Below are 144179 nucleotides of genomic sequence, written 5' to 3' on the forward strand. Positions count from 1 at the left end.
AGCCACAGTGCCACTTCCAATTTTTTCTGTTTATGTGGTGTTGAGGAATTGAATCCAGGGACTCATGCATGCGAGGCAAGCACTCTACCACTGAGCCACCTTCCCAGCCCCCCAAGAGGATATTTCTTTTGGACAATGTCACCTCTTCCCTCTCTCTGTTTTTCCATCCTGTCCTCACTCACAAGTTATATAGTTCACTTTTCAACATAGTGAATACCACTGTTGCATTTGTTCACTAATGTTCTTTATTTTTATTATATTTCCCTATATTTTTGCTAATTCTCACTATGTTTACATCAGATTTAAAACATCACATGAAATGTCTATACGTATTATATATAATATATATTATATATAGAATATATAATTATATAATTATAAAATCACAAAGTGTAAGGTATGTTAGTACTATTGTGTATTAAGATGAATAATTATATTAAAATATAAAGGAAGGGATTGTCGTTAATTTTGGGGTAGTACAGGACTGGGGTTTGAACTCAGTGCATGTATTAGGTCAGTGTTCTACCACTTGAGCCAATACAATGCAAAATATTTTCATTAAAATGAATGTATTTGTCCTAAAAGAAAAATCAGTGCTTTGAAAGGGTTAACATCTTAGTACATGAAAAATTCATAAAGATAAAATATCCTCATGCATGTGTCTTTGTTCCTGAGAATTGAACGTAGAGCTCTATCACTGAGCTATATTCTTAATCCTCTATATACCTTTTTTTTTTTTTTTTTTTTTTTGGTCGGTCATGGGGCTTGAACTCTGGGCCTGGGCACTGTCCCTCAGCTCTTCAGCTCAAGGTTAGAGCTCTACCACTCCACTTGAGCTGCAGTGCCACTTCCAGTTTTCTGGTGGTTTATTTGAGGTAAGAGTTTCACGGACTTGCCAGCCTGGGCTGGCTTTGGACCACGATCCTCAGATCTCAGCCTCCTGAGTAGCTAGGATTACAGGCGTGAGTCCGGGCAACCATCTATATTCTTTAATACAGGGTCTCACTGAGTTGCCTAGGCTGGCTTCCAATTCCTGATCCTTCTACCTTCACCTCTATGATAGCTGGGATTATAGACAAGCACTCCGACCTTCTATGCCTTATCTTTCCATCAGGGTTCATCACCTGCTTCTTCTCATCCATTTAAATATTTGGTAGAAAAATTGATTATCTGCCAAGTATAGGCAATGCATAAGATGATGTCTACTTCTAAGTAGTTTACAACTGCCAAGAAAGATTGTAAATAGGCGCCACTGGAAGATGAAGCTGAGCCTTTCCAGATAGGATTTTTGGCCTGAGTCATTTCAGAAAGAGTTAAACAGAATGATCTGCTGGTGGAAAACAAGCTAGGGAGTGGTTCCATTGTAGGTGAAATGACCCAAGTAGGAGTTTGTATGTTTAAAATTTAGTGAACCATTACCATTTCTTTAATTTTTTGAGTAAGATACAAAATACCAATGGAATCTAATGCAGATGATCAATTCTTGAGTGTCAGCTATGATGAAGTTGTTTTACACTTTTTGCTTACAAAAGGATTACAAATTGCAGTTCATGAGACTTTCTGAATTTAGTTCAGGGAAAGGTCTTTTTCTTTTTCTTTTTTTTTTTTTAATCAATTTATGGTGGGATTCAGGTCCTCAGAACCCAGGAATATTGAGATCTATTAATTAGGTACAGTCAAAACCCTTTTTTCAAAATATAACTGTGATGTTCCAAAGTTGTTTTATTTTCAAACTATTTGATACTTAATTTTCTTTAAAAAGACAGTTCTTAAAAATAAATCACAGTTCTAGTTATGGTACCTAGGAAGAGGAGGTGGGGGAATACCCATTAGATAGAGAATCATGGAGTGAGAAGCTAAGTATTTCCCAAGTATTAAAAGATCACTTTGGGGTCTGGGAAGGTGGCTCAGTGGTAGAGCGTTTGCCTTGCATGCATGAGACCCTGGGTTCGATTCCTCAGCACCACATAAGCACAAAGAAAAAAACCAGAAGTGGTGCTGTGGCTCAAGTGGTAGAGCACTAGCCTTGAGCTGAAGAGCTGGGGGACAGCGCCCAGGCCCAGAGTTCAGGCCCCACGACCGGACCCAAAAAAAAAAAAACAACAAAGATCACTTTGTTCATTGATTTTGTTTTATATTTATATATTTTCATGAAAACAATGTGTACAGTAGTGTGCCCAAATCTGCAGTATGTGGCTTGATGGACTTTTCCAATGTGCCTTGATCCCTTCTCCTTCCAGGTCTTTATCAATTTCAGTTTGTTTCCTTTTTTCCCCTAGTCTACTTTTTCAGTAGAGTCTTACTAGAATAATCCTTAATATAATAATCCTTTGGTATTTTAAGCTAGCAGTTCCCTTTAGGAAAATCTGTTTAACTCTTTTGTATATGCTTTGACTTTGAAACATTGCAAGCTTCTTGTCCCTGTGCTCTTGAGCTCAAGGCGAGCACTCTGCCACTTGAGCTATAGCGCCACTTCCAGTTTTCTAGTGATTTTATCTGAGATAAGAGTCTCACCGACTTTCCTGCCTGGGCTGGCTTTGAACCTCGATCCTCAGCCTCCTGAGTAGCTAGGATTACAGGCCACTGTCACCGGCACTAGTGGTAGTTTAAAAATAAGATTTTGTTATTATTAAAGTGTTTTGTACAGGGGTTACCATTTCATAAGTAATGAGTACATTTCTGTTTTGGAACTTTGCCACCTCTTCCTATTAGCAGTACTTTTGAAAATAACTTAAAATATTTGCCTACACGTAGTAAGCGTTTGAACAAACTCTTAAAGCTGTTTACTAGCAGAAAGAAGCATATGAACCAACATAATAGTATAAGGATGGAGGGGACAAGTAGAGAAATTAAGGTTCTTAGAACTATTGGATGATTATTCTGTTATTGTCTGAAACCCTCATTATTATAGATTATGAGTCCAGATTTTCTATTCTGTAATGCTTATACAGATAGATACTAGGGTCAGCTCTTGTATTTGCAGTCAACTTGTTTTCTAATTAAAATGTTTTGTATTTGTCCTCCTCTCTGAGATTGGGACTCAGACCCTGGTAATCTGATACTTTTGCTCATTGGCTTGGTGCTCTACCACCTGAACCACAACTCCAACCCCATGTTTTTGAAATTTCAAATAGAAATGTTATTTAACTCTTGGAACATACTAGTGCTTGGTGGCTTGAAAGATTGAAAACTAATAAAGGAACAGGTAACCCCATGTGATTCAGCCATACAATTGAAGTATGTTTTCATTATACATTTCAGAGTGGGAAGTGTTGCTTTAAACTTTTGTTAATGTCAGCTTTTACATTACTCTGTTTATGCTTTCTAGAATGTCATTTAGAATTGTGAAGTAGATTGACATTCTTTTTTTTAAAATAATTTTTTATTATGAAGATACTGTACAGAGGGGTTACAATCACATGAGCAAAGTAATAAGTACATTTCTTATCAAGCATTATTGCTTCCTCCTTTGTTTTCCCCCGACCATCCCTTCCCTCCCACCTATACAACTTACACCCCCCCCCAAATTGTAAAGTTCGTTTTTCTTTTTTTTGGGGGGGGGGTCTGGTCATGGGGCCTGAACTCTGGGCCTGGGCACTGTCCCTCAGCTCTTCAGCTCAAGCCTAGCGCTCTACCACTTGAGCCACAGTGCCACTTCCGGCTTTTTTCTTTTTGCTTATGTGGTGCTGAGGAATCGAACCCAGGCCTCACGCATGCAAGGCAAGTGCTCTACCACTGAGCCACCTTCCTAGCCCTTAAAGTTTGTTTTTTGACATAGCATCTTGTACATGTCATTGTTGCAATGGGTCAGCCTGTATCCCTGTTTAAACAACTTATTTTTTCCCTTCTGCTTCCCAAATTATACCAACATCAAATACAGTGAAAATGGGTTATACCGTGGGGGAGGGACATAGAAAAAAACAAAAAAAATCACGTGGTACCTTATAAATACGTTACAAACAATAGCAAGAAAGAAAAAAAAAACACTTGATTCCTTAGCTTGGTGTTCATTTCCCTTAATATCATCTTATTTGACCTTTTCTGCTTGTCTCAGATATATAGTAGTTATAGCAAATAAGGAAAATCAATGGGACCTATGTTTCTTTGCACCTGGCTTGCTTCACTTACTTTTTTTCTTTTTTTTGGGTTCGGTCGTGGGGCCTCAACTATGGATGGGCCTGGCTGCTGTCCCTCAGCTCTTCAGCTTAAGGCTATCGCTCTACCACTTGAGCCACAGTGCCACTTCCAGCTTTTTTCTTATGTGGTACTGAGGAATCAAACCCAGGGCCTCATGCATACAAGGCAAGCGCTCTACCCCTGAGCCACCTTCCCAGCCCCTAATATAATTTTTTTCCAAGTCTTTCCATTTCCTAACAAATGGGGCAGTGTCATTCTTTCTGATAGAAGCATAGAATTCCATTTTATATATAACACATTTTTTTGATCCATTCATCTACTGAGGGGCATCTCGGTTGGTTCCATATATTAGCTATGGTAAATAATGCTGTAATAAACATAGTTGGGCTGGTAGCTTTTGTATGGTCTTGTTTGTGATCATTTGAGTAAATGCCCAAAAGTGGGATTGCTGGGTCATTGGGGAGCTCTTCATGGAGTCTTTTGAGGAATCTCCATAGTACTTTCCAAAGTGGTTGAACAAGTTTACACTCTCACCAACTATGCAGTAGGGTTCTCTTCTGACCACATCCCCTCCAGCATCTGTTGTTATTAGAGGTCTTGATTATAGCCATTCTAAATGGGGTGAGGTGGTATCTCAACGTTTTTTTGATTTGCATTTCTTCTATGGCTACAGAGGTTGAGCATTTCTTCATGTAGATTTTGACATTCTTTATGTGAAATACTTGGATTAAGATAAGTTTAAGAATTGAGAATTTGAGCCCGGTGCTGGTGGCTCACGCCTGTAATCCTAGCTACTCAGGAGGCTGAGATCTGAGGATCGCGGTTCAAAGCCAGCCCGGGCAGGAGAGACCATGAGACTCCTATCTCCAATAAACCACCAGAAAACCGGAAGTGGCGCTGTAGCTCAAGTGGTAGAGCGCTCGCCTTGAGCTGAAGAGCTGAGGGACAGCGCACAGGCCCAGAGTTCAAGCCCCACGACCGACAAAAAAAAAAAAAAAAAAAGAATTGAGAATTTGGGGATTTGAGGAAGTTAATGGTGGTACATATTCCATGTGTTTTGCTACTGCTAGCATGGCACATAACTTTCTGCAGAGAAATTATAGAAACATGACTGCATAAAAAAAATGACTGAATTAGCTTTGGTTTTGCAACAAAGTGAATTTGAAAAAGACACCTTTGTTTTATGGAACTTCTTAGGTTTCAGAGTGGGGAATAAGATTTGGAACCTGTAAAATGTCTGATTTTATATCTTCAGCTGTCTTGAATATGTTATCAACTTATTCAGATGTGTTGAAGTGTATATGACTGAATGATGGTAGTTTTTTTTTTAATGTTTCTTTTAGGTAGATAAAGTTCCTGATGGAGCTGTAAAACTACCTACAAACAAACTACCCATTTTCTTTTTTGGAACTCATGAGATGTAAGTCCTGTTAGCTTTTAGATGCAAATTAGAAGTTTCAGGATTGTGCATAAAATGAAAAAGTAGAGATTAATTTAAAGAGGAATAGGAAAGAAATACAAAACTTTAAAATTATTTTTGAACTTTAGAATAAATTTTCAAGCTACCTCTTTGTGTTGAGGAAGCACTATGTATCTTTTACTTTTAGATAGTAAAGGCACTGTAGGTTTAATTTTGATTGAAAGTTTAATTTTCTTAATCAGGGAAGGAAGCAAAAGAATGGTGGAAAGTTTGTATGGGAAGTTTTTACAGGACATTCAATATTTCTGTTCAGTAAAATTACATGGACTTTCTTCCCCCCTCCCCCCCCATTCTGGGATTTGAATTCAGTGTCCTGTACTTGGTAGGCAGGTGCTCTACCATTGAGTCATGCCTCTGGCCCAACTAAGTGATTTCTTTTTTTTTTTTTTTTGTCAGTCATGGGGCTTGAACTCTGGGCCTAAACTCTGTCCCTGTGCTCTTCAGCTCAAGGCTGGCACTCTACCGCTTAAGCCACAGTGCCACTTCCGGTTTTCTAGTGGTTTATTGGAGCTAAGAGTCTCATGGAGTTTCCTGCCTGGGCTGGCTTTGAACCTCGATCCTTAGATCTCAGCGTCCTGAGTAGCTAGGATTACAGGCGTGAGCCACCAGTGCCTGGCCCAACTAAGTGATTTCCATAAGGATTATCTTATATTATGCTTTAGGCCTTAGGCTATATTGTACGAAATATGAGCAGATGAAATCTGGACAGTTCCTTTGAGTGTACTAGAGGCTTATGGGTAGTAGAGCCACTCTGATTTGTTCTACTGTCCCTAGTGGATATGGGCACAAACTGATTTGGTGAGACAATTTTAATTTTTCAAAAATTAGCTGAAAATTGAGCTGTTACTTTTACATGCATAAGATTTTCTGGGAGCTATCTCATGGGTTTCCAATGATTATATTTGTATATACCTATCATTTAGTAGCCTTCTAAGTACTATATAATTTGACTGGTTTTGAACTTAAAATAATTTCTGTAGCTTAGGCTTGCTTATTTGGGATGAAGAGAAACAAAGCTTGGTATTCCTCTTCTAATTATAATTATTTTCCTAGAAATGGCTACAATGACAATGTCTGATTTAATGTTTCTTAGCAACCAGCTTTCAGTTATTAATGTGTATGTGTGGTACTGAGGTTTGAACTCAGCCTCCTGCTTACTAATCAGTTATCCTTCAGCCCTTTTAAATTCTGGTTGTTTTTGGAAAGGGAGTTGTATTTTTGCCTCAGGCTAGTCTTGGACTACAGTCCTACCTGCCCCTCCAGTAACTAGGATTATACTGCTGTACCATTATCCTAGCTCTCACATAATTTTTTCAACAGTTATGTTTCGCTGTGATAATATACACAAAATGTATACCACTAAGTTGATTTTAATATGAATTTCATTAGATTTTAGCAGTTTCTTGTATTCATGATCATTCCATTCTCTTCAGTTCTAAACAACCACTAATCTACATGGTTGAATCACCATTTCTGGCCATTTCATGTTAGTGGTATTATAAAATACCACAAATTATTATTTTTTTGAAACTTAAAAAAATTGTCTTTAGTTGTACAAAGGGATTTCAATTCAACAAATTGATAAATTTGTAAGTACAATGCATCTTTTTTGTGGGGAGCGGCCTGAACTCTGGGCCTGGGTGCTGTCCCTCAGCTCTTCAGCTCAAGGCTAGCACTCTACCACTTGAGCCACAGTGCCACTTTGGTTTTTTTCTTTTTATGTGGTGCTGAGGAATTGAACCCAGGGCCTCATGCATGCAAGGCAAGCGCTCTACCACTGAGCCACCTTCCCAGCCCCTAAAGAAACATTTCTTAGGGCTTATCCAAGACTTTCTGAGTCAGTCTGTAAGCTATGGAGTTCAACAATCTAACAAGCCTTGGGGATGATCCTGAGCCATACCAAATTTACAAATACTGTATTAAATGTAGCTGGCATTAGTTGAATTTTCTTTGGAGGGGAAGGGAGGCAGTTTGGGGCTTGAACTCAGGGCCTGGGCACTGTCCCTTAGCTTTTTTGTTTAAGACTAGCACCCTACAGTCACTAGAGCCACAGCGCTAATTCTTGCTTTTTTATGTGGTACTGAGGAATCAAACCCAAGGCATCATGGCATGCTAGGCACGCACTCTACCACTAAGCTACATTCCCAGTCTCCAATTTTTTATTTTTGTAACTTTAAAAAATTCTTTCTGAGTGGGCTGGAAAGGTGGCTCAGTGGTAGAGCACTTGCCTTGCATGCATGAGGCCGAGGCCCTGGGTTCGATTCCTCATCACCACATAATCAAAAAGAAAAAAGCTGGAAATGGTGCTGTGGCTCAAGTGGAAGAGTGCTAGCCTTGAGCTGAAGAGCTGAGGGACAGCACCCAGGTCCAGAGTTCAGGCCCCATGACCAGACCTCCCTCCCCCCCCCAAAAAAAAAAATTACTTCTGATTTCTCTGATTTTAAGGCATTTTGTAAAATATTCATATACGCGTATGTATATATATATACACATTCTTACAGTTTTATAGGGCACTTATGTAGACCATTGTTACTTCTTTTTTTTCTTTTAACAGTCTTGGAGATCCAATGAGGTCCTAGTTCATACAAGGCAAGTGCTCCTTCAGTGAGCTAAAACCTCCAGCATTAGGTTACTATTTTAAATTTAAAAGTGACTATTCTTTCCCCAACATTAAAAAATGGAGAACTTTTATTTTCAATGCTGAAGATTAAACCTAGGGTCTTGAACTTGCTGAGCAGTGTTACCACTTAGAAGCATATGTAGCCCAAAGTCTGTATTTAAATCACAGCATTACACTGGGTACCTAAACTGATTAGGTATTACTTGGTTAATTAGGTATTAAGATGGTTAAGGGGGAAAAAAAACGAGGCTATTAATAATCAAGAAATTAAGGCCTGGGAAGGTAGCTCAGTGCTAGAGTCCTTGCCTGCATGAGGCCCTGGGTTCCTCAGCACCACTTAAGCACCACCTAAGCAAAAAAAGCTGGAAGTGGCGCTGTGGTTCAAACGGTAGCTAGCCTTGAACTGAAGAGCTGAGGGACAACGCCCAGGCCCAGAGTTCAGGCCCATGACTGACCAAAATAAAGGAAATTAAGATATATTCAAATTTAAAAATACCTGCTTTAAGCTGGGTGCCGGTGGCTCACACCTGTAATCCTAGCTACTCAGGAGGCTGAGATCTGAGAATCGTGGTTCAAAGCCAGCCCAGGCAGGCAAGTCCATGAAAATCTTTTTTTTTTGGGGGGGGGAGGGTCAGGTCGTGGGGCCTGAACTCTGGGCTTGGGCGCTGTTCCTCAGCTCTTCAGCTCAAGGCTAGCGCTCTACCAATTGAGCCACAGCGCTACTTCTGGCTTTTTTTCTTTTTGCTTATGTGGTGCTCAGGAATCAAACACAGGGCCTCATGCATTGCAAGGCAAGTGCTCTACCACTAAGCCACCTTCCCAGCCCCAAGTCTGTGAAAATCTTATCTCCAATAAACCACCAAAAAACTGGAAGTGGCACTGTAGCGTAAGTGGTAGAGCTCTAGCCTTGAGTTGAAGAGCTGAGGGACAGCGCCCAAGCTCTGAGTTCAAGCCCCACGACCTCCCCCCCCCAAAAAAAAAAAACTACTTGTTTCATAAAAATTTAGTGGCATTTTTATTTCAAAGTATACTTTAATGTTTTTGATCTTCAGTGTTTTTTGTTTTGTTTTGTTTTTTTGCTAGTCCTAGAGCTTGAACTGAGGGCTGGGGTGTTCTATTCAAGGTTAGCACTCTACCACTTGAGCCATAGATTCATTTCTGGAGGTCAGAGTTCTATAGACTTGCCTGCTGGTCTGGCTTCAAATTGTGGTCCTCAGCTCTCATCCTCTCAGCTTACTTAGTAACCAGGATTATAGGCAGGAGCCACTGGTGCCCAGCTATTATCAGTGTTCTTTTAAGTATACCATTTACATTTGCAAAGTCAGTACCTCCCAAAAGCTTGGAGAGTAAAGTCATGGGTTGATGATGAATTTGCTTTGTAACACTTGACACAGGATTTAATACAAGTAGATTACAGCAGTCACATTTGCCTATTTTATGTGACTTTCAGCAAATTACTTACCTTTGTGTCCTTCTGAATTTGTAAAATAGGGATATCTTCTATCTTAGAACTTTAGGCCACAGCTAAGGTGCTTTCATAAATAATTACTTAAGGGAAGTGAAGGGTAAACAAAGGAGGAGCCTGCAATGCTTGGTAAGAAATGTATGCATTATCCTGCCCATGTAATTGTAGCCCCTCTGTACAGTATGTTCTCAAATAAAATAAAATACAATTAAAAAATAATAATAATAATTACTTAGACTAATGCTAAGTATGTGTTGAATAAAATGCCAGTAAGAATTGTATGGCTTTGAAAGACTTGTTTTGGGAGCAATACTTGCTGGGATTTATAAATTAATAGTAACATTGCATATTTTTTTTCTAAGGCTGTTATTGTAGTGTTACTAAGTTTAGATCAGCTCAGTTTGAATTTTGCTGACTAGTTTTGCTAATTGAGAGAATGTCTTCGAACTCTCCAAACTCTTGAAAATTTAGTCATACTTTGCTGCTTTTGTCTCTTATTAATGTTCAACTTTAGAAACTTAAAAAATACTATATAGTATATGTAGTGTATAGTATGCATATAATTTTTTTTAATTTTTTATTGTGAAGATACTATACAGAGGGTTACAGTTACATGAGCAAGGGAGCGAGTACACTTCCTATTGAGCATTGCTACCCCCTCCATTGTTTTCCCCCTACCATCCTTACCTCCCTACCTTCCCCGAGGTTCTTTTTTTTTTTTAATTGTGATTAAGTGATTACATAATTTCCCAAATTTCACAGTATTTTGGAATAATGATGCTCATTTAAAGTCACAAGTTCATTCTAACTTTCCTGGAGCAAATTGTCTATCACGGTCTATAACATATAACGGTGTACACATATGCATATAATTTTTAATTACTGTAAATTTACAGAGATTTCATAGTTGTATTTTCATACATGCATATAATGTACATTGTTGAAATTATGTTCCTTTTTTTGGGGGGGGGGTCAGTTGTGGGACTTGAACTCTGGGCCTGGGCTCTGTCCCTTAGCTCTTCAACTCAAGGCTAATGTTCTGCCACTGGAGCCACAGTGTTACTCCAATTTTTTGCTGATTTATTGGAGATTAGAGTCTCAATAGACTTTTTGGCCTGGGCTGGCTTTGAACTGTAATCCTCAGATCTCAGCCTCCTGAGGATCTGGGATTACAGGCGTAGCCACTGGCACCCAGCTTGTCCTTTCTCCTTCTGCCGGTCGTTTTTCCCCAACATTCTACCTTTTACTGTCATAGCATCTATTTATTTATTGAGCCAAGCCTGGGCCTTCACTCAGGGCTAGGGCACTGTCTCTGATTTCTCTCTCTCTCTCTCTCTCTCTCTCTCTCTCTCTCTTTTTTTTTTTTGCTCATGGCTTGTACTTTACCATCTGAGCTGTAGTTCCACTTCGGAATTTTTGGCAGTTAAAAGTCTCATGATCCTCAGCTCTTACCTTCCCAACATGTTAGGATTACAGGTATGAATCACTCGTGCCTGACTTGTTATAAAATTTTACTTACCTTCCCAACATGTTAGGATTACAGGTATGAATCACTCGTGCCTGACTTGTTATAAAATTTTAGTAAACATCCTTTTTCAGATTTGTTTCATATTTTGTGATTTTATAATAGGTAAATGAAGCAGCAAGTTAGAGTTGATAAGTTGAAAATGAAACGTTTTGTTTAGAAAATACTACTTAACAAAGATAAATGACTTGATCTTGATGTCCTTGTCTCTGATAGGCCTTCATATTTTGATTATGGCCCCTTTGGTTTGACTTAAAAGTTCTAAGTTTGGGCTGGGAAGATGGCTCAGTGGTAGAGTGCTTGCCTTGCATGCCTGAGGCCCTAGGTTCGATTCCCTAGTACCACATAAGCAAAAAGAAAAAAGCCGGAAGTGGCACTATGGCTCAAGTGCAGCGCCCAGGCTCAGAGTTCAGGCCCTATGACTGGACCCCAAAAAAAAAAAAAAAAGTTCTAAGTTTGTGGTGACTTTGTGTGGGCTTTCTTATGGGCATCCATACTGTTTAGTAAAAAGGTAAAATCTGAGACATAACTGCTTTTCTATATATTTGCAAAAGAACTTCAATCCACATAAGTTTACTGTTAGATTTGGAATTTACTGCTTAATTTTCTCATTGCTTTTAAAAAGCAAATAATAAAAGGAAAGTTCTACAATTTAACCACTAAAGAGAAAGAATAATATTTTTATATTTTAGAATTTCTAAACCTGTTGTGTTCTGATTTTTTTTCCTCTGAACTTTCACAATTTTCCTTCCTTCATTCCTTCCTTTCTCTCTCCCTTTCCTCTCTCCCTCCCCTCTCTTCTTTCCTTCTTCCCTTTCCTCCCTTCTTTCCTCCCTTTAATCTCTTTCTCGAGCTGGTACCAGCACTTTAACTCAGGGCCTAGGCATTTTCCTTTAGTGTTTTTGTTTTTGGTACAAGGCTGGTGCTCAGCTACTTGAGCCACAGTTTCACTTCTACCTTTTGGATAGTTAATTGCAGATAAGTGTTTCATGGCCTTTTCTGCTTGAGCTGGGTTCTAACCATGAACCTCAGATCTCAGCCTCCTGAATAGCTAGATTACAGGTGTGATCCATGGGTTCCTGGCTTCACAATTTTTTTGTATTTGCTATCAAAATGTAATTAGATTATGTCCTATTTCCATTTTGCATATAAAACACTTTTTGTAGGCCATTTGAAAATGGAACATTTCTAAGAGAAAACCATAGCCACAGCCACCATAAGGTGTTCCTTGGTAACTAGCGGTGCGGTCTCTGGGCTAATTTATGTACTATTCAGGAATCTTAGGGGATTGTATCCCTGTGGACAGTTCTTTTGTTCATCAGCTTTGTTTTTGACTTATCAGTCTTGAGCATATTCTTTACCCCACCTATACTTGGAATTGATTGTGAAGATCAAACACTGAACAGTATATTTACTGTTACAATATTTATTTTATTTTTTTGTGTGTGCTGATGCTGAATATTGAATTCAAGGTCTTATACTCTTGCTTGGCTTTTTCAGTTGCCTGGTGTGTGCTACTACTTGAGCTACACCTGCACTTCCAGGATTTTGCTCGTTAATCGGAGAGTCCCTTGGATTTTCTGCCTGGCTGGCTTCAAACCAACATCAGACTGAGCCTCCTGAGTAGCTAGATTACAGGCATGAGCCACTGGTCCCAGACTCTTAAAATATTGCAGCCTCCTGGCTACTTAGGAGAACTGAGATCTGAGTATCTTGGTTTGAAGCCCAAAGAAAAGTGCTTGGGAATCCCAATTAACCAGCAGAAAAGCAGATTGGAGTGTGTGACTCAAGTGATGGAACACCAGCTGTGAGCAGAAAAAAGACAGCAAGAGTATGAAGCCTTGCCTTGAGTTCAAGCCCTCACTATTGGCACAGAAAAAGTGCTCAAAAAATAGATTGATAGATCCATTTAGCAAAATGTATTAAATAATTACTGACATGAAAATCTGTTCATATTTAATTAGAAGTATATAATGATGTTTAAATTAGGTACTTTCTGTTTTTTCACAGTACTAGAGTTTGAGCTTGAGCTTTGAGGCGTTGAGCCTGGTTCGTTTGCTTGGCTGGTTCTCTACCACTTGAACCATGCTTTCAGACCATCTCTTTGCTGTTTATTCAGACTTGGTGATTTTTTTCTCCCCAGCCTGGCTTTGTCCAGTTTGGGGGGGAAGTTTTTTTTTGTTTTGTTTTTTGTTTTTTGTCGTTCATGGGGCTTGAACTATGGGCCTGAAAAGCCTGTTTAATTAAACTGAATGAGACCAGGTGCTGTTGATTCCTGCCTCTAATAGCCACATGAGGTTGAAATCTGAGAATTGAGGTTCTTAGCCAGTCTGGGCTCAAAAGTTCATGAGAATCCCATTTTCAGTAACCAGTGGAGCTATGCCTCAAGTGGTCTAAAGCTGTAGCCTTGGGCACAAAAGTTCAGGGACAGTGCCCAGGCTCTGAGTTCAAGGCCCAGGATCAGTACCAAAAAAAAAGTTTATGTAAATGAGATGGTGTTATGGATCTAGGAACTCATTACTGAATTAATAAAGTATATCAGATTGACATGTAGTTCTGTGGTTTAGTGCTTGACTTGTTTCTGTGAGACCCTGGATGCAATCCTTAGTACTGTAAGCGAAAAAAAACAGTAGTATTTGGAATAAAATATAGCCTACTTTATCCCTACCTCTAAACAGAAAACATTTATTGTTCTGCAAAGAAATGGAACCTAAAAATCTTTTAGAAGCTAGGTGGCTGGTGTTTCACACCTATACTCCTAGCTATTCAGCCTGAGATATGAGGATCAAAATTCTAAGCCAGCCTGGAAGAAAAGTCTGTGTGGCTCTCTTGTGTTCCAAGCTGGAAGTGGAACTATGGCTGTAGTAGAGTGACTGTAGCCTTAAGTAAAAAAGCTAAGCAATAGTGGGAGGCTCTGAGTTCAAGCCAAAATATCTGCATACATACTCCCCCCAAAAAGACTTTTCCAACATTTGTTCTGCCAGTACTTAGAGCCTTCTCATGTCTTGGTGAGATTGTGTTCATTGAAATGAATTCATCAGACTTTATATCCTTGTCTTCCCTTTAATTTGTATTTTATGAAATGCATCCTATAATAGTGTTATTTTAGTAATGTACTATGTATATATTTATTTGAGGTTGCATTGCATTTATTATCTTCTTCTGTTTTAGTGCTTTTTTAGGACCAAAGGATATATTTCCTTACTCAGAAAATAAGGAAAAGTATGGCAAACCAAATAAACAAAAAGGTTTCAATGAAGGCTTATGGGAGATAGATAACAATCCAAAAGTGAAATTTTCAAGTGTACAGGTGAGTCATTGGATATCCACTTAGTTTAGTATTATTTATTCAGTCTTGGAGGAAAAAATACCATCATAGCTATAGGAAAATAAGATGGCATTTAAGAGTCTTAGTAATTTTGGATTAAATTGTGTTCTTATTTATGGAATAAACTTTGACTTTTTATGTCTAGATGAACTACTGAAATTATTATACTGCTAAAGAGACCTCAGAAAACTGAGAAATGCTTGGTTATTTACTCCTAAGAATAAAGTTTAATATATTAGATTTAAAGCCATATGTACTGTCTTTTTTTTCTTTATTTTTTTTTGTCAGTTGTGGGACTTGAACTCTGGGTCTGTGCACCATCCCTGAGCTCTTCAGCTTAATGCTAGAGCTCTACCACTTGAGCCACAGCACCACTTCCAGTTTTCTGGTAGTTAATTGGTGATAGAGTGTCAGGGACTTCCCTTGCCCAGGCTGGCTTTGAATCTCGATCCTCAGATCTCAGCCTCTTGAGTAGCTAGGATTACAGGCGTGAGCCACCAGTGCCTGGTTTCTACTATATTAGCTCTCAGACATTTCCATACATGCATACAAATCGTTGAAAATAAGTTTTATTCTATTTTCATACATGTGTAAAGTACTTAATTTGCCCTCTCCTTGGCCCTCTTCCCTCCTGCTAGTACCTGATCACCCAGAAGAGCCTATATTACTTTCCTTTCATTCATTTTTTTAAGTGAGTATTACACAAAGGAACTTTGCCATGTTATTTCACATATATACATATATGCTATGTTCAGTTCAGGATATTTTTTTGGAGGGGTCAGTTGTGGGGCTTGAACTCTGGGCTTGGGTGCTGTCTCTGCGCTCTTCAGCTCAAGGTGACAGACCAGGGGGTTGTGTGTGTGTGTGTGTGTGTGGTGTGTGCGAGTGTGAGTGTGGGTGGTGTGTGGTGTGTTTGAGCGTGAGTGGTGTGTGTGTGATGTGATTGAGTGTGTGTGGTGTGTGTGTGTGTGATGTGATTGAGCGTGTGTGGTGTGTGTGGTGTGGTATGAGTGTGAGCATGTGGTGTGAGTGTGGTGTATGAATGGTGTGATTGTGAGCAAGCATGTGTGGTGTGTGTGATTGAGTGTGAGTGTGGTGTGTGTGGTGTGATTGAGTGTGAGCGTATAGTGTGTGGTATTTTTGGTGTATGGTGAGTGTGAGTGTGAGTGGTGTGGTATCACTGTGTGATGTGAGTTTGGTATGACTGAGTGTGGTGTGAGTGCTGTAGGTGTGGTGTGGTGTGATCGTGTGTGGTGTATGTGAGTGAGCGTGTATGGTGTGTGGTGTGTGGTGTATGAGCGTGTGTGATGTGTGGGTGGTGTGATTTGAGAGCGTGTGTAGTGTGATTGTGAGTGTGAACGTATGTGGTGTGAGTATAATGGGTGGTGTGATTGAATGATAGCGTGTGTGGTGTGTGGTGTGAGTGGTGTATGGTGTGTGAGTGAGCGTGTGTGTGGTGTAATTGAGTGTGAGGGTGTGGTATGTGTGGTGTGATTGAGCATGTGTGGTGTGCGTGGTGTGTGGAGTGTGACTGTGTGTGGTGTGTGTGATTGTGTGTGTGGTGTTAGTGTGAGTCATTCCGTTGTCCTAGGTGCTGGGTGTGAATGTTGCCTTATGCTCCAGGCCGCCCTTCATTGGCTCTCCAGGGAGCAGAGCACAGAGCTTGTGGGTCACCCGCTGCTCTGCGCGGGGCCGGGGTCGTAGGGTCGCTGGGTCAGCGGGGCCAGCAAGGCTGAGGGTTGGCAGGCCCAGCCTGGCCTTGGCTCCCACCCTGACTGCGCCCAACGCCCGCCACTCCATGGCCCCCGCGGTCCTGGAGGCAGAGGTTGGAGGCTCTCAGTTGGAGGCAGTCTGGACCAACTTCACCCTCATCTCAGAGCGACTGGTGAGGAGGGCACCTGGCACGGCAGGGAGGCCGGGTGGGGCCCTGTACCCGGAGGGGGAGCTGCCTGGCCAGGCTCTGGGCCCGCCCGCCCCCCTGGACAGGGCAGCAGGTGCTGCTCCGCAGGTGGCCGCTGGAGGGCGCTGTCTCCCCGGCCTGCAGAGCCGACAGAGGCCTTGTGCAGCCAGGATCCCATTAGTGGTGGAGGGGTGTCTGGTCCAGCGAGAGGGCGGCCCAGGTCAGGGGGTGACTGGCCAGCCGGGAGTGGGGAGGCCCACACGGTGGGGATGGAGGGGTGCGGTGGGAGCAGTGGGGGGCGTAGTGGGGGTGAGGTGTAGGGGGAGGTTCTGGGTGCAGCATGGGAGTTCTGCCCCTGATGACTTTCTTCTCTGCATAGCACCTGATGCCTGGCATTTCCTCAAATCATCTTCACAACACATAGGAGGTGGGCACCTCTGCAGCCCCATCTTTTTACACAAGAAGTTAAGTAATTCAGCGTCAGGTAATCACGTGAACAGGTCTGCCAGAGTTGGAGAACTTCGTCTCTTTGTTCCAAAGGAAATTGGACTATCTGTCTCCAGAATGTGGCTTTGCTCTGTTAAATGGCCCCAGGGCTGGGAAGGTGGCTCAGTGGTAGAGCTCTTGCCTTGCGTGCCTGAGGCCCTGGGTTCGATTCCTCAGCACCACATAAGCAAAAAGAAAAAAGCCGGAAGTGGCACTGTGGCTCAAGTGGTAGAGTGCTAGCCTTGAGCTGAAGGGCTGAGGGACAGCACCCAGGCCCAGAGTTCAGGCCCCATGACTGGACCCCCCCCCAAAAAAAAATCGCCCCAATAAAAGCTGTTGTCTTCACTTGAAAGGTAGGGGAATCAGGAGATACTTTAGGTGGAGCATAAAAGCCTGTGCAAACATAAAAGATCATCATTCTATTGTTGATATATATCCTAGTAAGGACATTTTAAATGCAATGCAAACATAACACAGATTCCCTGCTGATGTTTCTTACTTAGTAATTTGTGAGTTCGACTTCTGAGCAGATCTTCATTGAGACACTTGAGTCATAGAGAAAAATAACACTTGGCTTTGGAGTTCATCAACTTGGAAATTTTTTTTTACATTTTTTTTATTGTGAAAATACTGTACAGAGGGGTTACAATTACATGGGCAAGATAATGAGTACATTTCTTATCAAGCATTGTAGCCTCCTCCTTTGTTTCCCCTACCCATCCCTTCACATCCCCCCCCTTCCCCAATCCTCCCCGCCCCCTCCCCACCGAAGTTGTAAAGTTCGTTTTCGACATGACAACTTGTACTTCTCATTGTCGCAATGGGTCCACCTGTATCCCCGTTTAAATGACTTGTTTTTCCCTTTCCCCTCCACAAATTATACCGACATCAAATACAGTGAAAGCATAGGTTATACTGTGGGGGAAGGACATACAAAGCAACAAAGAAATAATCTTATAAATGCGTTAGAAACAATCGCATGAAAGAAAACATTTGAATACATATCTTAGGGTTTATTTCCCTAACATCACCTCATCTGACCTTTTCTGCTTGACTCAGACATATACTAGATATTGCAAATAAGGGGAACCATGGGACCTATGTTTCTTTGGGCTTGGCTTACTTCACTTAATATAATTTTCAACTTGGAAATTTTATTATTTTACTTTGTGAAGACAAGGCCTTACACACATGGAAATGAGAAACTAATTCGTAAGTGTACAATTAAACAGACACAGTTTGTATGCAAGTGTACACAGATGTATTAACTGAAGTATGGTATTTGCAGGGGAGAATTCGGATGGTAAAATTCCTCAGGAAAACAAACTCATAGTCCAACGAAATGAATACCAGGAAACTGGCACTTTAAAGGTATGAGTAGGTCAAGGGGAGGGAGGGTGGATGAATGAAGAGAGGAAGGCAACCATAATACTTAATATGTATTCTGTGAAACCAAGAATTGAGAACAGGGCTGGTTTTGGGAAGGTTGGGAGAGAATGATGAAGGAGTGGCATGATCAAGGTGCATTGTATTTATAAACTGACGTGTGCCACCACTGATAACAAAACCACAATATAAAAGGTGCAGCGAACACTGGGAGACATTGGCATAGGTGAGAATTACCTGCCTGACCACTGATAGAACCACACAGGTACTTCAATGGGGAAAACCATTTCACAGAAATCATCTCAGGGAGACAGTGAATGTTTTGTCTTTAGGGGGTATGCAATATTTGGATATCATAGAAAGGAAGGATTCGAGGCACGAGCAGGGGTGGTGGGGGAGGAATATGCCCGGTCCCTTCCTGTGCTGATGAGGTGCAGAGGGACAGTAGGGTTGCGGTGGAGGCGTGGGGAGAGGAGGCTAGAGGAGACCTTGAATGTCACATTGAGGACGGGTTTTGTGCTGCAGCAGCAGAGGACTGTCAGGAGCACAGAGGGAAGATTTCCCCGGTGGTGCTGTGGAGGCAGAGACAGGAACCAGAATACTAATTAGGCGTTCATTGCTAATACGCTCATAGGAGGGGTGGCCAAGAGTAGGATATGAGAGATGTGGAAAGTCAGTATGAAAGCACAGCTGAGTTACTCAAAGACAAATTTCCAAGTGGGTAATGAGAAAAAGAGAAACTCTCTGACACAAAAATAGAACAAGGTGAAGGAATTTGGTGGGGGCGGGTGGTTAAGAAGGTGCCTATTTTGAGATAACAAACTTGCTTCTGGATGTAATGAGTTTTGATGTGCTGTTAGAATGTGACGTGTAGACGTCCACATATAAAATTGCCAAGTGCAGATATCTGAATTCTGATGGTGTGAAGCCCTGGAGTGCCAACGTGAACCGTGAAACCAAGAGCTTCTGAAAAATTTAGGCCCCAAACGCTTTGAGATGTCAAACCTCAACCCGTCACTAAATTATTCACATTTGATTTTGTTCTCATAATGAACAGAGCAAAGAATCCGTTTTTTTCTCACAGATTTTTTTTTTGAAGTTGGCAAAAATAATGGATTTTAAAGAAGTCATCAATGATCAGTGAACTTACTTGGTAGATTCTTTTTTTCTTTTTGGTGAGGAATGACTCACATACTAGAAAGTATAAAATCCAGTGGCAAAATATACACATGAGTCCCCCTATACGTACCACTCCCATCAGGAAATGGAACGCTTCCAGCACTCCAAATAGTGCCTTCCTTATAAGTTAAGGTCTCTCCAAGGTGCTACCTTCCAGAATGACTACCACTTTGAACAATATCCACTTAAGTTTTTTTTGGGGGGGGGGTCCGGTAGGAGGGCCTGAACTCTGGGCCTGGGCGCTGTCCCTCAGCTCTTCAGCTCAAGGCTAGCGTTCTACCACTTGAGCCACAGCGCCACCTCTGGTCTTTTTTGCTTATGTGGTGCTGAGGAATCGAACCCAGGGCCTCAGGCATGCAAGGCAAGCACTCTACCACTGAGCCATCTTCCCAGCCCCCACTTAAGTTATTTTTATGCCTTCAGCTCTGTATGAATTGAATCATACAATGATATATCACATACTATATATATAGATCTTGTATCTGTGATAATATATATCTTTGGTTAAGATGCATTTTTCTAGTATAGTTCATGGAAACAAATCTGGAGACGTGGATGCAATTTACACTTATTGAGGAACCATGCCACCCTAGTACATGAGGCCATCGGCCACACATAGGGACTTTGTCTGCATTGGTGTACACACACACACACACACACACACACACACACACACACCACAGACATAGGCTGAAGGCCCCTAGGTGAGGTCATGGCAGACTCAGGCACTGGTTATGGCCCAGGTTTTACCCTCTTTTCTCGAGTGGGGGGAAGACTTACAACTCTCATGTGATCATCTTAGGGCAAATGAATATTTTTATTTTACCCCCACTCTTGGGGTAGCGACAGGAAAGTTGTTTAGCCTTTGCAAACTGATTTTTTAATCTAAGTGCTGAAAAGTTAGTTTGCTCTTATAATAGCATAAATAAACACTCTTGGAGCGAGAGCTCAGTTTTATTCTTCCCTCTTCAGCAAAGCATTAAAAACAAAATCACCTCCATTCTAAACACAGAAACCTAGAATTACAGGAAGGACATCTCATTTATTTAATAGTGGTAAGGAAAATACTTTATGGAACAAGGACCAAGGACCTTAGATAAGGGGACTAGAGCCACAGCTACCTGCAGCTGTGCAATGAGTTACAGGCAGGGAGGGAGAGGTGGAGGCCTTGCTATTATGTGCACAGAAACACCTTTCAGTAATCCAGAAGCTCAGGGCTGCCCAGCATGCTTTGTATTAGAGGCTGGGGACACCATATTTCTTTGTATCCTTAGAGTTTCTGTTGCCTTCTGAAACTGATACAATACAAATTGTGTGTGTGTGCATGTATGTATGAAAGAGGAAGCACTTTAGTTCAAATGAGCACTTAATATTCATAATTTCATCTAATTTTAATAAATTATATATGGGAAATACTGAATGGGCCACAAAATATTTTATTATTACTATTTTTTAAAATAAAATGTTTTTCTCCATTTCTTCTGTCCCACCTTCAATTTTTTGTTGCTTTTTTTTCTTATGAGCAAGAATTATATCTTCTCAGATTCTCAAAAATTAATCTGCTTTAAAAGAAGTTAGGGAGAAAAACATTGTTTGAAAAAGAAAACTTAGTCATCCTGTCACCTGAATGCATATTTGTATACTGCTTAGATATTGCTGCTCCAAGTGATTCTGAACAGCTTTTCAAAGGGTGCGTTGGTATGTGGCATTTCAGAGGGAGATATAGCTTAAGTCCACAAAAGGACACATATTAATTGGGGATTTTACTTTATTTTGGCACAGAGTTTTTTTTAAAAAATCACCTGGGTGGATTTTAAGATATAGACAACGTTTCAGATCTGGTTTTGGAAGCCTGATTGAGAAAGTTCTTTCTCCCCAGCATTTAGGACAGCATGTTTTCTCTAAAGAAAGCTGTCTATTTTTCTTTTCTTTGATGGACCTTCAGTTTAGAACAGACACAAAGCTGGGAACACAACCCAAGGCAGAAAAAATTCACTCCTATGTACTGTTGTTCAGGTTGACTGTAGGACACAACCTCAAAGGTTATGGATCGGTGGTGGGGCCTTGTCCCTGCGTGAGCATGTTTTCTGGACTTTGGCTGGAGCTGAATTCCTGACTTCTGAAAGGAGGGATGGGTCTGGGTTTCTAGCGGGAACAGCCAATGGGAAGGAAGAGTGTCTCAGGCAGGCCACACCGCTAAGGCATGCTGTTAACACACCCTCCTGCACACTGTTCGCCTGTGTTTGAAATCCTTCCAGGATACTGGGGTTACTTTTTTTTTTCCAACCAGGAAGAATACATGATTGGATTCTTCTTTTTATCCCTTCCTTCCTTCCTTCCTTGCTTCCCTCCCTCCCTCTCTCACCCATCTCCCCCTCCCCCTCCTGCCCTCCTCTGGAGCTCTTCTTTCCAGCAGGAGCTTGAGAATAAGATTATTATCCAATCAACTCAACAGCAGCCCATGTCAGTGTCCACATGTGCATCTGAGACGAGAAGAGATTCATTTGTGACCTGTAAACTGAAGTCTGCTTAGGTCTGTAAATATGAATAAAGCCCATTCTCCTTAATGATGAAGGTAATCTCCAGTAATGTAATTGTCTTTCTTAACTAGTGGGGATAACCCATTTCTCTCCCCCCCCTCCTCTCACACAAAAACTATGCTTCTCATAGAGTGATCTTTACAAACACAGGGGAAATATGTCTTTTGGTTAATTGCATTTGAAAGAGCTTCCCCCCCCCCTTTTTTTTTCTTTTTTGTATGAGAGACTCTTCTTTCTCCACCACAAATTATGTGTTTTTCTAATAAATATTGTGGTGAGCTGCTGGGGCTCTTATGGGCTAACTGTGGAAGTGGTTGGTGTGTGTGGGACGCACTCCTGGCTTGGGTTAGGTTTGGTGAAAGTTGCTGCTTTGGTTGCTGCTACAGAGGAAGGGCAGTTTCTTTCTGTTGCCATTGTTTGTGGAACTTTGGTGGACCTGGAGTGGATTGTGAGACCCCCCTGCCAGCCCATCCCCTGTGAGCACAGAGCCGTTGTCTCTTTCCATGTGTCATGTGCATTTTCCAAAACATTCAGCTGTGCCTCTAAGAAAGAAGTACAGCTTCTTAAGATGGCCTAGGAATGGAGTTGTTTTCTTTTCAATATGGTTTTGGAAAGAAATTTTAGATGGAAGGTAGAAATCAAGTTGTACAGAAGGTCTTAAGTGTAAGCCAGGAATGCAAAGATTAGACTCACTGGTTTAGTTAGGGCAAATAACTTCACTTTGAATTATTTTCTTCTTTTGAGGGAAAAAAAAGTAGATCTGTGTTGAAAGCAGTGTCTGAGGAGACCAATTTATAACATACAGCAATTGCAGAGACAAGTTAGGTGACACCAAGAGCAAGTGTGTCTAGGCAACCCCTTTAAAAATACCCCAACCGAGGTTATGAAACCACACAGCTTCTTTGAGGAATAACGCATCCAGGGCTAAAGCAGCCTAATTTTATTCAAGGATTTGAAGAGTAAAAAGGGATTTGGTTCTTTAAAAAAAGGAAAAAAGAACAGCCTAGTGAGGATTATTGATCAGTGAGGGATTAAACATTTGCTGGAATACAAAGCGTCAGGAATTATCAACATGGACATCACAGTGGCCGGCCATTCAGCACTTGGAAATGCAAACAGCCCAGTTTCCCACTGATCCAATGGCAGCAGCCCGGAGCTCTTGATTCCCTGTGTGTCCAACTCTGTACTCCCTGCCCCTGGACAGGGATGAGGAGATGGGGTAGGGGTGAAAGGAAACTTACCTTGCTCTTTTAACTTCTGTCTGTCTGTCCCTCTGGAGCAGGCCAAGCACAGACCAGAGAGGGAAAGCACTGGGGAGCCTAGGAGAGGTCCTGAGGTCCAGAGAGGATCAGGAGATCTACCGGGAAACCTCAACTACCACTTCCTCCTGTTGCCAGGGCTGTGGTCCTGTCTGCTTGCCAGCCCGCACCTGCCTCTGTGGTTCACAAGGAAAAGGCACTTGGCACTTGTACAGCCGGCCCCAGGGAGTAGTGCTGGGGCCATCCCGCCCTTTCTGGTTTTGTCTTTTTCTTCCCCCATCAGGTGCCACTGGCTTTGAACCATGTAATTGCATCAATAAGCCATCTCTGGGATGGGCGGGGTGTGTGTGTGTGTGTGTGTGTCTGTGTCTGTGTCTGTGTCTGTGTCTGTGTCTGTGTGTGTGTGTGTGTGTGTGTGTGTGTGTGTCTGTCTGTGTGTGTTCTGCCACCCTGCCTCCTGGAAGGCTTTGCAGGACTGAGGACATTGGTTTGGATCCTGAGGCTGATTTTTATCACCTCTGCATAAGGCTGAGCCTGTGAGGAGAGAAAGTGAGAGGGAGGGAAGAGGAAGTCTGACTTTGCACTTTCAAGAGCATGTGTGATTTTCCAGGATGTACATCATATACATTGAAGCATCTGTGTTGTGGGCTCCCCGGGATTTGCCTGTTCTCAGTGCCGATTCTTTGTGCACCCTGCATACATCCCACCTTTTGGACTGGGGGAGGCAGTGGAGGATGTTGTATAAGAGGACCAGTGTCCTGACCCACGTGCTGGCTGGGTTAAAACAGGCGCACAGATACTTCAAGCTCCAGCCCACGTCTCTACCTACCCCTGGGCAGGAAGAGCCTAGGGTCACCGTCTGCCTCTTGGAGACTCAGTTTCCCCATCCACTGTGAAGTTTTTGATAAAGGCCTTTATTTTGGGTGCCACATTCTCATGCTGAGTCTCCTATTGCCTTCTGTTGTCAACTTGAGGAGCCTTTGAAACTTTGGGGGAGACGTTCCCATCTTTTTCTTCCTTCTTCTTTTCCATACATTGGACTGTGTTGCTATTTTCAGGCCACAAGTGATGAGACTGAAATGTAAGTGTCTTGATGTGCCAGGTGGGGACATCAGGCCATCTGGCTCAAAAGCTGGAATTCTAGGCCATGTTAACTGTCTGAACCGCAGAGGTAGAGAGAGCACACACAGGGCCACACTCCCTGACCCGTGAATGTTACAGATGTGGCCGGACCAGGCCTTGAGACCATGTCAACCCTGGTCCAGAGGAGAAAGGACACACTTCACCCACAGCTCTTTTTAGGGAGCTGGGATTGAGTTCCATCTGTAGAATCGCAAAGTGTTTCTGCGTTCGGAGCCACTCTTTCTCAGACGTCAAGTAAAGACACACAAGGTTGCAATGAGGGTTATGCAAGCCTGTATGCTGGGGTTTGGCTCAGGATAAGCCCTAAAATGAGCACACTTTGCTCATTTTTGCTGTTCAAAATTTTGGTGATCCTCAATGGAATTCTATGCCTCCATCAGAAAGAATGACATTTCCCCATTTGTTAGGAAATGGAAAGGTTTGGAAAAAATTATATTAAGTGAAGTAAGCCAGGCCCAAAGAAACATAGGTCCCATGGTTTCCCTTATTTGCAATATCTAGTATAGGTATGAGTCAAGCGAAAAGGTCAGATAATGTGATGTTAGGAAAATGAACCCTTAAATATGTATTTTAATGTTTTCGTTTCTTTCATGCATGTGTTTCTCACGCATTTATAAGATTATTTCTTTGTTGCTTTGTATGTCCCTCCCCCACAGTGTAACCCCCGCTTTCACTATATTTGATGTCAGTATAACATGTGGAGGAGATGGGGACAAACAAGTCGTTTAAGGATTCAGGTGGACCTGTTGCAACAATGAGAAGTACAAAATGTCATGTCAAAACCAGCTTTACAATGTCGGTGTGGGGGGGGGTATGATTGGGTGCGGGGGAGGGGGGAGGCTGGGAAGGTAGGTGAAGGGTAAACAAAGGAGGAGGCTGCAATGCTTGGTAAGAAATGTATGCATTATCCTGCCCATGTAATTGTAACCCCTCTGTACAGTATGTTCTCAAATAAAATAAAATAAAATGTTGGTGATCCTAGGGTTTAAACTCAGGGCCTTGCACTTGTTATACGGATGCTTTACCACTTGAACCTTGCCTCCAGGCTTCCTTTGCTTTCTGCCAATGTTGTATGACTGAGTCTGAACCCACCTCCTCTAGGTTCACTGGTGATGTTGGACTCAGGGGCCCATGTCACCGCACTGTTTTTCTCCCCCAGAAATAGCGTTTTGAGGACCTTTCTGCCCGGTCTGTCCTAGAACCTTGATCCTTCTAATGTCAGCCTGCTAAGTAGCTGAGATGATAGGTGCCAGCCACCAGCATGTAGCTGAGGATGTGTTGTCCCACTGTGATCCTACTGAGCCCAAACCTTAGATGCACCCAGTGATTGTGTTGGCGAATTGACATCATCGGATGAGCAGCATATATGGCTTATTTATTGACAGTCGAGGTCCAAGCCCTGACTAGGCCCAAAGCCTTAGCCTCACTCTTGGTCCATGGAGATGGAAGACTATCCAGGCAGATGTGTCTCAAAACAGCAATGCTGCTGAGTTTGGTGTGTGTGGTTGTTTGGGGTGTGTGTGGTTGTTTGGGGTGTGTGTGGTTGTTTGGGGTGTGTGTGGTTGTTTGGGGGGGGTGGTTGTTTGGGGGTGTGTGGTTGTTTGGGGTGTGTGTGGTTGTTTGGGATGTGTGTGGTTGTTTGGGATGTTTATGATTGTTTGGGGTGTGTGTGTGTGGTTGTTTGGTGTGTGTGTGTAGTTGTTTGCGGGAGTGTGGTTTGGTTTCCTGCTCATCAGCCTTGGTGGGTGCCATCTTCTCCCCTCCCCATGGGATGCTCTCTGCTCACAGTGGTGTGACCTGTACCCCTCTCTATTCTCAGTGTGTAACCTGTACCTCCTCTCTGCTCTTGGTATGACTCTGTCCACTCTCTGCTCTTGGTAGTGTGACTTGTATCCCTTCTCTGTTTTTGGTGTGACCTGTACCCCCTCTCTGCTCTTGGTGTGACATGTACCCCAGGGCTAATTTAGGCCATTGGGATTTAGAATGCAGTTGGAGGTGGGAAGGAGAGGGGACTGGAGAGGGAGGCTGGGAGAAGAGGTCTGGTCCCACACCTGCTCGCTGCTCCTCAGGGCACCTCTGTGCACTCCACAGGGCCACTGTGAAGCCTGCTGGGGAGGAGCTCTATCCTGGCTGTCCAGGGCCCCGCGGAAGGAAAAGCAAGGGAGGAACGCGCTTGAAAATAACATCGTGACTGTTCATGGGGTAGAGTTCTGCTTTTGCCAGCTTCATTTTTAATGAAAGGATGGAAATGTCCAGAGGCAGGGCGGTGGCTAATGGAGTTGCATTGTCCTCTTCTTATTGGAGTTTCAACAGCAGGGCATCCAAGCTCACTCTCTGAGACTGCATTCACGCCAATGTGCAATATGAAATGGAGTCCCTTCCGCATTCACCTCTCTCTAGTCCCGGGCCTGGAACAGCAACTTAGTCTTCACCTGGTCTGATTTGAAGGGATGATTCTCCAGCGCCCACTCCTTTTCTTATGTTGACAGTGGTAGTGGTGGGGGGGGGGCACAAATTTACATGACAAAGGACATAGTTCACCTTTTTCACCTGGGAAGTACTTGTGTTTGTTTTCTGGGTAGATAAACTACATTTAAATGGCATGAAGGATTAAATAAAGTGTTATATTTATTTCCTTACCATTGTTAAGGACTAAGTACTTCTGGGCTTTCTTTTTCTTTTTTCTTTTTTACTATCTGGCAGCAAAAATGCCAGCTCAAGTAGAAGTGTGGTTCAAGTGGTAAAATGCCAGCTTTGGAAGAAAAAGCTAAGGAAGAGCATGAGGCCACCAGATTGAAGTCTAGGCTTCCAGTCCCAGAGGCAGGCTGTGTGTCACAGCCCATTGGGGTCACCCAGCCCAGCACTGCGTAACAGACAGTGAAAGGGTCAGGACATGACTGCCATCATTTTGTTTTTCTTTGCATGCTAGGCTTTGAAGTCAGGGCCATGCCCTTACTAGACAGAAGTTATACCATCTGAGCAATGCCTCCGGCCCTGTTTGCTTTATTTATTTTTCAAATACGGCTTCCAGGCTGACCCATCAGCACCTCTCATGCATACTTGGATCATTAATGTCAGCTGCCCACGGCACTCATTCTCCCTCCCCCCCCAACTCCTTGGAGTCCAGCTGGAGGCTCACTGCGGACACATCCTCATGGCTGCTGTAAATGGAAGGGACCCTGGTCATCAGCAAATGGCAGTGTGAGGCCAAGCAAGGTCAGAACTGGTCAGGAATCAGGACTGGTAATGACTCTGTGCTTAGGGGCAGGCATAGCTCCTGATGAGTGGGTAGAGGACTGGACTATGTAGCTTCAGTGTATCTGTTTTCGGGCGGTGACTATCATAGACACATTTGGGTTTTGTGAGGTTTTTGAACCGTGAGGATGGAAGTCAGCTTGAGACTCAGCTGTGGATGGGTTGGTTGGTCCGTCCCATGTGCCTGGGACACCTTAGCTTGCTTTGGCAACTAGGTAGCAAGTTGCCCTTACGACGTAAGTTTATGATTTTCTCAAGTAGAGACTATATTAAACTCCACGAAGGCACAAGGCTTGACTTGTTCTGGCCACAACTAGTTCCTCCTATTGTCTCCAGACAGAGCAGCAGCTCCACAAATAAGGGATGGGAGGGGGGCATCACCCAGGAAGCATTGTACTTGTAACCTGACTTCTGGAATTGTTACCCTGGGTGCAACCCCATCAAAATACTAATAAAAAAGTCATGTTTTCTTATTTGTTATGAACAAATAAGAAAAATAATTTTAAACAACCACACTCTATAACCCATAGATAATTACTTCTTTTTTTTTTTTTTTTAAGAAACAATCATTGGGCTGGGAAGGTGGCTCAGTGGTAGGGCGCTTGCCTTGCATGCTCGAGGCCCTGAGTTCGATTCCTCAGCACCACATAAGCAGAAAAAAAAAGCCGGAAATGGCGCTGTGGCTCAAGTGGTAGACCGTTAGCCTTGAGCTGAAGAGCTGAGGGACAGCGCCCTGACCCAGAGTTCAGCCCCCATGACCGGACCCAAAAAAAAAAAAAAAGAAACAATCATTGTTGGAGAGTTTTCTTTGAAATACAAAAACTCTTCTTGGAAGCTTATCTGTGTATTAGACAACAGAGCCCCTGAGTTTGAGTTTGCAAAGACTTGGAAATGGAGACTTTCAGGATGATTGCACTCCTTCCCGGCAGTGTGTTTCCATACCCATGCATTCCCACAAAAATTTCCTCCAGTCATTTTTGGCCCTCTAATCTTTGTTACCTAGTTTAGAAAACAAAACTTGGGGAAAGTCATGTGAATTGAAAGTTGTGCTTTTCTGTATATGGTTAAAGAGATCTTCCTTTGGGAACTGCCTACATTTCTTTGCTGTTTTCGGCAAGTTCTCCTGGCTCTTGCTGCTCTCTTTCTTCCTTAGAGGATTCTGTAAGGTCTATCCATCATCCAGTTACCAAAATGCACCTCACTGGGGAAGGAAAAATAGTTGGCGTAGCTGAGTGTTTGAAAGGAAATAGGAGAAAAGACATGCCTCCACACATTGAACCATCTCTGATGCGCTTTGGGAAATTCATAATGACAGATGGGTTGGGGAGAAGGAGACACACTCCACAGTGGGCTTCCTTTCAGATCCAGAGCTCCTTCCAAGGTGGTCTGAGCTATTCTTAGCAACTGGGGCTCCACACATTCACCCTGCCCCCCCAGAAGAGAAGACTGCTTGAGGCAGCTTTGTTGCTTAGAATTTTGCTCCAAACAAGAGCCAAACCAGGCAATGCAGGCATAGATGTGGAGAAATCTAGAAGTCTATTTCATAGAACTTGAAGGACCAAGGCACCTGACTTCTCAGGACCTGTGCTTCTTCAGTCCTCTGATAGGAGTGAGAAGTTCTTTCTGTCGCATTTGGAATTCTGAAAGAAGTGATGAGAATATTCGTAGGGAATGGTGGAGATAGGAAGGTTCCATAGTCCCTATCTTTTGGACACTTGCAGTGTGGAAATCATTGAAATTGTTTTCCCCTTCTCTTGTTTATTCAACTCTACCTATCATTGGTTGATGGCTCAGATTATCTCCCTTCCCCCCCCCAACCCCCAGTGTAGTAATGCATTTCAGGGTAATGCAGAATTTCAATTTGGTGTGTAGAGTGATATGGTTTGATCATGTGTTACAGAGTTGAAGTTCTGAGACCCCGCCTCCCCCATGGAGTTAGGAACTTTGCGCTATGTAGTCACTCTAAGAGCACCTGTGGATTCTTTCCTAGGCTCTCATACTTAGCCACGGACCATGAGCTTGAGCTCTGCCTCTGATGGGCACCAGTTCAGTGTCCATTTTCACCGTGAACACATTTGTGTGGACAGGACCTTCTGTTTGGGGAGGGGGGGCATACCGTGGTGGCTGTGGCAAGACAGAGAAAATACCTACGTCTGTAAAGGTGTACCCAAGCTGAATCCACAGACTTGTATTCCCAGAATGGCCTCAACTGGTGATCCTCCAGATCTGAGTTCCCTGAGTACCAAGGATTATAGGCACCAGTCATGGATTCCTGGCATGATGCCTAAATATTGCAGCGGATGCAAGGAGTTTGAGAAGTGGCGACTGCCTTACAGGGGGTTGTGAACTCCATAGGGACCACAAATGCCTTTGAGAGGGAAGAGAAGGAGGGAAAACCCTAGGATGTCTTTTAATTTAGTATACTTACTGGAGATACTAGGAACCACTGGAAGTACAGAAACTTAAGCTTTTGACCTTTTTTCTCTGGCCAGAGACTGTTCATTGAATTTGCAGCCCCTTATTCTGCTGCAGATGTCAAATCAGAAGCCATCTATCCACCACAGGCAGCTTTATTAAATGTTCAAATTGGTTATGGAAGTGCCCTGCCCACCTGCACTGGCCTCTTTCCCTTACCCAGCTAAAAAGACTCCTTGCAGACACACCCTCATGGCTGCTTTGCCTGCTGTGATCTCAGCTCCTTTCCAAATGCTTGCCTTGGCAGCTTCCCCTCCATCGTGCCTGTGCCTCTCGGACTGGGTTCCCATGGTGGTTGGATATTGAGCTGCTTGTTAGAGGAGGAAACAAGGGCTGTTGTGTACAATGGCAGGCCTGAACTGGCCCTGAGGCAGGGCAGACGCTCTCCCAGGTGGGACTTGTCAGGGCCCAGGGCAGGCATCCTGTCACTGGGCCTTGGGTCACTGTGGTGAGCAGCGGTCACACTGGAACTTCTCTTTCTCAGAGAACAACAGGTTATATCTGACCAGATTGTCTTCTCTAGGGAATCTGGTTCTCCACCAACTCCTGGGGGATGCCTGGGGCTTGAGTCCATGCCAGGCTTCACTCCTGTCCAGAACTTTTCATTCCAGAAGTTTCAACCACTCAGCCAACCCCCCGCCCTTTGCTGCATTCTCTTCTCTGATTCTGTGGCTTACACTCTTCATTTTCTATGAACTGTGAGTTTCCCTTCTGGCTATCCTTGGTTCCTTCCCTTTAGTTTGATTGTGAATAGGGTCCTACTTTGCTTCTAGAAACTTCTTTCCTTCTACCTCTCATTTGGGGGATACTTTACTATACTTCTTTTGGGGGATTCAAGAGTGTTTATGAATTGTTTCTTAAGTGGGCAAACTGCACATACTCTTTAGAGCAGTTTGTGTGTGGGAGGGTGTGCGTACGTGCAGTTTGTGTGTGTGGGGGGGTGTGTACGTGTACATATGTGCTTCAACACAACTTCAGAAGAGAGGTTCCGCTCCTGATTTCCTGATTCAGAGAATGAGGTACAGAAGATTCAACCCTGAGTAGTGAACAGGGGAGGGCCAGGCAGCCTGAGCTCCAGACCTTGTTCTCTGTACATCACCATCTTATGTGACAATGGGACAAGTCTCAGTGTCAGAGCAGCAAAAGTACTGAGTTGAAACATTCAACCAGGGGAATCTTTTACAGATTATGCCCTCATGAAATGATCGATTTGGCAGGGGTTTGGAGTAACACATGTATGAATTTATTGTAGGAATGTATTAGATCAGTTCTCTTCTCCTCCGTCCTGAGGCTTTGGGATGGTTGCTGACTGGTTCACTTGCAGGAGTTTTCCTGTTCATAGCGCATGAGCAAAATGAGGGTGAGAAAGTGCACAGAGGAAACTGATCATTGACAATTATTTGAGCTCTTCTGCTCCCTCTATCTGATAGTGCCAGCGACTTCTTAACTGGCATGGACTGTTTGCTCTAAGATAGTTTCCTCTTTTCACACAAACTCACAAACTGGTGAACTGTCATACTGTGTCTTTTCAGGAGTATCCAAATGTAAGGCTGGCTGACAGCTAGTTTGTTGACTCCTAGAAGATAATAGCTATTGTCTCCGAACAGATTTGTTTCAAAGATTCTTTACCTGAGTTCTGGAACCACTTGTGAGGTGAAAGATCTCTATCAAGCTGGGAGGAAAGGCCACCATGTTGGGTGCAGCCTGCAGGGAGTAGACTCAGCCATTCTATTTGTACACCCTACATCTCTTTGTGGCTGTGGAGGACCAAAACTTTGAATGCCCTTTCACTATTTGCTGCAAAGTGTCCCAGGCTTTTCATATCTTACTTGCTGAATGGGTTTGAATGGTCAATGCAATCTAAGCTATACACATGGGAACTCAGATAAGCTATACAGGGAATTGTATTTAATCAAAGACTTCAAACAATAGAAATTAAGAGGCAATGGTGTGTTTGTACATTTAGGTTTCACTCTAAAAAAAATAAAACCAAACTGAACAAAAATTGATCTCAGTGCTTAAGAGGAAAATCTGCTTTTAACAATTTCAACAAAGGTTGATTCCCCCCCATCTTAAAAAGCCCCGTCAAACTAACTTCTTAATGATTTATTAACCAATGAGGAAATAATGAGGACTACAATTCCTTTGAATTGTATAAACCTGCATAAAAGATAGATCAAAATGACAGTCCAAGATAAATGAATGTTGAACTGATCTATTGAACTCTTCTAAAATACTCAGGTCGAAAAGAAGCCTAGATCCAGGCTACCTACTTGAACAATAAAAAGACCAGCTCTTGTTGGTTCCAGTTGAGGATGTGGATGGTATGCTTTAGGTCCAGGAGGAAGGTCAATCAGCTAAATATGTCAGAACCCTTGGAGCAGAGGGAGAGCTGTGTGGACAGGCCTTGGGTTTGACCTCAGAGCCTCACCCTGGGTAAGCTGGCCACCACCACTTGGCTGGTGCTCATCACAGCCTTATCTTTTGTGTTTTGAATCTGCTTTTTGTCTTGTCATGGTCTGATGAATATTTGTTAAGTTCTTGTTACTGCTGGTACCAGCTGCATGCCATGGCCATTATGGTAAAGAAGACACATGCTTTCGGCCCTTCAATGGTAAGATCTGGATGAGAAAAACCACTTATTCATCATGTATCGCTACACATACCTGTAATCCAAGCTACTTGGCAGATGAAGGTAGGAGAATTAGGATCTGCGGTCAGCCTGGGCAAAAGAAGAGATCTTATCTAAAAAAAGAAACTAAAAGCAAACAGAATGGGGGGTGTGGCTCAAGTGATAGAGGTCTTACCCAGCAAACATGAGACCCTGAATTCAATCTCCTACACTGCAAGAGAAGGAGGAGGAGGAGGAGGAGGAAGAGGAGGAAGGAAAGCAGAAGAAGAAGGTGGAGGAGGAGGAGAAGCAGCAACAGAAGACGGAGGAAGAGGAGAAAGAGGGGAGGAGGAAGAAGAGATGGGAAAGGAGGGAGAAGAGGAGGAAAGGAAGAGGAGTATGAGACGAGGAAGAAGTAGAAAGGAGAGGAAACAGAAGAGGAGGAGGAAGAGAAAAGATGAGTGAGTTATTTCCAGATAAAGAGAAGGCAGTTTGGGAATGGGGATATTCGATTAGCTCACAAATGGATTTACTGTTACAATAAACACACTATAACTTAAAGGCATCGGAAGTCATAAATACATGAGATACCCGTTATCCACTGAAACTCACAGCTTAGCAGCAGCTGTCCACCTTGTGGTCATGTGGCTGACTTGGGGCTTCTAACTGCGGCCCACTGCCCGAGTTTTGAGAGCAAAGCCTCCTGCATAGTCCTGGCCTGGGAAAAGATCCAAATGCAAAGTTCTAAGTGGAACGAGCAGGGTCATCCATCTAGAGAAGGACTGGTGTTCTGTCCACTGCATCCTGTCTTCCCTTCAGAGTAAAGGACGGATATCCTTCTCCGCTGTGGTCACAGTTGGGAGGGATTGCTTTGTGGGGAGTGGAGGCGTGGTGTAACGATGCCTTGTGTATGAAGACGGCAAGCTATTTTCTCTTCTGGACTCTGTGATCTGTATCATGGTTTGATTGGCTGGAAGCCAATCTCAAGCTAAAATTCCTACCCTGCCCCACCTCCCCTTGGAATACAGAGGTCATTACGTAGTACTCATTGTGTATTTCTGTATTAACTCCTTTCCTGTCTCCATTGTATGCTGGTATCCATATCTTTCTACTTTCCCATTCTCTCATACACCTAGTTTATCAGAGCAGTTCTGGAATACAGGAAGTTATAAATAATTAAAATGTATTAAATTGCCTGGGCCTAGGGTGGAATTTGAGAGCTTTGTTTTGCTCTTCTTTGCTGCCGAGGGTCGAGCCGAGCCATCCTGTTGCTCTCCTGCCTTCCACTCACTTGGCCTTCCCATAGACCTCGGCGGTTTTTGCTGCTGGGTTTGCCATCCAGGCTTGGTTTAGGTTCTCCCTGAATCTTTGTCAGTAACCTTGGTCTAAGGAGCCTGGGTGTCTTTTCCCCTGAGCTCATACTTGAATCACTCCACAGGTTTGTCTTGCCTTTCTTGTCTTCATAAATTGTAATAGCTTCTTTTGTCTTAGACACAGAGGTACAAGGAAGGGTTAAGAGCTGTGGAATGCTGGGTGCTTGCTCCCCAAATCCCTGTAGTCTGGAGCAAGGAGATAAGATTAAATTTTGCAAATCTCTTTACAAGTCCAGTTGAAAATAAGAACCTCCTTACTTTTCTTAGAGGGATAGATCTGTCTGATAGTGACCCTGAGTTTGTAGCCAAAGGCAACTTTTAGAAACCTTGAGTGGTATTGGGCTCTGTCACTGACTGGTAACTCCAGGTTAATGGCTTTGTTGTATGGTTTCATTGTTCTCAGTGGAGTGTTAGCTCCTCCCCATAGTCCAGGGGATAAAAGGTGAATTGTTTGGTATAATATCTAATGATCAATATATATATATATATATATATATATATATATATATATAACTACTACCATTAGTCTGCCTTCTGCTTATTTGTCACATTAGTTAGTTGGTCTATCTTCTGTAAAGATTATTTATAACAATTATGGTCATTACTATATCCACCATAGAGGAACCATATGAATACACACTTAACATCTTTATTTTTCTGTAAACTTGCCTTTTATAAGTGCTCACTCCTTCTTTTCTTCCCTTCCCTCCCTTCTTTTTCTTCCCTTTTTTGTGCTTGAGCTGAGTCTTGAACTTATGGCCTCTTGCTTGTTTGGCTCTTTTGTTGATGGATGATGCTCAGTCCCTTGAGTCTCACTGACTTTATCTGTCAAGGACTTTGAACAGGACCCTTAGATCTCAGCCTCATGAGTTGTCAGGAGTATAGGGGTGAGATAACAGTGCCAGGCAACTCTTTGCTTTTACTTTTAAAAGCAATGTATTCTTTTATTTATTATCTTTAAGGAATTATACAAAGGAGTTGCTATCTAACACAGCAGTTTAGGAATACAATATATCTTCATCAATATCACCTCTTTCAACCGCTGTTTTGATTCCTCTTTACTTCCTTTCCCTTAACACTTCTCATGACCAATTACTGCATATTCACTTCTGTGGATTTACTGCACAAACATGTGTATGTATGTGCATGCATGTGTGTGTCTGTGTTTGGTGTGCACACTCGGTTCCCACCACAGTCTTTCTAGAACATTGCTTGGCATGTCGTAGCCATGCAAATCTATATTGAATAGTCTTCAAACACCACCACAGTTTCATTAATGAGGCTTTGGATGATACTTGAAGCAGAAAGGGCACTCCTTTGACTGAAGACAGAAGCTCTTCCCAGGGAAGTGGGTGCTTGAAAGACCCAGGGAAGACATGGGATGCATTACTCTTTAAAGGGGCTGCTTGCTCAGGATTCTGTCACGAATTACCACTAGTCTTTGTCACCAGATTGTGGAGTGCCCACTGAGAGCTAGGGAGAAACCAAATGGGAAACCTCGCAGGTGCCCACAGAATGATGTCCCTTTCGATTTCTGTGCAGGGACAACATTTTGGCAGGATCAATACATGTGAGTATCTTAGAATCCTCATATGTCAAGAGCATTTTTCATAAGCAGTCTCTGATCTGCTGACCCCTCTGGGATTAAGAAAGCTGACTGTAAGCACATAGCTAACAATACCCTACGTCCTGATGCATAGAGGAATTCTAAGATGAAGTTGACTCAACACAGGTTCACGCTGAATACACTATGTGTGGAAATTCTGCAAAGCAAGGCTGAGGCACCAAGACAAAGCCCATAGAGCTACTTACACCTGAGGGGGAACAGGAAGCTGACATCCAGGGACAGAGACAATCAAACAACTTTTTTTTTTTTTTCAGAGCTGAGGACCTTACTGTTAGGCAAGTGCACTTCCACTAAGCTAAATCCCCACCCCCCACTGCCTCTTGTCTCTATATTTCCTCAATATTTTCCTGACACTTTCACAGAATGTCTTTTTATTTAAAAAAAAAAAATCTTAACTGAGGATCATTTCCTTGAGTATGCACAAGTAAGGGTGAATGTTCTTATGTTCTGTATACTTCCCGAATTCTGAGTGAATGCATGCTTTCCTAAACAGAGAAAACAAAGCAGAGCGGTTAAGTTTTGCCCTAGGTCATTAGTGTACAAGTTCAGTAAAGGGAAACTATATTCACCTTTTTTTTTTTTCGCTGTGGGGCCTGAACTCTGGGCCTGGGCACTGTCCCTCAGCTCTTCAGCTCAAGACTAACGCTGTACCACTTGAGCCACTTCTGGCTTTTTCTGCTTATGTAGTACTGAGGAATCGAACCCACGGCCTCATGCATGCAAGGCAAGCACTCTACCACTGAGCTACCTTCCCAGCTTTACATTCACTTTTTATCAATTAAATCCTATGAGTCCTTTTCCTCCCCTTTTTTTTCTAACTACATCCTAATTCCTCAGATGTAGAGGCTCTACTCTCACAGCAATATTATAGCATCCTCTTCAAGAAAGAATATTAGCAGCAGCCATTATATACTCAGGAAACATGGTCTACCCTACCCTGACGCCTACTGGTAACTCCTCTATGAGATGAGTTCCTGGGCAGGTTTTGGACTTTAAGCTACAAGTTAGTTCTGCTATGGCAAAGGGGCCACAGGCAGGACCAGGAAGCAATGCTGCTGTGCAGACTGTGGGGAGCCTATATGTGCTGAAGGTCAGACACTGACCCAGGCAGGAACAAGATGAGGGGAAAGCACATCGCCAGGCATTTGCTTTGCCTGTCTGCTTGTGCTCAGGACATCAATGAAGAAATAGATTCCTTTGTGCAACATATGTTTTAGATTATAGCCTGGAAGCTGTGTATGTGGCACATCAAAGATCTTGGCTGGCATAGCTAATTTGAGGGTAGGCTCATGCAAATAGTAAGAAATTTGAACTAAAGAAGACATCTAAAAGAAATGGGCTTCAGTTATTTTCACAAAACTTATATTGGAAACCTAAATGGACAAGGATTCTAGGAAAGGTTCTGGTGTATCGCCGGTGGAGCCCAGCTATTTAGGAGGAGGTAATGAGAGGGTCACAGTCCATAGATCACTTGGATAAAACTATGAGAATTACCTGAAAAAGCCAAATTAAAGCTGGGTGCTGTGGCTCACACCTGTAATCCTAGCTATTCAGGAGGCTGAGATCTGAGAATCGTGGTTCAAAGCCAGCACAGGCAGGAAAGTGCATGAGACTCTTACCTCTTATTTTCCAGAAAACCAGAAGTGGTGCTGTGCCTCAAGTGGTAGAACTCTAGTCTCAAGCTGAAGAGCTGAGGGACAGCACCCAGGCCCAGAGTTCAGGCCTCACAACTGACAAAAAAACAACCTTCAAATTAAAAGCAAAAGAATTGGTGGTGTCACTCAAGTGTCAGGACATTTCTCAGCAAGCTCAAGTCCTTGATTCTTCTAAAAAGGGGTGAGGAGCCTTTGTCCTTGAGTAGCAAATGACTGTGGTATCATTGCATGGAAAAGCCAGGGAACCCTGGGGGGAGAAGTGGTTTCTCTGAATGCTGTCTGCCCAGGCAGAGCCCTCTGCTCCTAGTCTGTTGGTATTCAGAATGAACAAAACATTGCTGTTGGAAGAGTTCATGCAGTTCTTCCGGAATGTAAAACAATTGAGAATGCCTGGAGGGAGGCGTCCTGAGCCTGCTGTGTGCACCCAGAGCACCTGGAGCTGCCACACCCCTGCGTCAGAGGGGCACCTGGGCTGGGGTTACAGGCCGGATGGCTCCAGCATGGTCCCAGCTCTGTGGCATGGCAGCACAGACTTCTAAACCATTAAGGAGGAGAAACTGAACTCAGCACACCAACTCCCATTATAGTGCACACCTAAGGGAAAGAAACTCCTACTTATTCTGTGTTTTTCTTTTTCTTTGGTGGACTTTTGACCTAAGGGTTTAGCTTCACATTCTGGGCACTAAAATGAGCCATACACCTCTGGGTATCCAAGGATATTGTTTCCTTTGATCATCATGACAACCTTCTGCAGGGCAACCCCATGAACACGGCCATCTTCCAGAGGAGAGAGGATGGGACTGGTGCAGGGGCGCAGGCCTGGTCCTGGCAGGGCTACTTATGATAAGCTAACTTGTATAGTATTATGGAAATGTAAACCCCAGTTGAATTTCTGCAAACAAAATGCCCAGGTGCATCTGTGGGCTTTGACCACAACCCTGGCTGAGCATCCGTGCACTGGCCACTTGTCCCTGCACGCACAGCATTGCCCCTCTGCCCCCAAGCAATCCACCTTTCTCTCTTGCAAGTGCTTTGCTTCTCATTTCACCGGCTTATTGAAGGTGAGCCCCAGCTTCCTCTGGGCGCGTCACACTTGAATTTGTAGGTGCTCTTGTCAGCCTGACCTCCCACCTGCGGATTTTGATTTGATTAACCCCTTTGACTCCTAGCTTTCCTGGTTGTCTCAAGGTGGGATCTTATGCCCCAACCACAACCCTTTAAAATTCAATTTCAGCGCCTTTGCCAGTGTGGCCAACCCTGAGACCCAGCAAGTCTACACATCTGTCTTAGCATACCCAAAGCCAGCAGAGAACCTGCACAATCATTTGGCAGCTGGGTAGGTTCGTCTTTCAGCCCACATGGAGGTGAACTTGAAAATTCCTTCAAGCTTCCGTTTGCTACAGAGAATTTAAACCCGAGCACTAGATGGAACATGTGGCCCTTGGGAGGGTTGGATGCAGCCACATGTTATGGTAGTGAAATGATAAACAGGTGGGGATGATGCTAGGAAAATGACCACTCCGAGAGAGTGATAATTCCCAAATGAATGAATGAACTCACATGGCTGCCTTTGGTGGCTTGGCTCTGTAGACTCTCTCTTCTTCCCACAGTCCATTCACAGGCCATGTGGCATAGTTCATCAGCACTCTGTACTGAAGTTCAGTTTGATAAGGATCTAAGGAACTTGAGAGGGAGATGAGGGTGACCAGTCACTCAGGCATGGATGCCCAGTTTGGGCGTCCATTGTCTGGACTTGACATTGGCCCCGTTGCATGCTGTCTTTGTGATCCTGGACAACTCACCTGACCTCTCAGGGCGTCCATCTCTTCATCTGCAAAAACAGTGATGGTGACAGTGGCGCCTACCGCAGAGGGGTGCTGTGAAGACTGAGGGGTTGTGAGACACAAAACTTCGCATGGCACAGATTACCTGGCAAGGTGCACACAGCCCGTGAGTGGGAGCTGCTCTTCTCTCCCCGAGAGCATGGCAGACATCCTCTCCCCATCACGGGCGGACTTAATAGGTTTTCAGTTTCTAAAAGCCTCCCCGTGTTTTCTATCAACCAGGCATAGGTAATGAACTTGATGTCTTCATAAAGCATGGTATTTTGTGGTGATTATTTTAAGCTCTCTCATGCATTGTCTCATTTCATTAGGTAATGATCATTATGACAAAACAATAAAAAGAGTCCTTTAAAAATGCTTCTGGTGGTACAGATGTCAAACACCAATTACCATAAACGTGATGGCAAGAGTAGCATTGTTTTTCTCACATGATGCTGTGCAATCATTTTCATTGTATGATTTAACTTTTTTCACTGTAGAAAAATTCCTTTTCTCTACATCCCACCTGCCCTGCTCTTGGTGGCTGTGTCATGGAGGGACACGTGCTTATGAAGTGGACACTTAGCTCCCCACCCCTGGTGGAGGAAACCCCAAGTGGCCAGGGCCTCCACAGCACATGGCACATTCTCGATTTCTTCTTATTAGTTCCATGGCAGAACTTAAGTCCTCATGTTTTGTCCAGTCTAAATGTTGTTGGGATTCATGGGAAGGCATGTGATGTGACTGTCCATGGCCTGTCTGTCCCAGGGCCCATGGATATTTCTTTCCTATGTGGATCTGAGATATGTGATTTGTCATGGGCCATAGACTTCATCCTTTATGTCTTCTACAAATGCTGTGATCAGAGCTAAGTGGAACTTAGGATTGAATGCAGGACATCATGGTCACTCCTGGAGCCTTGGTGCACTCAGCCTTTGAAACATTGCTGGCTGTGTATGGCAATAGTGATGCTACCCTTTGGTTGTATAGTGCTGGACTGATCATTGTGTTCTATATGCAGCATCTCATTTAAGCAGCATGGTTTGGTTACCTTTTTTTTAAATTGCTGGTTTATATGTGGAAATCTAAGAATTGGAAGAGGAAAGGGGTAGCCATTACATGATACTTTTATATGCATTCTCTCTTTCAACCTTCATAGTAGCTTTTGAGGTAAGCATATTCCTTCCTTACTAGTAAAATACTCAAGGTTCATCAAGAGTGTGGTGGTACATGTGTGTAATCTCAGCAATCTAGGAGGCAGAAGCAGGAAATGGTGAGCTTGAGGCTAGCTTAGGTAAGCTTAGGGAAGACCTTATGTCAAACAAGTGGTAGAGTGCTTGCTTAGTATGGGTTAAATCTCCAGCCTAGCCAAGCTATCAATTGATTAATGAACCATTCAATCAAATCTGAATTTCAAAGGTGCTAATTAATGTTTGGTGCTGGTGGCTCACACTTATAATCCTAGTTACTCAGGAGGCTGAGATATAAGGATCACAGTTTGAAGCCAGCTCTGGTAGGAAAGTCTGTGAAACTCTTACCAGATTCCAGAAGTAGAGCTGTGGCTCAAGTGGTAGAGCACCAGCCTAAAAGAGTTCAGGGACGGTGCCCAGGCCCTGACTGCCAAGGCCCAGACCCAGCGAAAAGAAAGTGCTAATTTAGTGTATGATTGAATTGATATTTAAACACTGGTACATTGGGCAATATAACCAATATTCATTCTGTTATCTAGTGGTGGGCCAAACTGTATTATCGAATCAATGTAGTAGAAAGATTTTACTTCTCAGGATTAAAGTTGTTGTTTGAAAGCTCCAGAAACACCAAAATGAAGAAGTGCTGGAGGACAGGGGACATCTTATACCAGCCCTCCTGTGCATCAGGCCCACCACAGAGAACTCATCCTTTACCATCCCAGTGTGCGCGGTGGCGGAGTTCAACACAGACAATTCACACATGGTGGGGCTGGCGTGTCTGTTACTCTGCAGAACCCCTCGCTCCATCAGTACTTGATAGTGTAGCTAAACTCAGCACGGCTCCCCAGTTCTTCTGTGCAGACAGAATGCCACAGACCACCAAGAGCTAGTTCAGGAATGGCTGAGGAAGAGAACAATGGCTTTCCTCCCAGATGCTCTAATGTGCATTTCCAGGAAGTGTGCTCCCCAATCCTGAGAAATGACCCAGTTGACCAGACATGTGTTGGTGTCGGGGGGGGGGGGGGGGGGAGCTCTCCCACATGGACAGTATCCTGCTTCCCCAGGTGCATCCCATCATTGCATGCTGATGAACCTGGCCTGAAGGAAGAACCTGGGCATGTGGTCAGAGTCATTGCTTGCTACGTCAAGAGAAAATTCATTTTCCTTGAGGTTTTTTTCCCCCAAGTCACATTTTATGGCTGGAGTTACTCAGCAAATTACTAGGTATAGAAATGCAAAGGTCTTTTTGCATTCTATCGATCTGATTGCAGTGTCATTAATTGAAAGATGGGGTGAGCATGAGGGATAGTTGAGAACAGGATTTTACATTCCTGTTGGCCTATTGGAAGAAAGCTGCATGGAGCAGACAGAAGGAAGCCTTTTGGTCTGACATGACTGATTCTTTCTTTGTCAGTTCTTGTGAGAGCATTATTCAGCCCTAGTGAGATTTACAATGTGAAAGGGTGAACTGTGTCTGCCCTGAAAGGAAAAATCAAAACCCAAGTTGCTTATTTCTGGAGTTGGAAATAATCCATGTTGTATAACTTCCTCTTAGCGATTCCTTATAGATCACATTTACAACACCCCAATCTGACAACAGCTGATTTTAATCCATTTCACTTGTAATATTGCAGTATTTGCATTCATCCTCATCCCTATGACAGGAGCATGTGAAACTTTAGGAAAGGTGGTATGTGTTTGGGGATATTTGTTTTTAACATTATTTCCCTTATTTGATCATTTGACCTACTATTCCTTGGAATTTGCCCATAAATTCAATCGAGGATTTTTGTGTGTGTACAGAATTGTCCCCATACATATTTCATGGCTAGTTTGTGTGTGAAGGAAAAATTCTTCAGATTGGAAAAGAATATGCCAGTTTATGTTTCACCTGTTTGCAATGGCAAAGAGCATGTCTTTGCTTCCCAGTTGATTGCATGTTAATGAGTCTGGGTAGTTTTCTGTTGTGTTTCTCATGGTAAAGATTTGAAGCTTGGAGTGAATGGGAGGAACAGCTACATTTAAAGCACATCTAAATAGGCCACAGGTCTTCACCCACTCTTCCTGAGCCACGTGCCTTTGAAAACTTACAGAGTTTGGTCCACATTCTTAATGACTCACCTCCTGTCTCCTCTTGGCCCTCCCATCCATGTTGTTCAGCTTGTCTCTCTCCAGGTGTTTTTTATTTTTTTTTTTGTACCTAGCTGTTTGCAGATGTGGGTAGGTAGGATGCAGACATGGTCATGCCTGTGGCATGGTGTCTCTTTGGAGCACCTACTGAAGATGTACAGAGAGCTTTCTGAGCAGAGACAATGGGTGTTGGCTGAGGGTACCACCTCCCTGACCTTAAGTTTGGTGACAAGTGGAAACCATTTCCTCTGGCTTGTCAGCTGCTATCAGAGTTGAAAAGAGGCTGCACTCACGTTGGGAGGCAGATTCTGTGGCTGACTGCACAGGCTGCCTTCCCCATGAGATTGTGTCTAAAAAAAAAATACCTCCAGCGACAGGCAGGCATATGCTGGTGCCTTGGTGTGAAGGAGCTCGCACCTGTGTTTCTTGCTCTTCCCATCCCAGTTCTGGAGTGAGGGGTTAAATGATCCCAGAAGCCCTGCCAGGTTTTGATTTGCTATTGTCTCAGCTTCCTCATAGGTTGTCTTTCAATGGGACTAACAGGAAGTGGCCAGGCAAGATACAGCTTCCAAGGACACATTCCCAGCCACCCACTTCCTCCACCCAGACCCCGTCATTTCCACCAGCTCCCAAGGGTCTAATCAAATCCTGAATCCATCAATAATCAGATCCACTGATCACATCATGATCCGATGAATCCACTGATGATCAGATGTACACTGATCACATCATGATCTGATGAATCCATTCACGATCATCACCCTGATATGATTGGATCATTTCAAAATCCATCATTGACATGGGCAGAAGTGAGCCTCCCCAGTCTCCCCCAAGTTTCTCCATCCAGTCAAGTTGACCAAACAATCAGGGCTAGGACTTCTCAAGCCCTATTACTGGGAGAGGAGGGAGGGGACGTGGGAGTGGTGATGAGGAGGATAGAGAAGAGGGTTTACAAAAAATGGTGTTCAGTAGACAGAAGTGGAGGAAAAGTCCTGGAAACATTTTATTAAGAATTAGGAGACAAAACCTATAGATTCAGAGGCAAGTCAATGACAGACTGGTGGGAAGTTAGGGGGCAGAGGGTCTGCAGGTCTGGAGTCCCAGGCACTGAGCACAGGGGCAGGAAGGCAGGACATCATGTCTAGGGGCATGGGCCAAGATGGACACTGCAGTCCAGAGTGAAACTGCTCTAGGCCTCCCTGAGAAGGCAAGGAGAGGAGTCTATTCTACACAGCTCTCCACCACATGGAAAACATGCGTGTGAGCAGCTCAGGCAGCCAAAGCCATGTCCCACCCCACTTGAGATGGAGGACTGCTGGGGATCTATGGAGGACTCTTCCAAATGCAGCCCCGAAGGCCAGCACGGCAGCTGCGTCCCAGCCAGGGTGCCCTGCTAAGCCTTTTCCATAAGAGCTATTGGTCCATTTGGCTGTCCTCAATGTATTACTCGGTATGTATTGATAGCACAATTGTCAGCCCAGCAAACATTTCCCATTTTAATAGTTCACATGAGATGCTTCATTATTGATCTTACAGCACTAAATAAAAATCTCCTTTGTCAAGGGAACATGAAATGGCTTTTAATGGACACAGCCAAATACCTGCTACTAGTTATGGGAAGAAAAATAATCAACCTGATAGAGGAGATTTGGCTTGGGGATTTTCTGGCCTTTTGGTGACACTGGATATTCCTTCCCCAGCCGACCATCCAAAGGCTGACTCTCAGTGAGAGGAGAAAGAGGAGCCATTGGCCCGAACTTTGCAATGTGCAGGTGGAATGTTTTCTATGCCTCATCTTCCATAGGTCCCCCCACATCCGTTACAGCCCCAAATGCATGATTCTATCCCCAATAAAAGCAGCTAGGCACTGCAGACATTAACTTCTCACTCAGCCAAAATCTGTTAGTGGATGGTTCCAGGATAGATCCTTCCACTCCTTGGGTTTAGAGCTCTGAGTCCCTATCTCTGTTGTCCTCTTAATTTGATCAACTGGTGCATTAGGACTGCAACCAGACATCTCTGCCATCCCTTTATGTCATCTTCTTCATCTGGGAAGCATGAATAGGGTCCAAAGGCTCCTGGGTTGAAAGCTTGCTGCCATCTGGAGATGAGAGAAATGATTGGGTCATAGAGGTTCTGATTCCACCTATGGGCTCATCCACCAGACATCATAGCTGAATGAACTGTCAGGAGGCAGGGCCTTGATAAGTGATTGGATTGTGAGGGCTCTGACTCTACCAATGGGTTCATCCATCCAGGATGTCACAGCTGGGTGGGATCTGGCTCCTACTTGAAAGACAGGGATCAGGAGGCTCACAATTTAAAGCTAGCTCAGATACACACACACACACACAATTGCAATCAATAAGCAGGTTGTAGTGGCAGCTATGCATGTGGGAGTATCATACAAATAGGAAGTTCACACCAGCCCTGGCAACATGAGACCCTATTTCAAAAGTAAACACCCCATCCTTAACCTAAGCAGTAAGAACTGGGACATGGCTCAAGTAGAGCATCTGCTGAGCAGGCGAGGCCCTGTTCAAATCCTAGTACCACCACAATATAATAATAATAACTTAAGGTACCCTTGGAAAGTCTTGATCGATGTATGTTCTTCCTGGACATCTCCCCTGGGCTCCTCACTGAGGATAGGGGACAGCTTGATTTTTTGAGAAGGGATTAAGAGTTGTGCAATCTCCCTGGCCTTACTAACAAAAGACACTGAGCAGATAAATTTTACAGCAATCAATCTCACCATTAACAAGTGGTAGCCATTTATCTCCATGATAAATCTCATCATTATAAATTGTTTCTACTCCTTATGGAGCTGTTGAGTCATAACTCAGAGCTGAGGCTACATGTGGGACTTACATAGGGCAACAACGGTCCTGGCACCTTATTTCCAAATGGAAGAAACCTGCCAAGGACTCTGGAACTTTACAAATGCAAATAGACCCCCTGAGGCAGGAGAGATGCAGAAACAAGGAAATCGTATCATTTTTAATGAATATTAAAAGTGTCAAACTCAGAAATCAGAAGAAAAAGTAGTTAGTACCCTTCTACCAACTCCATTAAGATGTCAAAACACAGCCAGGGCACCTGTGACTCACACCTGTAATCCCAGCTACTCAGCAGGCTTTAATATGAGGATCACGGTTTGAAGCCAGCCCAGGCAGGAAAGTCCATGAGACACTTATCTCTAATTAACCACCAAAAAGCTGAAAGTAGAACTGTGCCTCAAGTGGTAGAGCATCATCCTTGACCAAATGAAAAAAAAATAACTAAGGGGCAGCACCCAGGCCTTGTGTTCAAGCACCAGGACTGGCACAAAGAAGGAGGAAGAAGAGGAAGAGGACAAAGAGCAGGAGAAGGGAGGTGAGGAGGAGGAGGAAAGCTCCAGTGACTGAGGGATCCTGTATAGTTCAGACCAGAGGCAGGCTCAGCTGACTCCCTGACAGAAGGATGTTTCAGACTTTCATAAGTAGCCCAGACTGTCCTAGAACTCTTGATCTTCCTGCCTCAGCCTTGCAAGTGCTAGGATTTCTGGTGAGTGCTATCAAGCACAGACCTGCCTCCCCCCCCCTCTTCCTCAGGATGGGTCACCATAAGCAGTGAGACAGGCTGAGCCCATTCTAGCACCATCAGCAAGCGGCTCCGTGAGCTCCCAGGGAGGAGAAAGGATAAAGTATGAAGGTCACTTTGGACCCTGGATCTCCCAAGGTCACACAGTGCTTAAACCAGAGTCAGGGCCCCCCAACCACAGCACCAGGAGCCCCACATTCCATAGGGCCACTAGTTCCTCTGAGCCAAATAAAGACATGTAGCGAAGGGCAGAAAAGGGATGTCTGTGTCAGGTAATGGATAATGACAGCTCTTCTGTATGTCTTCGGCCATCTTTGGAGAGAGATGTTTGCTTTAGGTTCAACAGAAAGAATCAGGGCGGGAGGAGAGGAGGCAAGCAGAGGCAAAGCAGGGCCTGGTCACCAGTACGTTCAGAACTGGCCAAAGGTGGCTTCAGAAGTGGACTGACAGTTCGTGGTCTTAGGAGAGGTCAAGTGGTGATCCATGGTCTCAAGAGGGGTCAGGTGATGAGCAGCTGCACCTGGCTCTTCGGATGTGAGGAGCCAGGGCCCTGCTGGTCATTGTGAAGGATGATGCCTACCAACTGCCATGGCCACGGTGCTCCAGAATCTATACCCACTGTCACTCCATGGCCACACTCTCCTAACTCCTGACCCACTGCCATGGGTCAGTCAGAGCACTTCTGATTCCCCAAAAGGTGACCATCTTCCTTGATAGCTGTTTGCGGCCATGGGCTCTGACCACCAAGCTCACCCCAGTCTCAGCCCCCCTGTGTGACCCTGGTTCCCATCACCAACCCCTGCACATGGAGTTTCTTCTGGGCAGAGCTCACCCCTTCTCCCCGGGCAGTGGCTCCGAGGACCCCATCCGGGCACAATGGATACACTAAGCAGACACCGAAATGCATGGGCTGGTTTTCCACAGACCTCATTTATCCTAATGGAGCACTAATAACCATGTTTTAAATGTGAATACTGTACTATGTGTCTCCATTAGCTTGCTGTGAGCAGCGAGCAAATGAAGGACAGGATTTCAGGGCATAGAAGGATGGGGAGTAGAGGAAGAAGGAAGCCCCCTGGTGGGGGAGGGAGAGTCTCAAGAGAGCAACTTGGAAAATTCCTGGGTTTCATTACTCTAACCTCGGGGCCTCAAGGACCTCCTGTCCTTACAGGAACTGCCAGTCTCAGCAAGTTCTCCAGCTGCTGTTTCTTGAAAGTGCATCTTAATACCAAAAATGTCCCTTAGCAGGGCTAAGAACACAGAGGTCTCCAGGGGCCCATTCACTCACCCGCTGGCTTGGGGCTGGGGGGGCGGGGAGGGTGCTGTTTCATCTCTGCTATTGCATTAAAGCAGGTAGAAAAGAAAACGGTGGCAAAGAGTGGACCTCTGTTCTGTCTAACTGTGTGTGTGTATATGATTGCTCCCCACCCCATCACCCCAAGCAAAGCTTCATTACTTAGTGGGGATAAAAAAAAAAAAGCTAGATCAACCTAAAAATAGTCAATAATTACTTTGCAAATGGTTTCAGAGAGCAATTATGCCATTAGTCCAAGTGCCTTTGACTTCAACGAGTTCTCTCAGGCTCTCCACACTGGGAAAGGAGGCTCCAGAGGAGCATAAATGAGTGGCAGGAGACCACAGCATGACTGCCATCCCTACGTACATACACAGGGGCACAACATCCTGCAGAATCCCCCATGGGAAGGAGACCAGCAGTGGCTCCAAGTGACAGCCCAGTAGGGGTCTCAGCCCCTGGGAATATCTGGCCACAGGACAAAGAAGGTGCCATAGGTGCCCTGCCCCCAACACAACTCTTCCATCATCCAGTAACTGGTCTTGGCTGTTCCCACAAACTGAAGCTCAAATACGCACATATATATGTGTATATATATACATAAATATGTATATGGCACATACATATATATGTAGATATATATGCATATATCCTGTAATTTTGCAATTCCAGCCACTAGGGTGGTGGAGTTAGGAATTTGGCTCTCCTGAGACATAGACAGACACTGACACTGCTCACTGCTCACTGCCCCCAGAGCTCGGCACATGTGGCAGGATGGGAGGGATCCAAGCAGATGTTCACCCCCTGCATCATGGGCAGGGAGTTTGTTACATGGAGTACCAACTGTTGAATGTTGGGTGCTACAATCATAGTATCTATTTATGTGGTAATCTCCAATCATGCATCTACCTAATCAGTGCAAATAAGGTGGCACAACCACACTACCTTGGCTACTAAGATGGGAGCCTATCACCACCAATCCATCCACCCACCCATTGATTGGTTTGGGCTAGCTGTCCTCTGGAAACCAGTGTTTTACACCCCAGATCCAAACCACAAGAGCTCCACTCCAAATAAAGGGACACGGTGAGGGGCATGTAAAGGACAATTCTTCCATGGTGGCGATGGGGTGGAAAACAGCTTGGGCACATCATCAGCTATTTTTGGGGTACAGACATTTGCCTTCAGTTAAATAAGGAGACTTTGGCTGGGAATGTGGCTTAGTGGTAGGGTGCTTGCCTAGCATGCATGAAGCCCTGGGCTTGATTCCTCAGTACCACATACACAGAAAAAAACAAAAGCAGTGCTGTGGCTCAAGTTATAGTACACTAGCAAAAGAAGCTCCAGGACAGTGCCCAGGCCCTGAGTTCAAGCCCCAAGACTGGCAAAAAATAAAAAATAAGGAGACTTGAGGACAAAGGTATGCCAAGTTAAAATGGCCACCAGTCCCTGTGTGGCCTAGGTGGTGATCATTCTGGTCCTTGTTTCTGGTGGATTCTGGAGAGGCATGATGGCTGTCTCAGCTGGTCAGGATGAGCATATCCTGTGTCCTGTGGGGTGATCTGTCCTGAGGAGCTCTGCTGGCCCTCAGTGGTGGCTTCATCCCTTGTCAAATTATCAATTTGTCTGGTCCTTCCTGAACCCTAAAGTGATTGCAAAGCAATGGCTGGAAAAATGGTTCAGAGCAGAGACACATACAACATGAGTTAGAGGTATGAGACTCTGCCCCCACTTTTAGTTCATTTGTGGGCCCAACAAAAGTGGCTTTGAAGCAACTGTCACTTGATGCACAATGAGAATTAGTCATTTTTCTTTTTTCTTTTTGGCTGGTCCTTGGGCTTGAACTCAGAGCCTGGGTGCTATCCCTTCACTTTTTTTGCTCAAGGTTAGTGTTCTACCACCTGAGCCACAGCTTCACTTCTGGCTTTTAGGTGGTTATTTGGAGATAAGAACTTCATGGATTTACTTGCCCAGGATGGCTTCGAACTTCGATCCTCAGATCTCAGCCTCCTGCATAGCTAGGATTACAGGGCACCAGGGCGAGCAGAATCACACACACACACACATACACATACACACACACACACACACACACATTTAAATGGGCTTGTCTGAAATGTTTTGCGGGCCATACTGAGGTTGTACTTAGGGCCTCATGCCACACCCAAGCTCTCTTCACTCCAATTATCTTTGAGATGGGGTCTCAACCAATCAGCTGGCCTGTCATAGTCAGTGGCCCAGGCCATGCAGGCCACTTCCCAAACTCCTGAAAACCTCCTTTAACCCTCCACGGACACCATCTGAGGGCTTCCTATACCGAAGAAACTGATCCTTTCTCTCTCAGCTGCACATTTGAGTGATCAAGCTGAGCAGGACTCAACTTCCCACAGCTCCATGGAAGGCAGCCTGGGAGACTACTTCCCACCAGTGGCCTCAGAGGGGCCCTGAAGCAGCAATGCCCTTCTGGCCACACCCCCACACAAACCCCTCTGAGAATGTCTCTTTCCCCTCCCTGTCAAAATCCTCCTGGGGCTTCACAGGAAAACCCTCCAGGGGCTTGACTTGTCAGTGTGAGCTATAATCCCAGGCAGGCCTGGAGTCTAAGCTAAATTGCTCGTGCCACTGTGATGATGAACTCATTCTGCAGGGAATTGGAAATCAATTTTTGTCATCATCCAACAGAGTTCCTTTATCAAGCAGTTCCTGATAATGCAACCGACAAGGAGCTGAAGGGAAACATGGAAATGGGGGGAGGGGCGGGAGGAAACAAGCCTCCGTGTGTGTACATGTGTGTGCATGAACTGTATGTGTGTTTGTGTCTGTGCACATGTGTATATGGATGTATATATGCTCATGTGCATGTGTGCATGCTTGTGTGTGCATACATGTGTTTGCGTGTGCTTGCATGTTGTATGTGTGTATCCCAAAACACACCCTGATCCAATGCTATCCCATGTGCTCCTCATTCTCCCATCTGTAACATAAGACCTGAGGCAATTGGCCTACAGGATGAAAGGTTTCTTTTTGTTCTGGCCCACTTGGCCCTGTTGCTTTGGGTTGTGGAGGGGTAGAACACCTGGTGGAGATCACCAGGTGGGGCAAAATGGCTTCACCCCCACTGGAGACAGACAGAGGAAAAGCAGGGCCAGGCCCCTAACAGCCCCTGCCCGGCCAAGTTTCAATGACCTCACTTCCTCCCTGTGGACCACGCCCCCATTAGCCTTCCTTCTCTAGGCCACACCCCTATGGCCTTACTTTCTTCTCTAGACCCCAATGCTCTTACTTCCTCCCTCTAGGCCACGACTCAAATGCATGGGGTCTCTAGGCCACTTTTCCAATACCATCACTTCCGCCTCTAGGCCGTGCCTCTTACAGGTTCCACTGCCTGCCCATGGTGTGGGGCTGCTGGCCAAGCTGTCAGCCCTGGGCCTTTTCGGGACTGGGACTCAGGCCTTGCCCAGACTCCCCAAGGGGCACCTGGGTCTTGTGGCCCACGCCCAGCCCACCGCAGAGCTGGTGTCTGGAAGCCAGCTGGGCTGCCTTGGCAAGCATCTACGCCCCATGCCCCACTGCTCCTGGGAAGCGGGGCAGGGCCGGACGCCAACTGTCTGGGCCCATATCATTTCAACTATCAGCTGAGAACCCTGAAGCCCAAGGCCAAGACATCAGCCAGGGTCAGCCAGGCTAGGAGCTGCAGGGACAGTGCCCAGGCGCTGAGTTCAAGCCTCAGGACTCGTCCCCATCCCTCTGTGCCCACAACTAATCTTCCCTAAGGTTCATTAGCTGCTGCACTTGTTACACAATCCTCGTAGAACTGTGCTCATAGTAGGTCTGCAAGGAATATCCATGACTCAATAAAGAAGAGACCAGGCTGCAAAAATAAAAAATAGCAATACACACAGGGCCAGGGCCAGCCTTGGCTGTTCCACCCACACACCCACACCCACACACCCACCCACCCACCCACCCACCCACCTACCCACACACACACACACACACACACACACACACACACACACACCCACACACACACACGCACACGCACACGCACACACACACGCACGGCTAAGCCTTCCAGCCTCCTGAAGCAAAATTTGTAACCCAATAATGTCAGCCCCAACAGGGGGGATGAATTTGATCCAGGAAAAATACCATCCCTGGCAACCCTGAAGAATATTAAGGTCTTAACAGCCCGCGGTTTAGAATTGTCTTGAAAGGCAAGCTGGAAATAATTACACACCTGTTACTCAAAACTCAGCAGTAAAAAGGAATTTACATGAGTGCATTAATTACCTTCCCAGCGATATAAATTAGGATTTGAGTGCAGGCTGAGATTTCCCAGGATGTCAAGCAGCTGGGGCCCATCCCCCAGGCACCAGAGGACCTCAGCTGAGGGGGGATCTAAAGGCCACTGTCACCAGCCCTGCTGGAAGGTTCCATGGCTCCACAGACCACCCTTGGAGAGGAGTGCTGGCCCCGAAAGTCCAGCCTGAGCTTGGCAGAGAACAAAGCAGTCTTCTTCCCTCTCCTCCAGTCTCCCTTGGACAGAGATTCCCCCAGGGTTTTTTACAGCTCTATGTTCACATTATCTACACTTCCCTTACGGATGCTGGGGACTGTTTCCTGTGGTTCGAGCTACCATGATGATACATGAGGTGGGCTGGTTTAGAAGACATGGAAGTTTCTTTCTCCAGCATTCAAGGTCAAGGGCAAACTTGCTGCACCAGGCCATGGCAGAAGATGCCAGATCAGAGAGCAGGACCTAGGTGAACCTCAACCTCAGGAGCCCTCCTGCCATACCTGACCAACTCTGTTCCATTAATCCACACCACAGACCCACTCTCCTCACTTGGGATTCAGTTCCCACCTTCAAACCTCAGCCATGACACCAACTGCCACTGGTCTGACTCGTGGCAAGCATGGACCAAGCAGTTTGGAATCCCAGACTGTCTTTGCAGGAGCTTTGGAGTCTGCAGAGGCATTTCCACTGGCCCTCCTTGGGTCTGCAGGAAGCATTCCCATTGGTCCTCCTTGGGTCTGCAGGAGAAATGCCCATTGGCCCTCCATGGGTGAACAAGAGGTATTCCCATTGGCCCACCTTGGGTCTGCAGAGGCATTCTTATTGGCTCCTCTTGGGCACACACCCACCTCCTGGACCACTCTTTTTATTGTTTGTTTGTTTATGTGGTGCTGAGGAATGGAACCCAGGGCTCATGCAGGCTAGGCAAGTACTCTACCACTGAGCCACCTTCCCAGTCCCCAATCACTCTTGAGAGGGGCTGGAGTGCTGTGATTGGCTGGGCTTAGGTCACATGCCCCTCACTGGTGATGCTGGTGACGGGAAGAATGGTTTTGTGCCACCACAAAGGTGAAGAAAGGGGACAGGACAACACCCAGAGGAAATGGGGCTGGGCCAGAGGCAATGGTGAAGCCAGGTGTTCGGGGCATCAGTGAAGAAGGCAGCACAGGCCTCTACCCTGTGGCTGGGTCCTTCCCCCTGCCATGGCCACAACCTGGGGCCTGCCTGGTCTGAGGCAGCCAGTCTCTCTCCCAGGGAGCCTGGTGAGTCAGAGAGTAGCCCTGAGCTTGGGCAGGGGGTTTGACCTTCAGCAGATCCTCAGGATGCCCCGGGACAGAGCCACTTGGAAGGCCATCCAGGTAAGCCCAAGGCCCTGTATGCATTGCCAGTGGAAGGGCAGACCGTGGTGTGAACTTCCTGGGAAGCTCTGCACAGAGCTGGGGGCCTGTGAGCTGGGTCCAAAGGGGCAGACTGGACGTCTTAGTAGGGGTTACTTACAGAGCAGGAGACAGCTATGAGCCCCTAGCCTGTACCACCCAGAGAGTCATCACGAGGACCCTGGAAGACAGACACACATATACTACTATCCCTAAATTCTCCTGTGACTCTGTCTTTAACAGAATCTAGGTCAGAGCACCACCTAGTGTCAAGCCCGCAGAGTAGCTGCAGGTGGAATATGGGATGGCCTGCTTGCACCCTGCTTGCTGTCACCCAGGATCCAGCCAAGGGAAGGAGGTCTTGTGTGCTGCAGTTCACCTGGTCCAACAGCTAAGTAATGACTTGCTACAAGATGGTGTTACTCCAACTCCAGCAAGGACAGGACCTATACACCTAGAGATCAGTGCTGTGACCTGGAGCTCAGCACTCCTCATGGATAAACAAACCCCTAAGGGTTCACCTAGCCTCACAGAACAACCTCTCTGGGAAGAGAAGGCTGGATGGTGAATCCAAATTCAGAGGTGCAAGATAAGCAGAGCTTAGTTAAGGTCATGCCAAGGACATGACTGCAGTGAGTCTAGATTCCTTCCTGAAACCCATCTGCAAAAGGGGAGAGGGGCTGAGCACATCAGGGCACACCTGTCATCCCATTTACAGAGAAGACATAGGTAGAAGGATCTCAGTCGGAGGCTGACACTGGGCAAAATTGCAAGGACTTTCTGAAAAAGTATCTATAGCAGCTGGGCACTGGTGGTTCAAGCTTTTCATTCTAGCCAATCAGGAAGCTGAGATCTGAGGATCACGTTTCAAAGCCAGTCCGGGCAGGAAAGTCCGTGAGCTCTTAACTCCAATGAAACAACAGGAAGCCAGAAGTGGTGCTGTAGCTCAAGTGGTAGAGTGCTCACCTTGAGCTGAATAGCTGAAGGACAATCCCCATGCCCAGAGTTCAAGCCCCACAACTGACCAAAAAAAAAAAAAAAAAACTTAATTAAAACTGTTGCTGGTGTGCCAGTGCTTCCTGCCACCATCCCCAGCCTTCACCCCACCAGTCCCTAGAGAGATACCAATTATCTCCCCGGAGGATGTGAAGTGTTCAACACGCTCTCTCCTAAATGACACGAATCTTTAACATATTATACCTAAAAAATAAATTCATATAGCACTTTTCTGAGAAAAAGAAATGCTCCAAGTTTGGATGGATGGATGGATGGATGGATGGATGGATGGATGGATGGATGGATGGATGGATGGATGGATTGTGGACAGATGGAGGATGAATTGATGCATGAACGGATGGTAAAGAGGAGGATAAGGGATGGAGGGTAGAAAGATGGATGATAGATGAATTGAGTGGGTGAATGGATGGATGGGTGGATTGTGGATGGATGAGCATGGATGATAGATGGATAGATTGGGTGGGTGGATGGATGATGTGTAGATATTGGATGGGTGAATGGATTATGGATGACTGATGAGTAAATGGGATTGGATTAATGATGGATGGATGGGTGGATGGACAGATGGTGGAGAGATGGATGAGGGATGGATGGGTAGATAGATGGATGATGGATGGATGAATTGACGGGTGGTAGATGGAAATATATTTGGTCTTTGCTCCTCTTAGCACAGAACTTCAAAAATCTTCTTTAAGAAGATATTAAAGTGAATCATGTTTTGATGGTGAGATTCTTACTAAGCCATCTTGACAGGATTCTTGCTATATCTGGGTGATGTAAGGATGAGCAAACCACCTGGAGAGACTTCAGAAAAGCCCTAAACTTTGGTGCCATTGGGTTATTATGGGGGAGCACTGCCACCTAGTGTCCAAAGAGGTGAAGAGCAGGAGCCTGAAGAGACCATGAAATGGTCAAAGCAGGGTGGTGGCCCCACCAAAAAATCTAATGATACACTTCTTGCCATGTTGTGTGTGTGTGTGTGTGTGTGTGTGTGTGTGTGTGTGTGTGTGTGTGTGTGTGTGTGTGTGTGTGTGTGTGTGTGTGTGTGTGTGTGTGTGTGTGTGTGTGTGTGTGTGTGTGTGTGTGTGTGTGTGTGTGTGTGTGTGTGTGTGAGTTCTGAGCCATGAATTCAGGGCATGGGTGCTGTTCCTGAGCTTTTGTGTTCAAGACTAGTGCTCTACCACTCAGTCCACAGCTCCACTTTCAGCTTCTTTGGGTGGCTAATTGCAGAAGAGTCTCACAGACATTCCTGCCCAGGCTGGCTTTGAAAAGTGATCCTCAGATCTCAGCATCCTGAGTAGCAAGGATGACAGAAATGAACCTTGCTTTTGCCACCTTTTAATATTTGCAATTGGTTACATTTTTTATTTACTTTGTTAATTTAGAGGTGATATACAGTGGGATTACATTTACATTCACCAGGTAATAAATACATTTCCTTACATAGAGTATCATCTGTTTCCCTCATCCTCTCCCATTCCCTCTCTTCTATCTGCACCCACGAGTTGCATAGTTGGCTTTCATCCATGTTTAGTACACTCCACTGCCACACTTTTTCACCCTTTTCCCTCAGATTCTATGCCCTCCCCTCCCTTTCCACAGATGTTCATGTGAATACACTATCTATAAGGTAAAGAACACAGAGTCATCATATAAATAAAAAAACTAAGAAAAAAGATAGTTATTTCCATATCTTTGGAGTTCATTTCAGTATGTGTATTATATAAATAAAAAGAGGTGCTTGGGTATTTGAGACTAATAGATTATAGGAGAATTATTTCATAGTCTATGAGATCTGGTTCTATTAAATATTGACCCATGTATCTTACAATAAATATATATTTTAAAAATGACCCATGGCAGCTTTAGAATGTCCTTGTTTGTGATCATTTAGGTAAATGCCCAAAAGTGGGATTGCTGGGTCATTGGGAAGCTCTATGTGGAATCTTTTGAGGAACCTCCATACTGCTTTCCAAAGTGGTTGAACAAGTTTACACCAGACCAACAATGCAGTAAGGTTCCCTTCTGTCCACATCCCTCCAGCATCTGTTGTTATTAAAGTTCCTGATTATAGCCATTTTAACTGGGGTGAGGTAGACGAGCAGAAAAGATCAGAAAAGTTGATGTTATGCAAAATGACTCCAAGATAAGGATTCAAATGTTTTTTTTTTCCTTTCTTGGGATTGTTACATAAGATGAGTTCTTTATTGCTTTGTACGTCCCTCCCCCACAGTATAACCCCTGCTTTCACTCTATTTGATGTTGGTATAATTTGTGAAGAGGAAAGGAAAAAACAAATCATTTAACTCTGGATACAGGAGGACCCACTGCTACAATGATATGTACAAGTCGTTATGTTGAAAAATGAACTTTACAACTTTGGCTGGTGTGGGGGTGGGGGAGTAGGGGTGTGGGGGTAAGTAGGGATGGGAAGGGGAAAAAGGAGGAGGCAACAATTCTTGATAAGAAATGTACTCGTTACCCTGCCCATGTAATTGTAACCCCTCTGTACAGCATTTTCACAATAATTTTAAAAATGACCCATGGTTTGCCTCATTTGTAAGAACTACAATATGTCTATGATATTCTGTAACAAGCTCTCAATACCCCAAATTGCTAAGTGCATAGGACCACATATAATGAAACATAACAACATGAACTCCAGGAATCAGAAAGAAGAGGCTCTTTTCATATCTTGTATGTAGTTATTATTTTTTTCCTCTTATAGTTTTCTGTACCTTGTGTCTTTTATATAAATTTATTCATTCTTTGGAAAAGAAAGGGAATCACAGAAAAAGCAGGACAAAGGATGAAGTAATGCAACATTAATACTCACTTGGCACTAAGTTGGAAATGAACCTTACAACTGTGGGGAAGGGGACTAGGGATGGGTAACATGGAGAAATAGGGATGGGTTAACACTATTTAAAAACAAATGTATCCATTACCTTACTTATGTAAGTGTATACCCCAGATCATCATCTTTTCAATAAAGATAAAAAATTTAAAAAATGTTTTCCTAAAAAGTCAATTCAGCCAAAGGACACTGGATGGAATCTGCACAAGTTAAAGTAACAAGATTATTGCATGCCAAATTCAGTGCCAGAGTTCTTTTTTTTGGGGGGGGGGGTCCGGTCGTGGGGCCTGAACTCTGGGCCTGGGCGCTGTCCCTCAGCTCTTCAGCTCAAGGCTAGCACTCTACCACTTGAGCCACAGCACCCCTTCCGGCTTTTTTCTTTTTGCGTATGTGGTGCTGAGGAATCGAACCCAGGGCCTCTGGCATGCAAGGCAAGCGCTCTACCACTGAGCCACCTTCCCAGCCCTCAGTGCCAGAGTTCTAACAGGCACTAAGTATCCTGGTGCCAGTGGCTCACACCTTTAATCCTAGCTACTCAGGAAGCTAAAATCTGAGGATCACCATTCAAAGTCAGCCTGAGCAGGAAAGTCCATGAGACTCTTATCTCCCAAAAAACACCAGAAAATGGGAAGTGGCACTGTGGCTCAAGTGGCAGAGCCCTACCCTTGAGCTGAAGAGTTTGGGTCAATGAGGCCCAGAGTTCAAGCCCCACCACTGACAAAAAGAAAAAAAAAAAAGAAAACTGGTACTAAATAAATACTAGAGCCCCTAATTCCTTTGAGGTCCTTTGATACCCTCTTGTTACATGCGATCTTTGGGGAATGATACTGTTTTCCAAAACAGTGGCTCATGGGTCATCGGAATCAAAATCATATGAAAAGCTTGTAAAATGAACATTGTCTCAGTCCCAGACAAGAGATGCATTTGTCTGTATCTAGAGAAATAACCTCTCTGTAACAGTCTGGATCTTAGACTCCCTCTGCGTTCCATTACTTCTGGTTGGAGCTGTACTGCAAAAGATGCTACTCGCTGAGCAAGCCATTAAGAACAGTGTCTTCAAATTCACACATTATGGCTGTCCTCATGAGCTACACTCATATGACTGAGATTTCAGAGGCCAGAGAATGACTAAGATACAAAAGCAAAAACTTTTGGCAGGAAAAACTCATAAATACACAAAGTCCTCTACAGACAGACAACAGGAAAAGCTGGAAGTGGGAATACTGGGTAAGGCCTTGGTCCTTACACACCTTACACAAGAGACCAACACAAAACTGAGGCTAGGAAGCACTGCTCTGACAGTTCAAATCAGCAGTTTACAAGAAGTGGCACTGTGGCTCAAGTAGTAGATTGCTAGCCTTGCACAGGACAAGCTGAGGGACAGCGCCCATGCCCAGAGTTCAAGCCACATGATCGCCAAAGAAAAAAAATCCTCTGTTTACTCACACAAAATGAGATGCTACTTTTTTTTTTTTTTTGTGGCTCAAGCGGTAGAGTGCTTGCTTTGAGCTGAAGAGTTGAAGGACAGTGCCCAGGCCCAGAGTTCAAGCGCCACAACCAACAACAACAACAACAAAAAAGAAGAAGACCACTGAGGTTAAAAGTCGATATAGAAGCCCAGCAATGGTGGCTCACACCTTATATAATCCTAGCTACTCAGGAGGCTGAGATCTGAGGATCACAGTTCAAAGCCAGCCCGAGCAGGTAAATCCGTGAGACTCTTATCTCCAATAAACCACTAGAAAACAGGAAGTGGTGCTGTGGCTCAAGTGGTAGAGCTTTTGCCTTGTGCTGAAGAGCACAGGGACAGCTCTCAAGCCCAGAGTTCAAGCCCCATGACCAAACAAAAAAAATCTATAGAAAGAATTATCAAATGTGATTATAGACCAGGCACTGATGGCTCACACCTATAATCCTAGCTACTTAAGAGGCTGAGATCTTAGGATCATGTTCAAAGTTAGCCCAGGCATAAAAGTCACCAGGAGACTTTTATCTCCAATTAACCACTCAAAAGCCAAAAGTGGCACCATGTTAAAGTGGTAGAGGACTAGCTTTGAGGCAAAGAGCTCAACGACAGCACCTAGGCCCTGAGTTCAAACCCCACTACCAAATAATTATAATAATAATAATAATAACCATAACCTAAATTGCTAACAAAAAGCAATATTGCTTTACAAACACTCATCTGAGCCAGGCACCGGTGGTTCACTTCTGTAGTCCTAACTACGTAGGAGCCTGAGGTCTGATAATAATAGTTCAAAGCAAGCCCCACAAGGAAGGTCTCTGAGATGCTTATCTCCAATTAACCACCTAAAAACTAGAAGTGAAACTCTGCCTCAAAGTGGTAGAGTACTGGCCTTGAACAAAAAAGCTCAGGAACAGTTCCCAGGTCCTGAGTTCAAGACATGACCAATGACCAATGGAAAAAGAAAAGAAAAGAAAGCACGAGAGACAGAAGGGTAGGGAGGAAGGGAGGGAGTCAGGAAGGGAGGGAGGGAAGGAGAGAGGGAGGGAGGGAGGGAAGGAAGGGAAGAAGGAAGAAGGAAGGGAGGGAGGGAGAAAAATCTCATCTAAGCATTTTAAACATATAAATTTAATCTTCTTTCTTTGCCAGTTCTAGGACTTGAACTCAGGGCATGTGCACTGTCGCTGAGCTTCTTTTGCTCAAGGATAATACTCTATCACATGAACCACAGTACGACTTCTGGCTTTTTCGTTTATATGGTACCTGCTGAGGGATCAAACCTAGGGCTTCATGCATGGTAGGCAAACACTCAACCATTAAGCCACAGTCCCAGCCTCATAAATTCAATCTTTTTAACACTGCTAGATAGATACCTGTTAGAGAGATACCATTATGACCCTGATTTACAAATCAGGAAAATAAGGTCATTTGCCCTACTTAACAGGACTAATATTAGACAAATTGAATTCATACTTCACAGTTTGGCTCCATGATATGTCATTTTAACCTATAATGCCTTTCTGGAAGAAAAGAAATAATTAAAGGAAATAAAAGTAGACATTCTGAAGAAAATAATTCAATGTGTGTTCAATGCTGAAAAATATCAGACAATGGAGTTGGGAGAGACCCTCCAGCCAGGTGCCAGTGACACACACTAAATCCTAGCTATTCAGGAGGTTAAGATCCAGATCATCAAGGTTTGAAGCCAGCGTGGGGAGGAAAGTCCTAGAGACAACATCTCCAAAATAGCCAGAAAAAAGCCAGTCTGGAGGCATGGCTCAAGCAGCAGAATGCCAGCTAAGCATGCATAAGGACTTGAATTCAAACCTCAGCACAGATAACAGTTCCTCTAATGAGAACTGTTTAAACTCCAAGTCTCATTCAAGCCAGGCATCCTCCCACTTAAGCTATACCATAGATGGGATCACAGATATGCACCACCATGCCAGGCTTATTGACTAAAAAGGAGTGGCACTGTGGCTCAAGTGATAGAGTGCTAGCCTTGAGATGAAGAGCTGAGGGACAGCGCCCAAGTCCAGAGTTTAGGCCCCACTACTGGACTCAAAAAAAAAAAAAAAAAAAAAAAAAAAGAATCAACTCAACAAGAGAAAGAACATGTCAACATAAAGATTGGGGGGAGGGGTATGGTCATGGGCCTTGAACTCAGGACCTAGGCATTGTCCCTGAGCTTTTTGTGCTCAAGGCTAGAACTCTACCACTTTGAGCCACAGCTCCACTTGCAGTTTTCTGGTGCCTTATTGGAGTTATCTCATGGCTTTTCCTGTCCAGGCTGGCTTCCAATCATGATCATCAGATCTCAGCCTCCCAAATTGCTAGGATCACAGGTGTGAGCCACAGGCCCCCTGCTGACATAAGAATTGTATCAAATGTTCATAGAAGTCAAAAGTGGAAACAAAGCAGAGGCCTGGTGGCTCACACCTGTAATCCTAGCTACTCAGGAGGCTGAGATTTAAGGATCGCTGTTCAAAGCCAGCCCCAGTAGGAAAGTCCATGAAACTCTTATCTCCAATAAGCCACCAGAAAACCGAAAGTGGTGCTGTAGCTCAAGTGGTAGAGCAAGCTTAAGAGTTGACGGACAGTGCTCAGGCCCAGAGTTCAAGCCCCATAATTGACAAAAAAAAAAAAAAAAAAGTGGAAACAACTCAAACACCTACTAACTACTGAATAGATAACCAAAATGTAGTATATCCATACCATAGAATGTTCAGCAATAAAAAGAAGTAACATTTTAGCCGGGCGCTGGTGGCTCACGCCTGTAATCCTAGCTACTCAGGAGGCTGAGATCTGAGGATCGCGGTTCAAAGCCAGCCCGGGCAGGAAAGACTGTGAGACTCCTATCTCCAATAAACCACCAGAAAACCGGAAGTGGCGCTGTAGCTCAAGTGGTAGAGCGCTCGCCTTGAGCTGAAGAGCTGAGGGACAGCGCCCAGGCCCAGAGTTCAAGCCCCATGACCGACAAAAAAAAAAAAAGAAAAAAAAGAAGTAACATTTTGATACAGGCTACAACATGATAAAGCTCAAGAATATGTCCAGTGAAAGAAGACAAATACTACATATTCCATGATATGAATTAGAATCTGTTAAAAGACAAATGTATATGTTACTGGTAGTTTAAATAATTTTTTTTCAAATTCTAGAATTATGAAGAATACTGTAGCCACTAATAATATGAAAGATTTCTAGTCATTTTCCCTTTCCTAACTAAAAAAGAATGAAACTAATGTGAACTATTGTACCATTAATATATTAATACTTTTGTAGGAAAAAGTCTGGACAAATATTTCCCAAAATATTATTGGCAGTAAACTCTAAGAAGTAGGATTACATTCAAACATGTATACCATCTAGATCTATCCTTGCCAAATTAAGTATGAGAAAAGACTATCCCCTCCCAACCCTCATGATGCTTCTGCAGTTTGTATCTGCCATTACTGTGGTTTAAACTCAGGGCCTTTCAGCATCCCTCAGCAATCTCCTCCTCACACTGGTAATATATTACTTGAGCCATACCTCTGCTTCCAGCTTTTTGCTGGTTAACTGGGCGGGGTAGGGGGAGGTTGGGAAGGTATGGGAAGGGGAAACAAAGGAGGAGGCTACAATGCTTGATAAGAAATGTACTCATTGCCGGGCGCTGGTGGCTCACGCCTGTAATCCTACCTAGTCAGGAGGCTGAGATCTGAGGATCGAGGTTCAAAGCCAGCCCTTGCAGGAGAGACTGTGAGACTCTTATCTCCAATAAACCACCAAAAAACCGGAAGTGGCACTGTAGCTCAAGTGGTAGAGCGCTCGCCTTGAGGTGAAGAGCTGAGGGACAGCGCCCAGGCCCAGAGTTCAAGCCCCATGACCGACAAAAAAATAAAAAGAAATGTACTCATTATCTTGCCCATGTAATTGTAATTCCTCTATACAGTGTTTACAGAATAAATTTAAAACAAATAAAGAATATAAATAAATAAACGTCTCATGGATTTGACTTCCCAAGCTGACTCTGAACCACATTTATCAGATCTCAGCCTCTTGAGTAGCTAAGATAATAGACATTAGCCACTTGCACCTGGCTTGTAGAATATCTTTTTTAAAAGATTTTATTTATTTATTTGTTTGTTTGTTTGTTTGTTTGTTTGTTTGTTTGTTTGTTTTCGGTCATGGGCCTGAACTCTGGGCCTGGGCCCTGTCCCTGAGCTCTTCAGTTCAAAGCTAGCACTTTACCATTTGAGCCCCAGCGCCACTTCTGGCTTTTTTCTGCTTATGTGGTGCTGAGGAATCGAACCCAGGGCCTCATGAATGCAAGGCAAGCAATATACTGCTTAGCCACCTTCCCAGGCCCTAGAATATCTTTTAAATAAATTATTTTGAAAACAGAATTAAATATACAGAATATAATCCCCAATTATTTTAGATTTAGCAGAATTTTTCTGTTATGTGACTATAAAAGTTCTACATAGCCAGGTGCCAGTGGCTCACGCCTGTAATCCTAGCTACTCAGGAGGCTGAGATCTGAGAATCCACGGTTCAAATCCAGTGCAGACAAGAAAGTCCATGACACTCTTATCTCCAATTAACCACCAAAAAAACAGAAGTGGTGCTGTGGTTCAAGTGGTGGAGCACTAGTCTTGAGCTGAAGAGCTGAGGGACAGCGCCCAGGCCCAGAGTTCAAAGTCCCACGACTGACAAAAAAAAGTTCTACATATATAGGTTCAATTTCTGTACTTACCTTTTTTAAAACTATATTTAATAGAAAGTTAAATTCTCCTCAAGGGCCCAGTTTTGTAATACCTTAGAATACTGTACTCCACCTACCATAGGTGAATGAACTAAAATTAATCACCTTACTCAAAGGTATAAAGGAATCTATGATACAAAAAAGATGAAGCAAGCTGGGCGCTGATGGCTCACACCTGTAATCCTTGCTATTCAGGAGGCTGTGATCTGAGGATCTCGGTTCAAAGCCAGCCAAGCAGGAAAGTCCATGAGACTCTTACCTCCAATAAACCTCCAGAAAACTAGAAGTGGTGCTGTGGCTCAAGTGGTAGAGCATTAGCCTTGAGCTGAAGAGGTGAGGGACAGCACCCAGGCCCAGAGTTCAAGCCCCATGGCCAACAGAAAAAAAAATCTCATTCTACCTTCAAATGATGCAATTAAATGCATCTTCTCAAAATGTAAACTGAGAGATAAAGTACAAGAGCAATTAACAGTAGAGCTAAAACTAAAAGAATGCTTAAGCAGAAGCAATTAGGGCTACTGAGATGAACAAGAGAAATTAGAATCACAGACATTATGGCAAAATGAAATAATGGCCAAACCCAAGTGGAAATAAGCAGAGACACAAGTAAAAGATTTAGAGTAATGGAAAAGAACAACCAAAGCTCTAGTCTCAGGACAAACTTCACATACACAGAGTTAATAAAGTTCACAAAGAAGCATAATAATCCCTATAGAATCTCTGGACCCAGAGCTATGTTTATAAGCCATCATCCTGTTTGCTCCATTTCAAGATATTTTTACTTCCTTTATGCTTCCATCAAAATTCTTCCAATTAGCTCTGACAGTCACAATTACTTGTTCCTTGCAACGAATAGCATTTTTCAACTAAAAAAAAGAGACTGGAGGCTTACCTTTGAGTATCACCAGTGGCACTATTTGAAGAGTTTACACTCATGGTAAGTCTTGCAACTCCTTAAAAATACCCCACTGTTTCTTAATGATATAGTTCTTTATTGGCGATTGAAATTGTTCAAGATGTCTGTGTTACAGGTTAGGTGGACTAAAGTCTGTTAATATAATAAACAATACAACAGCAAGTTTATATTTGAATCCTGAAAGAACTGATTATTTTCCTTTGGATCTATAGGCTGGTTGCTAATTTTTTTTAAATTATTGTATAACAAACAAGGGATTTTTTATTTTTTTTTATTTTTTTTTTTTTTTGGTCCGGTCGTGGGGACTGAACTCTGGGCCTGGACACTGTCCCTCAGCTTTTTCAGCTCAAGGCTAGCGCTCTACCACCTGAGCCACAGCACCACTTCCAGCTTTTTACTTTTTGCTTATGTGGGGCTGAGGAATCGAACCCAGGGCCTCATGTATGCAAGGCAAGCGCTCTACCACTGAGCCACCTTCCCAGCCCCACAAGGGATTTTTTCAAAGAAGGGTTTATTTTTATAAAGCAGCAGGCACTGGTGGCTCACACCTGTAATCCTAGCTAATCAGGAGGCTGAGATCTGAAGATAAAAATTCAAAGCCATCCTGGGCAACAAAGTCCATGTGACTTTTTTTTTGGTCGTGGGGCCTGAATTCTGGGCCTGGGCGCTGTCCCTCAGCTCTTCAGCTCAAAGCGAGCACCCTACTACTTGAGCCATGGCGCCACTTCTGGCTTTTTCTGCTTATGTTGTGTTGAGGAATCAAACCCAGGGCCTCATGCATGTGAGGCAAGCACTCTACCATTGAGCCAACTTCCCAGTCCCATGAGAATCTTTTATCTCCAAATAACTACCAGAAAAACTGGAAGTAGCACTGTGGCTCAAAGAGGGAGAGCACTAGCCTTGACCAAAAGAGTTCAGGGACAGCACCCAGTACCCAAGGTTAAGCCCCACAATGGACCAAAAAAAGCATTGGAAGCAAAAATGACGAAAACATTAAAAAAAAAACCCACAAACATGATCCTTCTTGAAAGAACAGGTATTTACTTTTAATATTTTATAAGAAAAGTTATCCAAAAAATAATAATTGTGGAAAAATAATAACAAATTATGTTTGAACTTGGAAATGGAATATGTAGTACCCAACTGCAGGACAGATAATTCTATTTCTTTTAAAAAAAAAAAAAAACAAGCAGCTACTCCTAATGAAGTTTTTTGTTTTGTTTTGTTGGTTCTGGTCCTGAAGCTAAAACTCAAGGCCTGAGTTTTCGGGCTCAAGGTTAGCACTCTACCACTTGACGCACAGCTGCACTTCCAGCCGTTTTAGTGGTTAATTGTAGATGAGTAACAAGTCTCCTGGCTGGATTTGAACCAAGAGAGTCAGATCTCAACCTCAGGAATTGCTAAGATTACAGGCATTAGTCACCTACTCCCTCTGCCCAACCAGATAGTTGTAAAACTATATTGCAACTGAAAAGTCCAAACCACTCCCAAATAAAAGGTCCAATGGTGATTTGTGGTTTCTTTTATTCAGCGTTCCTCAATAGAAATTAAAAAAAAAAAACATGAAAAAGAAATAAAACAAAAAGGGGCTGGGAAGGTGGCTCAGTGGTAGAGCACTTGCCTTGCATGCATGAGACCCTGGGTTCTGTTCCTCAGAACCACATAAGCAAAATGAAAAAAGCTGGAAGTGGCGCTGTGGATCAAGTAGTAGAGCACTAGCCTTGAGCTAAAGAGCTGAGGGCCAGCTCTTCCGGTCGTGGGGCCTGAACTCTGGGCCTGGGCACTGTCCCTCAGCTCTTCAGCTCAAGGCTCGTGCTCTACCACTTGAGCCACAGCGCCACTTCCATCTTTTTTCATTTTGCTTATGTGGTGCTGAGAAATCGAACCCAGGGCCTCAGGGATGCAAAGCAAGTGCTCTACCACTGAGCCACCTTCCTAGCCCTAAAAATTTTTTTGAAAAGCTAACAATCCAATAAAATATACAATTTAAAATGCCCCCTTTTTTTTTTAATTCAGCAAGTCCTGGGAAAGAAAACTACAGTTATCTCTCTCGACAGGTAAACTCTCACTGATAAACAAAAATAAAAAACAAAAGCAAGAAAATTCAGCTGACACTGGTGGCTCACTGATAAGAGGACAATTAAAATTTAAAACCATCCTGGTCAGAAGTCTTTGAGACTGCATCTCAAAAAAATAATAATAAATGAAAGATTGAAATTGGGGCTATGTCCATTTTACTATATGGGCCATGTCCATTTTAATATGCTAACTGCTAATTCTGCTTCTGTAAACCTGCTTGCGCTAACACTGACTCTTCCCCTCCCAGAAATAAGTTAAAAAGTTACAAAGTCCAGATGCAGGCCGGCCCAGGGACAGGGTCTGCAAACATAGATATGTTCTTCTAACGCCCTGTTTAGAAACTCTCAGCAAGGGGGCTCAAAATAAAGACCATCTGGCGAGCCCAGCAAACTAGGGAGCCTGTAACTATGTGGACTCCCCTCCAGAGAAGCCTCCCCCCCCCCTTAGGGAACCAACTAGTTTTCAACAAGTGTTACAAAACTTCCTGTGCAGAGCTGAGCCAATCCTGGGGAGCCTGGGGTCTTATGCTAATCCTGTGGTTTTTGTCTTTAAAAGTGCCTGTAACCTCTGCTCGGGGCTTCCAGTCTGCCTTCGACAGGGAGACCGTTTGCGCAAACGCCTAATAAAATCCTCTTGCTTGTTGCATCTGCTGGTTTGGAGTCTTGGTTCTTGGGGTGCCCTCCCGTTGAAGAAAGCATCCCAGTGAGTCTGGGGTCTTTCAATTAAAAAAACAGCAAAAAAGGTAGGGCCAAGGCTCAAGTGGTAGAGGTCCATATATGAACAAGAAAGCTAAGTAAGAGCAACAGGCCCTGAGTTCAAGCCCAATACCAACATAGAAAAGAACAATAATGATTAACTCTCTTGATCATAGAGATATCTCTATAAAAATCTTTTTTACTAATGTGTACAAAAGGCCTTCTTCATAAATTACCTTTTAATAATATAATCTACGGTAATTTTCAAAGGCCTTCTTGCAAAAAGATAAAAGGAAGAAGGAGCCAGGTGCTGGTGGCTCACGCCTGTAATCCTAGCTACTCAGGAGGCTGAATAGTTCAAAGCCAGCCTGGTCAGGAAAGGCCATGAGACTCTTATCTCCAATAAACATACAGAAAACAAGACGTAGCGCTGTAGCTCAAGTGGTATAGTACTCGCCTTGAGGGGCAGTGCCCAAGCCCAGAGTGCAAGCCCCACAACTGACAAAAGAAAAAAAAAAGGAAGAAGGAAAGAGAACTTGTCACTTGCTTTAGCCTGCCTACTTCCTAGAAACCTCTTCTATAGGAGATACTTCAACTTATATAGAGCCAATTTACCTTACTTCAGTATTAAGGAATCTCTGGGTAAATATACTAAACAGAGAGAAAATAATTCACAGCATCCAAATATATGCAAATACTAATAAACCACGAGAACGTCTATTCACAGAAATCTAATATTCTAAGAAGACAATGGGTTTTTGTTATTAATTTTTTTTCATTTTTATCTTCTAATGATTCTACAAAAGGGTTATAGTTTTACATGTACATTTGTTTGTACACTGAGTCTTGATCAGTCACCCCTCCCATCACTCTGTACTACCAACCCACCCATCCAGCAGCCATATCAAGTTCCTGTCCTTCAGTTTTTATTACTTAACCTAGAACTCTGAAAAACATTATTCCTGATTAAGAAAGGGAACAGGTAAAACTTGAAGTGATTTGTTGAAGGGGAAAGAAATAATGAAATAATTATTGACATTTTGAACGTACAAAGACATCCTGAAGGGGCTGGGAAGGTGACTTGGCCATAGAGTGCTTGCCTCACATGCATGAGGCCCTGGGTTCGATTTCTCAGCAACACATAAACAGAAAAGGCTAGAAGTGGCATTGTGGCTCAAGTGGTAGAAAGCCCTAGCCTTGAGCTGAAGAGCTCAGGGACAGCGCACTGGCCTGGAGCTCAAGTATCATGGCCAACAAAAAGAAAAAAGAAAAAAATACATCCTGAAGACTAAAAAGAGGAACAAAATACCAGTGTGCTCTGTCTCTGCTCCCACTAAGCAAGCCTCAGAAAGGACCACTGGGGATTTAAAAAAATTATTCAAATAAAGAGACTAAGGAGAAGACACAACACAGTACCAAGAACTAAGTCTCCAGGCTGGGAAGGTGGCTCATTGGTACAGCGCTTGCCTTGCATGCATGAGGCCCTGGGGTTCAATTCCTAAGCACCACATAAGCAGAAAACGCTGGAATTGGCTCTGTGGCTCAAGTGCTAGAGTACTAGCCTTGAGCTGAAGAGCTGAGGGACAGTGACCAGGCCTAGGGTTCATGCCCCACAACCTGAAAAAAAAAAAAAGTAAAGTCTACCACAAACACAAAATGTTCAAGAGTAATAGACTAATAAAATAGTTTGGCCTAAAAACGTGAAATATCAGCCAAAAGGTCAAAAGGCTGACAAATGAATGACAAATGATGAGGAATGAACGAATGAGTGAATGGCGTGGCTATGCCCCTAGGGGCTGACTGTGGGGAGGCGGAGTCCTACCTGCTCTTCTCTTCCTAGGATGCTCCTCCGAGATCTAGCTGCAGTGGGCCAGGACTGGCTGGGAAGGCTTGTCCCGGCTAACGATGGGGCCCCGCAGCGGCCCAAACCAGCCCGGGGACCCCCGTTCCCCCCACGGCTCCGCTCCACACCTCCCGTCCCAGTCGAACCCTTTACCTCTGGGGGCGTTGTGGTCCAGAGGTCCTTAGACCCCAGAGGCAGCTCCCAGCCTCCGAGTAGGAGGCCCCAAATGAAAACTGTTGGAACCTGAGGGCCTCTAGGAGCCTGGAGAGGAAGGGGGAATACCCCGCCCCCCGCAGCCCCCACTTCTGGGGGCTGAGCAAAGAAGGAACTTCCCTCACACACAGCTCCTAGGACTTTCTCGGGCCTTCCAGGCTATGCCCAAGTCTCACGTCCCGCCCCCCCACCAGCCGTGGGGCCTGCCCTCTGCTCCCGCCGCCTGCCACCAGCCTCTAGCTTCCCGCTTCCCGCTGCCCAGTGCGGGCAGCTCCAGGATACGTACTCGGAGAATGCCGGGCTCTGATTGGGAGAGTTCACCCGCTTCAGCTTTGCCTTCGCCTAGACAGGCGCATGCACTGTTGCTGTGGAGGGGAAAGGAGAGGGAGGAGGCACCGATGCACCTGCACAAGGTGCGCACGGGTGATCCGGCACTAGGCTCTCCTCCTCCCCAAGCCTGCCTTCATGCTCACACTGCCTTGGCTCCGCAGGGGGTTCTCGGGTCACAGAGACTCCTGATCCTAATGGGAGCGCAGCTTCCCGCTCCTCAGCCCTTTTGCCAGCCTACTGAGTAAACATCACCGAAGCCAGAACCCAGCTCCTGCACCTTTACCCCAGCAGGCGAGCCTGGGGGCGCCCCAAACCCCACCCCAGTGCTGGGGGGGGCGCAGGACCTCCAGGGACTTCTCTGGGGGGCTGCTGCATAGGTGGCTGCATTTCTCTCGCTCTAGTCCCCTCCTCCCATCCTCTTTGTATCCCAGTTTGGGGTGGGGAGATCAAAGGGGTTGGGAGCATGCAGGTGGATTCAGTGCATCTGTTGGTGCTCCTGTTATAAATAGTGTGTAACAGATCTCGATCTCTCTCGTATACACACACCTAGATAATGTGTACAGTACTCTGATTTCTCTTGTTAGCTGCTTCACAATCTGCTGCTGCTTTGGGGAGATTGGAAAACCAAATCCTCTTTTGTTCCTTGGCTTTTGAAAGCCTATTCCCCAATGAACAATGCAAATTGGCAGGATTTTGATTAATGATTGTATGCTCCTTTCCAAAAAGGTGTTTAACACAAAAAAAGCCTTTTATGTTAAACTATTCCGTGTCGATTGTCTTCAACCTGAAAGCAAGGTGTAGGGGTGGACTTTCCCCAGCTCTCCCTCTGGAGAGGCAATGGTCATAAATGCAAATATAAGTTGAGATTAAAACCTCCTTGATTCTTGTGTCTCTGAAATCTTAATTGGTTTGAGTTTAGTCATTTAGATTTAAAAGGAAGATTGTCTGTTTCCTAATACTTTGGCTAGAAAAAGGATAATTGCTTCAAAAGAAAGAGGCTTAAGGAAAGAAAAAAGAATTAACCTGCTCCAACATTTACAAAAATAATGGAAAAATACATAAAGCTAGTAACAGTAGAGCTTTTTACAAGCTCTAAATAATATTTTGTAATTTCTTATGTAAGTTTTAATAGCATTATAAAAATGTGTAGCAAGAACAAATGGTAAATGTACATTTTTAAATGAAAAATTAGTTCAGGGCTGGGAATGTGACTTAGTGGCAGAGTACTTGCCTAGCATACATGAAGCCCTGGGTTTGCTACCTCAGTCCCACAAAAACGGAAAAAGCCAAAAATGGTGCTCTGGCTCAAGTGGTAGAGTGCCATCCTTGAACAAAAGAAGCTCAGGGACAGTGCCCAGGCCCTGAGTTCAAGCCCCAGGACTTGCAAAAAAAAGACAAGGAATGAAGGAAGGAAGAAGGGTGGGTATAATGTGAAAGCTTGAAATCTGTTTATTCAATCATTTAGTATCTACAGAATACAGAGTATATACCCAACATGGAGAGACCTAATAGAAATACTAAAGAGAAATGTTTATATCAAGCCTGAACTCCTACAAAGAATTTATAGAGAACTTTCAATTTTATCAGGGAAGACACTTATAGACTCAAAGAAACTGGAAGAAAGACATGGAAGATACAGATATAAACACAAAAAACAGCAGGAGGCTGTAAAAGAAGTAGAAACTGTGTGCATGAGGGGACAAAGAGGAGTGAGACCAGATGGAAAAATAATGCAAAACCCATTCACATGACCTTTTAGATTTACTAAAAATTGTAATAATAATTAAAAAATCAGATCAAGCTGAGTGCTAGTGGGTCACACCTGTAATCCTAGCTACTCAAGGGTGAGATCTCAGGATCATGGTTCAAAGACAGCCTCAGTAGGAAACTAACCACCAGAAAACCAGAAGTGGAGCTGTGGCTCAAAGTGGTAGAGTGCTAATCTTGAGCACAAAAGCCCAAGGACAATGAACATGCCCTGAACTCAAGTGCCACAACCGACCCCCACCCCAAAAATTTTTTTGTTAAAAACCAGATCATTCCAAAATACCTATATTATTCTTTTAGTTATAAGGTAGTTCTCTGTTATCTCCTTTAGTTAGCATACTACTTAAGAAACCTGTGTGAGGGGCTGGGAAGGTGGCGCAGTGGTAGAGCGCTTGCCTTGCATGCCTGAGGCCCTAGGTTTGATTCCTCAGCACCACATAAGCAAAAAGAAAAAATGCCGAAAGTGGCGCTGTGGCTCAAGTGGTAGAGTGCTAGCCTTGAGCTGAAGAGCTGAGGGACAGTGCCCAAGCCCAGAGTTCAGGCCCCATGACCGGACCCCCCACTAAAAAAAATCCAAATAATATTATTAAACATATACATTCCATGTTCTATGCTAAGTGGCTTCACCTCTGTTCTTTTTCAACAATACAAATATATTTATCACTCGTTCCAATAATACATGATAATTTTAAAATTGAGTGCAATTACAGAACAGTAAGTCTCTCAAAGCACCCAAAATAGGTAAAGAACTCTTAAACTAAAAAAAAAAAAAAAAAGAACTCTTAAACTTCAACAATAAAAAGAAAGCAAACCAATTCTAAAAGTTGGCTAAAGGCTTTAAAACACATCAAAGAGGATAAGGCAAACAAGCATATGATAAAATGTTCCACATCATATTTCATAAAAGAATTGCAGGGGCTAGGAAAGTGGCTCAGTGGTAAAGCGCTTGCCTTGCATGCCTGAGGCCCTGGGTTCGATTCTTCAGCACCACATAAGCAAAAAGCCAGAAGTGGCGCTGTGGCTCAAGTGGTAGAGCAGTAGCCTTGAGCTAAAGAGCTGAGGGGCAGCGCACAGGCTCAGAGTACAAACCCCACGACCGGGCTCCCCCCAAAAAAATTGTGGATAAAAGAATCGCAGATTAAAAAGAGCCAGGTGCAGATGGCTCATACCTATAGTCTTAGGTACCCAGAAAGAAAACATTAAAGGATCATGGTTCAAAGCCAGCCTAGGCCTAAAAGCCTGTGAGACTCATTTCCAATTAACCAAAACTCCGGGCTAGCCCTATGCCTCAGTTCAAACCCCAAGATTGGCACGAGCGTATACACACACACATACAGCACAGCACAGCACACTTATCAGAATGGCCAAAATCCAGAACATGGACAACAGTAATTGCTAGTGAGAATCTGGAAGAACAGAAATATTAACTTCTGGGCTCTACTTAACATTCCACTTTGGAAACCAGTCTACCAGACTAAATACTCTTTTTTTTCTTGGGGGGGGGACAACTAGTTTTGGAGTTTGAACTCAGGGCCTGAGCTGTCCCTGAGCTTTTATGCTTAATGCTTGCACTCTAACATCTAAGACACAGATCCACTTCCAGCTTTTGTGGTGATTTATTAGCAATAAGAGTCTCACAATGGGGCTGAGAAGGTGGCTCAGTGGTAAAGTGCTTGCCTTGCATGCATGAGGCCCTGGGTTCGATTCCTCAGCACCACATAGCAGGAAAAGCTGGAAGTGGCACTGTGGCTCAAGTGGTAGAGCACTAGCCTTGAGCTGAAGAGCTGAGGGACAGTGCCCAAGCCCAGAGTTCAGGCCCCACAACTGGCAAAAAAAAAAAGAAAAGAAAAGAAAAAATAAGAGTCTCACAATGGACAAGTCGTTATGTTGAAAACGAACTTTTGGTCGTGGGGGAGGGTTGGGTGAGAGGGTCGGGGGAGGATAGGAAGGGATGAGAAGGGGAAACAAAGGAGGCTACAATGCTTGATAAGAAATGTACTCATTATCTTGCCCATGTAATTGTAACCCCTCTCTACAGTATTTTCACACACACAAAAAAAAGAGTCTCACAGACTTTCCTGCTTGGGCTGACTGCAAACCACAATCCTCAGATCTCAGCCTCCTGAGTAGCCAAGATTACCAGTGTGAGCACCAGTGCCCAGTCAAATGTATTGTTATATAATCCAGCAATCATGTTAGATGGACTGCTAAGTTCCAGTTAGAGCAACAAGGAGATCAAGTAGAATAAGTAGAGCTTACCTGGTTCTTATCAAGAATTGACCAACAAATATTCTGAAATGACAAAACTCATTAGATGTGATGAGAATTTTAGCATAGATATGCCCAGTATTTTAGAACCATTTAGTCAGTAGTAGAATACACAACACAAAACAAAAAAGGCAAAACTTAAAACCTAAAATTTCGACAACATTTAGACATCTTTGCTAACAAAGCATATCAGATGGTTGGGCCTCCATTACTAGGGCCTGTGAAAAGAGCAACTTGTTAGCAAGGCACCTTAGAATAGATGCAGTAGTAAACTTAGTGGAAGGTTAAGGGTCAGATGGGGTCAAACCCTTAACCCACCACGTGGCCAAGATGGCGAATTCAAGATGGCGAATTTCTGAAAGAATGCAAAGAAACCCTGAACAAATAGATCAAGCCTACATTGGCTAGCCTTTGAGAGGGAACCTAGAGGGGGGTCCCTGGGACCCAGCCTGAGTCGCACTCTTCAAGGCACAAGCCAAAAAGTTGTAGAAAAAAGGGTAGAAAGTTGGACATGAATGGCAGAGAGAGAGCAAAGACAGCCTGAAATTAAACTTCTGACCATTGACCATTGCAGTAGCAAAAACTGTGTAAAATTAGGCTCTCTGGCTTTCCAGGGAGCACAGGAGGCATTTCAAAGGGGTTTCACGGCTCAGGCGTGATTCGTAGCACCCCATTAAATGAGTAGAGTCAGTCTGGTGAGTGAAGGAGAGAGCTGACCAGGCAGAAGTGGCATCCCGACTTCCCCCAGAGCCCTTTAGAGAGAAATGGCCAAGCCCCCAAAGCCAAGCGTCCTCGGCTTCAGAAGTGACCGGCCTTTCAGCTAAAGGCTGTAGGAGCTCTCTGGCGTGGCGCCACGTCTGGACAGAGACTGAGTAACAGAGAGCCGTAGAGTAGTTTCACTCACCAGAGTAGAGAAGTGGTGTGGACGTGGATGTGAAGGCAGCAATGGTATCGATGCGTTGATTCCGCCGCAGACAGACTGGTTCGCAAAAGGCCGTCAGAACTGCGGGTATTCCTCAGAGCAAAAAGGAAAGAACAAAAAAAGAAAAAAGAGGAAAAAAAAACACAGAAATCCCAGCTTTCATGACTTTAAGCCTTTATCCGAGTCACGGCACCATTTATGTTAGGTTTTTAAAAAGAGGTAACCGAGTAAGAACTGCACCAGCACTCACGTGGTATTCAGGTAAGGGGTAGGTTTATTCAGTAGCCCTGCTGGGACCAGGCAAGGTTGGCACTACACGTGGCTGGCAAAAGAAAGAGCTAGAAAAGAGCAGAGAGAGCAAGAAAAGAACAGAGAGAGCTAGAAACGAACAGAGAGAGAGCTAGAATAGAACAGAGAGAGCTAGAATAAAACAGAGAGAGAACTAGAATAGAACAGAGTGAGCTAGAACAGAGAGAGAGCAGAGAGAGCTAGAAAAGAAGAGCAAGAGAGAGGTAAGAACAGAGAGAGAGCTAGAATAGAATAGAACAGAGAGAGAGGAGAGAGCTAGAAATGAACCAAGAGAGAAAAAGGAGTTTGGGCCTGGGCTAGCCCTTATCTAGGGTATGGGTGGGGAAAGGTGTGGCCACATCAAATTCAGATGTGACCTCAGCGGATGCAGATGTGACGTCTTCCAGGTGTCCCAGTTGCCTAGGTAACGCAGGTACTGGGTGGAGACTTTGCTGCGAGGAGGGTGGAGTCTGCTCGCCATCCAGGAGCGGACCTTACAAGAACTTGCATAGATTTGCTGAGTTTTTTCTTTTTTTAGTAACACTTATGGCTTAAGAGAGAAAGCAGATAATAACCCAATTCTATCTCTTCCATCTTTTGAGCTGTAGAGTGAGAAAGACTCCCACATGAGGCACTGTGAAGGTGGCTCAATGGTAGAGTGCTTGCCTTGCATGCATGAGGCCCTGGGTTCGATTCTTCAGCACCACATAAGCAGAAAAAGCTGGAAGTGGGACTGAGGCTCAAGTGGTAGAGCCCTGGTCTACAGCTGAAGCGCTGGGGGACAGCGCCCAGGCCCAGAGTTCAGGCCACACAACCAACAACAACAACAAAAATAAGATTCCTACATGAACAGAGTAAATATAGTATTGATAAGAAACACAGAATAAACCAGGGGCTGGTTGCTCACACCTGTAATCCTAGCTATTCAGCAGGCTGAGATCTGAGGATCACTGTTAAAAGCTAGCCTTGGCAGGAAAGTCCATGAGACTCTTTTTTTTTTAACTTTCTTTTTATTTTTGGGTCCGGTCGTGGGCCTGAACCCTGGGCCTGGGCACTGCCCTCAGCTCTTTAGCTCAAGGCTAGCTCTCTACCACTTGAGCCACAGCGCCACTTCCGGCTTTTTACTTTTTGCTTATGTGGTGCTGAGGAATGAACCCAGAGCCTCATGCATGCAAGGCAAGCGCTCTACCACTGAGCCATCTTCCCAGCCCTCCATGAGACTCTTCTCTCCACTAGAAAACTGGAAGTGGTGTTGTGGCTCAAGCGGTAGAGTGCTCACCTTGAGCTGAAATGTGCAGGGACAGAGCTCAAGCCCAGAGATCAAACTCCATGACTGACCAAAAAACCCCACCAAACTAACAAAAACAAAAAACTCAGAATAGTAAAGTATTTCTCCTTCCTTCTAAACAAATACATCTTCTTAGCCATTCTCATTACTCATCTCTAGAACTTGTCATTCACTAATACATCATCTTCACACGGATGAAGTACTACTAGTTAGTGAAATTTGATTTTTATAAAAGTTTGTTATTATTATTATTATTATTATTATTATTATTATTATTATTATTATTATTATCTGTCAGTCATGGGGCTTGAACTCTGGGTTTGGGCCCTGTCCCTGCACTCTTGGGCTCAAGAAGAGCACTCTACCACTTGAGCCACAGCACCACTAATGGTTTTCTAGTGCTTTATTGGAGGTAAGAGTCTCACGGACTTTCCTGTCTGGGCTGGCTTTGAACCATAATCCTCAGATCTCAGCCTTCTGAGTAGCTAGGATTATATGCGTGAGCCACGGGCCACCAGCTAAGTTTGTTGTTATTATAAAGGTAATGTGCAGAGGGGCTGGCAAGGTGGTTCAGTGGTAGAGCTTGCTTTGCATGCATGAGGCCCTGGGTTTGATTCCTCAGCACCACATAAACAGAAAAAACTGGAAGTGGCTCAAATCATAAAGTGCTAGCCTTGAGCTGAAGAACTTAGGAACAGGAGGCAGGCCCAGAATTCAAACCCTACAACAATTTCCCCCACCCCTTGCTCAAAGCTGGTGCTCTACCATTTGAGGAATGCCTCTAATCCAGCATTTTGCTGGTTAACGGGAGATGGAGTCTTTAGGTTTTTTTCTGAATGGATTGGGTTAAAATGTTGAGCAACCTTTGTCCAATGAAGCTTGATTCAAAAAAATTTTTTTGAGTTTTAGTAAGGATTTTAGATTAACACGGGGAAAAAACAGAAAAAGAAACATTTCCTGCTCTCTATGCAGGACATGGGAATTAAAGCCTAGTTTGATTCTTGAAATGCAAATAGAAAATTTCTGAAAACTATTAAATATTTCTACATATACTGGTTAAAATCAAGGATAAATGTCTAAGTGTTTATTTCAAATTGAATTCAATATCTAATGATACATTTTCAAAGCATATTATATCATATAGTTTTTGGGTTTTTTTTGCCGGTTATGGGGCTTGAATTCTGGGCCTGGGCGCTGTCCCCCAGCTCTTCAGCTCAAGGCTAGTGCTCTACCACTTGAGCCACAGTCCCCCTTCAAGCTTTTTCTGTTTATGTGGTGCTAAGGAATCAAACCCAGGGCTTATGCATGCAAGGCAAGCACTCTACCACTGGGCCACTTTCCCAGCCCCATATAGTATTTTTTAGTTAACCTTAATTTTAGTTTATCTCATGAAAGTTAAAAGTTCTACCATATGATTAGAGAAAACAAAATATACACTGCCGCGGACCGGGTTCTGTCGGGACGACAGAGGATACCTAGGGGAGGAACCTGGAATAGGATGGGGAGATGGCAAACAGACAACTCACACACATTAGGAGTGGATGCTGAGTGCTGAGTGCTGAGTGCTGAGTGCGATTTAATGCAGAGGATAACAAACTTTTATAACAGAATTCTTCATAAGAAAAGGGGCAAAAGGTTATACAATCTTGCTGCAAGGCTTCGTTCTTGGATGGTCACCAGCTGGTCGCCTGAAAGGGCAAAAGTTTACACAATCTTGCTGCAGGGCTTCATTCTTAGGTGGTCACCTGAAAGGCACTTGTTTCCGGCTTATCTCTAAGAAATATAATGGGTTTCGACGTTTGTCACCATCTCACCATTACCTTATTTCTATAGAGGCCTTAATTATAAGGTTACGGAGGCCTAGATCTAGCAAGTCTCTTAGTAAATGAGAGTGCCAGGAAGTTCTTTCTCCTAAGTAGTTATCTCAGCAATTGCCATACATTCTTTCTGTTCTAGCCGCGCCTACAACTTTTTGTAAATTTCTTACAATTCCTTCTGCTGGAGTGACTTTGTGAAACCTCCAATACTTTTATATTTACTTATAACTTGTCTACTAGCCTCCATAAGAGGGGTTTCAGGGTAGCACTTAACTCTGGTGAGTTAGTCATATTTTTAAGACACTCATCAGATATTGGAGTCATCAACACTCTTAAGAAAGAGCTTTGAATAAGGGAACGTTGACAATGAGTAAGTACAATGAACAGCAGAAACAGTAAAAGATTGATAGGCACTCTTATGAGGAGAAGAAAGACAGAAACACATCTTTTCCCAGGGGTTTTTCCAGCCTTTTCCCAGGAGTAGGCCTCTTAGAAGCCCTATTCTCCAAGGTAGACTTCGGTGAAATCCCAAAACTTGGAGATAGGTTTCTGTAAAGCCCCATTCTCTGAGGTAGACTTCGGTGAAGTCCCAAAACTCAGAGATAGGTCTCGAGGCCCCTATCATGGTCTGATAGATGGTTTCCCATGCTTAAGCAGACTCTACTGGGGTCGGCGTGGCATTTGCCCCCTTTTTTTTTTTTTAATTTTAATTTTCACCAGTCCTGACTCCGTGTATCAATTTTATACCAGCTGTACTTGTAAGCTCCAATTTTAAGACATACTCATACCATTTGCGACATACTTAAACTTTCTGAGGTTTGTCTTAAAGACAATCCTTACTTTTCAAATTTCCCCAATTCTCTTTCCAAGGCTTTCTTTACTTCCTTCTTTCTTTACAATTCCTTTCCCAAGGCTTTCATTACCACCCTCTTTCTTTACAATCTCTTGACCATCTTTGTGGCTGTAGTTTAAAACTGCCCAATTTTCCTTTGGCTTGCGGAACCTTTATCTTAGAACAGCCTTAAGGCACCACCGTGATGCAGAAGCTTGCTAGATTTTAAGGCTAAGAGTATTACCTCTATTGATAACACACTCAGGTTATTACCATATCAGAGTCAAACTAGGCTGTGACCATAGAGTGGATTTCCAGTTACTATGCACTGAAGTGCCTAAGACAAGCAAGCCAGTGATATCCTTGTCCCCAATATCCACTGTGGGAAGAGAGGGTTTCTGGATATCACCCAAAAGAATGTCCCACAAGATCTTAGATTTAGCAGCTTTCAACCAGGAAGCCGACTCAGGTGATGGAATCAAGCAGGAGTTCCTCCAGGTGACTGTCAGGCCGTCGTTGAACTTTACCCATTAAGGTGTACAGCAGTAGCAGCAGCAGCAACAGGGTCTCTCGTGCTGGGCTGCAAATTCCTACACAGACTGGTTAAGGATGCAAGTAATACATAGGCTTGGCAGGCCGTGACTCCGTTGGTTTCTAAGAACATTTAGACAATAGCCCAGGACAATTTACCAAAATAACTTTTTTTTACTAACCAGATTTTTTTTTTTTTATAAATAGACACAGAAGGCTTAGTCTTGTAACTATCTTTGACAGATGCAGTCTCCACACTTGCACACCTACAGCTGTTAACACTATTCTTTATGCCTTTTTCTAAAAAAAATTATTTTATCTATTTTGCCTCATTTTTTCAAAACTGACTCTGGACTCTTGATCTTAAAAGGGGGTTGATGGGCGAAGGTCCATCTTCTGTAACTTCTTCAAGCTGACTTTAGGGGCGTTGATCTTAGCTAGCCAGGAGCCTATAACCTTAGCCTATTTTACAAAGAGGCTATCAGGGTAAGATGTCATTAAGAACAATATTTAACTTTTGACAACTGCACAGACCTTTTCTCCGGCTACAGTAGTGTAGCTTGTTTAGCACTCTGGTTTGTAAAAAGCATCTTTTTAGATGGCTTAGGAATGTGATCTCTAATGATCCCAAATAATGCCTAAGACAGATATCAATAGAAACACTCTCTCAGGTTTACAAACTTTTTCCTGGGCAGATGAATTTCATGTAACTAGTGTCAGCTCAATAGTTACTGCCAATTAGAGCTTTTGGCACATAAAGGGATTAAGATTTAACCTATCTCCCACATTTTATAACATTAGCTTTTTACTATCACAGAGGACTGGCAAGTTCCTGTCCCTTACAAGGTAGTCATGAACATTAGGCATGCTTATAAACTCTTCCCATGACCTCCCGGCTCTGACCAGTTTTGAAGGGCCATGCACAAATGACTCTAGGATCTGACATTTTTGCCATCCAAGCAGTGGCTTACTGCCTCTGGATGCTCCTCCATTGTTTTTGTCCCAGGAGTGTCTTCTCCACATTGGGATAAATGCCTCATTGGCATTTCCCTTTAGCTGGTTGCTGGATTTGAACTCGGGGCCTGAGCACTATCCCTCAGCTCTACAGCTCAAGGCTAGCTCTCTGCCACTGTGAGTCTCCAGCTTGGGGCTTGAGTACTGTCCCCTGACTCTTTGGTCCAGGGCTAGTACTCTGCTGCTGGCTGAATAGAGGTGACAGTCTCACAGGAACCTTTTTGTGCCCGGGCTGGCTTTGAACCAGATTGCAGATCAAGGAGTCTTACAGAAGGCCATTTTACTCCAATTAAAAGCAACAAGGTGGTCAACATAGAAGTAGCTTTTAAGCATGCTCTTACCTGAAACTTATTAAGAGTCAAAGTTACATCTGACAACTTGTAAGAATCCTCTGTGCTTTGCTTTGGGCTTGCTGGAAACTTAAAAAACCTAGAAGAGCAAACTAGAATAGCAATTATTTTGATAATCCTAATTTTTTCTTTTTTCTTTTTTCTTTTTTTTTTTTTTTTTGCACATTGAGGCCAATGTCAAGAATGATTTTACATTTAAACTTTATATCCAAAAATCCATTCCCTATTTTTTTAAACCTCTTATTAATCACCTTAAACATTTTATACTTTAGTTTTCATTGCATTTTGAAAAGATCCCTTGAAATCTTGAGGCCAAGTGTCACTCATTGTCTCTTGGCTGCTTGTTTTAAAACAGACACACATTAAGATTTTTAAACTCAAATGACAATTTTCCTTAATGCAAGAATTACAGTCACCTTTACTATACCACAAAGCTAGATTTAACATCTTTATAACTTTTAAAAACATCCTAATTGTAGAACATAATTGAAAGTAAGCCACATTATACAAATAACTTTTTACCCTCTTTTTAAGGCCTTCCTAATTTTAATGTTAACACATCCAAGGGAAAGTTTTAGCAATACTAATCAGATCATCACATCATTCATTTTAACCATCATGTTTTCAGTGCCTATCTGCAGGGAAAAGAGACAGAACAACGATGGGCCACTTGGCCCCTCCTATGGAATAGGCAGGCACACACCCAATCTGACTCTTTAGGGTTAGATGAACTGCGTTTGTGCCAGTTTGCCTCATCATGTTTGGACTCCTCCCAGGGCCTGTCCCACTGCATGACCAGCTGAACTGCACTTCTGCTTGTTCACCCTTCACCCCTAAAGATAGGTCTTCTGTTGGTTTCTAAGTTTTTCCCAGTCTCTTCTCTTGGTTCTCAAATGAAATACAGTTTTAGATAGACAGAACAGGTAACATCTTTGACAGTGTTAAACTAACCTTTACATTTAAATTTCTAATATTTATCCCCAAATTTTAGCCAAGGGAATTAGACCCCAAACAGCCAATGCATTTTTGTTAAGCCAGATAACTTGATTACAGTATAAACAGACTTATGCATTTTAAAATATTAGTTTTTAAAATACCAGATTTTCTAATTTGCAAGTTAAAGAACCTTTTAAAAAGCCATTTAAAACAATGTGAAGATTTTTAAAAAATTTTTGGTAATGTCCAAACCTCATAACCTTTTGAATTTTTAAATTTAAACTCACCCAATTGTAACAGCATGCTGACAATTTTTTATCTTTGAACACGTTCACAGACACACACAAAACACACAGATCTTAAAGCGCGCAAAAATCAAAATCAGTTGTACGTACACCTTTTAAAGTTTTTAAACAAAAATTTAAGACAGTATTTCTTTTAAACTAGGTACCTTTGTTGGGCTTCATTTTCCCAGAGCTTGCTTGTTAGCAAGGCAATTCACTAATTAATCTTTTGAATCTCTGTGCTGTTCTCATTCGGCAAGCTGAATCCAGAGTCTGCTGAGTGAGCCTGCCACACTCACCCAAAACTTTCCTACCTCAGAAAACATAAAACGAACACACACACTAAACAAGACAAACAAGTGGCCACAAAGACAAAATCAGGTCTCAGTGAATGGGGTGACATCTCACCACTTACCAGGGGACTCGAACCCCCTCTACTTATTCTAGAGAATTTTTCTTTTTAGATTCTTCTGAGATTTTCAATTATACTCAAATTATACCCCCTCTCTTTTACCTCTTTGAAATGACTGAGCAGGAGGTTGAGAGGAGTAAGCTTGCTTTGTCCTTGCCCCATCTCTGCGACAAGGAGTGTCCAAATTAATAAAACCGAGATAAGAAAGAAAAAGAAGTTAAAATTACACACACACACACACACACACACACACACACACACACTGCTGCATACGGGGGTTGGTAATGTACGCGCACTTGGTCACGCTTTCTCTGGGGAGGTGGGCGATCTGCTCCGGGCACTCCTGGAATTCTAAAAGGGTGGAAGGGGCAATTAAGTGGGAAATGTGCACTCTACCTCTGGTCTAGGGGATCAGTAAGCCCCTCATCCACCAGCCCCCGGGCTGCATGCCTAAGATTCAAATTAGAGTTAACAGAAGACATATACGCACACTCAAGACAGACAGCAAGCACGTCAGACTGCTGGTCAGACAGTCTGTCCAGAAGGGCTTCCAACCAGAGAGAATCGGCCAATCGGGGGGACTCGAACCCCCTCTACCCGATCTCGAGGACAGCCCCACCCAGGGGTCCAGAGGACGTCTCCCACTGGCCCCACTGGCAGTCTTATAGCACGTCCGCCAAGACTCTCCGCCAGCCCCAAGACCACACCTGCAGGCTTTCACCATTCCTGAAATATGAAAATTGTATCAAATGATCTAACTGTTTCTTATTCTCTTGGGGAGGGGCTGGTTGCCCCTCTGTCCGTTTTTTGTTTCCTCTTGAAGAGGAGTTCCCTCTTTATGGAACTTAGATTTACATTCACTTTTCAGTGGTTCCCTTTTTCCGTTTTTTGTTTCCTCTCGAAGGAGGAGTTCCGTCTTTATGGAACTTAGATTTACATTCACTTTTCCAATGGTTCCCTTTTTCCGTTTTTTGTTTCCTCTCGAAGGAGGAGTTCCGTCTTTATGGAACTTAGAGTTACATTCACTTTTTCAATGGTTTCCTTTTTCCTGCGGGAACCAAGGATTAGTTTGTTCTCCCACTGCTGCTGTGGAGTATATGTTTTAAAATAGAGACAAACTGTCCTTATTCTTAGAAGATGAACTCCCCATGATTTACTCGTTATCTTTCTCAGTCACAAGTGAGGGGCCTGCAGCACCCCAACGAGCTTCTGACTACTATTCCAGGTGAAAAGAAATGAGAGAGAGAGAGAGAGAGATGCTTACCTCCCAAGGTTCCTTGACTGAAGAAACTGCTTCGTGCCCCGCTTCGAGCCCCGCGTTGGGCGCCACCTGCCGCGGACCGGGTTCTGTCGGGACGACGGAGGATACCTAGGGGAGGAACCTGGAATAGGATGGGGAGATGGCAAACAGACAACTCACACACATTAGGAGTGGATGCTGAGTGCTGAGTGCTGAGTGCTGAGTGCGATTTAATGCAGAGGATAACAAACTTTTATAACAGAAGTCTTCATAAGAAAAGGGGCAAAAGTTTACACAATCTTGCTGCAGGGCTTCATTCTTAGGTGGTCACCAGCTGGTCACCTGAAAGGCACTTGTTTCCGGCTTATCTCTAAGAAATATAATGGGTTTCGACGTTTGTCACCATCTCACCATTACCTTATTTCTATAGAGGCCTTAATTATAAGGTTACGGAGGCCTAGATCTAGCAAGTCTCTTAGTAAATGAGAGTGCCAGGAAGTTCTTTCTCCTAAGTAGTTATCTCAGCAATTGCCATACATTCTTTCTGTTCTAGCCGCGCCTACAACTTTTTGTAAATTTCTTACAATTCCTTCTGCTGGAGTGACTTTGTGAAACCTCCAATACTTTTATATTTACTTATAACTTGTCTACTAGCCTCCATAAGAGGGGTTTCAGGGTAGCACTTAACTCTGGTGAGTTAGTCATATTTTTAAGACACTCATCAGATATTGGAGTCATCAACACTCTTAAGAAAGAGCTTTGAATAAGGGAACGTTGACAATGAGTAAGTACAATGAACAGCAGAAACAGTAAAAGATTGATAGGCACTCTTATGAGGAGAAGAAAGACAGAAACACATCTTTTCCCAGGGGTTTTTCCAGCCTTTTCCCAGGAGTAGGCCTCTTAGAAGCCCTATTCTCCGAGGTAGACTTCGGTGAAATCCCAAAACTTGGAGATAGGTTTCTGTAAAGCCCCATTCTCTGAGGTAGACTTCGGTGAAGTCCCAAAACTCAGAGATAGGTCTCGAGGCCCCTATCATGGTCTGATAGATGGTTTCCCATGCTTAAGCAGACTCTACTGGGGTCGGCGTGGCAATACACTAACCACCTTGCTGTGTAGTATTTAACAGATATATTTTTCTTTTTAATTAACTACAAGTGTTTTGAAGCTGGACCTCTATGGATTACAGCTGTAATCCTAGCTAGGTAGGAGACTGAGATCAAGAGGATTGAAATTCAAAGCCAGCTTCATTAGAAAAGTCCATGAGACTTCATGTCTAAAATAACCAGCTAAAAACATGTGCTGGACATATGGTTCAAGTAATAGAGCTCAGCCAAGCCAACCAAGCAAGTACAAGGTCCTCAATTCAAACACACAATACAGCTGGGAAGGTGGCTCAGTGTAAAGTGCTTGCCTTGCATGCTTGAGGCCCTGGGTTTGATTCCTCAGCACCCATAAGCAAAAAAAAAAAGCCAGAAGTGGCGCTGTGGCTCAAGTGGTAGAGCACTAGCCTTGAGCTGAAGAGCTGAGGGACAGCGCCCAGGCTCAGAGTTCAGGCCCACGATAGGACCAAAAAAACAAAAAACAAAAAACAACCCCCCCACACACACAATACAAAGAAATATATATAAAGATGGAAAAAAAGTGAGTGAGAACATACAAGAAAGAACATTAGCTGGGCACCAGTGGCTCACACCTGTAATGCTAGCTACTCAGGAGGCTGAGATCTGAGCATCACGGTTCAAAGCCATCCTGGGCAGGAAACTCCATGAGACTCTTATCTACAATAAACCACTAGAAAACTGGAAGTGGTGCTGTGGCTCAAGTGGTAGAGTGCTCACCTTGAGTTGAAGAGAGCAGAGACAGCATCCAAGTCCAGAGTTCAAGCCCCACAACTGACCAAAAAAAAAAAAAAATAGGTGCCATTGGGACAGTAGCATGTAGTCTAGGCAGCACTCATTGGAGATATCACAGGTCACCCATCAATCTCTGTCCTTGCATAGCTTCTTTTCTAATTGGCTGAGCATTCAGACTCATTAAGACTTCTCTTATCCCATGAATCTGAAGACAATATTCTTCAGCCCATTGGCAGACCAGCTTAGAAAGCATATCTAGTCACTGTCTCACAAGCTTGCTTTTCATTTATTTTAAATAAGTTTTTATTGTGAAAATACTGTACAGAGGGGTTACAATCACATGAGCAAGGTAATGAGTACATTTTTTTTTGTCGGTCCAGGGGCTTGAATTCGGGGCTTGGGCGCTGTCCTTGTACTCTTCAGCTCAAGGCAAGCTCTCTACGGCTTGAGCCACAGCGCCACTTCTGATTTTCTAGTGGTTTATTGGAGATAAGAGTCTCACGAACTTTCCTTCTCCAGCTGGCTTTGAACGTCAACCCTCAGATCTCAGCCTGCTGAGTAGCTAGATTAAAGGACTGAGTCATCGGTGCCAGGCATGAGTACATTTCTTATCAAGCATTGTTGGCTCCTCCTTTGTCTTTTCCCCTGCCATCCTTTCTGTCCCATCTCCACAACAACATCCCTCCCTGTCCCCATATTTTTTATTTTTTATTTTTGTTTTTAACATACTGGTCAAAGCTCTCATTGTTTTTTTTGGGGGGGCGGGGGAGTAACTGGTCCTGGGGCCTAAATTTAGGGCCTGGGCATCCCTTTACTATTTTTGTTCAAGGCTAGTGCTGTACCACTTTAGCCACAGCTCCACTTCCTACATGTCACTGGTTAATTGGAGATAAAGAGTCTCACAGGATTTCCTGCTCTGGGTACCTTCCAATGGAGATTTCCAACACTCAGTCTGCTGAGAAGCTAGCATTATAGGCACCCAGGTTCTGATTGCTTTTTGATATTCACGGTGGAAAACTTACACTGACTTTATCACGCCTCTGACTGAATTGGATCTTTGATTACTATTCTTACAAAAGTTTATTGCTATAATTATTATTATAAAGGTAAGGTACAGAGGAAGTACAGTTACATTAAGTTAGGAAAAGAGTACTTTTTTTTGTCCATTGTGGGGCTTGAACTCTGGGGTTCCGTGTTGTCAGCTCTTCAGCTCAAGGCTTGCACTCTACCACTTAAGCCACAGTGCCACTTCCAATTTTTTCTGCTTATGCGGTGCTGAGAAATTGAACCCAGGGCCTCATACATGCGAGGCAAGCACTCTACGATTGAACCACCTTCCCAGCCCCCAAGAGTATATTTCTTTTGGACAATGTCACCTCTTCCCTTTCTCTGTTTTTCCATCCTGTCCTCACCCACAGGTTATATAGTTCACTTTTTAACATAGTGAATACCACTGTTGCATTTGTTCACTAATGTTCTTTATTTTCGTTATATTTCCCTATATTTTTGCTAATTCTCACTATGTTTACATCAGATTTAAAACATCACATGAAATGTCTATAAGTATTATAATATATATAATAATTATATATTATATATAAAGAATATATATATAATTATAAAACCACAAAGTGTAAGATATGTTAGTACTATTGTGTATTAAGATGAATAATTATATTAAAATATAAAGGAAGGGATTGTCATTGTTAATTTTTGGGGAGAACAGGACTGGGGTTTGAATTCAGTGCATGTACTAGGTCAGTGTTCTACCACTGGAGCCAATACAATGCAAAAGATTTTCATTAAAATGAATGTATTTGTCCTAAAAAAAATCAGTGCTTTTAAAGGGTTAACTTCTTAGTACATGAAAAGTTCATAAAGTAAAGATAAAATATCCTCATGCATGTGTCTTTGTTCCTAAGAATTAAACCCAGAGCTCTATCACTGAGCTATATTCTTAACCCTCTCTATTCTATTTTATTTTTTTTGGTCGGTCGTGGGGCTTGAACTCTGGGCCTGGGCACTGTCCCTCAGCTCTTCAGCACAAGGCTAGAGCTCTACCACTTGCAGTGCCACTTCCAATTTTCTGGTGGTTTATTTGAGGTAAGAGTTTCACGGACTTGCCAGCCTGGGCTGGCTTTGGACCATGATCCTCAGATCTCAGCCTCCTGAGTAGCTAGGATTACAGGCATGAGTCCGGGCAACCCTCTATATTGTTTAATACAGGGTCACATTGATTTGCCTAGGCTGGCTTCCAATTCCTGATCCTTCTACCTTCACCTCTATGATAGCTGGGATTATAGGCAAGCACTCTGACCCTCTATGCCTTATCTTTCCATCAAGGTTTATCACTTGCTTCTTCTCATCCATTTAAATATTTGTTAGAAAAATTGATTATCTGCCAAGTATAGGCAAAGCATAAGATGATGTCTACTTCTAAGTAGTTTACAACTACCAAGAAAGATTGTAAGTATGCACCACTGGAAGATGAAGCAGAGCCTTTCCAGATGTGATTTTTGGCCTGAGTCATTTCAGAAAGAGTTAGAATGATCAGGTGGTGGAAAACAAGCTAGGGAATGCAGAGGTATACAGGGAAATTATTAGGAAATTTGCAGCATCCTTTACTGATTGCAAGCTCATTGTGCCTGCAGCCATGTAGCCTCTTTACCCTATCTAGAAGCTGTGTAGCATCACCAAAAGGAATGGCTGGGAGGAGGAAGGACTGGAAGGTTGCCTGGGCCTCTAGATTCCACGTAAGACCTTGGACAGGTTGCTTAATTTTTAATGGATCTGTTTTCTCATCTGTATAATGGGATGAATAACATCCAGATTACAGGGGGAAAAGTAGGCTATGTTCCAGCGTAACCACACTAAGGTTTTCCACTCTCTCCAGCTGGTTTGGAAGTCTGCTTTCTCCTATGGGGAAGGAGCACGGCTCTTAGTTAAGAAAAACTCTGGAAGTGGCTGTGATGCACCCAAACTTCCCCCAAATCCATTCCCTTCCTTCTCTCCCTCCCCCTGTGCCCCATTCAGATTCAGAACTGCTGCCCCCAGGGATCCTGGCTTCCCCCAAATCCATTCCCTTCCTTCTCCCCCTCCCCCCTCCCCCATTCAGATTCAGAACTGCTGCCCCCAGGGATCCTGGCTTTTGTTCTGTGGAGGCTTAAACTCTGACCTGTTTTTGCCCTGGTTCATTGTTGAAAAGTTATCACCTGCTGTCTGCAGAATATTACAAATTGAAACTGCCAAAATTTATTGGCAGGAAATGCTAAATATCATGCTTTGTTCAATATTTACACATCAATGCTTTTACTCTTTTTTTTTTATTTTCCAGATGATCCCCTCCTCCATCATAATAACCACTCCCTTTTCACTTGTTGGTATTGTCATTTAGTAACAAAAAGTTCTATTTATGTTCTTATATATTCTTTTAATATTGATTACAATTTATCAACTTATCTGTCTATATGTGAATTTTTTGTTTATTTTTGAGACACAGTCTCATTATCTATTACAGGCTGGCCTTCAAAACTATCCTCCTGCCTCAGCCTTCCCATTGCTGTGTAGGAGCTCCCATCCAAGTGATTGTAAGTTCTTACAATCTGTTTTAATATCCTCTGCAACTCGTTTTTCAAGCTTGAATATTCATAAGAACCATCTGGGAACTTGTTAACATGAAGATTATGATTTAGTAAGCCTGGACTTTTAACAAATGCTCAGGTGAAAAGCTAATGTTGTGGGCTATGACCACAGGACCATCCACTGTTGAGAACAAAGGACATGCTGAGAAGCATGATATATATATATATATAAATATAATATTTTTATATATTATATACTTATATATAATATATATTTATATATAAATATACACATATATTATATATTTTTATATATTATACATATATTATATTCATACTATATATACTATATAATATATATTATATTTTACATAATATAATATGGAATATAGTATGCATATAATATATAGCATTATATACTATATAGTATCATATATACTATATAATATATACTATATAGTATACATAATATATTATATATAGTATATATCATAAATATTATATAATATATAATATATAAAATATGTGTATGTTTATATATTGGTATATAATATGTGTATAATATATAATATATATAATATATATATATATAAAAACCAGATAGACCTGTATTTGCCATTTTTGTATTAGACCTGCTTGAAGAATGCAGCTGCTATTCTACCCGCCCTGGAGCCCTAGACACTCCCGGATCTGGAGCTGAATTTAACACATTCCAGACCCCTACCCGGGCTTGGGATCAGAGATAGGTGCTGTAACCCTGTTTTGGGGGCCTCTCTCTGCACTCGGACATTAGTGCACAGAGGGGTCCGTGCTCGAGCTAGTCAATAAATGACTCATTGCTGCTTGCATTGATCTTTGGTCCCTGGTGGTCTTTTCGGGCTCTCCAGTCTCTGGGTTTTACATTTGGTGCATTGGCCCGGAAGCCCCTTTACAGGCCACCCAGATACCTTGATCATTGAGTCGCTAGAAACGTCTGGTAAGTTTTGAGGCATTGCCGATTTATACTGGTTATAACCAATTTGAGAGTTGCTTGCAAGCTTTGTATTTGTGCCAGCAGGGTCAGTGGAAGACATCCCCTCAACCTCTGAACCCTTTGGTGGGCTGCTCCCCGAGGCCTGGCGCTAGTGTCTGGTCCTTCTCTTTCTGAGAGCCCTTCTGAACAGACTGTCTGAACTCTGGTGGGCTGCTCCCCGAGGCCCAGCGCATAGTGCCCGGTCCTCTCTGTCTGAGAGCCCTTCTGTTTGCATCTGAAAGCCTGCAGGTGTGGTCTTGGGGCTGGCGAATAGCTTTGGCGGACATGCTTTAAGGCTGCTGGCAGAGTCAGTGGGAGACATCCCCCTGAACCCTCTGGTGGACTGCTCCCCGAGGCCTGGCACCTAGTGCCCGGTCCTCTCTGAGAGCCCTTCTGAACAGACTGTTGACCAGCAGTCTGCCATGCTCGCTGTTCATATTAAGTCTTGTTGGTGCTTAGAACTGCTCATTGATGGTGGCAGCCTCGCTGAGTAGTTTTTAAGACCATCCATTGTGTGTCTCTGTGTTGGTATGTTGATTTATGACTGGTTTTTAATTGTCTTAGGAGGTACTTTATGCTTTTGGGACTGGTCTTTGTTGCTACTCTGGGTCTCACCCTGGTGTCTACTGAGCTTTCTGGCCTGCTTATGCAGCCTCTTTTTTGACCTTCTTTATTGCTTGAGTCTATCTGACAAACTTGTTCACTTTGTGCAGCCCATGATTGATCAGGCTCTAGGACTGTCACTTGGGCGGAACTAGGGGGACCTCGCTAGAGCATCAATAGGGATGGATGTCTTTGCATCTAGTGATTTGTGACGCATGCACGAGGGCCCCTCCATCAGAGCGCCTGGAGTGACCACACCTCCGACTCCATTCTTCATCCCATTTCTTTTTCAGACTCGCTGTCGGATACCGGCCCGCAGCTCAGTGCCCTTCCTCTTTATAATTAAGTCTAAATTTTATTCCTTCATTCTGGAAACTGCAAGCGGCGACTTCACCCACCCTCTGGGGGGTGATGACTCCCACCAATCTCCTAAGCGCCCAATCTTTCAACCTTTTGGGATAATTGACCCCCCTCCTAACAGGCCCAGTCGACCCCCCGGAGACGCAGCAATCCAGTGTTTGGTCATCTCCAATCCACGGCGACACCGGTGGTGTCGGTATCTAACCTATTTCTTTTTCCCTTTTTTTTTTTTTTTTTTGGGCGGTCCGGTTGTGGGGCCTGAACTCTGGGCCTGGGCGCTGTCCCTCAGCTCTTCAGTTCAAGGCTAGCACTCTTTTTCCCTCCTAGTCGTTGGTGTATTTGTCTGGCTACTTTTGTTTATAGAGATGGGGCAAGGACAAAGCAAACTTTACTCCTCTCGACCTCCTGCTGGTTCATTTCAAAGGGGTAAAAGAGAGGGGGTATATTCATTTAATGGGGTGCTGCGAGTCACACCTGAGCGGTATAACCTCTTTGAAATGTGTCCTGTGCTCCCTGGAGATCTCAGAAGAATCTAAAAGAAAAATCCTCTGGAATGAGTAGAGGAGGTTTGAATCCCCTGATAAGTGGAGTTGAGATGTCACCCCATTCACTGAGACCTGATTTTGTCTTTGTGGCCACTTGTCTGTGTTGTTTACTTCAGTGTGTTTTCTGTTCTGTTTCCTGGGGTAGGGAAGGTCTGAGTAAAAGTGGCAGGCTCACTCAGCAGACTCTGGATTCAGCTTGCTGAGTGGGAGCATCACAGAGTTCTGGTAGGGATGAGCTGGGGGTCCATTAGTCCAAAACTCAGCCTTTGGTTGTTGTCTTGTCTAGTTCTTTTTTAGAATTGGTACCAGTTTTAAATGTGGATCTTTGGTTTTTGTGTTTATTTGTGTTTGTGTTTTTTATTTGAACATCTCTAGGGGAATAAAAGTTCCAGCCTCTGGCTGGGCTTGGTCACAGGCCTGCTATGCCCACCCTCCCTGTGAGGCATGGAAGGTTGCTGATCTAGTTTGATTCCCTTCAAGCCTCAAGCTACATTTTCTCCTTGTGGAGGCTGCCGTCAGGGAGGGTGTTGAAGGCTGTTTGCCTGGTTTGGACTTTTTCAGCTAGTCCTGACAATGTAACAATTTGTAAAGTGCTCTTGTCTAAAATTGGGTAAAAATCAGGCCAGTTTAGTTTCAGGTGATCCCTCCCACCCCCAACCTTCCTCTGACAGAAGGGATTCAAAAGACTAATTAGTGAATTGTCTTGCTAAACAAGCAAGCTCTGGGAAAATGAAGCCCAACAAAGGTACTTAGTTTAAAAGAAATACTGTCTTAAATTTTTGTTTAAAAACTTTAAATAGTGTATGTACAACTGATTTTGATTTTTGCGTGCTTTAAGATCTGTGTGAGTGTTTTGTGTGTGTTTGTGAACATGTTTAAAGATAAGAATTGTCAGCATGCTGTAACAATTTGTTGAGTTTAAATTTAAAATATAAAAGGTTATGAGGTCTGGACATTACCAAATTTTTAAAGAATCTTCACATTGTTTTAAATGGCTTTTTACAGATTCTTTAACTTGCAAATTAGAAAATCTGGTATTTTTAAAACTAATATTTTAAAATGAATAAGGCCGTTTATACTGTAATCAAGTTATCTGGCTTAACAAAAATGCATTGGCAGTTTGGGATTTAGTTCCCTTGGCTAAAATTTGGGGATAAATATTAGAAATTTAAATGTAAAGGTTAGTTTAACACTGTCAAAGATGTTACCTATTCTGTCTGTCTAAAACTGTGTATTTCATTCGTGAACCAAGAGATAAGAAAAGGGAAAACTTAGAAGACCTATCTTTAGAGGTAAGGAGTGGACAGGCAGAAGTGCAGTTCAACTGGTCATGCATGGTGGGACAGGCCCTGGGAGGAGTCTACACATGGTGAAAGAGGGCAAGCTGGCACAAATGCAGTTCATCTAACCCTAAAGAGTCAGATTGGGTATGTGCCCATTCCATAGGAGGAGCCAAGTGGCCCATCTTTGTTCTGTCCCTTTTCCCTGTAGATAGACACTGAAATATGATGGTTAAAATTAGTGATGTGATGATCTGTAGTATTGTTAAAACTGTCCCTTGGACTTAAAAAGAGAGTTAAAAAGTTTATTTGTATAATGTGACTTGCTTTCAATTATGTTCTACAATTAGGATGTTTTTAAAAGTTATAAAGGTTTTAAGTCTAGCTTCGTGGTATGTGATGGTGACTGTCATGCTTGCATTAAGGAAAAATTGTCATTTGAGTTTAAAAGTTTTAATGTGTAAAAACAAGCAGCCAAGAGACAATGAATGACAACTTGGCCTCAAGATTTTAAGAGATTTTTTAAAAAATGCAAATGAATACTAAAGTATGAAATATTAAAGGTGGTTAATAAGAGACTTTAAAAAATTAGGAATGGATTTTGGGATATAAAGTTTAAATGTAAAATTGTTCTTAACATTGGCCTTAATGTGCACAAAGGAAAAATTAGGATTACCAAAATAATTGCTATTCTAGTTTGCTCTTATAGGTTTTTTTTTTTTTTTTTTTTTAACAGTTTCCAGCAAGCCCAGAGCAAAGCACAGAGGATTCTTACAAGTTTGTTAGATGTAACTTTGGCTTTTAATAAGTTTCAGGTAAGAGCATGCTTAAAAGCTACTTCTATGTTGACCACCTTGTTGCTTTTAATTGGAGTAAAATGGCCTTTTGTAAGACTCATTGATCTGAAACTGGTTCGAAGCCAGCCAGGGCAGAAAAAGGTTCCTGTGATACTGTCACCTCTACTCAGCTAGCATAGTGCTAAAAGAGCAAGCAAAGTTACTTTGGGACTCAAAGTGGCAGAGTGCTGGCCTTGAGCTGGAGAGCTAAGGCCCTGAGTTCAAGTCCAGTGACCCGCTGAGGGAAATGCCAATGAGGAATTTATCACAGTGTAAAGAAGACACACCTGGGACAAGAGCAATGGAGGAGCATCCAGGGGCAGTAAGCCACTGCTTGGATGGCAGAAATGTCAGATCCTAGAGTCATTTGTGTGTGGCCCTTCAAAACTGGTCAGAGCCGGGAGGTCATGGAAAGATAGTTTTTAAGCATGCCTAATGACTACCTTGTAAGGGACAAGAACTTGCCAGTCCCCTGTGATAGTAAAGTTAATGTTATAAAATGTGGGGAACAGTTTAAATCTCAACCCCTTTATGTGCCAAAAGCTCTAATTGGCCGTAACTTTTTTTTTTTTTTTTGTCGGTCGTGGGGCTTGAACTATGAGGCCTGGGCGCTGTCTCTCAGCTCTTCAAGCTCAAGGAGAGCGCTCTACCACTTGAGCTACAGCGCCACTTCCGGTTTTCTGGTGGTTTATTGGAGATAGGAGTCTCACGGTTTCTCCTGCCCGGGCTGGCTTTGAACCGCGATCCTCAGATCTCAGCCTCCTGAGTAGCTAGGATTACAGGCGTGAGCCACCAGCGCCTGGCTGCATAACTGCTTTTCTATGTATTTGCAAAAGAAATTCAATCCACATAAGTTTACTGTTAGATTTGGAATTTACCGCTTAATTTTTTCATTGTTTTTAAAAAGCAAATAATAAAAGGAAAGTTCTACAATGTAACCACTAATGAGAAAGAATAAGGGGCTGGGAAGGTGGCTCAGTGGTAGAGCACTTGCCTTGTATGCTCAAGGCCCTGGGTTCGATTCCTCAGCACCACATAAGAAAAAAGCTGGAAGTGGCGCTGTGGCGCAAGTGGTAGAGTGCTAGCCTTGAGCTGAAGAGCTGAGGGACAGTGCCCAGGCCCAGAGTTCAAGCCCCACAACCGGACCCAAAAAAAAAAAAAAAAAAAAAAAGAGAAAGAATAGAATAATATTTTTATATTTTAGAATTTCTAAACCTGTTGTGTTCTGATGGTTTTTTTCCTCTGAACTTTCACAATTTTCCTTCCTTCATTCTGTCCTTTCTCTCTCCCTTTCCTCTCTCCCTCCCCTCCCTTCTTTCCATCTTCCCTTTCCTCCCTTTGTGGAGCTGGTACCAGCGCTTGAACTCAGGGCCTAGGCATTTTCCTTTAGTGTTTTTGTTTTTGGTGCAAGGCTGGTGCTCTGCTACTTGAGCCACAGTTTCACTTCTACCTTTTTGAAAGTTAATTGCAGATAAGTGTTTCATGGCCTTTCTGCTTGAGCCTCCTGAATAGCTAGATTACAGGTGTGATTCATGGGTTCCTGGCTTCAAAATTTTTTTGTATTTGCTATCAAAATGTAATTAACATTATGTCCTATTTCCATTTTGCATATAAAACACTTTTTGTAGGCCATTTGAAAATGGAACATTTCTAAGAGAAAACCATAGCCACAGCCACCATAAGGTGTTCCTTGGTAACTAGCGGTGCGGTCTCTAGGCTAATTTATGTACTATTCAGGAATCTTAGGGGATTGTACCCCCATGGACAGTTCTTTTTTATCAGCTTTGTTTTTGACTTATCAGTCTTGAACATATCCTTTACCCCACCTATACTTGGAATTGATTGTGAAGATCAAACATTGAACAGTATATTTACTGTTACAATATTTATTTTATTTTATTTTATTTATTTATTTTTTTGTTGTTGGCCATGGGGCTTGAACTCTGGGCCTGGGCACTGTCCCTCAGCTCTTCAGCTCAAGGCAAGCGCTCTACCACTTGAGCTACAGCGCCACTTCCAGTTTTCTGGTGGTTTTTATTGGAGATCGGAGTCTCAAGGTCTCTCCTGCCCGGGCTGGCTTTGAACCGCGATCCTCAGATCTCAGCCTCCTGAGTAGCTAGGATTACAGGCGTGAGCCACCAGCGCCTGACAATATTTATTTTATTTTTGTGTGCTGATGCTGAATACTGAATTCAAGGTCTTATACTCTTGCTTGGCTTTTTCACTGGCCGAGTGTGTGCTACTTCTTTTTTTGTTGTTGTTGTTGGTCGTGGGGCTTGAACTCTCGGCCTGGGCGCTGTCCCTCAGCTCTTCAGCTCAAGGCGAGTGCTCTACCACTGGAGCTACAGCGCCACTTCCGGTTTTCTGGTGGTTTATTGGAGATAGGAGTCACGGTCTCTCCTGCTTGGGCTGGCTTTGAACCGCGATCCTCGATCTCAGCCTCCCTGAGTAGCTAGGATTACAGGCGTGAGCCACCAGCGCCCGGCTAGTGTGTGCTACTTCTTGAGCCACACCTGCACTTCCAGGATTTTGCTCGTTAATCGGAGAGTCCCTTGGATTTTCTGCCTGGCTGGCTTCAAACCAACATCAGACTGAGCCTCCTGAGTAGCTAGATTACAGGCATGAGCCACTGGTCCCAGACTCTTAAAATATTGCAGCCTCCTGGCTACTTAGGAGAACTGAGATCTGAGTATCTTGGTTTGAAGCCCAAAGAAAAGTGCTTGGGAATCCCAATTAACCAGCAGAAAAGCAGATTGGAGTGTGTAACTCAAGTGATAGAACACCAGCTATGAGCAGAAAAAAGACAGCAGGTGTATGAAGCCTTGCCTTGAGTTCAAGCCCTCATTATTGGCACAGAAAACGTGCTCAAACAATAGATTGATAGATCCATTTAGCAAAATGTATTAAATAATTACTGACATGAAAATCTGTTCATATTTAATTAGAAGTATATAATGATGTTTAAATTAGGTACTTTCTGTTTTTTCACAGTACTAGAGTTTGAGCTTGAGCTTTGAGGCATTGAGCTTGGTTCGTTTGCTTGGCTGGTTCTCTACCACTTGAACCATGCTTACAGACCATCTCTTTGCTGGTTATTCAGACTTGGTAATTTTTTTTTCTCCCCAGCCTGGCTTTGTCCAGTTTGGGGGAGAAATTTTTTTTGTTGTTGTTCATGGGGCTTGAACTCTGGGCCTGAAAAGCCTGTTCAATTAAACTGAATGAGACCAGGTGCTAGTGATTCCTGCCTCTAATGGCCTCATGAGGCTGAGATCTGAGAATTGAGGTTCTTAGCCAGTCTGGGCAGAAAAGCTCATGAGAATCCCATTTCCAGTAACCAGTGGAGCTATGCCTCAAGTGGCCTAAAGCTGTAGCCTTGGGCACAAAAGTTCAGGGACAGCACCCAGGCTCTGAGTTCAAGGCCTAGGATCAGTACTAAAAAAAAGTTTATGTACATGAGATGGTGTTATGAATCTAGGAACTCATTACTGAATTAATAAAGTATATCAGATTGACATGTAGTTCTGTGGTTTAGTGCTTGACTTGTTTCAGTGAGACCCTGGATGCAATCCTTAGTACTGTAAATGGAAAAAAAAAAACAGTAGTATTTGGAATAAAATATAGTCTACCTTATCCCTACCCCTAAACAGAAAACATTTATTGTTCTGCAAAGAAACGGAACCTAAAAATCTTTTAGAAGCCAGGTGGCTGGTGTTTCACACCTATACTCCTAGCTATTCAGCCTGAGATATAAGGATCAAAATTCTAAGCCAGCCTGGGAAGAAAAGTCTGTGTGGCTCTCTTGTGTTCCAAGCTGGAAGTAGAACTATGGCTGTAGCAGAGTGACTATAGGCTTGAGTGAAAAAGCTAAGCAATAGTGGGAAGCTCTGAGTTCAACCCCTAATATCTGCACATGTACTCCTCCCAAAAAACTTTTCCAACATTTGTTCTGCCAGTACTTAGAGCCGTCTCATGTCTCGGTGAGATTGTGTTCATTGAAATGAATTCATGCTTTATATCCTTGTCTTCCCTTTAATTTGTATTTTATGAAATGCATCATATAATAGTGTTATTTTAGTAATGTAATATGTATATATTTATTTGAGGTTGAATTGCACTTATTATCTTCATCTGTTTTAGTGCTTTTTTAGGACCAAAGGATATATTTCCTTACTCAGAAAATAAGGAAAAGTATGGCAAACCAAATAAACAAAAAGGTTTCAATGAAGGCTTATGGGAGATAGATAACAATCCAAAAGTGAAATTTTCAAGTGCACAGGTGAGTCATTGGATACCCACTTAGTTTAGTATTATTTATTCAGTCTTGGAGGAAAAAATACCATCATAGCTATAGGAAAATTAGATGGCATTTAAGAGTCTTAGTAATTTTGGATTAAATTGTGTTCTTATTTATGGGATAAACCTTGACTTATGTCTAGATAAACTACTGAAATTATTACACTGCTAAAGAGACCTCAGAAAACTGAGAAATGCTTGGTTATTCACTCCTAAGAATAAAATTTAATATATTCGATTTAAAGCCAAATGTACTGTCTTTTTTTTTTTTTTTTTTTTTTTTTTTTTTTGTCGGTCGTGGGGCTTGAACTCTGGGCCTGGGCGTTGTCCCTCAGCTCTTCAGCTCAAGGCCAGCGCTCTACCACTTGAGCTATAGTGCCACTTCCGGTTTTCTGGTGGTTTATTGGAGATAGGAGTCTCACGGTCTTTCCTGCCCGGGTTGGCTTTGAACCGCGATCCTCAGATCTCAGCCTCCTGAGTAGCTAGGATTACAGGCGATCCTCAGATCTCAGCCTCCTGAGTAGCTAGGATTACAGGCGTGAGCCAGCAGCGCCCGGCTCTTTCTTTCTTTTGTCAGTTGTGGGACTTGAACTCTGGGCCTGTGAACCATCCCTGAGCTCTTCAGCTTAACACTAGAGCTCTACCACTTGAGCCACAGCACCACTTCCAGTTTTCTGGTAGTTAATTGGTGATAGAGTGTCAGGGACTTTCCTTGCCCAGGCTGGCTTTGAACCTCGATCCTCAGATCTCAGCCTCTTGAGTAGCTGGGATGACAGGCGTGAGCCACCAGTGCCTGGCTTCTACTATATTAGCTCTCAGACATTTCCATACATGCATACAAATAATTGAAAATAAGTTTTATTCTATTTTCATATGTGTGTAAAGTACTTAATTTGCCCTCTCCTTGGCCTTCTTCCCTCCTGCTAGTACCTGATCACCCAGAAGAGCCTATATTACTTTCCTATCATTCATTTTTTAAGTGTGTATTACACAAAGGAATTTTGTCATGTTATTTCACATATATACATATATGCTATGTTCAGTTCAGGATATTTTTTGGAGGGGTCGGTCATGGGGCTTGAACTCTGGGCTTGGGTGCTGTCCCTGAGCTCTTCAGCTCAAGGTGAGTGCGCTCTACTGCTCGAGCCACAGCACCATTTCCAGTTTTCTAGTGGTTTTTATTGGGGATAAGAGTCTCATGGACTTTCCTGCCCGGGCTGTCTTTGAACCGTGATCCTCAGATCTCAGCCTCCTGAGTAGCTAGGATTACAGATGTGAGCCACTGGCGCCCAGCTTCAGTTCAGGATTTTTATAGTGTGTATCAAATTTTCTTTTTCTCTTTAATTTTTCTTTTGGGGGGTCTGGTCATGGGGCCTGAACTCTGGGCCTGACTACTGTCTCTCAGCTCTTCAGCTCAAGGCTAGTGATCTATCACTTGAGCCACAGCACCGGATTTTTTCTTTTTGCTTATGTGGTGCTGAGGAATCAAACCCAGGGCCTCAGGCTTGCAAGACAAGCGCTCTACCACTGAGCCACCTTCCCAGCCCCTGACACTTTTTTTTGCCCAATTTGTGTTTTTTCTCATGCAATAGGAATTACTGTGTTTCTCTTTTTTTTTTTTTTCCTGTCCTGGTATTGATGCTATTTTAAACATGTTTTTCTCTATTTTGCCACTTACACTCAAACTATGTAAATACTGTCACATGTCACATGGAAGTCCCAGAATTCTTACTATGTATAATCATCATGCCGGTTTTTCTAATAGGGCCAAAGAATTATGAGAGGTGGTCTTTTTTTTTTTTTTTTGGTCCGGTTGTGGGGCCTGAACTCTGGGCCTGGGCGCTGTCCCTCAGCTCTTCAGCTCAAGGCTAGCGCTCTACCACTTGAGCTACAGCGCCACTTCTGGCTTTTTGCTTATGTGGTGCTGAGGAATCGAACCCAGGGCCTCATGCATGCAAGGCAAGCACTCTACCACTGGGCCACCTTCCCAGCCCTGAGAGGTGGTCTTTATGAAGTTTAGCTTCTCACTCATCAATAAAAGTCTACTTATTAAGACTTGAGAGATTAAAAATAAGGAAGAACATGAATAAACCTAAAAATGGACGTAGCAACAAATTGGACATTCTTTTTTTTTTTTTTTTTTGGTTGTAGGGTTTGAACTCTGACCCTTAGTTCTTCATATCAAGGCTAGTGCTCTACCACTTGAACCACAGGGCCACTTCTGGTTTTCTGAGTGGTTTATTGGAGATAAGAATCTCACAGCCTTTCTTGTCCAAGATGGCTTTGAACTGCAAGCCTCAGATCTCAGCCTTCTGAGTAGCTAGGATTACTGGTACCCAGCTGAACCTTCTTTAATCCTTAAATTTACCCTTTTTTTTTCTCCCATTTTGACAAATCTGCTTTTTCTCACCTTTGAGAACTTTTTACATGCTATGTTATCTTTTCATTGTTAAAATGTATTATATAATTATTTTGTACTTTTTATCTGTAATTGCCACAAACTATTATATTCACTCTGTGAATAAAGAAAGTCCATGTTTTATGTACCCAGCACTGTTACATGTGTGGGAAAAGTTATTAGATGTTTAATGGACACATTTCCCATCATGAGTGTCTTGACATGGATGTGAAAGCATCTGTCTAAATAGATAAAATTGTACCTTGAAACAACATTTTATTCTATGAGATCATCTGTCTATGACGGTTGCACTCGAGAGCTTCAAAGTCACCTATAGATCCAACTGGTATCAGGTCTATAGGTGACTGAGCATGTCAGCCTTTGCGTTCTGTGCTTTTGTTCCATTAACATCTTACAATTCCAGGTGACGGACCGGGGGTTGTGTGAGTGTGTGGTGTGTGTGAGTGTGAGTGTGAGTGGTGTGTGGTGTGATTATGTGTGGTGTGTATGGTGTGAGTGTGGTATTAGTGTGAGCGTGTCTGTGGTGTGATTGAGTGTGGTGTGATTGTGAGTGTGAGAGTGTGTGGTGTGAGTGTGGTGTATGGTGTGTGAGTGAGCGTGTGTGGTGTGTGTGTGGTGTGTGTGGTGTGGTATGAGTGTGATCATATGTGGTGTGAGTGGTGCATGTGTGTTGGAGACCCGAAACCTGCCTGAGAATGCTCTGGCCTCTTTCAAACACCTAATTGACAAGTAGCCGTTCTCAGAAATTCCCAGGTGCACATTTAGATAACTTCCCATAACAAACTACATCTGGCTATCCATAAAACTTATCTTATCTCTGGCCCTAAGCAAACGGCGCCTGGCTAACCATAAAAGAAATCACAGGAGATACCTTTAAGAAGAGCACAACGGCCAAAGGATAAGCACGACCCATCCCTGACCCCGGGACTCCTCACCCTTGCTTCTGCAAAGTTTTTTTTTTCTTTTCTTCTTTCCCTTCCCCTGTCCCTTCGGGTATTTAAACCCTGCCTCACTTTAATAAAGTAGACCTTGACGTGACTCAGAATGGCTCTGTCTTTCTTTATGCGCTTGGTCTCGATCCTCTCTCGCCCCCCTTGGTTCTTTTAGGAGGTGGCCCCTCAGATCCCCCACAAAATTACCTGGCCTGCTGGACGGGTCACATGTGCTGTGTGGGTGGTGTGATTGAGTGTGAGCATGTGTGGTGTGTGTGTGAGTGAGTGTTGTGGGTGTGGTGTGTTTGGTGTATGGTGAGTGTGAGCGTGAGTGGTGTGTGTGTGGTATGACTGAGTGTGTCTGTGGTGTGAGTGTGTGTAATGTATGAGTGTGGTGTAGGTGTGGTGTGGGTGGTGTGATTGAGTGAGCGTGTATGGTGTGTGGTATGAGTATGAGCATGTGTTGTTAGTGGTGTGTGTGATGTGGGGGTGGTGTGATTGAGCGTGTGTGGTGTGTGTAGTGTGATTATGAGTGTGAACATGTATGGTGTGAGTGTAGTTGGTGGTGATTGAGTGTGAGTGTGTGTGGTGTGTATGGTGGGAGTGTGGTGTTAGTGTGAGTGTGTGTGTGGTGTGATTGAATGTGAGTGTGAGAATATGTGGTGTGAGTGGTATATGGTGTGTGAGTGTGAGCGGATCAAAAAAAAATAGACATGTGATTTAGCAATTGGAGTAGCTAGGATTACAGGTGTGAGCCCCCAGTGCCTGGCCCCAGGGGCTTTTACCTGTCATTTTAGCTCTTCAGGGGTGGGGTAGGAGAGCTCAGGGTCACCATTAGGAATCAGCCTGGACAGGAAAGTTCATGAGACACTTACCTTCCATGAACTACCAAAAGGCCTGAAGTGAAGCTGTGGTTCAATGGTAAAGTACTGGCTTTCAGGAGAAAGGGAAAGCACAGTGCTCTGAGTTCAAGCTCCTGCAGTGGCACAAAGCAAAACAAAACAGAGAGCAAAGTAAAATAATAAATAGTGGAAAATGTGTGCTTATGTAGACCTCTGACATAAGGGCTGGACAGGCCTATGACAAATCTTGGCAAAGTCACCTATGCCAATACACTGGCAGGGCTGACCATGGCCAGTGCATGGTCCCTGAACTAAAGGCAGAGGTCCAGAAGCAGAGGTCCAGCTTCTGAGTAGCTAGGATTAAGCGCATCAAGCTAGGAAATAGACTAGGATTTGAGCCAGAATTAAATGCAGCAAAGGGGTTAAATGTAGCAAATCTGTCTGCCCAGCCTCTCAGCCTCTAGGATGATAACCTTTTGTCCTTCAGGGTTATGAAAGGTCAAACTTTCAGAAATTTGCTTCCTATGCCTTATGTGATAAGAAGTTACTTGTACTTTAAATGCTATTAGACTTCTTAAGCATCCAGAAGTGTAAAAGAGACATCAATAACCAACCCTGGGTTCAAATGAAGTTTTCAGGGTCCATCCTACAGCTGTGTTAGCAGGAAGAACTCTTCAGTGTAACAGTTTATTTCAAGAATAGAGTAGTTGGGCTGGGAAGGTGGCTCAGTGGTAGAGTGTTTGCCTTGCATTCATGAGGCCCTGGGTTCGATTCCTCAGCATCACATAAGCAAAAAAAAAAAAAAAAAAAAAAAGGCTGAAGGAGGTGCTGTGGCTCAAGTGGTAGAGTGCTAGCCTTGAGCGGAAGAGTTGAGGGACAGCGTTCCCAGGCCCAGAGTTCAGGCCCCCAACCAGACTGAAAGATTAAAAATTAGAGTTACATTTTACAATTGCTAACTGCTGGTTTTGCTTCTGTAAACTTGCTTGAGCTAGCACTGACCCTTTCACCGCCCTGGAGATAAATAAAAAGCTTTGGAGTCTAGATGTTGGCCCTGGGACAAGCTCTGTAGTCGTAAAAAAAAAAAAAAAAAAAAACTAACAGGTGGCCAAATGGGACCCAAGATAAGGAACAAAGAGTATGTTCCTCCGCATTCCTGTGTAAAAAATTCTCGGTTTAGGGGGCTCAAGATAAGGACCATCTGGTGAGCCCAACAAATTAGGCCAAATGTTAATCGATCACAAGCCTGTAACTATGTAAACTCCCCTCCAGGGTGACCGCTCCCCCTAGACTTGCCCTGAGCCAACTGTTATTACAAAGAGTGTTATAAACTTCCCCGTGTAGTAAACTGAGCCAATCCCGGGGAACCTGGGGTCTTATGCTAATCCTGGGGCTTTTGTCTTTAAAAGTGCCTGTAAACGCTGCTTGGGGCTTCCTGTCTGCCCTGGACAGAGAGCCCGTTTGTGCAAACGCCAAATAAACTCCTCTTGCTTATTGCAGCTGCTGGTTTGGAGTCTTGGTTCTTGGGGTGCCCTCCTGTTGAAGGAAGCACCCCAGGGTGTCTGAGGTCTTTCACAGACCCCCCCAAAATAAAGAATAGAGAAGTTTCACAAAGGCAGAATGGGTGCATAGATCTAGGTCTGCAAGATGAGGGGGCAGAATTTCAGGTTCAAAACAGAAGCAGGCTGTAAAAGCAACTTAATTGGTTACAAGGACAGCCAGCATTGGCAGGAAACTGAAAAATTTGTTAGAGTTACACAGGAAGTCAGGCTTTTTCTCAGCCTGTTGAAGTAATGACTTTAATTAAAATGCCTCCCTCAGGTTCTGGGAAAGCCTCAGGCTATCATTAGGTTAACAATAGTGAGGTAGTTCACTGGAGCAGAAGCCTACAAGGGCCCTGCTCTCTGGCCTTTGGGAATTGGTGTTTTACTCTGAGTCAGATTTGAAGGCCTGTCCTCTAACTGTGCTAGTACATTTTCCTTCCTTGATCCTGTAAACCATTGGAATTGTTGGGAGGGAGCCAAGTAAACATTCTCAATGTAATTTCCCACTCCAAGTAGAAGAGCAGGGCTCTTTCTCTGCTGTCTCCATGTATTTAAATTAGAATCCTGGCCATGCCCTCTTGGCTCTGGTACCTTAGGCTTAGAGGCAGTCTGGCTGATCTGTGGTTGTGGGAAGGTGATGCTGGCAGCCAGGCACACTGCCCAAGGCCTCAGCACTGGGAAGTGATCCCTTCTTTCCTCCTGAGGTCCTTGAACCATTTTATGTGTACTTTCTCCAAGTTTTCAAGATGAATGACAATTTTAACTCTACCTCTAGAATTAATGTATATATATATAGATGTATATAGATATACATCTATATATATTTCAGAAATAATTTATCAGTATACACTCTAGTACATGGAAAGATAGCCTTAGTTATAACATGATAACAAACATTGTCTGGTACATTTTATTTAATTTTATTTTTTTAATTTAATTTTATTTTATTTGTGAACATACTGTACAGAGGGGTTACAATTACATGGGCAGGATAATGCATACATTTCTTACCAAGCATTGCAGCCTCCTCCTTTGTTTACCCTTCACATCCCTTTGTCTGGTACATTTTAGGTAACAGTTGAATAATGTGCTACATTTTTATAGGATATTCTCTCTACTAATAATTCATATATATAATATATATATATTACTTGATTTATTTTTTGACAGTTGTGGGGCCCGAGCTCTGGGCCTGGATCTTGTCCCTCAGCTCTTCAGCTCAAGGCTAGTGCTCTACCACGTGAGCCACAGCGCCACTTCTGGTTTTCTAGTGGTTAATTGGAGATGAAAGTCTCACAGACTCACAGACTTCTGTGCCAGGGTAGCTTTGAACCGTGATCATCAGATCTCAGCGTCTAGTATGACAGCTGTTAGCTACCTGTACCTGGCATGAATCTATTTCTTTTTGGACAATGTTATCACTACCCTTTCACTCTCCCAGTTTTTCCATTCATCCCTTCCCACAAGAGGCTTGTCTTTTGAGCAAAGATTTTCCATATTAATACCTTGCATGAGTTTATTGTACAGTATGAATTCTCTGTGGTTGTATAAAATGTGTAATTTGAATAAAGGATTTAGCACATTATTTACTTTGCTAAGGTTTTTATCCACTATGAATTCTATTTTTTTTTTTTTTTTGTCAGTTGTGGGGCTTGAACTCTGGGCTTGGGCGCTGTCCCTCAGCTCTTCAGCTCAAGGCGAGCGCTCTACCACTTGAGCTACAGCGCCACTTCCGGTTTTCTGGTGGTTTATTGGAGATAGGAGTCTCACGGTCTCTCCTGCTGGCTTTGAACCGCGATCCTCAGATCTCAGCCTCCTGAGTAGCTAGGATTACAGGCGTGAGCCACCAGCGCCCGGCCACTATGAATTCTATTAAAGGGAGGCTCAGTAACTATTCAGGGCTTTGCTCTTTACATGTGTAGGGATTCTATCCCACAGGAACTCTGTAGGGGTGGAGGAATGTTTCTATTAAGATAAAGAAGCTTTAAGGTTATGTATTTAGAGGGCAGCTGTAGAATCAATGGCTTCTGTTCTCTAAGGCTTCCTTAGTTAGAAAAGGCTTTGCCCATTTTACAGTTTTGCAGGCTTTCTCACTAGTATGAGTTTGATGTTGTATAGGAATGTCTGAACGGTGCTTAAAGGCTTTGCCTCAGTCTTAACAGGTTTAGAGATTCTCACCAATATAAGCTATCTGTTGTCTATCATTTGAATCTTCCTATAGGGCTTTTTTAGATGGTTTATGGTGATAAACCTTTTCTTGAGGATAGAAAATTGATGGATAAAAATGTGAGGGTGGATGAAGTATGTTCTGCATTTGTTGACTTTGAAATCATTCTCTGGAAAACAAATGCTGATTTACACCAGGACATCACCAGACCAAAAAAGATGGTCAGTTTGGCCTGATGCATTCACATGAAACCTGCAAAGCAGAGGACAACAGCAGTGAGTCAAATGTGGCAGAAGAGGAAGGAGAGAAGTGCAGCCCTGAGAATTGTTTGCCATGTTTTGACAAGGTAGTTCCTCACATAAGTTCCTATATCAGGAACTTATGTGCAAGGACAGGAGAGGCCTCTAGAACTAAGGGTGGTCCCAAGCTTCAAGCCAGTAAGGAAACAAGAACTTTGTGGGAACCTCCCTTCCCATCCCCACCCCCCACTCACCCACAGGGAATTAGATTCAGAGAGCAAATTGACTGTGCTTAGATTCTGCCCCCAGGCTCAAACTATGCAATTTTAACATTATTACTGGGATTAATGAATAACATATTAGCTACAGAGTGGTGCTGTGGCCCAGACTAGATTTTTTTTTTGGTCCAGTTGTGGAGCCTGAACTCTGGGCCTAGGCGCTGTCCCTCAGCTCTTCAGCTCAAGGCTAGCACTCTACCACTTGAGCCACAGCGCCACTTCTGGCTTTTTTCTTTTTGCTTATGTGGTGCTGAGGAATCGAACCCAGGGCCTCAGGCATGCAAGGCAAGCACTCTACCACTGAGCCACCTTCCCAGTCCCCCACACTAGATTTTTGCCCAGGAAACTCATGTAGGATTTCTGACCAACATAGACTATGAGATAATATGTTTGCATTGTTTTGAGCCTATTAAGTCTGTGGTAATTGAGAACAGCATCAATTAGAAACTAATTCAGTCATCAAATTCCCTACAGAATGGCATGACATCTGCCTTAACTCCTGGCCAGAACATACCCAAATAGAAATAGTCTCTCTACTGGATGTAAGGGGAGGTCCTTCATTCACTGAATTCTAGATAAAAGGCAAAAAGATTGCTATGATCTGCAGAGAAACCAGAATGTCAAGTGAATATTTGGATACTTAAATGTTTAGGCTTATAATGGACAATATTCAAATATTTTCTTATGTGTGTGGGGGGAGGGGTCGTCGGATTTGTACTCAAGGCCTCAAGTCTCTGAGACTTTTTGCTCAGAGCTTATGTTCTATCACCTGAGACACTGCCACATTTCTGGCTTATTTGAGGGTGCTTCATTGGAGATAAGTCTCAAAGCCAGGAGCTGGTGACTCATGCCTCTAATCCTAGCTACTCAGGAATCTGAGATCTGAGGATCATGGTTCAAAGTCAGTCCAGGCAAGAAAGTCCATGAGAGTCTTATTTTCAATTAACCCACACCAGATGTGGTGCTGTGGCTCAAGTGGTAGAGCACTCACATTGTGCTGAAGAGCTCAAGGCAATTCCCAGGCACAACGTTCAAGCTGCACAACTGACCAAAAAAGAAAAGTCTCAAGGATTTTCCTGCCCAGGCTGGCCTCCATCCTCAGGTATCAGCCTTTTGAGTAGAAGGGATTACAGGTGTGTGCCACTCTTTCCAGCTTCAATTAATTTTTAATGGAGTATTTAACTTTTCCTAACCCAATGTGTTAGTGAAATGAGCTCCTTTCTCATAGCTTAGTCCACTCCTTCCCATCTCCACAGCTTAGCATGCTCCTTTCCTAGGCAACACCAGGCCCTTGTAGTAAAGGCAGTAAATAATCATCTTCCAACCCTTTTAACCTTGGGATGGTACTTCTCTGGGGGAGCTACCACCATATAAAGCAACACAAGCCCCTTAGAGTGACCCCAAGTCTGGGCAGTGCAGGACCCCTTATCTACTATTTGGACAGCAGCCATAAATCCTAGTCTGCCATGATGAAGCTCCCGGCCCACACTTCCACACCAGGGTCTCTGCCTCCTAGCCCCTCCTAGCCCCTCCTAAACCTCCTAAGTTATATAGGTCACCTCAGACAATAGCTGGGGCTGCTTCTCACTTCTCCCCTGTGAGAAGGGTTCTTGCTGGCCCCTTTCCTGGCAATAAACCTTTCTTTATTCTCTGTACCTGGATGTCTGCATTGTTTTTCCAGGAAAGTCTAATAATCTAACATGGACTTTCCTGACCAAGCTGGCTTTGAAGTATGATCCTTAGATCTCTGCCTCCTGAATAGCTAAGATGAACAGATGTGAGCTATCAGTGCCCAGCCTGGATATATTTCTTTCTTTCTTTCTTTCTTTCTTTCTTTCTTTCTTTCTTTCTTTCTTTCTTTCTTTCTTTCTTTCTTTCTTTCTTTCTTTCTTTCTTTCTTTCTTTCTTTCTTTCTTTCTTTCTTTTGGTTGTTGTTGTTGGGAGTGGGGGTGGGGGACTGGGTGCTGTCCTTCAGCTCTTCAGCTCAAGGCTAGCACTCTAGCACTTGAGCCACAGTGCCACTTCCAGTTTTCTGAGTGGTTTATTGAAGGAAGAGTCTCACGGACTTTTTCTGCCTGAACTGGCTTTGAACCATGATCCTCAGATCTCAGCCTCCTGAGTAGCTAGGTTTATAGGTGTGAGCCACCTGGTGCCCAGCTCTGGATACATTTCTTAATCTCTTTCTTCCTGGCAGTAAACCATTCTTTGTTCTCTGTACCTGGATGCCTGCGTGGTTCTCTGGCAAAGTCTAATTAATCTTTTTTTTGAAGCTTTCACAAAGGCCTGTCTTTTACTTAAGTAATAATGTTTTCCTGACTGGCCAAGTTCTATTTTGAATAGAACAATATTCTTGCAGGTGTACCAAAGGATTATATCTTCAAATTCTAGCACTATAGTATGATTTCCCCTACCCCCTAAAAAAGTGGAGTTGGAGAGACAGAGTATAGGAATTGTTTACAAATTATCACTAAAATCATTTTCTGCCAGGACTTAATTAATCAGGCAACATTTTATAATTCATTCTCAATTAACAAATATATAGAGCTGATGATAGGAATATTGTGGCGTGATACACTTGTTTTCTGCAAGCAGAAAACAGTAAATGAGACACTTATATTAAAGAGCAAGTTGGGCACAGTGGCACAAGCCCCTTACAGGCTACGTGGGAGAAGTCGGTAGGATCATGGACAAAAGCCAGCCCAGGTAAAAAGCACAATACTGGGTTAGGAAGGTGGCTCAGTGTTAGAGTGCTTGCCTTGCATGCATGAGGCCCTGGCTTCAATTCCTCAGAACCACATAAGCAGAAAAAGCCAGAAGTGGAGCTGTGGCTGAACTGGTAGCAAGCTAGCCTTGAGCTGAAGAGCAGAGGGATTATCTCCCAGGCCCAGAGTTTAGCCCCCACAACTAAAAAAAAAAAAAGCACAATACCATATCTGGAAAGGATATGGGAATGGAGAAATCAAATGGTCTATTAATAAAGGAATAAGGGCTAAAAGCATGGGAGAAGTGGTAGAGCACTTGTCTAGCAAGCCGGAGCCCTGAGTTTAAACCTTACCACTACCAAAGAATAAAAATGACACAAAATATCCAGCCAAGTGCCAGTGGTTCTCACCTGCCAGCCAGATCTGAGAATCGTGGTTCAAAGCCAGCCCAGGCAGGAAACTCCATGAGACTCTTAGAGAAAATGGAAATGGCATTATGGCTTAACTGTTAGAGTGTTCACCTTGAGCAAAAGAAGCTCAGGGACAGGTACAGAACTTGAGATCAAGCCCCGGGACCAGCAAAAAAAAAAAAAAAAAAAAAAAAAAGAAAAAGAAAAAGAAAAAATCAAATCCACATGACATAACTTCATAAAACACATTTCAGAACACAATAAGATTATATCCATTATCTCTGGTCTTTATCTATGCTACTGATACAGATCTGTAAGGTTCAAAATAATATTAAGTGAGAAGAAGGGCTCTATTCCAAGAACAACTATCAAAAAATGAAGAAGAGAGCCGGGCTCTGGTGGCTCACGCCTGTAATCCTAGCTACTCAGGAGGCTGAGATCTGAGGATCGCGGTTCAAAGCTAGCCCGGGCAGGAAAGACCGTGAGACTCCTATCTCCAATAAATCACCAGAAAACCGGAAGTGGCGCTGTAGCTCAAGTGGTAGAGCGCTTGCCTTGAGCTGAAGAGCTGAGGGACAGCGCCCAGGCCCAGAGTTCAAGACCCACGACCGACCAAAAAAAAAAAAAAAATGAAGAAGAGATCAAAACTCAATAAACTACTAACTTAACATGGAGGTGAATATTGACTCAGAGTTCTAGGCCATGTTTTAAGCCAAGTTGTAGGAACAGTTCTATAACTGTTGCTCAAACTCAATTTCATATGAATCATAAGGGAGAAAACTCATAACCATGTAACTGATGGGGTAATGCCTTTATTTGAATTTAACATTATTCAACACCAGAGACTGCATACAGTACAATAAGCACATATATAAATGAATATAATTACACATATTACATTTAATATTATACATATATACCGCATATCGATCATATATAAATTTGGAACATATACCAAAATAAAATAATAAATAATTTCTTCCTATTTAGCTAATTTGCTTGACTTTTTTTGTCTGTCATGGGCTTTGAACTCAGGCCTGGGTGCTGTCCCTGAGCTCTTTTGCTCAAGGGTAGAAGTCTACCACTTTAAACTATAGCACCACTTCCAGATTTTGAGTGGTTCATTAGAGATAAGAGTCTCACAGGGACTGTTATACCCCCAGCTGGCTTCAAACTGCAATACTCAGATCTCAACCTCCTGAATACTAGGATTATAGGCATAAGCCACAGTCTCTCGGCTGGCTGTTTGATTATTTTGCTTTTAAGGATTACTGCCAACGTCTGGGATATAAAAAGAAAGAAAAAAATCACAGCATGCCTATAATCCTAGCTATTCAGTAAGATGAGAATTACAGGATTGTGGTTCAGTGCATGCAGTAAAGTCCACAAGACTCCATCTCTAAAATAAGCAACAAAATAAGCAACAAAAAACTGACTGGAGACATGGCTCAAGGGGTAGAGTACTAGCCAAGCAAATAAGTTGAGCAAACACAAGGCTGAGTCCAAACCCTTGCACCATTAATAAAAAAAAAAAGTGTTATAGGCCTGACGCCCATGGCTCACACCTATAATCCTAGCTACTCAGGAGGCTGAGATCTGAGGATCACAGTTCAAATCTAGTCTGGGCAGGAGACTCATGTCTCCAATAAACCACTCAGAAACAGGAAGTGGCACCGTGGCTCAAATGGCAGAACGCTAGCCTTGAGAAGAGCTGAGAGCCAGGACCAAGCCCACCACCAACCAAAAAAAAAGTCAATTATGTGCCTTTTTTGCAATGTAACTTAGATTACATCTGTTATCTAGCTTGTATCACATCTGCTGAGACTGACCTAACAGACTGACCTAACAGCTATGAAGATCTTCTGAGAAGGTAACTTATTAACTGAGGAAAGATTTCTTTAAAAAATAAAGGTGTGGTCTGGGAAGGTGGCTCAGTGGTAGAGTGTTTGCCTTGAATGCTTGAGACCCTGGGTTCGATTCCTCAGCACCACATAAGCAGAAAAAAAGCCAGAAGTGGCGCTGTGGCTCAAGTGGTAGAGTGCTAGCCTTGAGCTGAAGAGCTGAGGACAGCGCCCAGGCCCAGAGTTCAGGCCCCATGAACGTACCCCCCCCAAAAAAAATAATAAAAATTTTAAAAAAGGTGTATGGTTTAGTATCTAAAAGATTCCCTGCCTTACACCTAGTTTTCTGCTGACCTAAAAAGGGGGGGAAGCTTTTGTTTCCAATAATGCATTTATATTCTTTTTTCCCCATACTGAGTCTTGAACTTCAGGCCTAAAACTCTTGCTCAGCTTTCTCACACAAAACTGGTGCTCTAACACCTGAGCTACAGCAGTTTCTCTATTTGTTTGGAATATCCAAGTTATTATCCTCTGACATCATCCATGCTGACACAAAAGATCTAAAAGGCAAACCAGAATGACAGCATAAGATATTCAAAACAGCAAATGGAGATGGGCGGGGTGGCTCATACCTGTAATCTTAGCTACTCAGCAGGCTGAGATCTGAGGATCACGGTTCAAAGCCAGCCTGGGCAGGAAAGTCTGTGAGACTCTTATCTCCAATAAACTACTAGAAAACTGGAAGTGGCGCTGTTGCTTAAGTGGTAGAGCACTCGCCTTGAGCTGAAAAGTGCAGGGACAGTGCCCAAGCCCAGAGTTCAAGCCCTACTACTGACCAAAAAACAAAAAAAATAACAACAACACAAAACAGCAAATGGACAGCTGTCATGTCTGTGGCCAATGGGCAGAGCAATTTATTAAGCCAGCATAGGTAGTTTAAGTAAGGCAGTGTAAAGGAAAGATCTCTGGAATCTGGGCTACAGTTTTCTGATGTCAGCTAAGTCCTGGCTAAGCTCTGTAACCTGACTGTATGACCAAGGACAGCTCTGTGACTATCTTCAATAATGGCCAACAACAGAGACTGACCCATGACCTCACGGAGCATAGGGAAGACAGCCTCTAGGCTGTGCTCTTTCTGAGGACTCTTAAAGTAGCTTTTTTCAAGGGATTCACTGAAGAGCTGCTCTGTACAAATCTTTGTCTAAATCTTGACAAAGATTAGAGAAAAATAGAAACATGAAGATGCCTCTATCATATTATAGATACTTAAGGCTGGGGACACAAATAACAACTATTAGATCATTTTACAGGCAAAAGGAATGATACAATAGAATGAAGACCACTCCAGCTTTCAGTCCTCTTGTCCTGAGACAGTAAATGGGCTGCAAATTGATACTATGAGACAGAATTGGCAAGTTGTACTGACATTTTCTCCCAATTCCTGTGACAGTCATTTCTCCCATTTAGTTTGAAAACTATTTCCAAAGTGAAAGATGAGGTGAGAAAATCCTTCTCAGAGAAAGTAGCTATAAAAAACATGGGGTAGTTTATTTACAAATTCAAAACATTGGAATGACACTGTTAAAGCATTCACATTTTCAAAATTAAAAAATAAGAAAAGAAAGCCAGGTGTCAGTGGCTCCCACTGAAAGACCCCAGACTCCAGTATATGTTCACCCATTGAGCCCCCCATTGAGCCCTTTAAGGAAAACTGCTGCCCCTTCCCCTGCATACCTAAGAGAGCGAAGCAGGACACAGGCAAGTCATTACATGCCCTAAAACCAGACATTCCTGGAAAATAGCCGACCCACCCGTCCCTTCCTGTAAAATTCAGCTCTAATAGCAGGGTAGGGCAGGAGGTAATAAATCACTTGTCAAAATTAGGGAACGAACAGTTTCGGAGCATAGCGACCAGCACAGACTTGTCAGGGCAAGTACCGACACGTCAGCTTTCCCCCAACCCCACCTACCCCATCTGGCCAGCGTAACCTGACCAATCCTCACCCTGAGCATAATTTGAAATTAACCAATCAATACCCTGTAACCAGGCATCTCGCTTCTGTAACCTCGCTTCTGCTGCCCATAAAAATAGGGTGCTTTCAGGCACTTGGCGCGCAAGTCTCCCGATAGACTCTGTCGCCCCGGGTACCCGTGTAACCGGTTCCCAGATACTCAACCCGAACCTTGTGGATCTCGAGGTTGAGTGCACCTGGGAGCCGAGGCATGCCCGAATAAACCTCTTGCTGTTTGCATCTGCACAAGTGGTCTCGTTGTTCCTTGGGGAAGGGTCTCTTCAGATTGAAGGACACCCCACGCCTTCGGGCGTCTTTCATCTGGGGGCTCGTCCGGGATAGAGACCCCCACCCAGGGACCACCGACCCATTTTCGGGAGGTAAGCTGGCCAGCATCTGTGTGTCGTCTGTGTGCTGTCTGTGTGCTGTCTGAAGTCACGTGTGGCCAATTACTGTGCGCTTGCGAATCTGGTGAGTTCGGCCGTTCTCGTCTGTATCAGGCGGACCCGTGGAGGAGCTGACGAGCTCGTACTCCTGACCGCGGTCCCCAGGAGACGTCCTGGGGGCTTCTGGGAGCCTGAAAAAGTGGCTCATCAGGGTGGCCTGAAATATTGGCCCGTCAGGGTGGCCTGAAATATTGGCCCGTCAGGGAGCCTGAAAAAGTGGCTCATCAGGGTGGCCTGAAAAAGTGGCCCATCTGGAACTCAGTCCTCTTTTAGACGCATGATTTGCCTAGGAGACGAGAGATCCGGACTCTCAAAACAGTCTCCGCCTGGTTTTTGCCTTCGGCTGATTGTCGAAACCGCGCAGCGACAAAGTAGCGTGACCAGTTATAATTTGTAATGTTGTTTGCTGTAGAGTTTTGGTTGCTTGCATTGCTGCTGCCCCTGTGGTTTGTTTTTCTGTTGGTTTGCTGCCTTTGCCTTCGCTGTGGGGAATCTGGGAGAGTGTGTTACTGCTAATAAGCTTGTGTTACTCCTTAGGTTAAACCCAAACAAGCCTCCATCAGGTTTTGCTTTTGGTTTGTTAACAACAGCGCGCAGCGAAGCTAAGTGTAGTCTGTATTGTGGTCTGTATTGTTGTTTTTGTGTTCGTTAACAGTTTTAAAATGGGACAAACTGTCACGACCCCTCTCTCCCTAACCCTACAACATTGGAGAGAGGTACAAACGTCAGCTCACAATCTTTCAGTAGAAGTTAAGAAAAGAAAATGGATAACTTTTTGTTCATCAGAATGGCCCACTTTCAACTGTGGCTGGCCACGGGAAGGAACCTTTAATCTAACCATTGCCTTACAGGTTAAGGCCAAAGTCATGGACCCGGGACCGCACGGACACCCAGACCAGGTCCCCTATATTGTTACTTGGGAAGCTCTTATTTTAGAACCTCCCCCGTGGATGAAACCCTTCTTATCTACCCCGGCCCCCCAAATCCCTACCCCCTTAACCCTTCCATCTGCCCCTCAGCTCTCTCCCCCACTCCTTCCCTCTCCAATTTCCCAACCTCAGCTCTCTCTCCTTCCCGGGGAGTTTAGCCATGGTCGGCCACTCCCATCTGAAGTTGCTTTTTCTGTTTGGCGCCTGTCTGTTTTTGTGTTTCTGTTTAGTGTTAATTGTTTCTGTTGTCTGTTTTGTTGTCCTTAAAGGGATGGGGAAGCAACTAACAACCCCCTTAAGTCTGACTATAGATCACTGGAAGTCACAGCCTGAGCCGAGATTGTCAGGTTTTGGGAACTTGCTTATTTGTCAATTATGAAATTGCCACTGACCATCTGCAGGTGGCCTCAGTTAGATCTTAGCCTCGGGCCTTGGCTCGGGGGTCTGAGCATGGGGGAGAACCTGTCAGTCTGAGGGAACGGCCGCTAGGGACTTCCTTCCCTTGCCCCAAGATGACTGGGAATTCGCCTCTGCCTTGGAAGGCCCCTGGGTCAACGTCTGCAGGACTCTAAGAGAAAAATCCTCCGGAGGTGAGTAGGGGGGTTGAGTCCCCTGGTAAATGAATGGTGGTGAGATGTCGCCCCATTCACTGAGACTTGATTTTGTCTTTGTGGCCACATGTTTGTCTTGTTAACTTTAGTGTGTTGTTTTATGGGGTAGGAAAGTTCTGGGTGAGTGTGGCAGGCTCACCCAGCAGACTCTGGATTCAGCTTGCTGAGTGAGAACAGCACAGAGTTCCGGTAGGGATAAACTGGGGCCCATTAGTCCCCAACTCAGCCTTCAGTTCTTGTCTAGTCCTGTTTTTAGAATTGGTACCAGTTTAAATGTGGATCCTTGGTTTTTGTGTTTATCTGTGTTTTTGTTATTTATTTATTTAAACATCTCTGAGGGAATAAAAGTTCCAGCTGGGCTTGGTCACAGACCTGCTATGCCCACCCTCCCTGTGAGGCATGGAAGGTTACTGGGCTAGTTTGGTTCCCTTCAAGCCTCAGGCTGCACCTTCTCCCAGTGGAGGCTGCTGGAGGAGAGGAAAGGGCATAGAAGGCTGTGTACCTGGTTTGGACTTCTCAGCTAGTTCTGTCTAAAATTGGGTTAAAAAAATCAGGCCAGTTTAGTCTTAGGTGACTCCCTCCCTCAGCCCTCCTCCAACTCAGAAGAGATTCAAAAGCCTTGCTAACAAGCAAACTCTGTGAAAATGAAGCACAACAAAGGTACATAGTTCTAAAAGAAATACTGTCTTAAATTTTTTGTTTAAAACCTTTAGAAAGTGTACGTACAACTGATTTTGATTTTTGCGCGCTTTAAGATCTGTGTGTTTTGTGTGTGTCTGTGAACGTGTTCAAAGATAAAAAATTGTCAGCATGCTGTAACAATTGGGTGAGTTTAAATTTAAAAATTCAAAAGGTTATGAGGTTTGGACATTACCAAAAATTTTTTAAAAATCTTCACATTGTTTTAAATGGCTTTTTAAAAGGTTCTTTAACTTGCAAATTAGAAAATCTGGTATTTTAAAAACTAATATTTTAAAATGCATAAGTCTGTTTATACTGTAATCAAGTTATCTGGCTTAACAAAAATGCATTGGCTGTTTGGGGTCTAATTCCCTTGGCTAAAATTTGGGGATAAATATTAGAAATTTAAATGTAAAGGTTAGTTTAACACTGTCAAAGATGTTACCTGTTCTGTCTATCTAAAACTGTATTTCATTTGAGAACCAAGAGAAGAGACGGGGAAAAACTTAGAAACCAACAGAAGACCTATCTTTAGGGGTGAAGGGTGAACAAGTAGAAGTGCAGTTCAGCTGGTCATGCAGTGGGACAGGCCCTGGGAGGAGTCCAAGCATGATGAGGCAAACTGGCACAAACGCAGTTCATCTAACCCTAAAGAGCCAGATTGGGTGTGTGCCTGCCTATTCCATAGGAGGGGCCAAGTGGCCCATCGTTGTTCTGTCTCTTTTCCCTGCAGATAGGCACTGAAAACATGATGGTTAAAATGAATGATGTGATAATCTGATTAGTATTGCTAAACTTTCCCTTGGATGTGTTAACATTAAAATTAGGAAGGCCTTAAAAAGAGGGTAAAAAGTTATTTGTATAATGTGGCTTACTTTCAATTATGTTTTACAATTAGGATGTTTTTAAAAGTTATAAAGATGTTAAATCTAGCTTTGTGGTATAGTAAAGGTGACTGTAATTCTTGCATTAAGGAAAATTGTCATTTGAGTTTAAAAATCTTAATGTGTGTCTGTTTTAAAACAAGCAGCCAAGAGGCAATGAGTAACACTTGGCCTCAAGATTTCAAGGGATCTTTTCAAAACGCAAATAATAACCAAAGTATAAAATATTAAAGGTGATTAATAAGAGGTTAAAAAATATATAGGGAATGAATTTTTGGATATAAAATTTAAATGTAAAATTGTTCTTGACATTGGCCTCAATGTGCACACAGGAAAAATTAGGATTACCAAAATAATTGCTATTCTAGTTTGCTCTTATAGGTTTGTCAAGTTTCCAGCAAGCCCAAAGCAAAGCACAGAGAATTCTTACAAGTTGTCAGATGTAACTTTGACTCTTAATAAGTTTCAGGTAAGAGCATGCTTAAAAGCTACTTCTATGTTGACCACCTTGTTGCTTTTAATTGGAGTAAAATGGCCTTTTGTAAGACTCATTGATCTGCAAACTGGTTCAAAGCCAGCCCGGGCACAAAAAGGTCCCTGTGAGACTGTCACCTCTACTCAGCCAGCAGAGTGCTGAAAGAGCAAGCAGAAATGCTTTGGGACTCACAGTGGCAGAGTACTAGCCCTGGACTGAAGAGTTAAGGGACAGCATTCAAGCCCCGAGTCTGGGACTCAAAGTGGCAGAGTGCTAGCCTTGAGCTGTAGAGCTGAGGGACAGTGCTCAGGCCCTGAGTTCAAGTCCAGCAACCAGCTAAGGAAAATGCCAATGAGGCATTTATCCCAATGTAGAGAAGACACTCCTGGGACAAAAAGCAATGGTGGAGCATCCAGAGGCAGTAAGCCACTGCTTACTGCAGAAGTGTCAGATCCTAGAGTCATTTGTGCGTCACTGCCACTGCAGAAGTGTCAGATCCTAGAGTCATTTGTGCGTGGCCCTTCAAAACTGATCAGAGCCGGGAGGTCATAGGAAGATAGTTTGGAAGCATGCCTAATGTTCATGACTACCTTGTAAGGGACAGGAACTTGCCAGTCCTCTGTGATAGTAAAAAGCTAATGTTATAAAATGTGGGGGGTAGTTTAAATCTTAACCCCTTTATGTGCCAAAAGCTCTAATTGGCAGTAATATTGAGCTGACACCAGTTACATGAAATTCATCTTCTCAGGAAAAAGTTTGTAAACCTGAGAGTGTGTTTCTATTGATATCTGTCTAAAGGCCTGCAAAGGTAACTCAGGCATTGTGTTAGGGTTACTAGAGATCACATTCCTAAGTCATCCAGAAAGATGCTTTTACAAACCAGAGTGCTAAACAAGCTATACTGCTATAGCTGGAGAAAAGGTCTATGCAGTTGTCAAAAGTTAAATATTGTTCTTAATGACTTCTAACCCTGATGGCCTCTTTGTAAAATAGGCTAAGGTTATAGGCTCCTGGCTAGGTAAGATCAACGCCCCTAAAGTCAGCTTGAAGAAGTTACAGAAGATGGACCTTCGCCCTTCTACCCCTATTTTAAGATCAAGAGTCCAGAGTCAGTTTTGGAAAAATGAGGCGAAATAGATAAAATAATTTTTAATAAGGACATAAAAAAATAGTGTTAACTGTTGTAGGTGTGCAAGGTGTGGAGACTGCATTTGTCAGAGATGGTTACAAGACTAAGCCTTCTGTGTCTATTTACAAAAATATCTGGTTAGTAAAAAGTTGTGATTTTGGCAAATTGTCCTGAGCTATTGTTTAAAAGATCTTAAAAACCAACAGGATCAAAGCCTGCCAAGCCTAGGCAATGTATCTTTAACCAGTCTGTGTAGGAATTTACAGCCCAGCATGAGGTGTGACGACAGTCCCTTGGAGCCACTGAGAGACCCTGCTGTTCCGGTTGCTGCTGCTGCTGCTGTACACCTTAATGGGTAAAGTTCAACGACGGCCTGACAGTTACTTGGAGGAACTCCTGCTTGATTCCATCACCTAAGTCTGCTTCATGGTTGACTGCTGCTAAATCTAAGATCTTGTGGGACATTCTTTTGGGTGATATCCAGAAACCCTTTCTTCCCACAGTGGATATTGGGGACAAGGATATCACTGGCTTGCTTGTCTTAGGCACTTCAGTGCATAGTAACTGGAAATCCACTCTATGTTCACAGCCTAGTTTGACTTTGATATGGTAATAACCTGAGTGTGTTATCAATAGAGGTAATACTCTTAGCCTTAAAATCTAGCAAGCTTCTGCATCACGGTGGTGCCTTAAGGCTGTTCTAAGATAAAGGTTCCGCAAGCCAAAGGAAAATTGGGCAGTTTTAAACTACAGCCACAAAGATGGTCAAGAGATTGTAAAGAAAGAGGGTGGTAATGAAAGCCTTGGGAAAGGAATTGTAAAGAAAGAAGGAAGTAAAGAAAGCCTTGGAAAGAGAATTGGGGAAATTTGAAAAGTAAGGATTGTCTTTAAGACAAACCTCAGAAAGTTTAAGTATGTCGCAAATGGTATGAGTATGTCTTAAAATTGGAGCTTACAAGTACAGCTGGTATAAAATTGATACACGGAGTCAGGACCCTAGACAAACTCAAAGAAAGATTAGACAAAAGACAGCAAGAGTCAGCATCCCAACAAGGCTGGTACGAAGGATTATGGAACTGGTCCCCATGGTTCACTACCTTAATATTCTCCTTATTGGGACCGCTAATACTACTCTTGTTAACCCTCACCTTAGGCCCTTGCATCATAAATCGCTTAATACAATTTGTAAAGGACCGCCTATCGGTCGTACAGGCCCTAGTATTAACCCCACAATATCATCAACTTAAATTAACGGAGGGATCTCCAGTTGAATGAAGGATTTCATTCAGGCAAAAAGAAAATGGGGGAATGAAAGACCCCAGACTCCAGTATATGTTCACCCATTGAGCCCCCCCATTGAGCCCTTTAAGGAAAACTGCTGCCCCTTCCCCTGCATACCTAAGAGAGCGAAGCAGGACACAGGCAAGTCATTACATGCCCTAAAACCAGACATTCCTGGAAAATAGCCGACCCACCCGTCCCTTCCTGTAAAATTCAGCTCTAATAGCAGGGTAGGGCAGGAGGTAATAAATCACTTGTCAAAATTAGGGAACGAACAGTTTCGGAGCATAGCGACCAGCACAGACTTGTCAGGGCAAGTACCGACACGTCAGCTTTCCCCCAACCCCACCTACCCCATCTGGCCAGCGTAACCTGACCAATCCTCACCCTGAGCGTAATTTGAAATTAACCAATCAATACCCTGTAACCAGGCATCTCGCTTCTGTAACCTCGCTTCTGCTGCCCATAAAAATAGGGTGCTTTCAGGCACTTGGCGTGCAAGTCTCCCGATAGACTCTGTCGCCCCGGGTACCCGTGTAACCGGTTCCCAGACACTCAACCCGAACCTTGTGGATCTCGAGGTTGAGTGCACCTGGGAGCCGAGGCATGCCCGAATAAACCTCTTGCTGTTTGCATCTGCACAAGTGGTCTCGTTGTTCCTTGGGGAAGGGTCTCTTCAGATTGAAGGACACCCACGCCTTCGGGCGTCTTTCACCACCTGTAACCCTAGCTTCTCAAGAGGCTGAGATGTAGAGAATCCAGGTTCAAATCCAGCTGGGGCAGCAAAGTCTGTGACACTCATTTCCAATGAATCCCAGAAAAAAACAGGAGTGGGGCAGTGGCTCAAGTGGTAGAGTGCTATCCTTGAGCCAAAGGAGCTGAGGGACATTGCCAAGGCCAAGTGTTTAAACCCCATGACATGCAAAAAATGGCAATAACTCCATGTCTGTGTATATATGGCTGTATTTTTATTGGTGAAGCTCCTGAGTAGTAGCTATGATGAAAGGTACTAAACTAGGAAATGTACTTGGAATATAATTATTTTATATGACAGTGGATGTTCCAGGGCTCTCCTAACTGTTCCCCATTTAGCCTGAGGGTTTCTCTGTACCCCAGGCTGTGGAAGGAAGTCTGACTCATTGTTTGAACAGTGGACCAACCAAAAGGCCACTTGGGTACAACTATGCAACAAATATCTCCATCTGGGCCAATGGCTATGGATAAGTGTAGGTGGCCACTGAAGGCCAGGAGATACACGCTTCTTTGTACTCCAAGCTATATTTTACCCAGTCCTCTTTTTTGACAAAAATCCTTCAATTCTGCCTCATCCTGTGGCAGGTAAAGTTCCATGCACTTATCCTGCCTGTGTGAGATTATACTCTAAAGTTCAAATGAACTTCTAAATTTAACTCAAGAGTCTAACACAACTAAGGAACTGAACCCAATAAAAAATTTCATTATGGGCGATGATGAGCCAATGATGCTTCTTCAAGGATTCCAAAGGCTCTGGTGGCTCATGAAGGAACTGCCACCTATGCAGAGTTCTATATCTCTTCCTAAGTATAGAAATATGAGAAAACATCAGCAAACATTCATCTTAGAATTTCCCCATAAATATTTACAGTGTCAGAGCTTTTTATCTCTGTAGGAACCTTACTCAAACCCATAGAGTTTCTACTGGAGAAAAGTCCTACCCATGTAGGGGCCCAGCCTAGAGCTGTTGCTCAAACTCAATTTCATATGAATCATAAGGGATAAAAACCATAACCATATGGGGTAAGGCCTTTATTTGAATTTAACATGTTATTGAATATCAAAGACTTCATATGGTACAATAAGGACATATATAAATTAATATATTAAACATATATTACGTTTAATATTACAAATACATATTGCCTATCTATCACATGCCTATTACATAGCTATTGCATATTTACTCCATATATTACATATCTATTCCATGTACATGTATAATATATTGTATATTTGAATGGACATGGGAAAGCTTTGTAATACTTATGTTCTTTGTCATTGGCATTAAAATAAAAAAGAATTCACTGGAAATTCCTTCATTCAGTTGAAGTTTCTAGTCATCATTCATTGACATAGGATCCAGATTCAACTGGGTGACTAGGAAACACTGAGCGCATGAGGGCCTCAGGGCCTGGAAGGGAGAGAGTCCTGAGGCTCTATCTATAGAGGAGGGTAATAGGTTTCTGATATTTATCTCTGTAACCTGTCCTCTTCTCACATTCCTTCACCTTACATCTAGCCATTAGCTTCTGTCACTCCTCATATCTGCATCAGTTGAGTATTCACCCATAATTCTGCATGAAAGCAGCAGTCTATAATCCCTGGACTCTGTGTTTCTGCAAATCCTGGAGGATGTGACACAAAGTAAGGGAACAGATAACCCCAAGCCAGAGGGGTCTGTCCAAATCTGGTACTACTCTGCAGTTTCAGAATGTTCATTGGCCACTATTAATTTGTTCAATTTAATCATCAGCCCAAGGCCATCCAGGGCAGGAAAAGATGAGACTCCATGTCTAAGTAACCAGTAAAATGCCAGACTAGAAGCATGGCTCAAGTATTTTAGTGCTATTCAAACAAGCCAAGCAAATCTGAGCCTTGAGTTCAAACCCTACTATTGACAAAAATAAGTTTATTAACTCATGAAGATTTTATATTGGCCTAATTCATTTCTCATAAATCCAGAACTTAAATGAATGTGTGATTGTGTACAAAAACCCCCTACTATGTACATGGGAGTGAGTGAGCTTGTAAAGTAAAATAAAAAGTTTTGATGTAACTGCATAATATATGTATATTATGCATAATATATGTATATTATATAATATCTACTCAACTTGATATGAAAAAGTATCATATTTATAAATATTAGGACAAATCAGTTTCAATATGATTATACTGTTCTAAAGGTGCTAAAAATGAACTTTCTAGTGTTTGTCCCATTCCATGGTTTTCTTAACATGATAAATCTAGTATATATAGCTTAATTAGTCTGAGAAATTAGTAAAAGCTTAGAGACAACATTAAAAAATACCAGAAAATGAGATTTCATGAAACATACCTTTTAGACATATAAGAGACATTCAATGCCAAAAGTTAATTCAATAAAATAATGCAGAGGAATACACACAAAATAAAAGTATTGAAAGACCCAAGACCCCCTGGGGTGCTTTCTTCAATGGGAGGGCACCCCAAGAACCAAGACTCCAAACCAGCAGCTGCAATAAGCAAGAGGAGTTTATTTGGCGTTTGCGCAAACGGGCTCTCTGTCCAGGGCAGACAGGGAGCCCTGAGCAGCGGTTACAGGCACTTTTAAAGACAAAAGCCCCAGGATTAGCATAAGACCCCAGGTTCCCCGGGATTGGCTCAGTTTACTACACGGGGAAGTTTATAACACTCTTTGTAATAAGACAATTAGTGCAGACAAAGGTAGGCACTCTGGGAGATAAGGGTTAGGAGATTTACAGTGTTACAGGTTTGTGATTGATTAACAATTTGGCCTAGTCTGCAGAGCTCACCAGATGGCCCTTATCTTGAGCCCCCTAAACTGGGAATTTCTGCACAGGAATGCCGAGGAACATACTCTTTGTTCATTTGGGGAAATTATTTATTAGCTCTTTATTTACAACTACAGGGCTTGTCCCAGGGCCGACACCTAGACTCCTAGACTCCGAAGCTTTTTCTATATCTCCAGGGAGGGGAAGGGTCAGTGCTAGCAAGTTTACAGAAGCAAAACCAGCAGTTAGCATTTGTAAAAAGGTAACTCTAATTTTTAATCTTTCAGTATCAGAGGTCTAATACAATGTGTTTGTGCCTTGCAGCTGTCTAGGTGTTTAGTACTGCTCTGGCAACAAATACTAAACTTTAAATACATAACATATATTAATATTACATTAAACATATTAAATGTGTGTTAATTAATATATGACATAATTTAATATATTTATATAATTATATTGTATACATTTATATTATATTATAATATACTTCATTTTATTAAATATATTTATGTATTGTGCTATACATAAATATATATTTAGTATTATTTTATAATTATTATATATATATATATACATTTTTTTTGGTCAGTCGTGGGGCTTGAACTCTGGGCTTGGGCCCTGTCCCTGCGCTCTTCAGCTCAAGGCAAGTGCTCTACCACTTGAGCCATAGTGCCACTTCTAGTGGTTTATTGGAGATAATCTCATGGGCTTTCCTGCCAAGGCTGGCTTTGAACCATGATCCTCAGATCTCAGCCTCCTGAGTAGCTAGGATTACAGGTGTGAGCCACCAGCACCCAGCTTAATGATTATATTTTATATAATATAAAGTATATATTAATTTGTTCACTATATATAATTAAGATTATATATCAGTGCCCTCCTGGCTTGACAGTACCTTCCAAACCTCAGGAAAAGTTTATCATAATAACCTGGCTCTAGACTGACATTTACAATTCGTTTTAGCTATAGAGAGTGCACAACCTCTTCCATATTAAATTAAAATCTATTTAACATCCAAATACCTCACTCTGCCTGACAATCATCTTTTACTTTACAAACCAGAATATCTTTCTGGACATGCATGTCCCGACTGAAGATGGATGGAGTCTGCTGGACAGAGGGGTGTTCATTTGTTTCCTCCTCGAGTCTCATTCATATTTTTTGTATGTTTTTGTATGTGGGGCACTGGTGCTCACGTCTCAGGATTGGCACAAAAATAAAGAGAAAATGAAAAAGGAGGAACATGGAGGGGAAGTCCAACAAACTTTTTGTGTGTTTTTGTTTTTGTTTGGTTCATCATTTATGGGGCAGTGGTGCTCATTCTAGCTCCCTCAGGAAGCTGAAATCAGGAAGATCTCAGTGGGAGTCCAGCCCTAGAAGGAGGAAAGGCCATGAAAAGCACGTCTCCAAACAGCTAGCTCAAGCTAGAAGTAGAGCTGTGGCTCAACTTTTAGATTGCTACCATGGAGTGAAAAAACTGAGGGAACAGCGCAACTCAGACCCTGCGCTCAAATCCCAGGAGTAGGAAAAAAAGAAAGAAAGAAAAAAGGAAAGAAAAAAGAGAAAGAGAATGTAAGGCAGATCATTACAAAGTTTTTGTGGGTTTTTTGTTTGTTTTGTTTTGTTTTGTCCAGTCCCAGAGCTTGAACGCAGGACCTGGGAACTATCTCAGAGCTTCTTTTGCTCAAGTCCAGTGCTCTATCTACCACATCACCAACACCCCAACAAATTCAACTCAGGCCCTGAGTTCAAATCACAGGAGTTGCAACAAAAAAGATTAAAAAAAAAAAAAGAAAGAAAAATGAAAAGGAAGAGGATAGAGGGAGATCCAATAAAATTTTTGTGCCGTTTTTGTTTTTGTTTTTGCCAGGCCTTGGGTTTGAAATTAGGGCCTGGGAAATGTGCCTGAGATTTGTTTGCCCTATGCTGGCATGCTACCATTTCAACTACAGCTGAACTGGGCAACCCAGGCCCTAGGTTCAAATCCCAGGACTGTAAAATGAGTGGTGTGGAGATCACAATAAAAGGTTTACATATTTTGCCCCCTTCAAAATACTGAAGCATTTTCTCTTTGCCAGTCTTGGGTCTTGACCTGGGAACGGTCTGAGTTTTCTTAGCACTAGGCTGGGGCACTACCACTTGTCCCACAGACAAACTGGGCAGTTGAGGCCCTTTGTTCAAGCCCCAGGACTGGCAAAAAACAATGGCCAGAAGGTCTCAACAAACATTCTATGTTTGCTTTATGTTCCCCCCCCCTTTGCCAGTCATGGGTCATAAAGTGAGGGCCTCGGGACTGTGCCTGACCTTTTTTTGCTCAAGACTGATGCTCTATCACTTGACACACAACTTAAACAGGAAACCAAGACCTGAGTTCAAATCCCAGGAATGGCAAAAAAAAAAAAAATTAGAAAGAAAATGGCAAGGAGGTCCCAACAAACATTTTAGGTGGTTTTTTTTTTTTTTTTTTTTTTTTTTTTTGCCAGTCATGGGGCCTGAACTCTGGGTCTGGGTGCTGTTCCTCAGCTCTTCAGCTCAAGACTAGCGCTCTACCACTTGAGCCACAGGGCCACTTCTGGCTTTTTCTGCTTATGTGGTGCTGAGGAATCGAACCCAGGGCCTCATGCATGCAAGGCAAGCACTCTACCACTGAGCCACCTTCCCAGCCCCCATTTTAGGTGTTTTTAAAAAATTCATTATTTATTTATTTTGGTGCCAGTGCTAGGGCTTGAAGTCAGGGGCCTGGGAATGGTGTTTAAATTTACTTTGTCTTATGCTGGCACAATAGCACTTGACCCACAGCTGAATGAGACAACCCAGACCCTAAGTTCAAATTGCAGGACTGGCCAAAAAAATGGTGAGGAGAACCCAACAAACTCTCTAAGTTTTTTGTTTGTTTGTTTGTTTTCAGCCCCAGGGCTTGTTCTCTTTCCCAGTCCTGTGGCTTGAAGTCAGGGCCTGGGAAAAGTGTATGAATTCCTTTGCCATATGCTGGTGCAAGAGAACTTGACCCACAGCTGAACCTGGCAACACAGGCCCTAAGTTCAAGCCCCAGGACAGGCAAAAGAAAACAATACTGGGAAAGTGTATGAGTGATTTATTAATATTGTTGTTGTTATTATTAAAAGAATAAATGGCATTTCATTACTCAAATGAATCACACGGTCATCCTGTTGGCAGCCAGGCCATATTTATTAGCAGATTCTCTCTTTCTCAGAGAATGCTATGGTGCCATGAGCCTGAGGGCAGCTGGAGGAGTCACCCTGGGCTATGCCTGCCTTTGTACCCTAAAATAGTCAGATTGACCCCTCATGGTCATCCCTGTGGGATCTGCCTTCCACGCCTGAGTTGGGAGGGCAGTTAGAGGCCCCCTCCTCTCTTCCCTTGCTCACAGTAGGCTGTGACCACCGCCTGTGGTGGTAGGTCCCTGTGGTCTCCATGTCCACTGTGGGATCCATCATGGAGAGGCAGAGCCATCAGGTACTAGGGCTCTGAAGACAGTAGAGGTTTGTGACCACTGCAGGGAACAGAGGTCTGCCATTTTCCCACTCAGGCCAGTGATGGGCCTGTACTGTAAAGATGAGCATGGAGCATGATGTGGGCCTGCATGCAAATTCTGGGAAGCCACCACAAGTCAGCATGCTCAATGATGTCTGAGCACAACAAATCTCAAAATATGTGGCTTGGTGGATGAGATGGAGGGCAGGGAGGGGTGGAGAAAACAGAATTAAGCATTGCTCCATTTTTCCCTAATGTTTTCATTCATCCCTGCTCTGTAGACCAGACAGGAGACTCAGAGAGGTGATGAGACAAGGCGGTGGTCACACAGGAACAGAACTGGGATGCTATCAAGTCTGTTGGACTGCAGTGTCTAGCCCCTTCCTTCAGCATAAATTGGTGGTGTGGTCAGAGTCTGGAACTGGCTGTTTGTGCACAGAGCCAACTTTCAAATAACCCCTGTCCTTCCCCAACCTGAGAATATTTAGAACTTGTCACCTCTTGCTCTCTCCTCCTTTTCTACTTGAGGCTACGAGGGTCTGTGGACTCAGAGTCTGGGAGACTGGGTTCCAGTCTTCCCTCAGCATCTGTAAATTTATGAAGCCTTCATATATTCATAATGAAATTTCACCAGCTTAAACTTCTAAAGTCAAGTGTCTGATAACCCCTGCCTCAACTTGTAATTACCTTGAAGGACAGTGTGCCTAGTATTGCCCAGATCTTGCATATTTATGTGCTGGTCCTCAGGCTTGAAATCAAGTACTGGACTCTGTCCCTGAGCTTTTTTCTCAGGGACTTGAACCACAGATTTACTGCTGGCTTTTTTTGTGGTTAACTAGAGATAAGAGTCCCATAGACTGTCTTGCTCTGGCTGGCTTCAAACCTTTGTCCTCATATCTCAGCCTCCTGAGTAGCTAGGATTACAGTGTGAACCACTGGCATCCAGGAGATCTTAGACATTTTAAGAGAAGTTAGAAGTATTACTGGGCACTGGTGGCTCACACCTGTAATCCTAGCTACTCAGGAAGCTGAGAATCTGAAAATAAAAACTCAAAGCTAGCTCAGTCTTTAAAACTCTTATCTCTAATAAACTTCTCACAAAAAGCCATAAGTCATGATGTAGCTCAAGTGGTAGAGCATCAGCCTTGAGCATAAAGAGGCTCAGGGACAGTACCCAGGTCCTAAGTTCAAGGCCCAGGACGGGCAAAAAAAAAACCTTGTAGATGATGGAGGTTATAAACTTAGGGCTTCTTGTTCTTGCTTAGCTCACATGCTGATGGCTGGTACTCTGTCACTTGAGTCTTGTCTCTAGTCCAGCACTTTTGCCTCTAATTGGAGATGGGTGTCTTGTGGACTTATCTACCTGAGCTGGATTTGAACACCAACCCTCCAGGTCTCAAGCTCCTGAGATGCTATGAATATAGATATGAACCATTGGTGTTGGGTTAGGAAGTGTAAATCTTTATGTTAAATACATGTTTTAAAATGGCTCATGCCTGAAATCCTAGCTACTCAGGAGGCTGAGATGTGAGGATTGTAGTTGGAAGCCAGCTTAGTGTAGGAAAGCCTATGAAACTCTTATTTCCAATTAACTAAAAAAAAAAAACCCTGGGAAGTGGTGCTGTAGCTCAAGTGGTAGAGCACTCGCCTTGAGCTGAAGAGCTGAGGGACAGTGCCCAGGCCCAGAGTTCAAGCCCCACGACCGACAAAAAAAAAAACAAAAACAAAAACCCTGAAAGTGGAGGTTTGGTGCAAGTGGTAGATTGTTAACCATGAGCATAAAAGCTCATGGCCCTCAGTTCAAGCCTCAAGACCAGCACAATCAAAAAGATGAAAAAGATTTACTTCCATGTTATAGAACAGAATGTAAACAAAGCTACTGATTCTGGCATAATTTTAATTAATTAATAATGATTCCAAATAACCTATCCATTATCTGAAATTCACTCACATCATGGAATATTTCACAGTTGGAAGAAAAGAATAGGAAAATCTGTATGTATATGGTGTGATCTCCAGGATCGTTTATATAAGAAAAGCAAGGTGTAGCCCAATGCACTGAAAATTGCTATGCAAACTTGAAGCTGATGCCAGAATGCATGTACAAAGCATACTGCACTGTCTGCCTTTTGCTGAGGGGGTAGGAAAAAGAAGAGAAAGTGAGAGAAAGAATATTCAGTAACTAGGGACAAGAGGTTCATTGGCTAAACCAGTGTCTCTCTTGGTGAACAGCCCAGGTGAGTTAGCATAGTGGAACTTTTCCTGAATATTGAACTTAGATTCCAGCAAGAATTAGTTCTAATACTAGATCTGCTCGTAACAGCCATAATGACCTTTTCCCTTGCTGGTACCTAACACAATTGTTATACATGGAATGATTTATGTGAGACTGGGACCCATTTGCCTGTCCATCATTGAATCCTAGCACCTGCTAAAGAGCCTGGTGTGTGATAGATTGGTTTGTGGGAAAAGAACCTTCTTTGTTTTGTGCTAGGGCCTTATTTCTTTCACTTGGCTTTTTCTGCTCAAGACCGTCTCTCTAGCACTTGAGTTTAATGGACTATTATGCCCAGGCTGGCTTTGAACCTCAATCCTAAGATCTCAGCCTCCCAAATAGTTTAGGATTACAGGCATGAGCACCAATGCCAGGCCTGATAAGTTATTAAATATGTGTTGAATAGATGAGTAAATAAGTGTGAAAGGGGATGGCTGGTTAAGTTCTCTCATCTGAAAAATGGAAACGAGAATAGAACCTACCTAGGATTTGGTGGGAATTAGTGAGGTTATATCTGTAATTGCTTCCTTCTTTCCTGTGTGTTCCTTGATCTCAGAGTCTGAGAAAGTCTAAATGGCTCAGCTAATCCTCTACCTTCTGATGCCAGCCAGGCAGATCCTAGGTCAACATCTAGCCCATAGAGGAGGTGGAGGCCAGCCCACAAAGCAGAAAATTTAGCCATTTTAGAACAGGGTGCCAATCAGGAGTTCTTTCTGCAGACATCTGAAATATGTCTCCTAGAGCAGGCCTAAAGGGGAATTATAAATTCCCATTTAGTAGGCAATAAAAAATCAGCATTCTTAGGTAATTTTTGTGTGGGAGGTCAGTTGGAGTAAAGACACAGATGATGTCAGGGATTGAACTGTGTTACTTCTCAGCTCCATTTTCCTCTGACTTTTTCTCAGAAAAAATTAGGGGCTTGGTATTCTTACTCTGGAAAGTTTGAGAATTGCGTAGAACAATAAGATAAGGTAGGGGTGATCGCAAGGGATAATGTAGTCACATTAGGCTAGAAACAGTATGGGCTGCTCAGCCCTAGAACTGTCAGGTGCTGGGAAGGGCAGTGATGGAAACCCAGAGACAAGGTAGTTTCAAGAAGGTTGTGTGAGAGGAACTGGGGCATTGCTTGTGGACACAGCCAACCTGTGGCACAATGCTAGATAGAGATCTGGAGAAAAACAAACCACCACCAACAGAACATCACTTTACTGTGGCTCTGAGCCCATTCTGTCCAGTGACAGTAGAAAAGACTTCTGTGCATGCATTTGTCAAGAGAGAGATGAGGGGAATCTGGGATAGAACACTTGAGCTTCTGTCCTCTGCTTTTAATGGGTCAGAGAGGATGTGTTAGCTTGGAGTGGTCTCAGTTTATGATCAAAGGTCAGATTCAAGAGGTAAGTAACAGGATATCAGGAAGCAGTATGGATTAAGGATACTCAGGGACAGGTCTTCAGCCAGGTGTAAGTGGCTCATGCCTGTAATCCTAGCTACTCAGGAGGCTGAGATCTGAGGATCATGGTTCAAAGCAAGCCCGGGAAAAAGTCCCAGTAAGACTCTTCTCTCCAATTAGCCACTCAAAAACCATAAGTAGTGCTGGGGCTCAAGTGGTAAGCACCAGCCTTGAGCACAAAGGGGCTCAGGAACAGCACCCAGGCCCTGAGTTCAAGCCCCATATCAAAAAAAAGAAGAATAGGTCTTCACACTGATCACTAGGGTAATGTCATGAACTTCCTGATGTCCTGTTATCTATCAGAATCCTGTGTAAACACAACAGGGCAAACAAACAAACCAGCAGCTTTCTGCTGGCATCAGGCTTCCCCTGCACACACCATTCAATCATGCTTTCTGCAATAGTCTTAGTTCCCAAGGGGCTCCTGAGTACCACAGGAAACCTTGGCCTTGACAGGTCCCCTACCTCCTCTCCCTGAACCCAACAGGAAAACAAAACAAAGAAGCTCAGGGAGGTATTCTGTATGGTCTGGCTGAGCCTAAGCAAGATGTCCTGGATAAGCCTCACATGGAGACTTACATCCAATACTGTCTCATCTGAATGGAGAGGCTACTATTTCCTTGACTTAATCTACATAACACCTGCAGAATTGCACCTCTTGTTTCACATTTGTCTTCTGGAGTCCAGATGCTCCCCTCTGGACTGATCCCTGTAGCCAGAGAATAGAGTGTTCTGATTGTCTAAGCCAGCAGGACAGAGTGGAATCAGTTCTGATTAGATTGGAGCTGTCTCCTTTCCTGGCCTGTTTCCTAACAAGGACCAGTCTTATCTTTCTGTGGCTCCTACACTCACCAGCCAGTTGCTATTCAACAAATTCAATCTTTTCATCCATGGCAGACCCCTTATTGCCAGCAAAGACCACCATGCCCTGCTTTCTGTACATCCTTTGACATTAGAGCCAGAGCAAGATCTCTCTGGTCCCACAGAAGTTTGCTGGAAGGTGCCATCTAGTGGAATGTCAGCTGACCTACTGCTTAAATGAAAAGGCCTAGTGGTGTTTTAAAGCTCAGAAAACAATTGGTGGGACAGTGACCTCTCAAAATGACCATCAAGAGAAATCACTAGGCTATGGCTGGGTCAAGTTCCAGCCTTACTGATTTATTGGCCTGGGATAGAGGGTGAACAACTAGGATTTGTTTTTATTTGTGTGTGCTGGTACTAGGGCTTGAACTCAGGGCTTAGGCACTGTCCCTTAGCTTTTGTGCTCAAGGCTAGCACTCTCTCATCTGAGCCACACCTCCACTTCTGGTTATTCGCTGGTTAAGTGAACATAAGAGTCTCAGAGATTTCCCTGTTCTGCCGAGCTTTGATACACCATCCTCAGTTCCCTGTCCCCTGAGTAGCTAGGATTACAGGTATGAGTTAAGCCACCAGTGCCCCAGGGTTTTTGGCTCTTTTTTTTTTGCCAGTCCTGGGGCTTGAACTCAGGGACTGGGCACTGTCAAGCTTCTTTTTGCTCAAGGCTAGTGCTCTACCACTTTAACCACAGTGCCACTTTTGGCTTTATTTACATAATACTAAGGAATCAAACCCAGGACTTCATTCATGCTAGGCAAGCACTCTAAGGTGGTTCCCAGTCCTATATCCAGGGTTTTTAAAGTACATTTCTTTTTTTTTTTTTTTTGCCAGTCATGGTTCCTGAACTCTGGGCCTGGACACTGTCCCTCAGCTCTTCAGCTCAAGGCTAGCGCTCTACCACTTGAGCCATAGTACCACTTCTAGCTTTTTCTGCTTATGTGGTGCTGAGGAATTGAACCCAGGGCCTCATGCATGCAAGGCAAGCACTCACACCACTGAACCACCTTCCCAGCCCCTCCAGGGTTTTTTAAGTCCTTAGCAGATTCTAACATGTAGGACTGGGTCCTGCATAGTATCCAACTCCCTCATTTATAGGGGTGCCCACAGAAGGGAGACACCCTTAAAGAAATTCAGATTGCTAGGAAGATCCTTTTGACTGGCACTCCACATCTAAATTTAATTTGTACTTTGTTCTTCCTCATACTGAAATGAAAAGTAATTTAACAGGCAACACTCTGTTTTCTAAGTTCTGACAATTCTGTGATAGGGCCAAGAGGCTGGTTCTCTTTATGTATCTAATGTCTGCAGCTGACTCTACTGGCTGATGTACTGTCCCGACCCGCAGGACTTCAACGAGGGTGGTGAACCTAAGCGAGAAGGAATGAAGGGACAAGAGACACGAAGAAGGACAGCAAGACAAGGATTCTGATCAAGCTGCCAAATTTTATTTTTCACACTGGGGTATTTATATGCTTAGAATAAGGAAGCTTTTTCATTGGGCGTAGCAGCTGCAGGATGCTTGCTTAGGGCAGTGTGAAAAGGTGGTCAATAGCAGCTACCTGGTCTTTGTTTGGGGCAGGATGCAAAGACCAGATTCTGTAAATAGCCTCGAGAGATGTTCCAGCGAGATAGTCAAGCTTATCATGCAGAGAGACTCCATGCAGGGCTCTCAACATCTCCCCCTTTCTTATTTAGAAAATTGACATCAATTGTTGCCTGCTCTTTTTGAGGGGGTGACAGAGGCTCTGTTCCTCTAAGGGCCCAGGGTTTTTCTCTGCTCCGAGCGAGCGTCCTCACTCGGGGAGGGGAATTTTTACAGGCCCTGGCATGTTTTTTGAGGAGACGGCTTGTGGGTATGCATGCCAACCGTCATGCACCAGAGCTTGCCACTCAGGGATCTTGGGTTTTGGGATCTCGCGGATCCATCCCCCTGCAGTCTTACCTGCACCCTTGATTAGAGCATTTTTTTCTTCCTCCCATAGGTGCATCCTCCCCCAAGCGGAGGGGCCTATAGGAGGAGGGGCGAACCTATCCCTTATGGCAATAGGTCTTGCCCATTGAATGGTCAGGAGTTATGAATAAGAAGGGTTTTCTAAATAAGAAAAAGAAGGGGGGCTGTTTCCCACTGGAACAAGCTCATGGCAAAACACTAATTAAAAGCCTGGGGTAAATCCTAGATTTCAATGCCGCAGTCTGCCATATCAAGGCAATGTGTATGGTGATGAACCTGTATGGGCTTAGAAACCAAGAGATTAATCTGTTATTTAATAAATTCAAACAGGATGGTCCATGTCTGGAGTTCTAGCTGCATCTGCAAGAGAAAAGGAATCATCCTCAGGGGGAAGGTTTCCCCTGGGTTGTGGTAAGCCATTAACCTGTTTTCAAGCGTTCTGGCAGCCACCTTGGGGCTGCTTGTTCTTGACAAAGACAAAGAGTGTCAGGGAGTGGTCTACCTGTAGCTTGGGAGGGCATTGCCCCTTGTCTTTGTTTGCTGAAGGGACATTCATGTGCAAAGTGACCAGGTTGTTTACAATTAAAGCAAGTAAGCGAGCAAGCCCGGGACTGAACTTTGAAATGCCTTGGTAAAAGCAGCGCCTATGATGTGAGCAGTCCCTACTCCAGCACAAAGACAAACTCAGAGAGGTCACCCTTGTTTTTACGTGGCTGGAGGACATCTTGACATGCCGGGTTAGCATTTTCAAAGGCAAGATGTTTAACAAAGGCACTTTCACTTTCACTAGGCCCAAGAAGCCTTTCTGCAGCCAAGTTAAGCCATGAGACAAAGTCACTGTAGGGTTCCTCTGGCCCCTGTCTAACCTTTGCCAGGGAAGTAGTAGCCGATCCCTTTTGAGGGAGACGCTTCCAAGCATAAAGGCCAGCATTTTGAATTTGTGCCAAAAGTCCGGTAGGAAAGCGCGCCTGTTTAGCATTGGTATCGAAGGGCGCATTACCCAAAAGTTTAGTATAGGTCCAGGTTTCTGAAGATGTTTTAGCCAAATTTTTTTGTGCGGTCTCTCTACATTGTTCCTTAAAGTCCGCATTGCATAAAACAAAATCACCCGCACTAAGGGTGGCACGGGCCAGGAACTTCCAATCATTAGGGGTGAGCCAGCACACACTTTGGTTTTCTAATAAGGCTAAAGTATAAGGGGCAGTCGGGCCATATTGGGCACATGCATTTTTAAGCTTTTCAACAAACCGGAGGCTAAGCCTCTTATACTCTTGTTGGCCTTTTCCCTGGGTGGGTTGTTCCTCTTCATCCCCAGTATCCTGTTCCTCATCCTCTTTTTCCTCCTCTTCTGATTCGTCCTCCTCACCCTCTGAGGTCCTATCTGTCTGGCTCCGAGTTACTGGAAAGGCGAGAACTGATTGATGGCCTGATCTAACCTTAATTTTATCAGGCGGTTTTGGCGTATTGGCCAAGGCCAGTGTGCGGAGTTCATAATCAAGGAACCTCAGTTCTTTTAAAAGTTGAAGGTGTTCTCGCCTATGTTGAAGAGTCTCACGTAAAGGTGCCAGGTTAGGTAAAGGGGGGGGGGAGAAAAAACATCTGGATCTGGAGGGGCAGTGGGCCCTTGGAAGGCCAGGTCACAAAAGGGAGGGGGTGCATAGGAGGAATGCGGAATATTTGAGGTAGAGGGTTTAGTCTGAGGTAGGGGGTGACTGAGTAAGGGGGGCCAATCAGGCTGACGATATTGGGCCGCCTCCTCTTCCAGGGTGGCCTCCTCCTCGGGATTTAAATTATTCTGAGGGGAATGGGCAGCCTGGGGTACAGGATAATAATGTTCGTCTACCTTTTGAGAAGGAGTTTCAAGATCTAATACAACCGTGGGCGAGCCACGGGGGGCCGAGAGGCATGTTCGAGAACCTCCTCTCCCGTTTTTACAAGTTTTAAAATTCCACTATCAAACAGAGAGCATTTTAAAATGTCATTAATCAAATTCCAATAGGAAAAGGCCGTAGCAGGAACCTTTTCTGAACCAAAGGTTTCATAATAATCTTTTAAACAATCTCCTACTCTTTGCCAGCTTTTTGCATCTATGATTCCTTCAAAGGAGAACCAAGGACACAAGTCCTCTATGAATGAGAAAAATAATTCTAAGTCCTTTTTCTTAACCCGCGTTCCCCATGTCTTGAAGGCCTCCTTGAGGTCTGACAGAAATAGATCATGTGACGATATTGCTTGTCCCATAGTGGGTCACTTACCATGCGCCGTCCCCACTCTCCTCCTGGATCTGTCTCTCGGTGGGGTCTGTCGAGGCGATCTCGCGATCTTGGACTGTACTTGGCCAAGTTTTCCCGGAGGACGGCGTTCCTTCCTTAGTTAGAGGCTCAAGCCCCACGTTGGGCGCCAGTTGTCCCGACCCGCAGGACTTCAATGAAGGCGGTGAACCTAAGCGAGAAGGAATGAAGGGACAAGAGACACAAAGAAGGACAGCAAGACAAGGATTCTGATCAAGCTGCCAAATTTTATTTTTCACACTGGGGTATTTATATGCTTAGAATAAGGAAACTTTTTCATTGGGCGTAGCAGCTGCAGGATGCTTGCTTAGGGCAGTGTGAAAAGGTGGTCAATAGCAGCTACCTGGTCTTTGTTTGGGGCAGGATGCAAAGACCAGATTCTGTAAATAGCCTCGAGAGATGTTCCAGCGAGATAGTCAAGCTTATCATGCAGAGAGACTCCCTGCAGGGCTCTCAATAATGTACTACCAAATGACACAGTCTATTTATTTGAGATTTGTAGCCTTCTCCGTTTGCTTTTTCAGAGACTAGCCTCCTTGAGGCATCTTACAGTATCTTTTTTTCTTGGTCATTCATGGGGCCTGAACTCTGAGCCTGGGCACTGTCCCTCAGTTCTTCAGCTCAAGGCTAGTGCTCTACCACTTGAGCAGTGCCACTTCCAGCTTTTTCTGCTTATGTTGTATTGAGGAATCGAACCCAGAGCCTCATAAATGCAAGGCAAGCACTCTACTATGAGCCACCTTCCCAGCCCCTCTTGCAGTGTCTTGATTGAATAATTTCCCTTTACAGTTGGCAGGTTTGGTTGATTTAATTGGCATTGTATTTTGGAAATGACAAAGTGGACTCCAGGACACAGAGAGGCAATTCCCTAACTAACGGTCATTTCAAATACATACCCTGAAAGTCTCTTATTTTTATTCAAAGTAGGAGCTAAAATTCCACTAAATACAGACTCTAGAGTGGTGTTCTCTGTCTGACCCTTTTACTCCCATCCTGCTTTGCAAGACTGTGCCCCAGAAGTTTAAATAAAAGGATTTGAAAGAGGGCTACGAATGTGGCTCAGTGGTAGAGTGCCTGCCTGGTGTGCATGAAGCCCTGGGTTCAATTCCTCAGTACCATACATATAGGAAAGGCCAGAAGTGGTGCTATATAGCTCAAGTGGTAGAGCACTAGCCTTGAGCACAGAGAGGCTCAGGGACAGCCCAGGCCCCAATTTTAAGCCCCAGGACTGGCCAAAAAAAAAAAAAAAAAAGAAGACTTGAAAGAGCTGGGACCTAGCAGCTCATGCCTGTAACTAGCTACTCAAAAGGCTGAGATCTAAGGATCATGGTTTGAGGCCAGCCTAAACAGGAAGTATGGGAGATGCTTATAACCAATTAACCACCAAAAACACCAGAAATGGAGCTGTGGCTCAAGTGGTATAATAGAGTGATAGCCTTGAACAAAAAACCTCAAAGACCTGAGCTTGAACCTGAGTTCAAGCTCCAGGACTGGTGGACATGCACGCGCACACCTGTATACACACACACTCACACACACTCACACACACACACACACACACACACACACACCCCAAAGCAGAACCCTAAATGCAATTTGTAAATAAATGATACTAATTCTTAAAAGGTTACCAATTATATGACATGCTATAAAAGGAAAATTATATAGCCAGCACAAAAGTTATATACCCCATAAAAAGATCAGTGCTTGCCACAAGTAGGGTTGGGGAAAGAGGAAGAGGAATAAAGAGGGGAGAATAGAAAGGATTTTTTGTTGTTGTTGTTGATCATGGGGCTTGAACTCAGAGCTCTGTCTGGTTTTTTGGTGGTTAATTGGAGATACCTGTCTTACAAACTTTTCTGACTGGGCTGGCTTTGGACTAGTAGCTGGGATTACAGGTGTGTAAGCCACTCCCACTGGGAATTATAAGCGAGAGCCACCACCACCTGTCTGTAAAGAATTTTTCTTTTAGGGCAGTGAAACTCTATACAATTCTGCAATGGTGAACATGTCATTACACAATTGTCCAGAGCCAATGAATGCACAACACTAAGTGTGAACCCGAATGTTCACTATAAGCTCTGGATAATAACTTGTTAAGTAGTGTAGTTAATAATGTAGTAAGATAAGAATCTCACAGACACCCAGTGTTAGTGACTCAAGCCTGTAATCTTAGCTACTCAGGAGGCCGAGATCAGAGGATCAGGGTTCAAAGCCTTCCAGAGCAGAAAAGTCAGTGAGTCTCTTCAATTGATCACAGAAAAGGCGGGAAGTGACTTTCATCAATATTAGTATGCATGCTTTCATGAGTGTGTGTGGGAGGAGGTGTAAAGGTGAAAGACCCCCGGCGTAGGGTGTCCTTCAATCAGAAGAGACCCTTCCCCAAGGAACAACGAGACCACTTGTGCGGATGCAATCAGCAAGAGGTTTATTTGGGCAAGCCCTCGGCTCCCAGGTGCACTCAACCTCGAGATCCACAAGGTTCGGGTTGAATGTCTGAGAACCGGTTACACGGGTACCCGGGGCGACATAGTCTATCGGGAGACTTGCGCGCCGAGTGCTTGAAAGCACCCTCTTTTTATGGACAGCAGAAGCAAGGTTACAGAAGCGAGATGCTTGGTTACAGAATATTGATTGGTTAATTTCAAATTACGCTCAGGGTGGGGATTGGTCAGGTTAAGCTGGCCAGATGGGGCAGGTGGGGTTGGGGGAAAGCTGACGTGTCGGTACTTGCCCCGGCAAGTCTGTGCTGGTCGTCATGCACCGAAACTGTTCGTTCCCTAATTTTGACAAGTGATTTATTACCTCCTGACCTACCCTGCCATTATAGCTAAGTTTTACAGGAAGGGACGGGAGGGTCGGCTATTTTTCAGGAATGCCTGGCTTTAGGGCATGTAATGACTTGCCTGTGTCCTGCTTCGCTCTCTTAGGTATGCAGGGGAAGGGGCAGCAGTTTTCCTTAAAGGGCTCAATGGGGGGCTCAATGGGTGAACATATACTGGAGTCTGGGGTCTTTTCATTCCCCCATTTTCTTTTTGCCTGAATGAAATCCTTCATTCAACTGGAGATCCCTCCGTTAATTTAAGTTGATGATATTGTTGGGTTAATACTAGGGCCTGTACGACCGATAGGCGGTCCTTTACAAATTGCATTAAGCGATTTATGATGCAAGGGCCTAAGGTGAGGGTTAACAAGAGTAGTATTAGCGGTCCCATTAAGGAGGATATTAAGGTAGTGAACCTTGGGGACCGGTTCCATAATCCTTCGTACCAGCCTTGTTGGGATGCTGACTCTTGCTGTCTTTTGTCTAATCTTTCTTTGAGTTTGTCTAGGGTCCTGACTCCGTGTATCAATTTTATACCAGCTGTACTTGTAAGCTCCAATTTTAAGACATACTCATACCATTTGCGACATACTTAAACTTTCTGAGGTTTGTCTTAAAGACAATCCTTACTTTTCAAATTTCCCCAATTCTCTTTCCAAGGCTTTCTTTACTTCCTTCTGTCTTTACAATTCCTTTCCCAAGGCTTTCATTACCACCCTCTTTTTTACAATCCCTTGACCATCTTTGTGGCTGTAGTTTAAAACTGCCCAATTTTTCCTTTGGCTTGCGGAACCTTTATCTTAGAACAGCCTTAAGGCACCACCGTGATGCAGAAGCTTGCTAGATTTTAAGGCTAAGAGTATTACCTCTATTGATAACACACTCAGGTTATTACCATATCAGAGTCAAACTAGGCTGTGAACATAAAGTGGATTTCCAGTTACTATGCACTGAAGTGCCTAAAACAAGCAAGCCAGTGATATCCTTGTCCCCAATATCCACTGTGGGAAGAGAGGGTTTCTGGATATCACCCAAAAGAATGTCCCACAAGATCTTAGATTTAGCAGCTTTCAACCAGGAAGCCGACTCAGGTGATGGAATCAAGCAGGAGTTCCTCCAGGTGACTGTCAGGCCGTCGTTGAACTTTACCCATTACGGTGTACAGCAGCAGCAGCAGCAACCGGAACAGCAGGGTCTCTCAGTGGCTCCAAGGGACTGTCGTCACACCTCATGCTGGGCTGTAAATTCCTACACAGACTGGTTAAAGATACATTGCCTAGGCTTGGCAGGCTTTGATCCTGCTGGTTTTTAAGATCTTTTAAACAATAGCTCAGGACAATTTACCAAAATCACAACTTTTTACTAACCAGATATTTTTGTAAATAGACACAGAAGGCTTAGTCTTGTAACCATCTCTGACAAATGCAGTCTCCACACCTTGCACACCTACAACAGTTAACACTATTTTTTATGCCCTTATTAAAAATTATTTTATCTATTTTGCCTCATTTTTCCAAAACTGACTCTGGACTCTTGATCTTAAAATGGGGGTAGAAGGGCGAAGGTCCATCTTCTGTAACTTCTTCAAGCTGACTTTAGGGGCGTTGATCTTACCTAGCCAGGAGCCTATAACCTTACAAAGAGGCCATCAGGGTTAGAAGTCATTAAGAACAATATTTAACTTTTGACAACTGCACAGACCTTTTCTCCAGCTATAGCAGTATAGCTTGTTTAGCACTCTGGTTTGTAAAAGCATCTTTCTGGATGACTTAGGAATGTGATCTCTAGTAACCCTAACACAATGCCTGAGTTACCTTTGCAGGCCTTTAGACAGATATCAATAGAAACACACTCTCAGGTTTACAAACTTTTTCCTGAGAAGATGAATTTCATGTAACTGGTGTCAGCTCAATATTACCGCCAATTAGAGCTTTTGGCACATAAAGGGGTTAAGATTTAAACTACCCCCCACATTTTATAACATTAGCTTTTTACTATCACAGAGGACTGGCAAGTTCCTGTCCCTTACAAGGTAGTCATGAACATTAGGCATGCTTCCAAACTATCTTCCTATGACCTCCCGGCTCTGACCAGTTTTGAAGGGCCACACACAAATGACTCTAGGATCTGACATTTCTGCCATCCAAGCAGTGGCTTACTGCCTCTGGATGCTCCACCATTGCTTTTGTCCCAGGAGTGTCTTCTCTACATTGGGATAAATGCCTCATTGGCATTTTCCTTAGCTGGTTGCTGGACTTGAACTCAGGGCCTGAGCACTGTCCCTCAGCTCTACAGCTCAAGGCTAGCACTCTGCCACTTTGAGTCCCAGACTCGGGGCTTGAATGCTGTCCCTTAACTCTTCAGTCCAGGGCTAGTACTCTGCCACTGTGAGTCCCAAAGCATTTCTGCTTGCTCTTTCAGCACTCTGCTGGCTGAGTAGAGGTGACAGTCTCACAGGGACCTTTTTCTGCCCGGGCTGGCTTTGAACCAGTTTGCAGATCACTGAGTCTTATAAAAGGCCATTTTACTCCAATTAAAAGCAACAAGGTGGTCAACATAGAAGTAGCTTTTAAGCATGCACTTACCTGACACTTATTAAGAGTCAAAGTTACATCTGACAAACTGTAAGAATCCTCTGTGCTTTGCTTTGGGCTTGCTGGAAACTTAAAAAACCTATAAGAGCAAACTAGAATAGCAATCATTTTGATAATCCTATTTTTTTTTTTTGCACATTGAGGCCAATGTCATAAACTTTATATCAAAAAAATCCATTCCTAATTTTTAAAGCCTCTTATTAATCATTTTTAATATTTTATACTTTAGTTTTCATTTGCATTTTGAAAAGATCCCTTGAAATCTTGAGGCCAAGTGTCACTCATTGTCTCTTGGCTGCTTGTTTTAAAACAGACACACATTAAAAATTTTAAACTCAAATGACAATTTTCCTTAATGCAAGAATTACAATCACCTTTACTATACCACAAAGCTAGATTTAACATCTTTATAACTTTTAAAAACATCCTAATTGTAGAACATAATTGAAAGTAAGCCACATTATACAAATAATTTTTACCCTCTTTTTAAGGCCTTCCTAATTTTAATGTTAACACATCCAAGGGAAAGTTTTAGCAATACTAATCAGATCATCACATCATTTATTTTAACCATCATGTTTTCAGTGCCTATCTGCAGGGAAAAGAGACAGAACAACGATGGGCCACTTGGCCCCTCCTATGGAATAGGCAGGCACACACCCAATCTGACTCTTTAGGGTTAGATGAACTGCGTTTGTGCCAGTTTGCCTCATCATGCTTGGACTCCTCCCAGGGCCTGTCCCACTGCATGACCAGCTGAACTGCACTTCTGCTTGTTCACCCTTCACCCCTAAAGATAGGTCTTCGGTTGGTTTCTAAGTTTTTCCCCGTCTCTTCTCTTGGTTCTCAAATGAAATACAGTTTTAGGTAGACAGAACAGGTAACATCTTTGACAGTGTTAAACTAACCTTTACATTTAAATTTTTAATATTTATCCCAAATTTTAGCCAAGGGAATTAAATCCCGAACTGCCAATGCATTTTTGTTAAGCCAGATAACTTGATTACAGTATAAACAGTCTTATGCATTTTAAAACATTAGTTTTTAAAATACCAGATTTTTTTTTTAATTTGCAAGTTAAAGAACCTTTTAAAAAGCCATTTAAAACAATGTGAAGATTTTTAAAAAATTTTTGGTAATGTCCAAACCTCATAACCTTTTGAAATTTAAATTTAAATCACCCAATTGTTACAGCATGCTGACAATTTTTTTTTTATCTTTGAACACGTTCACAGACACACACAAAACACACAGATCTTAAAGCGCGCAAAAATCAAAATCAGTTGTACATACACTTTCTAAAGGTTTTAAACAAAAAATTTAAGACAGTATTTCTTTTAGAACTAGGTACCTTTGTTGTGCTTCATTTTCACAGAGCTTGCTTGTTAGCAAGGCTTTTGAATCTCTTCTGAGTTGGAGGAGGGCTGAGGGAGGGAGTCACCTAAGACTAAACTGGCCTGATTTTTTTTTTTAACCCAATTTTAGACAGAACTAGCTGAAAAGTCCAATCCAGGTACACAGCCTTCTACGCCCTTACCTGTCCTCCAGCAGCCTCCACTGGGAGAAGGTGCAGCCTGAGGCTTGAAGGGAACCAAACTAGCCCAGTAACCCTCCATGCCTCGCGGGGAGGGTGGGCATAGCAGGTCTGTGACCAGGCCCAGCTGAAACTTTTATTCCCTCAGAGATGTTTAAATAAATAAATAACAAAAAACATAGATAAACACAAAAACCAAGGATCCACATTTAAAACTGGTACCAATTTTAAAAACAGAATTAGACAAGAACTGAAGGCTGAGTTGGGGACTAATGGGCCCCAGTTTATCCCTACCGGAACTCTGTGCTGTTCTCACTCAGCAAGCTGAATCCAGAGTCTGCTGGGTGAGCCTGCCACACTCACCCAGAACTTTCCTACCCCATAAAACAAACACACTAAAGTTAACAAGACAAACATGTGGCCACAAAGACAAAATCAAGTCTCAGTGAATGGGGCGACATCTCACCACCATTCACTTACCAGGGGACTCAACCCCCCTACTCACCTCCGGAGGATTTTTCTCTTAGAGTCCTGCAGACGTTGACCCGGGGGTCTTCCAAGGCAGAGGCGAATTCCCAGTCATCTTGGGGCAAGGGAAGGAAGTCCCTAGCGGCCTTTCCCTCAGACTGACAGGTTCTCCCCCACGCTCAGACCCCCCCGAGCCAAGGCCCGAGGCTGAGATCTAACTGAGGCCACCTGCAGATGGTCAGTGGCAATTTCATAATTGACAAACAAGCAAGTTCCCAAAACCTGACAATCTCGGCTCAGGCTGTGACTTCCAGTGATCTATAGTCAGACTTAAGGGGGTTGTTAGTTGCTGCCCCATCCCTTTAAGGACAACAAAACAGACAACAGAAACAATTAACACTAAACAGAAACACAAAAACAGACAGGCGCCAAACAGAAAAAGCGACTTCAGATGGGAGTGGCCGACCATGGCTAAACTCCCCGGGAAGGAGAGAGAGAGCTGAGGTTGGGAAATTGGAGAGGGAAGGAGTGGGGGAGAGAGCTGAGGGGCAGATGGAAGGGTTAAGGGGGTAGGGATTTGGGGGGCCGGGGTAGATAAGAAGGGTTTCATCCACGGGGGAGGTTCTAAAATAAGAGCTTCCCAAGTAACAATATAAGGGACCTGGTCTGGGTGTCCGTGTGGTCCCGGGTCCATAACTTTGGCCTTGATCTGTAAGGCAATGGTTAGGTTAAAGGTTCCTTCACGTGGCCAGCCACAGTTGAAAGTGGGCCATTCTGATGAACAAAAAGTTATCCATTTTCTTTTTTAACTTCTACTGAAAGATTGTGAGCTGATGTTTGCACATCCCTCCAGTTCTGTAAAGTAAGGTTAAGTGGTGTCGCGACAGTTTGTCCCATTTTAAAACTGTTAACGAACACAAAAACAATACAGACAACAATACAAACGACAATACAGACAACACTTGGCTTCGCTGCGCGCTGTTGTTAATAAACTGAAAGCAAAACCTGATAGAGACCTGTGTAGTTTTAACTTAAGGTTTAACTTAAGGAATAACACAAGACTATTCACAGTAACACACTCTCCCAAATTTTCCACAGCGAAGGCAAAGACAGCAGATCAACAGAAAAACAAACCACAAGGGCAGAAGCAATGCAAGCAACCAAAACTCTACAACAAACAACATTACAATTATAACTGGTCATGTTACTTTGTCGCTGCGCGGTTTCGACAATCAGCCGAAGGCAAAAACCAGGCGGAGACTGTTTTGAGAGTCTGGATCTCTCGTCTCCTAGGCAAATCACGCGTCTAAAAGAGGACTGAGTTCCAGATGGGCCACTTTTTCAGGCCACCCTGATGAGCCACTTTTTCAGGCTCCCTGACGGGCCAATATTTCAGGCCACCCTGACGGGCCAATATTTCAGGCCACCCTGACGGGCCAATATTTCAGGCCACCCTGATGAGCCACTTTTTCAG

The 144179-nt window shown here is 43.5% G+C and overlaps 4 long non-coding RNA genes across 8 annotated transcripts; 2 read left to right on the forward strand and 2 right to left on the reverse strand.

The window, feature by feature from the left end:
- The first annotated feature begins 744 nt into the window (after window positions 1–744).
- On the forward strand, window positions 745–25244 carry LOC138826559 (uncharacterized). Of its 4 annotated transcripts, none has more exons than XR_011371751.1 (6): window positions 745–5557; window positions 14399–14537; window positions 16147–16440; window positions 16835–16882; window positions 18230–18312; window positions 21920–25244. It is a non-coding gene; the product is annotated as an uncharacterized lncRNA (long non-coding RNA). The 4 variants fall into 4 exon arrangements; XR_011371750.1 differs by having other exon boundaries at window positions 21923–25244; XR_011371748.1 differs by having other exon boundaries at window positions 18230–25244.
- A 6154-nt stretch (window positions 25245–31398) lies between these two features.
- Window positions 31399–33708, reverse strand: LOC138826562 (uncharacterized). The gene is made up of 3 exons (XR_011371755.1): window positions 33402–33708; window positions 32845–32900; window positions 31399–31510 (listed from the first exon to the last, which is right to left on the reverse strand). It is a non-coding gene; the product is annotated as an uncharacterized lncRNA (long non-coding RNA).
- A 9815-nt stretch (window positions 33709–43523) lies between these two features.
- Window positions 43524–69545, reverse strand: LOC138826561 (uncharacterized). Of its 2 annotated transcripts, none has more exons than XR_011371754.1 (3): window positions 69255–69545; window positions 64115–64270; window positions 43524–44688 (listed from the first exon to the last, which is right to left on the reverse strand). It is a non-coding gene; the product is annotated as an uncharacterized lncRNA (long non-coding RNA). The 2 variants fall into 2 exon arrangements; XR_011371753.1 differs by lacking the exon at window positions 69255–69545 and adding an exon at window positions 68735–68992.
- A 19076-nt stretch (window positions 69546–88621) lies between these two features.
- On the forward strand, window positions 88622–113502 carry LOC138826560 (uncharacterized). Its single transcript, XR_011371752.1, has 4 exons — window positions 88622–88690; window positions 93221–93299; window positions 97458–97596; window positions 110947–113502. It is a non-coding gene; the product is annotated as an uncharacterized lncRNA (long non-coding RNA).
- The last annotated feature ends 30677 nt before the right edge of the window (window positions 113503–144179 follow it).

The sequence above is a fragment of the Dipodomys merriami genome, unplaced genomic scaffold, assembly GCF_024711535.1.
Source record: "Dipodomys merriami isolate MVZ:Mamm:240054 unplaced genomic scaffold, mDipMer1.0.p SCAF_1432, whole genome shotgun sequence".
NCBI classification, from domain to species: domain Eukaryota; kingdom Metazoa; phylum Chordata; class Mammalia; order Rodentia; family Heteromyidae; genus Dipodomys; species Dipodomys merriami.